The sequence below is a fragment of the Mustela erminea genome, chromosome 13, assembly GCF_009829155.1.
Source record: "Mustela erminea isolate mMusErm1 chromosome 13, mMusErm1.Pri, whole genome shotgun sequence".
NCBI lineage: Eukaryota > Metazoa > Chordata > Mammalia > Carnivora > Mustelidae > Mustela > Mustela erminea.
The window spans coordinates 4,308,219-4,451,655 of NC_045626.1; the positions used below are offsets into that span (position 1 = coordinate 4,308,219).

General features: G+C 45.0%; 2 protein-coding genes across 10 annotated transcripts; one reads left to right on the plus strand and one right to left on the minus strand.

Moving 5' to 3' along the window:
• Nucleotides 1-15,099: 15,099 nt before the first annotated feature.
• C13H18orf63 (chromosome 13 C18orf63 homolog) lies at nt 15,100-45,328 on the minus strand. 7 transcript variants are annotated; one of them, XM_032311467.1, is made up of 14 exons: nt 45,269-45,328; nt 42,667-42,835; nt 40,462-40,540; nt 38,207-38,263; nt 35,571-35,682; nt 34,934-34,975; nt 33,312-33,388; nt 27,667-27,776; nt 26,737-26,833; nt 26,538-26,623; nt 24,652-24,835; nt 16,753-17,772; nt 16,489-16,578; nt 15,100-15,358 (listed from the first exon to the last, which is right to left on the minus strand). In XM_032311467.1, exons 2-13 carry the CDS (start codon nt 42,798-42,800, stop codon nt 16,522-16,524), a joined length of 2,055 nt encoding a protein of 684 aa, XP_032167358.1. In that variant the 5' UTR covers nt 42,801-42,835; nt 45,269-45,328; the 3' UTR covers nt 15,100-15,358; nt 16,489-16,521. The 7 variants fall into 7 exon arrangements, with proteins under 7 accessions (XP_032167358.1, XP_032167360.1, XP_032167361.1 ...); XM_032311469.1 differs by lacking the exon at nt 45,269-45,328 and adding an exon at nt 44,846-45,256; XM_032311470.1 differs by lacking the exon at nt 45,269-45,328 and adding an exon at nt 44,350-44,425.
• An 8,355-nt stretch (nt 45,329-53,683) lies between these two features.
• LOC116571747 (cytochrome b5) lies at nt 53,684-95,666 on the plus strand. 3 transcript variants are annotated; one of them, XR_004277980.1, is made up of 6 exons: nt 53,684-53,961; nt 82,096-82,224; nt 84,863-84,892; nt 87,857-87,880; nt 88,926-88,960; nt 90,638-90,694. XR_004277980.1 is itself a non-coding variant. In XM_032310055.1 (5 exons), exons 1-5 carry the CDS (start codon nt 53,833-53,835, stop codon nt 90,717-90,719), a joined length of 405 nt encoding a protein of 134 aa, XP_032165946.1. In that variant the 5' UTR covers nt 53,690-53,832; the 3' UTR covers nt 90,720-95,666. The 3 variants fall into 3 exon arrangements, 2 of the variants coding, with proteins under 2 accessions (XP_032165945.1, XP_032165946.1); XM_032310055.1 differs by lacking the exon at nt 87,857-87,880 and having other exon boundaries at nt 53,690-53,961; nt 90,638-95,666; XM_032310054.1 differs by lacking the exons at nt 87,857-87,880; nt 88,926-88,960 and having other exon boundaries at nt 53,686-53,961; nt 90,638-95,666.
• The last annotated feature ends 47,771 nt before the right edge of the window (nt 95,667-143,437 follow it).

Here is a 143,437-nt window from a genome sequence, read left to right on the forward strand (position 1 = left end):
CACATGTGATCTTCTCAGATGTGGGACGGATGTGGCTAGAAATTTCCAGTTAAGGAATGTGGGTAGACTTCATGGATTTTAAGACCCCCAAGAAGAAATAACCTTCAACAGAGAATAAAAAGTGCCCTCAAGCTGGTCTCCCTTGAAGTTGCTGCAGGCTACCGCATGACTTCTTAACCCTCTTTATGGCCCCTGTTCCATCCCACTTCCGCTTTCCAAGGACAACATTCTGGATGACAGGAAAACAAAAACCAAACAGCTCCTTTTCTCCCTTTAAACACTACTACATTGCCTAGGATGGGTGACTCAAAGAACTTAGAGGAATTTAAACTACCAACTTCATAATTTCTTCACTTAGTTCTATCAATTGCTCCTTTGTTAGGTCACAAGGCTGGGACCTGTACAGTGTTCCCTGAGGACGACTTTGATGTGATCAAAGAGGAACCCATCTCGGCCATGAGTTCTCCATGGAAACCAGTGTGTCAAAACTTAGCAGAATTACAGTGTTGTGAGAACTAAGTTGAATAAGCACTCTCCAGGGGCCGTTGTGGTTAGAGAAGAGCAGAAGATAAAGGCATTAGGAGCTGGCCTTAGACATCAATAGGCACCGCCCACCCCCCCACCCCCCCACCCCCCCCACCCCCGCATTCAGAGGATGAATTTACATTCTAGCTCCTGAGGGCAGGTGAAGCAGAACCCACAATTCCCAGCTCATGTTCCAGCCCAACACCTGACTCTCTTCCTCACTGAACAATAGTAATAAAAGGTGATGCCCCTGGGGGAGACCAGCTTTCAGGTTGTATGTATATACCTTTATTGAGGAGAGAATTGTAATTAAAATTCTAAAGTTCCTGCAATATCTTAAGAGATAGGAGTTTGAACGGAGCCGAATGTCTATTTCTTCTGGGAAGCCACTCCTTATGGGTAGAGTCCTTCTTCTGGGAAAGAGATGTTTGCAACCCTATGGCTCTGGCTCCAGGGAGGCTAAACTCTGCATAATAATGCAAAGGTTGTAATTATTGTGGTCAGTGTCTCATTTCTGCAGACTGTGATTCTTTAGAGTAATTTTCTTTTCCAAATATGGATTTAGACTACAATGTGCCAATATTTTCTTGCTTGTTTTTGTGGAATTGGTGCATAGGTCTTCACAGGCATTGTTGAGAAAAAATCCACAGACAAGAAGACCTGCATGCTGGCCTGATCCTCTCTCCACTCCAATGTACTGGAGAGAAATCGCTGGAAAAGAAAAAGACCATGAAGTTAGGCAAGGCAAGATGAGGTCAGATAAAAAAGGCAAGGGAATCAACTGGGCTTGGAGTGGCACAGTACACAGACTATATCCTGGGCTATAAAACAAGCCTTAGTAAATAAATTAAAAGTGAATGACCACAGCAGCATTAAACTAGAAAACAATGACAGAAAGAGATCTTCAAAAGCCACAAATATTTGGAAATTAAACAATGAGTTTCTAAATAGAATTTTAAGTATTTTAAGCTGAATAAAGATGAAAACACAATAAGCCAAAATTGTGGGATGCAGCTAAAGCAGGGCTTAGAGCGACTTGCATAGCCCTGAAGGCTTCCACAAGGAGCTGACACCTGCGATCTCAGCTTCCATTATAGCAGTTAACCACTAAGTCCTGGCAGCTCTACTTTGGGGAGATTTCTTAACCAGCTTGTTTCTCCGCGTCATGCGACTCCAGCCTCTACAGGACCCCCATCTCCAGTCGAGCCTTCCTCCAGCCTCAGTCTCCAGTCTTTCCTGTCCAGCTTCTCTCGCTGCCCTTTCTGTCTTGTGTTCCAGCCCTGCTCCTTGGAGCAGGTTCTCTGGCTCCTTGGGGTTCTCGTGCCTTCCTCCGGGTCTTCTCACACAGCTGTTTCTCCACCCCCACCACCCGTACCTCCAGTTTACCCCACTAATTCCCACCCACAGAAATACCCTAGCTTGAACTTCCTTTCCTTCCGGAAGCCATGCTCCTGCTAACGCTCCCGTGATGGCGCATAGAGCTTCCTTCGTGGTACATTCAACGCATCCTCGAAATGGCTTGCCCTATCTCTCTTCCCCGTGGATGGGGGGCCAGCAACCAGCCCTTTATATTTGATATTGCATATCTGGCTTCCAGCATAACTTCTGTGCCTTGTAGATGCCAAAGAAATATTTGAAAATGAATGAAAGCCTACTTTACTGGAAATATGACCACTATGTTTGTGGTTACAGGCTGATGAGGTCCGGGTTTTTGGGTCACAGCTTGCGGTCCACATCAGTGGTTTCCAGGCATCCACTGGCTCTTCCAGCTTGACAACAGCCCTGAATTCTACCTGGGAATCTGCGTGGTTCCCGGGATCCAGACACTCACCCTGGCTCCAGTAATTACTTAAATACCATTAAGAAAGCCGATCTGCTTGTGGCTTTGACTGGTTGAAGCCGCAATTTCTCAATTAAATGAGTTATTGGGATTCCCTAAAAGGCTCCAGGGCCCTCCTGTTTTGTCATCTTGTCATCATGAGGTGACTGGGTGATTGCCCAGTGCTCTAGAAAGAGCAAAAGCAACAACTTGGCACATGTTGGAATGAAACATGCCTAAGGAGATGAAGAGATGCAACAGATAAGAATAAAAAGGGAAAACTAATGTGGAATTCATCTAAATTTAAACAATATCACTCCTTCAATATTTTTGTGTGTATCAAGCAAAAGGAAATGGCTGTCTGGCCAAAAGAGAAAATTCTGTGTCCTGCCACATCTGTTTTTCAAAGTAACGTGACTTATCTTCTTCCTGATGACACAGATAGTTCATGCTCGTCATAACACTTGGGACACTTTTAAAAGGTATAGAAAAAAGAGAGATCACCCAGAACAGGACACAGAGTAACCATCACCAGTAACTCCTTTCAGAGTTTTTATACATATGATACAGATGTATATTTTCCTTTTCAACATTCAAATGTAGATCTTTGTATCTCTGTGTGTACGTGCGTGACTCCAAGAAGCAGCCTGTGCAGCCTCCGTTTTACAGACGTGCTATCACTTACAAGAGACACTTCTATTGTTGCACATGCGGGTGTTTAAGTTTCTGCTGTTGGAAATTACTCGGCGCTGAGCAGGCTGAATACTCCTCTTCACGAGAACCTCTGCTCAAAGCACAGGTCAGCCGGGGTGCCTGGATGGCTCCGTGGGTTAAGCCTCTGCCTTACGGCTTAGGTCATGATCTCAGGGTCCTGGGATCAAGTCCCGCATCGGGTTCACTGCTCAGTGAGGAGCCTGCTTCCCCCCCTCTCTCTGCCTGCCTCTCTGCCTACTTGTGCTCTCTGTCACATAAATAAATAAAATATTTTTTAAGAATCACAGCTTGGCTTCTCCTGTGTTGGATCCTCTCTTCCCTTCTCAAGCAAGGACACTCCTGTACCTCAGCGTGGGCGAGCGAACATTCTCTGGGGGCTTCCGTCTTGCGCGGAGTCTCCCTGGCCCCACGGGCTCCCCAGCTGTTACCCCCCCCCAGTGCAGCCGCTGACAGTGCTGCCTTACTCCCACGCACCCCAGGGCCTCGCCTCCATCACCGGCCTCTGCTCTGGGCGGGGCGAGCTCCAGCCCTCAGGGAAAACAGCTTTTCAGTCTCTGCCTGTTTCTCTGTCCTCCGTGTCCCTGACCTGCGGCACCGCTCCGCAGCGCACGCTTCCCTCCAGAGATGGTCCCTGCTCCTGGCGCGCACCACACCCTGTCGGTCCTCCCACTGCCACACCGTCGCTGGTCTTCTCCTTCGCTTGTCTGAAACTGTTGGGGGTATCTTAGGGTCACACCTCGGGCCTCTTCCCTTCCACACCTCGCCTGGGTAATCTTACTCTCTCCCAGGACTTTACCAGTGATCGGCTGATGACTGCAAACATGTCTTTCCGGACCAGAACGTTCTCCGGATGCACAGATTAACAGTCCCCGTGATACGTGCCCTGGACGTCCGTTAGGCATCTCAAGCCTAACTGCTAAAACAAAAACAGGTATTTTCTCCATCTCTCCAAAATACCTCCGTCCCTGCCCTCTCCTTCTGCGACTCAGAAACTCCCACAATGGGTCGCTGGTTTTTCAAAGCAAAAATGTAGAATTCACGCTAATTTCTCTCTTTTTCTCACCTTCACAACTTCACAACCCACGGTGAGGTTCCTTTGTCGACCTCCGTAATGTTTTTGAGTTCGGTCTGACTCTCCATCTCTCCGGGTTCTCTGCTCATCCAAAGCCTTCACTGTGCCGTGCCTGCACGACCTGGCAGGCGCTTCACTGCGCTCCAGGCTTTTGGTCTCGTCCGCTGTGACCCGCTGTCCACACCCCGCAGCGCGGCCTCCTCACCGGCCTCCCACCGCACCTGCCGTCTGGCCTCTGCTCGCCGCTCCGTGTCACCTCCTCCGGCTCCCCCACGGGCTCTCGAGCCACCTGGGCAGTCTTGCTCCTCCTCTCCCATGTGCCCTTTCTCACCCCAGGGCCTTTGTGCTTGCTGTTCCCCTCCTTGGAACATTCTGCTCCCAGTCTCCACAGGACTGCTTCCTTCTTATCACCGGGACTCACCTCACATGTCACTTTACAACCGAAAGTTGGCTCTGCTTTCACACACCAATTCCAGGGTCGGAGAAACTTGCCCACATGCAAATCACACACAAAACAAGCGGAGAACAAAGAAAAATGCCAACTGGAAATAATCTGAAGTCCAGCCACGGTGGGATGGATAAACTGTGGTATATCCCCACGATGGGATCGTACAGAAGGGAAAGGAGTGAATAAGACTAGGGCGCAAGCGCGGCTGGACCTCAAGTCGTGACGGTGAACGAGAGAACGAAGTCACAGAAGAATGCACGTGGTGTGGAGTTCACCGACACGACTTCATATACATTGTGTGGGGATATAGCTACATATGTGGTAAAACTATGAAGAGCAGCAAGAGATTAAAGTAGTCAGGCGGATGGTGACTTTCCTTCCATGGGGGCAGCAAGGGGCACAGAGGGAGCCTCTGAAGTTCAGTAAGGTTATCCCTTAACGTGGAGAGTAGGATAAGATATTTCATTTTTTATCTTTCATTTGTATATGCATAATTTCTAAGTGCTTTTGAATCCATGGCATTTTTTACAATAAAAAGTTTTTATTTTTTAAAGATGGGACTGTAAAGCAACAGAATTACTTTTTCCTTAGCATTATGATAATAATGCAAACAATGCTTACTCTGTGTATCTTGGTTCCCTCACTGTTGAGTTGAAAGAACTGAACTCCTCAGCTAACATGTCTTTCTGTTCTTACATTCTGTCGTTCAGCACAGAGCAGGCGGGTTGAAGACACCTCCCGAGGACATCTGGTGTATCTCCATACTTTCCAGAAGAGTTGCCAGTTAATTAAAACCAGTCCAGACAAAAGTGAACAAGTTTGATTCGGAAATCCCACTCTCTGTCTTCCCAGGAAGAAATTACTCAGCCTTGTTATATAACTAAATGTCCGAAAATTCTTCCTTCCGACTTACATAGCCGGTTTACACTTTGAGGCCTCGTTTCAAACAAGGGGACAAGACAGCCAAAGTTAGAAAGTTTGGGGAGACTAAGTCCCAAAGGGGATGCCCGCCGGCTACGCCATGTCTCCCCACACCCGGACGGAGCGCTAACCTGCTCCTGGAGCACAGCCCGACGGGCGCCGTGAGGAGACGAACTCTGGGCCCATGGGCTCCCGGGCCAAATAAAATCTCCGTCAAGCTGACGGCACACGGTGTTCAGCGATCTCTCAAAGGAGAGCCCGGCCGAGCGTCTCGGTGGTCCTGCGGCAGGGACCCCACGGCCGGGCGCGCCCGCACAAGTACGTTCTGGCACCGCGCAGTGTGTTTCCCGGAGCCCCGCGGTCGACCCGCGCTGGCCAGCAGGCTCGCCAGAGCTCAGTTGAGTCATGGCGTGGCCCGGCGGGGTATAGGCAACCTGGCGTGTTGAATTTCCTTCTTCGTGTTGTTTTTATTCTGCATTTCACGTCGCGGTTTCCTTGGGGACTGCAGAGCCAGAGCGGGCAGCGAGGTGACGAAACGCGGTCAACGCGGTCAAGGAGAAGCGGGACGACAAACGCTTCGCGCCGGTTCATCTCCGCGGCCCCTGGACAGCGAGGCTGACTTCGGTTCGCAAAGTCCCGCGCGCGACCCCGGGAGGAGAGAGGCGAGCGGAGGTCCCCGCGGGGGGACACGCCGAGCTCGGTTTTGTGACCCACACGCGCCGTTTTGCGGACACGCCGTGACCGTCCGGGTCACGACCTTCCGCTGCCATTGACACCAGGTGGCCGAGCTCGCGGGAGGTCGCGGCCCCTACGGCGCGGCGCCCTGCGTGGGCAGCCCCGGGGCTCGCCAGCCGCTCGGAGGCCCCGCGTGGCCGGGGCGAGGTTGGCGGCAGCTCGGGGACGCCGGGAGGACTCTGGAGGCGTCGGTCATGGCGTCCGAGGGGACACGGAGAGGAGCCCAGGCCGGCTCGGCCCGCGGGGCTCAGCGCCGCGCTGGGAGGGCGTCCGGGGCCCCGGCCGAGGGCGAGGCCCGGGGAGCCGCGGGAGGGAAGGCCTGGCCCCCGCGCCGGCTCTCCGAGGGCGGCTCCCGGCGTCCGAGCCGCCCGCGCCGCGGCCTCCGACCACCTGCAGACCCCCGAGGGCGGCGACCCGTGTCTGCAGGCGCGGCTCGCCAGGAGCGGGAGGCGGAGCGAGGCGGACAGCGGCTCGCCGAGGGGAGGCGCGGGGTCGCCAGCACCCACGGGCCGGTCCCAGACCGCGTCTCCTAAAGACCCACACGCCACACCCGCACGACCGTGACGGTGGCGACGTGCGGTGTGGCGGGACCCGATGGCGCGCTGCGGGCTCGTCCGTCCCGGCCAGTTGACCCGGCGCCTCGGCCTCGCCCGGCCCCACGTGGTTCCAAGTCAGGGTCGGGGTGTCCTGGCGGACGCGCGGAGGGACGGGGAAGGGCCACGGCGACGCTCACGGGTCCCCTGAGAGGGAAAGGCCGCGTGCCGGGGTCGCAGGCTTCCCGGGTCCGTGGGAAACACGCGTGGGCGCCAACCAGGGACCAAGACCTGGCGCTGTCACCCGCAGCCGGGAGGTCGGGGTGGCCGAGCCGCAGCCCGGGAAACAGCCGTCCCCACGCCCCGGGCGGCCCGCCAGCCCCGCGCCGGCCCCGCACAGCCAGCCCCGCGCCGGCCCCGCACAGCCGCAGACACGCAGCCAGCCCCGCGCCGGCCCCGCACAGCCGCAGACACGCAGCCAGCCCCGCGCCCGCCCCGCACAGCCGCAGACACGCAGCCAGCCCCGCGCCCGCCCCGCGCCGGTCCTCCTGCTGTCCCCGGGCCCGCCGCGGCGCAGCCCCGTCCTAGCGCAGGATCCCGCCCGGGGCCGCGGTCCTGGTCGCCCACGGCCGTGTAACAGGCGGACCCCGAAGCTCCGCAGCCTGCAGCGACCCTGAGCGCCGCTCTCTCGTGCTCTGAGCGCCCAGTGCCCAGGCCCCGAGCGGCTTGGCCGCGGGAGAGGCCGCCGGGGCCCGAAGCAGCCGGACGGGAGCGTCGGGGCGCATCTCGCAGGTTCCTACGGCCGCTCCTGCGACTCTGCGAGCTGGACACACGCCGCCGACTCTCCCTCCGACTTGGGTTAGTCCCAACTGTAAGTCCTGTCCCCCAAACCCCATTCCCAAACAATTAGGTTTCTTTTGTTTTGGGTTTTTTTGGGGGGCAGGGGGGCCTTTCCCTCCTCTCTTTACAGTGATGCCTTAGGACTTGGCTGTTCCTTAAATAACTGTTCCTATATTCCACAGTGCGGCGACTTAAACTGGCCTTTCGAGTTAATAAAGGAATGGTTTCTAATGCACTGTTGTTCTTTGCATCAAACCCTGAAGCAAATCCATGAAATAAAAATAATCCTACCTTAGACTCATACTGGTCACCTGTAGCTGCTATAGGACTTCCCTCCCCGTTTTACTCAGCACAAGTCCTCAGCAACCTCCTTGTGTGAATAAGGCTTGAATAAAACTAAGTCAGAAGCAGAGATTATAGGGTTTTCCCCCGAGCACAAATGAATTGATCTTAAAACTGGGATCCACGGGTCACCTGGGTGGCTCAGTGGGTTAAGCCGCTGCCTTCGGCTCAGGTTATGATCTCAGGGTCCTGGGATCGAGTCCCGCATGGGGCTCTCTGCTCGGTGGGGAGCCTGCTTCCCTTCCTCTCTCTCTCTGCCTGCCTCTCTCTCTACTTGTGATCAATCTCTGTCAAATAAATAAATAAAAATCTTTAAAAAAAAAAAACTGGGATCCACAAAGTAAAAACCATGCGATATGACTGTAGACCAAAGGTCCATTTACTCTTTCACACTCACCATTTCTAGTTAAAACTCCTCAAAGCATCTGGCCTGATTCGACCACTTAATTGCATGCTATAGGGCGGCTGTTCTGTTGCCCTCTGCCCTTAACCACTCAACCCACGTGCCTCTGCTGGGACTTTGTTTTGAGCCTAGGGTCCTCCTTCTCTGCTGTTCTCTTGCAACCTGCCGTCCCTGTATCTCCGCAAGTAGCTCATTCTGAGGGTGCGGAGCACACACCATCCTCCGGAAATGGTCAGAACGCAATCCTTACCGTCTACAGCCCCACTTGGCTATCTTACCGTCCCAAAGGAAAGCCCCTTCAGTATTCTACACTACGTGAAGATAGTTTTCCATTTTTCTCTTTAAAAAAAAAAAAACCCTGTGTAATATAACACACACACTGAAAAGCACATAAATATATAGCTACAGTTTAATGAATAAGTCAATGTCTGTATAAGTACCACCGAGGACAAGAAATAGAACAGATGCTGCTGGCATCCCGGAAGAACTGTCCTGCCGTCTACCTGCCCCAGCGGTACTCCCTTCGCTCCCTCATGACGTACCATTATGCTGGATTTGTAAGTAATAATTTCCTTAATTTTCTTTATAATTTTTACATCGTTCTTTTGCTTGATCTGACTTGAGTTCACTGCTTTGATGATAGGTTCATTTACTATAAATTTTCGTAAGAAAACCATATTTTTAAAGCTCCAATTAAATTGTCAGTACATTGCTTTTTCTTTTTTCTCCAAAAGGCATATGTAGAGGCATATGTAGGTCACAGAAACTTTTATCTTGCTTATGTGATTTTTAAGGATTATACGGTTATCTGCAGGGAATTAACACTTATATTAGCAAAGATTTCTTTGTCTAATATATTACAGCCTTTAAACAACATTGAGAGGAAGAGTAAGATATTAATTATAGCAAAAATCCTTAAACAACATGGGTGAATTTTTTCTGTTTTTGAACTTCACATCTCACTTATCGTGTAAGATTCATAATGGTCATTTAGATTGCCTTTGAGCCATTATGAACAGTAGTAGTATAAAACTACTACTGCTGTATAGTATATAGACATTATATACATAGTATTATACTACTACTGTATAGTATATATATATGCATATACATATATATATATATTTTATACTACTACTGTTCATAAGAGCAGCCAGGAAGATCTTTGTAGAATACAATAAAATACTGATGCTTTTTTGGTGTGTGTGTGTGACTACGAAAATTTTCTCTGGCAGAAAACAGAATAAAAGATACATGCAATATTAAGAAAATCAATCACGAACATTCCTCCTAAACTCAAAGCTCCTAAGCACAAAGCTAAGAAGCAGATGATCAACTGTTTATGAATTTTTCTATTATTGGCAGCAGGTTCTAAAATTTTAAAAAATCAGAGAGGAAAAGCTTAACATAGAAAAATCCCATGCATCTGATACATTCTCGACAAGTATTTGTTCCTGAAGTGTTTCATCCTCTCGTTCCAGTTCACGAGTGTCCCTTGGATCTTGCCGTCCCTCGAACCACAGGGCATGGTCGGTCCTTCTACCGCCAGACCTCCTGCGGGGACCCCAGCACGTGCTTCCCGTGCACCTGACCGTCTCCCCTTTGAACTGGGGACCACAGCCTGCTGACTCTCAAGTCTCCTCTTGGCCAGTGTGCTGATGCTGGCCTTGCCATCTCCATGCTGTCCTTTCCTTAGCTCTGGGATACCTCACCTCTCCTTCTGACCTGATCTTGGCTGCTCTTCTCTGCACCGCCTCCCTTTCCCCATTCCTTGCACACCAACATTGCGTACTCGAAATTGTCATTCATCTTCTCCTCACTCCCTAGTGCTCCCATGCATCTTCAACAGTTCTGTGTGGATGATATCCCAAACTCAGTTTCCCTGAGCTTTAATACAGTCGGTCTATTCTGTCTTTATGGTGGGTCTTTATCTTCTGCTAATGCCACTAACTCAGTTTATGATGGACTTAATCCACCATCTTCTGTTAGATTTTCCCCACCATGACTCCATTTTCTGCATTTTTGAAAGGTGACCTTCTTACAGTGGTTCAAGATTGAAAATCCAGCTTCACCTGTGGCCCTCCCTCCCCACCCAGTTTCCCTGATGGCCACTTCTAGGTCTGTCAGTACTTCTTATTTTCTATTCTCTGCTGCCTGGACTAGGTTTCTGGAAAAGCCCCCCCATGATTTTACTTCCCAGCCTAAAACTCTTCTTTACCACTGTGGTCTGGTCTGAAGTCATTCTGGTCCCCATATGAAGTTCACACTAACCACACGAGAACCCATGTTCACTGTTTCTAAACATGGGTACCTTTTCGTGCCTTTTCTCATTTGATTTCTCTTTGCATTGTCCTTCCGCCCATTCCTCCTATGTCCCAAATGTGTCGGGCACAACTATTGTTCAGCCTTCAAAGTCCCTGGGTACCCAGCGCCAGTCAGCAAGAGATACAGAAAATCTGTATCCAGAGTTGTAAGATTACAGACACTGTAGGAAAATATAGTTTCAAGAAGGGGAAAAATCAAAGGATAATATTGTTAATGGTGATTAACAACGATTCAGGGAAGTCCACTTAGGACGTTTCTCGAGAGAGCCGCCTCCGCTCGTGATTTCCAATTCTCCCTTCCCCCTTCACCCAGTCAGGCTTCTGCCTCCATCGCTCCATAGATCTGCTCATCATCAATGGCCCCCAAGTTGTGAAATGCAACAATCAGTCCCCAGTCCTGCTCCTTCTCATCTTAAGTGAGACATGATCAAGCCAAACACGCTGGAGTCATCTTCAGCCCCTGTCTTTCTCTCAACCCCTAAGCCAGCGTACGGCGTCCTCCACAACCTGCACAGAATCGACCACGCCTCGTCTCTTCCACAGCTGCCGTGGCGGCACGCCACTTCCATCTTTGCCTGCATGACTGCACAGCCTCTGGGCTGGTCCCCCTTATTCTTCTCATGCTCTCCTCTAGCCTCAGCCTATTCTCAATGCACCAGTCAGAAGGAGCCTGTTGAAAATCAAGTCAGACCATGTCACCCCTCTGATCCCAAACCCATCTCACTCAGTGTAAAAGTAACTGTCTTTGCCTTGGCTAACAGGCCCAACATCATCAGATCGGATCTGGTCTCCCTGCTCTGGCTCTTTTTACTCTAGCCACTCCTGGACATACATAGCCTGTTCCTTATGCCTGGAGAGCTCACCTCCTTCATGTCTTTCTCAAGGAAGCCTACCTTAACCATCTCCTTTTCTTTTCTCTAGTTTTCCTTTTCATGTACTTGCCATTTTCTAATACATTATATTGTCATGTTTATCATCTGTCTCTCTCAGTGTTCACTGATGTATCCAAGGCTAGTGTTCACTGAGATATCTCAAGCACCTACAATGGTGCTTGGCATGTGGTAGATACTAAATAAATACCTGTTGAGCAAACTGAAGAAACTTTTGAGAACAGAAGTTCTGTGAAGTGGTGATGACCTAACTAGTTTACATGGACCCAGAAGCAAATGCATGTGAAGAAATGGAACCATAAATGTAAAATAGTTTGGAATTTATCCAAGTTTCTATTCCTACAGAACATAAAAATACACCTATGAATACCTTTATTTTCATATTTAAAATAAGACACTATGTAGGATACAACATGGACATTTTAAATATCAATACATAATGACCATGACATCTTTAAACATTTATAAGTACTGACCATTCTTAAGTATTAGTAAATATAATATATTGTCAATTCCAGCATAACACCAGATGATGTACAATTTGAAAAAAAGAGCAAAAACTGGTTAGTGAACTCATTAGTAATAACTGACAAACCCATATATTTCACCTATTTGATACAGTAAACAAATACAAAGAAAATAATATATAATAGTATATAATTTTAGTAAATACAGTAAACAAAAAATACTGTGAAATTGAAAATATAACTAGTACACAAAAAGAATTTTTCTATTTCTATGAAGATGATTCTTAGAGCATTAATTCTGGCATATTGCCATAGGTTTTTATTTTTATTATTTTATTTATTTATTTATTTTAGATTTTATTTATTTGACAGAGAGCTTACAGGTAGGCAGAGAGACAGGCAGAGAGAGAGAGAGAGAGAGAAGCAGGCTCCCTGCTGAGCAGAGAGCCCCATGTGGGGCTTGATCCTAAGACCCTGAGATCATGACCTAGGCCGAAGGCAGAGGCCTAACCCACTGAGCCACCCAGGGGCCCCTGCCATAGGTTTTTAAATAAAATGGCTAATCTTTCAAGTTCTGCATATAAGCAAACATAAAATTATTTATGGTTTAAAACTGTAATGGTTCCAAAACAAGCATACAATTGGAATATGCAGAATGATTTTGAGGGCAGGGTGGGGGTGGTGTCCATATTGTATATAAATCAATAAAAATTTAAAGAAGTGCAATTCAGTTTTCCTTAATTAGATTTGGAATTACCCTGGCTTTCAAAATTATAATCTTTAAAAATGAACCAAAATCTTCATTAATTTTTTCAGTGAGTCTGAGCACAGCAATTTGGCCTGGAACCTCTTCTCTGAACATGAAATAGTAAATAATCAATCTATATGTTCATGTATCTCTATAGCAAATCACATATGTATACACACACATATATAATATGAACATATATATCACATATACATATATATCAAATATACACATGTTACATATATTTTGTGTTAAGCTTTCCTTAAGATAAATATCATAAGATGAAAAATAAACCTACTTTACACCAGAAAATAGACTGATACTAATAACATAAGCAGGCTTTGCCATGTAGATTAACATTTATCTAACTGAAATATTATCTTATAAATTAGTTTTAGACACTAACGGAGTAGAGGAGGAGCTAGTGAGATTATTTATATAAAGAGTTGGAAGATGCTACACACTAAGCAGTAGATTTATCTTTTTAATTACCTTGCTTAGTCTTATAATAAAGTTAAATCTTTTATTACCTAGGGCATGATGACTGGTCAGTAGCAGGAAGGCAGCTAGGAATGCACGGAGCAGAGGGAAAGGCTGGTTTCAAGGACATACATACTGTGACAACTGAGTAACCAAATATATCCTTATTCACAGTATTGTCACTGACAAATGTTGTCACCACAGCCTCTAAAACACAATGACATAAAATTTTTTTTTACTGCCGTCTACTAGTTCTCTACCATACCAGTTTTAGTATGAGCAAGGCCCACTCAAAATGGGCTTTAAACTAGCTGTGTTCCATCTGAAAATGACAATATTTCAAAATAGAAATACTCTGGGAAAAAGAAATGCTTACAGTAAAAGACATACAGTAAATTAACCAGGTACAACTTCAAGAGCAAGAATTATATTTACAGGTTTGAAGTGGAGTTTGTATTCACTTTTGCCTTTAATTGCAGTGATTTAGTGAAGTAGCAAAAACAGTGAATCACATTTAAAAAAATCAAAGCTCAACTTACACTCAGCCCTCTGCTGGGTTTTTAAAAATTTAATGAAGAATTCTTTCAGTAGAAGATTAATGAAGATTTTGTATTTCTTTTAAGTATCTTTCAAAAATTACATCACATTTTATAAATTAAACATATAAAAATGTTTTTTAAAAGCCAGAATTAGGTGGGAAACTCTATTTCTGTTTCTCTCTTTTTAAAAGCTCAATAATAGGGGCACCTGGGTGGCTCAGTGGGTTCAGCCTCTGCCTTAGGCTCAGGTTATGATCTCAGGGTCGTAGGATCCAGTCCCACATCGGGCTTTCTGCTTGGAAGGGAGTCGGCTTCCTCCTCTCTCTCCCTCTCTGCCTGCCTCTCTGCCTACTTGTGATCTCTCTGTCATATAAATAAAATCTTAAAAAAAAAAAAAGTAAAAGCTCAGTAATCTATTTGTAATATAGACCAAAACGTCATTGTTGGCATTTGTTTCACTGCACATATGCCCCTATGTCCTTGCTAGGAGCCCAGAGTGGGTTGGCTGGGAACTAGACCACACAGCCAATGGCAGTTTTGTTATTTCAGTAGCACAGAGCACATACATATGGCTAAACAAATAAATCTTCACGCCTCTATTTTAGTTGTATGACTGAAGGCTCTAGGTGTCCTGTAAAATATGTTTTATGTTTACTGAGGGCTTTCTGTCAGTTTGCATGTTAGACTAAAGTAAAATTTAGTGAGTTAGTAAAGATACTATAAATAGGCCAAAAATGTAATGTATATACATACACATATTCTTTTTTTCTTTAAAATTATGCTATCCCTTGTTTGGTAGAGAGCTATACTGAAGTGTTTATGGATGAGCTGTCTGATGTACTGAATTTGCTTTCAAATAGTATAGTAAAAAAAATGTGCATCTGTGAGCAATAGAGGTGAAGTAGAGTGGCAAAATATTAATAATTGTTAAAGCTGGGTGATGGCTCCTTAGAGAATCTTTATACTATTGTCTATATCTTCTAAAGCTTGAAATCTTCAATAATAAAAATAATACATTCAAATAAATCTCCATAAAAATAGTAAGGACAAAATAAAGGTATTTTCAACCAACAAAACTACTGTATACTTAAGATATTTTTTTAAATGTCTCTTCAAAACCATTTTTTTGTTTTGTTAAAAAATACCTTTTCATTTATTTATTTGACACAGACAGAGGGTGAGCACAAGCACAAGCAGGGGGATGGGCAGGCAGGAGAGAATCAGACTCCCAGCTGAGTAAGAAGCACAACATGCGGCTCAATCCCAGGACCCTGGGATCATGACCTAAGCTGAAGGCAGCCGCTTAACTGAGCCACCCAGATACCCTGTTCAAAACCGCATGTAGAATATTGTTGCCACAGTGAAAAAATGGAAAGAACTTAAGTGTCAGTCAGTAGTGGCAATGCATATAATATACCCACAAACCATGGAATAAATACTAGGCATCCATGAAAACAACAACTGTGAAGTGATAAAGGAGGTTCCACAGCAGGGATGGAGCCTGAGTCCATGCTCACAGGTGTGTCTGAATGTCCATCCCTGTTCGGAGTGGTTATCTCTGCAAAGAGGAATTACAGATTTGTTTTTTTTTTTTAACTTTTCTCCTGAAAGTGTTTTGTATTACTCAATTTTTTTTTTACAAGGGTATATTCTAACTTTATATATGACAGAAATTATTTTCTATAACAACATCCATAAATTTTCTCATTATGCTCTTCTTTCTAGGTGATGGAATGATATAAAAATTATCCTAAGTCTTAAGTAAATCAAAATGGGAAAGGGCTGTAGTTCTAAAAAAACAAAACAAAATAAAACAAAACTATGAAATCTGGAATCAATTTTTAAAAATGAAAATTAGAAATTTTAAGGCAATGCAGCACATACTTTTTTCCTTAGTCACCTATTGAGTGCATTAAAATATAAGTCAAAGACTACATAAAACATAAGATGCTTAAAAAAATAGGAACAGAATTAAGTACCTTTTAGTTAATTGAAATCAGGCTGAAATTCTATTACAGAAAGAAACAACATTTATAAGAAAAAAGAAAATGTTTTCTAGTTTGTTCACAGGAATTTGAATTGAAAATAATCCAATAATTCCACACACAAAAAAGTATTTGTTGATATTTTAGTCTCAGAATAAAACAGATGGCAGAATGGAATAAAATGCAATTTCCAGATGCATGGTTTGTGAATTCGGTGCCTTCAACTCAGCATTATCAGCTAAATCTCAAGTTTCACTTTAGCTAGCACCGCAATTTTGTGGAGTAAATTTTAACTTAGTGATTAACCTTTGAAACATCATATAAGGTTAATTATCTTGGGGAGAAGTCCCAAAGGTACATGTTCTGATGGTTGTGGAATCTTACATCTTTAGACGGTCTTCTATTGCTATGCCCTCTTTTTAGTCTGTTTGACCACAGAGCACTGTGGGAACCAGCAAGCAGTGGGACCTCTCACCACCTCATCCCTCTGTGGGGGCCTTTACTATATATGCAATTGATTTTGTGTACAGTCCTTATTCAAGTGCTTCACTGTTCCAATATTTCCTATTTCCTTGCTGATGATAAGGCTTCAAGGAATTTAAAAGTATCTCCTTCTTACCAAGAGGTCAGAGATCCCTAAACGTGGCAATACCAATTCTGATAATGTAACAAAAAATAAATCAAAATGTATCACCTAACTTACCTGGTGGACATTTCCTCCCTTCACATCCATGTTCTAAGCTTTAGGGATGATGACAGATTTCTGAGTTTTTGATTTGTCCACATCAGGTACCTGTATTCAGAATGAAGAATCACACTTCGTTAAACTTAATACTTGCACTTGTGTTAGGGCAAGACCCTCTGGTTCTTATTGTTTCTAGATTATCTGGGGCAAATCATTTAAATATTTATTTAGGTGTCTGAAAGGCCTACAATATGATAAATACCCCAGATTTTTTTTTTTTACCTTGTTCCCAGAGAAACTGGACTGTCCATAATGCAGAGTATTGGAATAAAGTCTTTTTGAAGTTTTTGAAGATTCTTGACACAATTTTCTTTTAGACCTATGGGTTGTTTGGCTTATCAGTTTGTGATCATTTACATTAACTTTTATACTTTGATTTACTGATTGTTGCTGTAGTAGTTGGGGATCTTCCATTTCTGTGTCTGATTCAAAAATGTGTGGTTGTTTCTTTATTTTTCGTGACTTGTGTCCTTCCCCTAAAATTTGTGTTATATATTTGTTTGTTAAATGTTCTTTTCCATTCACTTGGAACTCAACAGCTCTGTTTATTACACCTGAACTGTTATCTGACATCTGAAATGCTGAACTATCAGACAGGTATTTACTTTCATTTAAACTCACAGTTGATGATTCTTCATTAAGAGGGGGATATTTTACCATATTTTCACAGGACCCAGTGTTTTTTTCTTGTAGTCTACAAGTATTCTGATTTAAATTTCTAGCATTCATCTGAATGTGATGATTAGGTCTTTTTCTAACAGCTGGATCTAAGTTCAGTTTGTCATTTTGCATCATGCTACTTTTAAGTGAAAACAATTTAGATTCTGTAACAACATGCTGCTTTCTTTTCAGGTTGCCAGGTTTTAAGATAATTTTATTCGTTTGTAATGACTGATTCTTGAAAACTGGTATGAATTTGGGGGCAGTATTATTCTGGGAGCTAAAATTTGTGCCTTGAACTCGAATCTTCTCTCTGTTGGGCTTTGGTACTTCCAAGTGTATTTGGGGTGCTTTGTCAGACCAGGATTTCTTTCTATTCTGGACAGCTTCTTGCCGGAGGTGCAGAGTTGAGGACACCCCCGGCTTCTCCAGGTGGCTGCCTGAAAGCTCCACCTTGTGGTGCGTGACTACTGAACACGGTCGAAGACGCTCAGCCACAGCAGGTCTTGGGGAAGGGGCCTGAGTCAGAGAGAACTTGAACGTCTGTTTAGTGGTCAGATTAGGTGCCTTGACTTTGTTTTCCTGAAAGAACAGAGATTAGGAAATTTTTAAAATGTCAAAATGTTCTTAATGGAAAAGAAAAAAATATATAAAATATCAAAATAAGAATATGAAGTAACACTACAATATAAAATACAGAAAAAAACACACAAAAACCAATGAGCCTTCTTGAGGAAACATGTACACTCCTAATGGTTTGCGTCCTTGTTAAGATACAAACCTTTCAAAATATTTTAGATGAAGATATGTTCTACGTCCTATATAAATCCTATGAAAACTACAGTTACCTCTCCATTGTCGTCCAAATAGATCCATGCTGCTCTCACTCAGAATCTTTCCCTTTTCTTTATATTCTTTCCCTCAACTTCCTAAGAATATGCTATCAGGTATTTGTCACCAAAAAAATAGTAGTAAAAGGTGGTGTTCTTACCAGCATGCGTGTTCCACCACCTTACGGAGATACTAGATTCTTTGAGGGCAGGAACGATGATGTATTTATTCTTTTATCCTTCACATTTTTAAAGAGATTTTATTTATTATAGAGAAAGCTCATGAGAGCACAAGTGGGGGGAGGGGCAGAGGGCAAAGCTTCTAAGCAGACTCCCCACTGCCCAAGGCAGGGCTTCATCTCACGACCCTGAGATCATGACTTCAGCTGAAACCAAGAGTTGGTTGGTCAACAACTAAGCCACCCAAGCACCCCTATACTTCACATTCTTAAATCGTTCACGGTTACTAAAAAATGCTTGCTCCAAGAAATTAAATGAATGGAAGAAGTGGTTGCATCTATACTAGGCCTTTAAGAGTACGTAGGAGTTTGACTAGAGGACACCTGCTGGCTATGTCTTGATCATTTTGTGTTCTCATAGTCTAAAAAAGTGCTGGTACTTGGTAGCAATTCAACAAGAATCTGTCGGACTGACTCAAAGAGTCAGACAACTCAAAGACAGCCAAGTGTTTAGTCTTTTTTTTTAAATTGTGGTGATATAAATAAAACATAAAGTTCCAATTTTGATCATTTTTCAGTATACAATTCAGTGGCATTGAATAAATTCCTTATTGTACTCCTGTTGTGTTGTGTAACCATCACCATGGTCATTTCTACCACTTTTTTTTCATTCCAAACAAACTCTATAATCTTCAACAATTCTAGTTTTCTCTCCTTGCAGACCCTGGGGACCTCTATTCTACTCTCTAGGTCTATGAATTTGCCCTTTCTAGGGCAAGTGGAATTATACAATATTTGTCTTTTTGTGTCTGGCTTATTTCGCTCAGCATGTTTTCAAGGTTCATCCATACTGTAGCAAGAGACAAAATTTCCTTTCTATGCCTTAATAATATTTCATGATATAGAAATCCCACATTTTTTTGATCCATTCACCCGCTGATGGAAGTGTTTATAGTCTTGTAAAATACGTATCTATTGAGTCCTAGAGTCTGTAAAAAAGTGACATGTGACAATAATGTGAAACATGGGATGGAAAGTTCTTTTCTCATCCTCCAACATCAAAAACAGTCACAACTTGAAATAGAATTTTTAAAGTTTCTAGAAATATTCTGCAAACCAGAACAATTGGCTTGCCCCTCTCCACTACGGGAGGTTCAGTTACTGAGCAGAGCTGAGAGGTGCGGAGTATGAGGAGATATGAGTTGGAAATAGGCAAAGAAACAGTGAGTGAGTGATCCAGTTATTACGCAGAACAAATCACACTAAAACTCCGTGATTCAAAACAATAATTAAGTCCTCTCTCTCACAACTCTGGGAGCTGATTTGGTTTAGTAGAGTCTCTCATGGAGCGGTAGTGAGAAGACCCTGGGGCTGACGTCATTTCCTCACTCATGTGTGATGCTAGATGCTGGTTGTAAACTGGACTAATTTAAGGCAGCCCCTCACGTGGTCTGGGATTCCACAGCATGTGTCCTGAAAAGACAGCTTCCACCTGACCTAGCCATGGAAGTCATGCAGTACCACCCTGTCACAGTCCTGCCCAGACCCAGGAGGAGGGAACACATACCGTCTACCTTGAAACGGCATGAGTGTTGTCACTGGTCACAAGGGCATGTAGATGGATAATCTTGAAAAATGGGAGTACATGTCAGAAAGCATGCTGCCTCTAGCCAGAACTCACAGCATCTCTCACAATCCGCTAACTTTGCTGTTAGTGTGCAGGATGCAGTTTAGGATCAACTAATCAGACACATACATTATTTGGAAGGAAGAAGTAAGGTAAAGCCACACTTCTGCAGTTTCTGCTCAAAAGTTCAATTATGAATGCTTTTGGTTTTTCAGTTGCAGAGTTAGCAGAAGCCAAGTATCCAACTCATTGTCTTTGTACGCATCCAGAAACAGCTTAAGGCACTCATTCTCCTGGACCAAATTAGGTAAATATACCAAATGCCCTCCCCCCACACAGCCTTTCCCTGCCCACAGATGTGACCATGGGGAGAAGAACAATTCTCAAATTTGAAAGAAATTCTATCTTGAAGAGATGTTTTATCAGAAGTAACTAGGCCATCTTAAAATATTTAGATAGACATTTTTTCCATTTGATGAAAAAAGCCTTCAAGAACTAAGCCATTTTTTTGACTCCTGCATTTTACAAACTGTAGTAACTTTTAAATAATGTATCTACTACTTGAGATTCCAAAAGAAAAACGCATTCTAGGTAGATTCACATGAGACTAGAATCACTTGCATTCTGACATAAAACTTATGTAGAATATTGTCTGAAATATGTTCATATTCATACCCTGTTTCATCTTCATCTGTCTCAGAAACATACCTGATGAAAATAACTTCCAAGGGCTTGTTTGGCCCCCTAGCCTGTTGATGTATTATTTACTCATTCTTTCAACTGCTAAAATATAGTAAATAGCCCAAAGGATGACACCTCTAGGTTTATATTCAAAATTTATAAAAAGACTACATAAAGGACCATGTAAACAGCAGATGAGATCATAAATAATTCATGGAACTTAAAATACTTAAATGGTCAACAAACCAGAGCTTTATGAAGTCATAAATCAACAAAAATCTTATTTTTTACTGTATTATTGCCATTATTCTGCCAGGCCACTGGCAAGAGTGGCTAAGTACAAACATCTTACGTAACTTGGTACATTAATATAAATTGTAGAGGAAAACTAAAAGTCCTAACATATATTTAGATATGAATGGATGTCATTTAATGGAGTCCTTGAATTAAGGTAATGGTTAAATAAAACTTGATGACTAACCAAAATGACTGATTAAATGTGTTTTATCTATTAAAATCTGGTCCTGTGTATTGCACCACCTGAGTGTTTCTTGATTAAAGTTGAGCCAGAATTCAGTTAAACTTAGATCTAACCACAGGCTTGCAGGAAGTAGGAGGTTTAGAATATGTTAACTGCAAATGACACAACACAGGAAAGCAACAGTCAGATCCAAAATATGGGACATTCCCTAGGCAAAATGGTCTAGTTTTTCCAGCAAATAACAGACATAAGTAAAAAAGGGAGGGGGTTGGAATTTTATACAGTAAAAGAGACCTAAAAGGTATAACAACTGAATGAAAATTTGTGAACCTTGCCTGGATTAGGATTTAAACAAATCCTCTAAAATAAATCTTTGAGATAAACAGGGAATTGGAATATAGACTGGTATTAGATTATACTAAGGAATTATGGTAAATAATTTTTAAAATTTACTGTCAGACATGTATACTAAAGTCTTCACAGATGAAAGAACATTGTATCTTGGGTTTCTTTTAAAATACTCCAGTTTACTCCCCACCCAAAAACTGTATCAAAGAAGAGCTAGATGACAGGCATATGAGAGCTTGTTATACGAATTTCTTTTATTTATCTTTGAGAACTTCCAACAATTAAAAAAGAAAACTACTTTGGTTAAACACTCCTGCTAATCTAATTTTTTAAAAAGTTGGTTAAGCTTTATTAAATAGTCTGATCAATTTGTTTTTCACTTTTTAAACTTATGCTTTTTAGACTGCATGAATCTTAGAGCTAACATGTGGTGTAGCAGTAATAGGAACTAACACTTACTGAGAGCTTAGTACTAAGAACCATTTTGGGCATTACCTAACCCTAAAACAAAAAATAAAACACCCCGTGAAACACGTGAAGGACATGGTGACATGCTGCTCAGATCCCCTCCACAAAAGGTTTGCTGTCCCTACTTTTGGGAGCTAGCCCTTGCAGAAACTTACCTTACCTAAGGACATGCCTATCCCTGGGTGGCCCAAATCCAATGACAGATGAAGAAGGGGGTATAAGGGCCTGGCTATTTGGACAATGCAAAACCACCAGGGTGGGCTGTTTTAGCCTTAGAGCTCCTGGGAAGATTGGCCAAAGCTACCTGGTACCTGATTTGCTAATGACTTCTTCTTTTACCCCATCTTCTTCTTCTTTTTTTTTTTTTTTTAAAGATTTTATTTATTTATCAGAGGGAGAGAGGGGGAGAGAGCGAGCACAGGCAGACAGAATGGCAGGCAGAGGCAGAGGGAGAAGCAGGCTCCCTGCTGAGCAAGGAGCCCGATGTGGGACTCGATCCCAGGACGCTGGGATCATGACCTGAGCCGAAGGCAGCTGCTTAACCAACTGAGCCCCCCAGGCGTCCCTACCCATCTTCTTCCATCCTTGCCTTCCACAGGTATTCCAAATTCAGTCCCCAATAAACATCATGTGTGCTAGACTCCAGAGAGCCCAATTTGTAACAAATGTTATTACCACCACTACCATACCCTGTTTTACAAGGAAACTGAGGCATATGGGGATCAAATAACTTGCCTAAGACTATGAACGTAGTATGGATTCCTAGAATCGGAGCTCTTACACACAGATCTAAACTTTTCCTAATTTCATGACTAAGAATTTTCCTTTGGGTTTCATTTCTAATTTTGCAATGTATTTAACTGTGTGGCTATGGTTAAATTACTTGGATGCTCTGAGCTTCAATTTCTTCTGCAAAAAGTGGGGAAAAATTCCTTATTCCAAAATGTTGAAGATGAAATAATATACATAAAAGAAGCTGGCACCCAGAGGCACTCAATAAAACTGAGTAAGATAACTTCTTATTGTCAGGAGAAATACAAAGACCAGAATTTCCAGTTAAGTGTGATTTTATTTTTTTAAAGATTTTATTTATTAGAGAGAGAGAGGAAGCGAGAGAGTGAACACAAGCAGGAGGAGTGGGAAAGGGAGGCTTCCTGTTGAGCAGGGAGCCCGACATGGGACTCAATCCCATGACCCTGGGATCATGACCTGAGCCAAAGGCAGATACTTAGTGAATGAGCTACCCAGGTGCCCCAAGTATTATTTTACTTTTAAGAAGCAAATTTGTACAAGTGTATTATCCAGATTCACTAATTCTAAAATGGACATGGGCTATAAATAATAAGTATTTGATAAGTATATCCAATAAAAATGCATTATGCAATGATGTATTTACTTTTAAATTCCTCAGATTTGGACTTGGCCAGTAACTACTAAAAATGTTATGTCTGGGCAAAATTTTAAGATTCAGTATCACAAGGATATCGATTGGAATTTGTCCGCTCACATTTTTTTTTTTTAAGATTCATTTATTCCAGAGAGAGAAAGAGCTAGCAAGCAAGCAAGGGGGAGTGGCAGAGGGAGAGAGAACCTCAAGCAGACTCCTTGATGAGTGCCGAGCCTGATGTGGGGCTCGATCTCACAACGCTGAGATCATGACCTGAGCCAAAATCAAGAATCAGATGCTTAGCCGACTGAGCCACCCAGGCACCCCTCACATTCTCTTCTTAGGAAATGGCCTTGCCTATTGGCCCTGATGTCTGTCTAGGCTGCCATGTTTTCACACCATTTAGATGAGGTGTCCTTGACTCAAGGATACCAAATCCACATACTAGCTGGTCAGAGATGATAGATCTAGCCTGGCCTGAAAAGATGAATGGGGCCTATCAGATCCTGGCTCTGGTGAATTTTAGTCAAGGATCATAAAGAGAATAAAGCAATTAGCATAGAAGTAAATGCTGAAAAACTGCCATGATTCATAGCAAGTCAATACCATGTGAAAGCTGAAATCATTGGAGCAGTGGAAACTACAATAAACAGAGGACCCAGTCAAGAAAAAAGATTAAGCAGACACAGAAATATTAATATAATTCATATTACAATTCAAACTGCTCAAATTGTTCAAACTTTTGTCTTTCTCTTTTACAAAAACACACAATTGTCATTTATAAGAAAGGTCACTGTTGAAAATTTTAAATTAAATTCCTTATATTTGCTTCTTAAAAACTTCATGTCCAGTTTTATTATCTGTTCACAAAGAAATCTTATTCTCGTGAGTGTGAAGATACATCAGCATGTTTTCCTTGTCAGTATTGCTTAATTGCTCCTACTCCTTTTATTAGTAAGATTTTACTTAGCATATCATCTTACAAGGAATAATGCTAATGAATTAATTCAGTTTCTATAAATAGAACTATACAAAGGTTTTTTGATCAAGCAGACGCAAATGAAGTTGCAGTTCCAAGTTAACTTGGATTTGCATGAGACAAATATTCCCAAACTACTCTATGAGATCATTTATTCATTGAAAAAAATATAATGAACACCTATTTTGTACCAGGCACTTAGCATAAGAAAATGAATATGATCTGTGCCCTCCAGGAGCTCATGCTAAATTAGAAGAGACTAGTAAACCGCTGTAACTGTAATTCCATGATAAATACAAAAAAGACAACATATGGCAATGATAAATAGTCAAGTACAATAACAAACAGCATTAGGGAAACACTGAACTGAAAGAAAAGAATTCTCATACAATGGGTTAGATAATCCCTCACAGAAAGTAAGAGATCCAAGATAAATTCATGCTATGTCTTAGAGAGCTCAGTAGGGCATGAAATCTCTTACCTGTACATGCGGCTTCATTAGTTCTTGTGTGTAGTAGCATGGTTTAGTGGTCATCTTTATGGGGAAGCCACAGATATGAGGCAGTTTAGATTTTAAGTCTGAAATGAAACTTTTCAACACACCTTCCAAATCTACCCTTGGAAAGAATTGTATGGGCTGACTTCTGATGCAGCTCAGAGGGTATCTGAGAAATGTTAAAGAACAGTAGAACAGTTTTTGTACTCAAAAGATAGCAATTTCTTTTTTTCCTTCCAAGATTGATTGATTTGAGAGAAAGCATGCACTTGCACACACCAGCGTGCGCGCACATACACGAGAGGGAGGAGCACAGGGAGAGAGAATCTCAAGCAGACTCTGATCTGAGTGCAGAGCCTGTCTCTGGGCTTGATCTCATGACTCAGATCATGACCTGAGCTGAAACCAAGAGTCAGACGCTTAACCAACTGCACCATCCAGGTGCCCCAAGAGATAGCAATTTCTATGGAATTAAAAAAGTATTACAATAGTAACTGTTAAAAAAGCACACACAAATAAATCCTAACTATTTCATATATTGGTTAATTCATTTTTTCCAAAACTTAAAGTGTTTTATCACAGGGATCTTGATTCATTCTATTTTAACACTCAAAATCAAGACTTCTCATTGTGTCCTTATTATAGAGCTTTCTACATAGACTGGCAGACTAAGACATTCCAAAAATGATTTATAAGAAGGACACTACAACCTTTGGAGATTACAAAAATAAGTGTTGACACGAAGCAATAAAGAGGCTGCATCTCCAAAAGCTGTAAAAAAAAATTAATACAAAGAAACAACATATATAGAGTGTATTCCCTTAGACGTTTTCTGTTTTTGAAAATGAGTTTAATAATTTTTTACCAAAAGCAATCCTTTGAAAAGAGCAGTAAATTTTCTGATAAAAAAATTCTTGGAATAATGTCTCTGCATCTAATGAAAGGGAGTAGTTGATCCCTGTCAGCCTCAATTTTATATTAAGATTTGGGTTAGGAAGTGTAGAATGGAGAAATAAACACTATGACTCTTCCTTCTTCCAATTTGAATTAGAGGTCAGAATACAGAGACAGGAATACAATATCAGTACCAGTTACAATCTAAGGGTTTCACCTGAACACTTTCAATTATCATTAACTTATTTAAAATAATGGTAAGACAGATATTTTCTTAAATCATTGGGGTGCATTAAGTACAAGTCAGATCCTCTAAATTTTGCCTGTAAAATTACATAATCTTGCATAAACAAAAATCTTTGTTAAAAGATTAATTTTTTATATTTTGCCCTTTCAAATAATATCCAAAATACCACTGGAGGGAGCCCTTGGCTAAGGAGAATCCTAAGATTTTCTTACAGTCTACTAACAATGATGTGAACATGTTTTTTAAAATATTTTATTTATTTATTTAACAGAGAGAAAGAGAGAGAGAGAAAGAGAGAGAGAGAGAGACAGCGAGAGAAGGTGGGAGAGGGAGAAGTGGGCTTCCCGCTGAGCACAGAGCGGGACCGGGAGCTTGACCCAGGATTATGGGATCAACAGAACCCTGGGATCAGGATCTGCGCTGAAGGCAGATGATTAAGGACTGAGCCACTCAGGCACCCCAACATTTTTCTGTCTACTCTAAAGTTCCATTTGTTGCCTAAATTGTTGCAATGATGCTTAAGAGGAAAAAAAATTATTAAACTCATTTTCAAAAACAGAAAACGTCTAAGGGAAACAAACATTCAAGCTGGGAAAAAAGAAGTAGGGGGAATGCAGTTGCATTCAGACACAGAGAAGGTCGAAAATGATGAGAACATCAAAGCCAGGAGTAAGACTGGATCATGAGGTTGGCAACGGGCTTCTCTTATAAGTGGCATGTAAAAGGATATGTGAAGATCTTTCCTCCTATCATTTTGAAGTAGATGCTGCAGTATATTTTAGTATTTCCACAATCTTCTGGAAGTTTATAGCCATACTAAAAATTAAGAACAAAGCTGAAATTTTCTTAAGAGAAACCTAAACTTAGGTTAAATTATAAGAAGCAAAAATCAAATAGCTTCTAACATAGCACACATTTCTTTTCCTTACCAGGTCATCCCAGTGCATCTGGAAATCTTCATATGAGTGAAAAGGACAGTCAGGGGGTGTGGTGTGAAGAATACTTATTATTTGTCCCCTTTTCATACTATAAAAAATAAGAGTTGATAAAACATTATGAGCCAATGCTTGGATGTAAATTTAACTATGTAATTTACTTTAGAAAATACTCAAAAAAATTAAGCCACTATCAATACATAAGTAATAAACTAATCATTTGCTCCTAGTTCCAAGTAGACCATCGTATTAAATCTTAACAGTCAGAATTATTAAGAAAAACTAAACTGAATTAATGCAATGTACCAGTAATAAACACAAAATAATGTTTAGTAAATGCTGCCATGTAGAAGCATGCCTAGTAACTCTTAGACTTTAAGGAAAAGTCTGTTAAGAGTTAAATGAATCAGAGTCAAATCTTTGTTCCCTACCTTCCTCTTCCCTGCTTTGATGATTAAATTATTGTGCATATTCTGTTAGTTAATTAAAGCTCTTTTTCCTAAGCAGGCTAAAGTTTCATCCCAATAGTCCTATTTATATTAATAACAAGCTATTTTTCTCCTAAAGACAGTACAAACTTAAAACAGTTCCTAAAAAATGATAATGAATCATTAATTATATGCACAAGTTATAAGGTTTTACTGATACTATTATAATAGTTGTAATTTCATAATGAGATATCTGGAAATTTTACTTTTGTAATGGCTATATTTAACAAAAATAAGTGTATAATAAAATTGTTTTAGTAATTTGATACAGGAAATTGATGGCTTTGTACAACATCTTTTTTAAGTCACAAACCACTTCCAAAAATTCAATTTCAAAAATACCTTCATATTTTTCTATACATCACTGCTGAAGCAAAATGAGACAGAACTAACTCTAACTTTGACCCATCTCAGATGACACAAATTGAAATCTCACCTTGGCAAAACATAGCACCAGTTGCTCAAAATTGAATGTCCTTCAATGACAGCATTCTTATTATTATCAAAATCCTTTATAATACTCTGAGAAATACCAAATTCTCTCAGCTTTTAATAGAAATAAGATGTAATGTATAAGTAAGACATCAAAAGAATTTGCCAAACAAAAAGAAACACATAAACAGTCAATTACAAAGTAGTTTTAAAGGCTTAGTTTAAGTAGGAGGTGCATAACACTTTACATAATGTAATCAATGTTTCAACTTTTCCTATTTCTCTCTGTACAATATATCAAGTATTTCATGCTTTCTCTCATTTTCCAACCCTGAACCGCTCTTATACTTTTCAACTGGTTTTCAACTTTTTGATTATGTTTATAGGAAGCTGAATTCCTTCTAAAGGAAGGTATTTACATTTTGTGACAATAGTGCCTTAAATTTCTTTTTTAACTGGACAGTGATTTGGGGAATTGTTCTTCTCTTTGCTCTTTGGAAGCGAGAGCACAGAGCCAATATTCCCCTTCTGTATTGGTTTTCCTTCTCATTGAATGCTTTTCCTCTGGTCCTCAGGTGCCCTATCTGCAGGGTACTTAGGCTTATAGTTTAACAATCCTTTTCCACTTACTGTTTCCTTACCCTGTGGGGCATTTTAATACAGTGAATCAAATATAAAGAGAGACTTCAAGTGAAGTATTAATGTCCTCCTAAGAAGACACTGTGTTACGATCAGAAAGAATGCTCCATAATCCCTCAACCGCTTTTTAACCTATCATCATATGGCTTTTGGGAAATAATGTTCTAACTTCATTCTCTAGTACTGCTTTTCAACAAAACTCCAACTAAGCTGGCCATTTTTTTAAATTGCCTAGACAAGTCATAAATAACAAAACATTTGCTTTAAGCACTGCTCTTACTGTGATTTATCTGAGTTCCATCAATAAGAGCCTTACAGGTGTAGAGTTAGACCCATCTCCTCTATGTTCAGTGACTGATACTTCCCTGAATTCTTATAGCATTTATTGAAACTAATGGAAATGAGGGAGCAAGGCAGAGCAGAAAAACACGAATGCAGAAATAAGAAGGTAAGAACTGCTGGCTATGTTGTAAGGTAAGAAAGCTAAGACAGTAAGCGTGAGTAAGGATGCATGACTGTCCATGCACACGAGATAAATCTTGCCCTGTGATGTACTGTGCTTAAGAACAAAGTTGTCTAATGTATAACCTAAGAAAAGCATGGTCATGAAGTGTCGGGTGGCTCAGTCATTTAAGGGTCTGACTTTGGCTGCAGTCATGATCCCAGGGTCTTGGGATCCAGCCCTATCCACGTTGGGCTCTCTGCTCAGTGGGGAGCCTGCTTCTCTCTCTCCCTCTGCCTACAAATCTCCCTGCTTGTGTGCATATGAGCTCTCTCCTCTCTGTCAAATAAAAAAATAAAATCTAAAAAAAGAAAAGGATGGTCAGTGCTGGGAAGGCTGTGACTGTCAGGAAAGACTGACTGCAGGTGAATGAATAGATTGAGGGAAAACAGAACCTAAAATTGAATTCAGAGAGGGTAGGTATCATGTCCAAATATTCAGTTTATGGGTTCTCATATACACCCACTTACATAGCTTGAGTTTATATCCTTCTGGATATTTTCAACACTATTCAGAGACTCAAGTTGCTGCAGAGATTTTCATCTTAAGTACTAGCACTTAATGTCTATATTGGCTTTTCTCAACATAGATTTTTCTGAAGACTGGCTAACTACCCATATGCCTCAAAAGAAAGTTAACCTCTTACATATATTTACTTAACAAATGTTTATAATGTGCCCTTTCTGAACAGATCTGCACTAACAAGTTACTCAGTAAATATCCCTTCTTCCTTATAATATCAAGCTAAAGAATTTGGACTTTATTTGCTCTAGGCAATGTTAATATTAACTAGAGATATTTAGGTTGGGGTCATCTGTTTTAGAAAGAGAACTCTGTTGATACTGTGAAGAAGAATTAGAGAAAAAATAAGGGAAAAAAAGAAGACCAATATGAAAACCATTTTAATAGTTCAGGCAACAGAAGAGACTTTAATAAGAGCAGCAGAAATGGAGGGGAGGAAGATATTTCAGAGACCGAGATAGGCTATTAATGGCTGATTGGATATAGGAGGTAAGATCCAAGGATAACTCTGGATATCTGTAGGTAGTTAACTTATTGGTTATTGATACCAGTAACCAAGAGCAAATACAAAGAAGAACCTATCTGGTACTACTGAGGGTGACAAATAATTCAGTTTCAGGCATAACTGAGACTGATCATCATTAATGATGCTCAGCATGCATGTGAAAATATCTGAGAAAGGACAAATTGCAACTATATGAGAATATTTGGGAGATAAGTGTATAGGGTTACCACTGGAAGAGTTGAACCTGCTAAGGAAAAGAAAGGTGGGCTGAAAATGGGACTCTAGGGAACAGCAACATTTAAAGCACAGTAAGAGAAGAGAGAATCATTAGTAAGTGGTAGGAAATTCTGATAAAGCAGTTTCAGAGAAATCAAAAAAGGATATGATTTCAAGAAGGAAAGGGTAGAAAATTATGCCACAGTTTCAAATATGAATTCCCTCAAATATCTCTTTTTTTCCTGAACTCCTAAAGTCATGTAATTCTTATGATACTTAGATTGGTACTATATTGCCAACCACTGTTATCTGAGTTTTTAAAAATACGTAATAAATATCCTCTCCTGTCAGGCTCTATGGGACATATGAATTTGAGTCAAGACACCTAAGACTAGGTGAAGGAAGTATAATGTAGCAGAAAGAACAGAGTCAAAAGAAATCTCTTAAATCCTAAATCACTTTCTTAATACATTTATGACCTAGAGCAAGTTACTTAGCTTCTGTCCCAGCTCAGTTACTTAAGGGGAATGAAAGTGTAAAAGATAAACCGCAAAGAAGAGGAATGGTCAACATCCTCCTCCTCCCCTTTATTCCCCTCACCAGACCTATACCCAATACTGGATTTTGATAAAAGGAAGACTCAATCCCAGTATCCTTTAGTCCATATGGGGAACAAGGATAAATAAGGCAAAACCTAGACTCTCAAAGAGATCACAACTTAGTAGGAACACAGACATGAATGGAACTAATTTTTATAACTAATTTTAGTGGGTAAAATGCCATATCAAAAATTTAGGTAAAGTGAGGTTTGGAGGAACTGACAGTCGATTATAATTTAGGCAATCAATTTAAATGAACAGAGTCAGTGTATACTGAGTATATAATGTTGAGCAGAAGAGAGGATTACATCTTTTCCATTTCGGGTTTACTTCCATGTTGAGAAAGCTTTAACACATATTCCTGATGTCTCTCTGTCCATTCATTTTTCCCCAGGGCAGATCTGGTTGATAAAACCGGGACAATTCCTTCTTCTTCCTCTTGGGGACTGGCCTGTTAGCACAAAGTAGTGTACTGCATTCTGTCATATGGGGAATGGTGCCTGATCTCCCAAGGGAGCCTGGGAGTTTCGATTACTCCCACAAGTAGGAGTGGAATCTGCCTGATTCTAGGCTTGAGATAGGACACATTCTCTAATAACTGTTTTTTTTTTTCCCAGTAATAAACAGCGTGGCCAAATACCTATTAAAATAAATAAAATGGAGACCAAACTTGAAAATTCCTTAAGCAGACAAAACCAGTTAAGCCACATAAAACCTAATCTAGCTCATTCTATAACACAACTGAAATTTAACTTCAATTATTTCTTGTAAATGCCTCTAAAAATCATAAATAAAACTTAAATTATTTTCCAAAACAGAGTAACATAATCACTTTTAACCAGTCCCCTGTCATTTAGAACACACCATTACTATAACCAATCATTATGAAGATAAAATACCTTCTACATTTCCATTATAGAAGCTATCCTGCAACAACACCCTCTGAGTCTCATTCATTACACTCTTAGTTTGAAGACTCGGTTCACAAACTATTCTTTTATGTATAATGAACTTAATAAATTTAATTTTAGTTGCTTTGATTTTATTTTTAACATACCCCAATTCATATATGTTGGACCAGTATCTCCTTAGGTTAGTGTCCCTTTCACTCTCAAAAGTATCCATTTGGGACCATAAATTACATTCTCATCCTAGTAATAAAGACAGTATTCTGATCTCTATATGTCTTATTCTCCTTTTCAATCTCTAATTGATTCAAAACTCAAATATACAAAGCACAAGTCTCATCTGTAGAAAACTCAAAGGGCAGTAAGACATGATATTAGTCTTTAGGAAGCTTATTATGAAGTAAATTGGGGATATAAAATGAGTACAATTCTAAACATACAATGTTGTATGTGAGCATGGTGCAGAATAGCAGGAAGGTTCAAAGAAGGAAGGTCCAAAAGAGGCTGGGAGGTCACAGTGGGTCCAAGCCTTGGAAAGGTTCCTCATCAGTACAAGATATTCATGTCATGTGGCCCATTCCACTTGTTTTTATACAGGTCATTTTCCTTACTGGCTTACACAATTCCTGAGTAATTGTAATTGAGACAGTAGATCCTATTTATTTTTGACTTGTCTCTTGCCTCAACATAGCAGGTAATCAAAGAATTAAAGGTAAAGAGAAATATGAATGGAATAGCACTGGAGCTGGCCCTTAAAGGATGGGCAGGATGAATAGCTAATAAAAGGGTCACTCTAAGCAAAGGAGGAGTCATCTGCCTCATATGGACACTACTGAAATTTGGGGCTGGAAACCCTTTGCTGGGGTGGAGATGGGGTTGCTGTCCTGTGACTGTAGGATTTTTTAGCAACATCCCTAGCCTCAAACCATTAAATGCCCCTCTCCCTTTGTCATAACCAAATTTTTCTTCAGACATTACCAAACGGCTCATGGGGAACAAAGTCATTCATTTCCTTCTCTACCCCGTCCACTGAGAACCACTGTCACAGAAGAAGGAAAACAATATTTATTGAGTTACTATTGATGTTTAAGTTTCTATGCTGGGTGCTATGGGAATTAGTAAAAGACATATCCTTCTAAGAAGGCAAACTGCATTACATATTTTTTTTACAAGTATAAAAAATGCTAGCAGAATGCTAATGAGGGGATATTACATTTAGTATGAACTGAAACGGTGTTTTTAATATTTGGAGATGAGAAAAGAGGCAAGAAGTGAGTGCTGAGGCAGCACAGGTTTGTGGAGAGTCTCCATCGCCATCTATAAAGATTTTTGAGCAAAAGAATGATATGATTAAATCTGTGTCAGGGGCCCTGGGTAGCTCAGTTGGCTAAATATCTGCCTTCGGCTCAGGTCATGATCTTGGGGTTCTGTGATGGAGCTCAGAGTCAGGCTCCCTGCTCAGTGGGGAGTCTGCTTCTCCCTCTCCGTCTGCCCCTCCCCTCTGCTCATGCTCTATCTCTTTCAAATAAATACAATCTTTTAAAAAAATTTTTTTTTAAATCTGTGTTAAACTGACAGAATGTTTTCTTTGAGTAAACAGATTTAGAACAATTTCAACATATCAAACATTTAATAATATGGATTTTGATAATAAAAAACTCTTATCACTTGTTAAAAATTAAAACCTACTAGTATGTTGGTAATAAAGTATATAGTAAAGATAGCAAAGTTAATTATAGAAATAAAAATACATGGTACCTCAGGTAATGGCAGTCTGATTGTGTAAGCTTCTATACTTAGACAAACTTGAGTTTCGCTTACATTGATGTCTAATACTGAAAATAAAATATTTAACTGTGAATTTCCTGGAATTATTACTCCATTTTATTAAGTTAAATATTTTAATAAAAAGTAACTTTAAGTTAATTTATTCACATTAGAAACTCAATTAAGAATATGTAATTTTTCCTCACATGGTAAAATCCAAAAAAAATCACCAAGTAATGTTTGAGAGTCTGCAGATGAGAAAGAGGCCTGAAACAAAATGGAAATATGGGCATGTATGTGTTGGGGAGGTCACAGGGCAGGGTTACAATAAGAACAATGAGACATCCCACGGTTAGAAAAATTCAACAAGTAATTTTACAAGCTTGATTTCTATTACATGTGAAAAATGGACACTGTCTTCTTAAATTGGGAGAGGTGCCATGCCCAGCTCCTAACTTTATAGTCTTTTCCTAACAAATGCCCATCAATAAACCAGGAGATACAATACAGATCTCATAGAGCACCAAGGCTCCTACCTTGCTTTCTCATAATTAGAATTACTTATATAAGTCAGATAGTGGTCATCTTGGGAAAAGGTAGTACCTGAAAGAAAGCATGAGGGGATTCCTGGGGTACTGGTAATGTACTTCTTGATTTGAGAACTGGTGATGAGGATATGTTCAGTCTGTGAAAATCCAATGAGCTATATACACTTATAATTTATCGATTCTGCTATAAGTGTTATATTTGGCAAAACTAAAAGAAAAGTTCTAACACAAGAGTGAAGAATTTTGCTCTTCTCAACTTTTATCTTTAACCTCTGACATCTATAGTCTCTTGACAGTGTCTGAGGATGAAACTAAATTTCTGTAATGAACCCATTTGCCTGGAGCAAGAGCACAGTGACTGCCACTCCAGTTTAAACACAAAAGTAGAGGAAGTAGGGCAAATAAACTTCAGCCTGAAAGTCAACTCAAATTAAATAGTTGTGGATTGTAGGTGATAGCTCAGGATTTAAGACTATGCCCAAATTGTGGTGAAAGCTAGCATGATTGATTAATGTCTAGTGGAGCTTAGGATTTCCACCTGTCTGCTATCTGTGGACGACTACTTAGGAACAGGTCTACTTGAACAGCCATGCTTATCAATGAAGAATTAGACCATAATATAAAGTGTGTATTTTAGATCATCTTTGTCTCTTTACACAATCTTTTTTTCTCTTTTAAGAAAAAAAAGAACTATGTTCTCATAAGAAATACATCTTTTACTTACAACAGTACTAAAGAGTTTTCAATGATATGACTCTGGAAACTATACATTACAAATGCTTGCAGAATTTAACTTCTTCAGAGTAATAATTTGAATTAGGTAAGATACTAAAAATATAGATTTTACTTCCAATTAAGAGAAGTGATTTTTTTTTCTTTTATAAATAAGAACATATACTGTGGCCCAGAGAGGATGTCCTGGATAAAATTGTGATTATAATAATATATGATTATATTCTCATAATCATCAAAATTGTAACAACCCACCAATATGTAACATTGTTTTCTTCAATGACTGTTAACCATATTAATGTTTTATCTATTTATTTATGCATTTTTACTTACCAACAGCACTTTGCTTTCCCATCTGAGAAAGAAATTCTCTTCCTTAAAAAATTCATAAGGTAGTCCATATTATTATAACTTATAAATCATGCTTAATAAATATAACCTTTTATGTTTAATTATCAAAGCCAAGGAAAGTACCTTAAAATGTAGTTTTACACAAAGGAATAACCTAGAGACAGTTCAGAGAAAAAATATAACCACTCGAAAATTATTTTTTCAATTAAAAGGACAAATACCAATTCTTCCTTCTAACATTTATTTCCTGGCATCGAATTCTTAGAAAATGGTCAGACCTCAACACAAAATTCAGAATAGCCTTTTGGTTCCAACAGTTTTTGGTAATTTGTATTCGTTGTATTATAATGCACCATAACTTATATTTATTCCTTTCTAAATATCAAGTATTATATAATGTTAAAAAAATTCTTTGAAAAAACATCAGCAGGCCTCTCAATATCATCCTAGGTAAGAAGATGACATTTATGTTGTTGTGGACTTGCCTGAGAAGGCTTAGTGGTGGCTATGCTTTAAAAACTATTCCCTAAAAATAGTATATCCTGAAATTTAAAACAGATGTACAGAATAGAAGTAATCTAATTCAGAAACCCCCAATGACTGAAAGAGATATAGTCACCTTGCACCAAGAGATGGCCAATTTTATTCCAGGCTGGAGTAAGTCTAGCTGTGAGTGAATATGAAAGGCAGTTTTGAAGAATTACAGGAATTACTCTTTGTGGAGCCTCTACCTAAACATAATAAAGAACAAAACATAGGCAAATTTATAGCAGTTGGTATGTCCTATAAACTCAAGGAAAATGTGTATTTAGATCACCATCCAAAAACATGGGTTATTTTGGATATGAGTTATAGTCATCACTACAGCTAATCTTTTCTGGTTCTAAAGTTAATTAGTGTTAAAACATAGTCACTTTGAAACCATGAAGACTATCATGCTACAATGGCAGTATTCTTCCTCCTTATCCTGGCCCAATAAGCCTAAAGTTTTAGAGCTCCTGTGCTAGAATATTAAACTTCATATTCAGCTCTGCAAAGAACTGTATTATGGTTTTCATTGTTGTTCACTCTATTTTAACATCAGAAAACAATTACTTACATGAGCACACATGAAACCAGCAGACTAGCTCAACCTGTAGAGTATTTTTTAAAATCAAGACTTTAACTTCTGACTAATAAAAAGTAATAGGATCCAGATTTATCCTCCCACTTTGGGTAACTAAGCAATAACTGAGCAAGTTACATGAAACTGTGGTTCACAAGACACTGGACATCTAGCAAGAAGTAATAGCAATCCTTAAGAGATGGGAAACCTATAATTAGACCCCAATATATTGATTACAGAGGGTTTTAGGCTGTGGTGCAGGGAGGTAGAACCCTGGAAAACCCAATGGTCTACCTTAGTTGACAGGATAGCCGAGAGGTCAGGAGGGCTAGGGAGCTAGTTTTGGGGGCAAAACATTACAGAGGGGAGAGAGGTGCACAGAGAGCAAACTCTGAGATCAGTAGAGTCCCTCTTGAGTCATCAGCGAAGTATGGATCAGCCACACACACATATAAGAAAATACACAGAGCTAGGAAAAGAACCAAGGTTTTCTTTTATTCAAATAACCTTGTAAATATAGTCCAAAAGAAAATGCAGCCATTGCCACTTTTAGTAATATATGCATAAAAATTGAGAGAGCCAAGGAGAACTGTTTTCTAATATCATTCACCCCTCATTTTTGTACTATTTTAGTTTCTGGTAAATTTTCCTAGGATAACTACTTTGCTGGCAGTGAAGAAGACAAATCTGTTCAATCTGTTTCATAGATATTTTATTAAGGATGCTCTCTATCAATAGGAGTTCAGGCAGCAGGATGAAGCCAACCTGTAACACTAACCTCAAACATGAACCCAAGGTCTCAGGCCTAAATGCCTGAACAAACCCCATAAACTATCGGGATCTTTCTTAGAAAGCCAAATGGCTTTCTCCTTGATTCTGTACTGACCTTTCTGCTTGGATGGAGGTATTAACCCAAATACAGTAGAATGTATCAACATACATTCAGCCTTGGTGTACAAGCCCTGTCATCAATAACCATCCTGATTCATGACCTGGAGGCCTTTCAGAACAAAGATGGTGTCACTGACCACTGCAGCTAAAGTCAGTGCCAAATTTTGTACCATGTTTTCTCAATAATTTATACAACAGGTAGAAAATAAGAAAAATACAGTAGCTTAATAACACTATCAACTGCTGTGACCCAATTAACATTTCTAGACTACCTGACACAGCAGCAGAATATACATTGTTTTTAAGTAGGCAAGGAATATTTACTAAGGAAGACCATATTCTGGGCCATAAAACAAGTCTCAATAAATTTTTAAAAGTTCAAGCTATATAAAACATGTTCTCTAGTCACAATCAAATTAGAAAAAAATAGATGGATTCTTGGAAAATCCCTGGATATGTGGAAACTACATAATACACTTCTAACTAATCCATAGTTTGAAGAGGAAATCAAAGGGGAATTAGAAAGCATTTTGAACTGAAGAAGATCAAAACAAAACACATACGTAGGAGGAAATTTAGAGCACTAAATGTTTCAATATTAGAAAGAAATGTTGTCTAATCAATGACCTCAGTTTCCACCTTAAGAAACTAAAAAAAGAAGAGCAAAATAAACCCAAAGTAAGCATAAGAAAGTAAATAATAAAAACAAAAAGAAAAACAATGAGATATAAAATAGTAAGACAATAGAGAAAATCTACCAAACTAAACTCTTGTTTTTTGCGATCAGTAAGCTTGCTAAAGCCTCTAGTAAGACTGATTAGGGAGGAAAAAGAAAGACAAGACACATTACCATTATCAGGAATGAGACAGGTGACATAACTACAGACTCTACAGCAAAGGAAGTTAAGGGTGTATTATAAGTAATTTTATGTCAATAAATGTAACAAGTTAGGTGAAATGGACACATTCCTTGAAATAGATAATTTTAATAGTACTATAATCTATTAAAGACATTGAAATTGTAGTCAAAAACCTTCCCACAAGGAAAATGCCAGGCCCAGATAATTTGGTGAATTTTACTAAGTTTTTATGGAAGAAATAAAAATTCTATACAAACTCTAAAAACTAAAAAGGTGGTTCTTTCACAGAAAGCAGTATCATATGAGAAAAACATTTTAATTTTTGTTTGCTGATGAACAAATTGAATACATAATTAATATAAATAGCATTGGGAATTATTAAACTTCTGAAAAACTTACTTTAGCTCCATATTTTTCAATATAGGCATTAAGTTTCCCAGCTTTATAAAATGGTATCTATAACAATAAAACAACAAAAAATACACATTTATAAAAATTACTTAACACAAATACATTGTTAAACAATGCAATATATAACGAATTTAAACATTGTACAGCAGCTGACCCATCATCAGGCTATCATCCTAACAGCTTCTATGCCTTGGAAAAGCAAGTGATATTTGTTCTTTCCCTAAAAAAGAACATGTGGGTACATTCTCAAAATAAAGAAAAGCCTATCTGAAAGTGACATGAACCTAGAAAAGGAAAAGGCTAATAAATTTCATATAATATCTAACACCTTTCTTAATAAGTTTCTAGGCATGGATAAGGAAAAGGGACACAAACGTGAACTCAAAAGAGAGTTCAAAAGGCCAAAGTGTTTCAACTAACCAAGGAAAGAAATAGAAATCAAAGAAGGTATTATTTTTAACGTAACAGATTTGCAGATGTGCAAAGGTTGTTAATACCTAGTGTTCATGAGAATGTGGAAATACTGTCTCTCTCAATACACTATTAAGATGCCATCTAGTACAAGCTTTTCAGAGAATAGCATCAATTAGATTTTAGTTTAAAATGTACTGCAATTGCACTTCTAGAAAGTTAACCCACAGAAACTACCAAATAAAGACTATATAATTTTAATGATGCTTTCTGAAGTGTTGTAGAAGTACCACTAGAAATTTAGATGCGCATTAGAAAATATTAACTAAATTATTATACACCCATACAATGAAACATTAGACAGCCTTAATAATGGATAAGATGTATGTACCGAAACAGAACAACATCCAGGAGAGGATGTTCAAGGAGAAATGAAAGGGAAGTTTCAAAATAGTATGTATAAAAATCCAATTTTCTACTTTAAATATTTTCAAAAAACTTATGGTATGTAATATCTTTGTAAGAAAGTAAAACACATTTTTAGATGGCTACTTTTCATTTAATATTCTTGCTAAGATTAGGATGCTTGAATTTACAAGAACTCTGAAACAATGTTCCCCCTGTTCCATAAAGATTTGCAGGTAGAGAGGAACCCAAGTAAGAGGTAGTAGTGTTTACTTGTCCATCAACAGCTTATCTTTCTTAAAAATGATATAAAAAATGAGAAAATAAAAGATGAATATGTAATAATATAACTTAGAATAAAAATAAAGGAACTAAAGATTTTTTGATGGATTGTTAGTATTAATAAATGTTCATTTCCCTGGATTCTGAAGAACAAAAATCTCAGAATATGAGGATTTTCAGAAAGATTTTTGATAAAAATCTGAGGATAATATAATTTTTATAAAGATTTTTGGCTTTTCATTATCATTTCCAGTGACGTACAGCACTGGGAAATAGGTTTCTTACTGTAGTTTTATTATGTGCAAATTTTAAAAATTTTTTAAAGACTATTTATTTGTCAGAAAAAGAAAGCACATGCAGGGGCAGGAGGAGCAGCAGGCAACTGGAGAAGCGCGTTCTCTGCTGAGCAAGGAGTCCAGTGTGGGACTGGGATTCCAGGATCATGACCTGGACCAAAGGCAGAGGCTTAACTGACTGAACTAGCCATCCCTAAAAATTTTGTTTTAAATAAAATTTCAAATAAAAATAAAAACTGTTGGGGAGTCTGGGTGGTTCAGTCAGTTAATCATTGCCTTCAGTTCAGGTCATGATCCCAGAGTCCCAGAATCAAGCCCCATGTTGGGCTGTTTGCTTGTTAAGGAGTCTGCTTCTCCTTTTCCCTCTGTGTGTGCATGCAAGCAGGAGCACAATCCATCTCTCTTAAACAGATAAACAAATATGGGGGGGGGGGAAGAAGAAATATCAAATTTAATGTAAATAAATAAACTGTTGATCTAAGTTCTTTAAAACAATTGGAGATGTATTGGAATAGGAAATTTCTTCCTTTATATTAAGTAGAATTCTAAAGAATAAAATTTTAAAAAATATTAAGGCCATGCTCTTAAAATTATGTTATATTTTATTCATTAATAGTCTTTATCTTTGCGCTTGTGACAAACTAAATATTAAATTAGAACCACAAAAATGAATTTTAAACATCAGGTATACCAGTTAAAGTCTATAAATGGTTCAATCAAACTATAACATGGTAATTTGGTTTCATAAACCACCTTCAATTTGAGCTAAAATTAATACCTGAATTATTGCTTATCAGTATTGCTCCCAATAATTAGTAATAACACTTCATAAAATTTTAAAATACTAACCGCCATCACTACCCAAATTTGGCTTAATGTTCCAGGCACAGGTGATGTAAGAATATCTTGATGCAAAAACAGCAATTGTCTGTAGAGATGAAACATACAATTTTAAGTGGACTTGCCTTCTGTCTGATTTTACTTATCAGAACATTTTGAAAATTGCTTAGTTCAAAAGTTTACATTTTTCCTAGGGAAAGATTGTGTTATAAAGACTTCTGTATCTCTCCTCACACTTAACATGGTAACTCGAACATTTAGCCACTCAGCCAAGACTTAAGAATGTTATAAGCTTTCAGATATTGATGTGAATATTGTCCTTGCATCTGATTTTCCCAATCTCTTTCATCCGTGAACCTAGATTTCTCATTTAAAACTCCATTTCTGTCCAAAGAGAGACTTGAAGATATCTTAATGTTGTTAAGAATCCAGCTCTTCTACTCCTGTTTTCCTTTTTTAAGTGGTAGTCAGGAGGCAAGAGTCTAAGGATTTATCTATCAGTGATATTATCAACTACTTCAATGTTAGAACTACTAACTAGATGCTTTTCCTTCAAAAAAGAAATTTTTTCCAAGCCTAAATAAAGTAGGTAGTGGTTTCATTTTAGTATTCAACAGCCAAATGAACTTACAACAAAAATCACAATTCAAATTATCATCAAGAATTTTGTTTCAGGGGCGCCTGGGTGGCTCAGTGGGTTAAGCCGCTGCCTTCGGCTCAGGTCATGATCTCAGGGTCCTGGGATCGAGTCCCGCATCGGGCTCTCTGCTCAGCAGGGAGCCGGCTTCCCTCTCTCTCTCTCTCTCTCTGCCTGCCTCTCCATCTACTTGTGATTTCTCTCTGTCAAATAAATAAATAAATAAATAAAATCTTTTTAAAAAAATAATAATTTTGTTTTAAAGATCAAGGAAAAGGTGGATAAAACCACAATAAATTTCAAAATTAGTATCAAGGAAACAAACTTTAAAAAAATAAGAGTGTGTAGTGGGGAGGGGTTACCTCAAAAAGTTAGATGGGCACTTCTGTTTCTGTTAAGACCCCTTGTGCAGAACCAGATGCAACAGATACTTGGTTTTGCAAGGCCTGCCTTTGTTTGACATAGCTAAGCCTATATTGCCTACAGTGAATCAAGACACCTCACTCTGTGGGCATGGCCACCTTCAGTTTGAGGGTAAACAGGAGAAAATCTCAGGTTTCCCACCCATTTGTTTCCCAAAGGAGTCACAGGTAAATGTCCAGTAAGTATCAAATTATACCTTAGCACAAAGGGTACAGGCTCCTGGATGTATTTACTGAAAAACTATACATTGGGGAGAAGAAAACTTTTGTAAATGAGATAAAAATGGGAGGATACCCCCAAAAGCATCTTCTTTATTTCTGGCTCCTAGCAATCTTGCGTTTGTTCCTCTCCAAGAAATTCAGTTACGGATATTATCTGTATTCTAAGAGTCCTTCTTTGACTGACTCAAATAACTTAAGGGACTAATAAATGGTGGGTTCTTAGCAATCATGGAGTTATACTTTAGGCTTCAATCAATCTTGGGTCATTTCAAAATAATTCTTGGAGAAATACTCTACAGAAATTATCTTATGTTGACCTGCAAATTAAGAAACTGCATTAATCAAAAATGCTTATAGTATCTCCTAAAGTGTTCATAAACACCAGGTACTCTGTAAATATTTATTAATTTCTACCTCTAAGTTTTTGAGAAACTAATTTATCAACGTCCATAAAAAATTTAAAAAGATCACACGAGAAGTCACAAATATAAAAATTCAATAATGTGACACTCAATCACAGATACTTTAAGTCCTTCCCTAAATGTAATCCAATCTATCTGGTCAGAACAAAACTGAATTCTTTTATTTAAAGCTATATACACAGATTAAATAAAAGAGTATTTTGTTGGGATGCCTGGGTGGCTCAGTTGGTTAAGCAGCTGCCTTCGGCTCAGGTCATGATCCCAGCGTCCTGGGATCGAGTCCCACATCGGGCTCCTTGCTCGGCGGGGAGCCTGCTTCTCCCTCTGCCTCTGCCTGCCATTCTGTCTGCCTGTGTTCGCTCTCTCCTCTCTCTCTCTCTCTCTGATAAATAAATAAAATCTTTAAAAAAAAAAAAAAAAGAGTATTTTGTTTTAAAGGAGATACTTCCAAAACAGCTCTAATAGGTCTCAAAAAATTTAGAAAGCCTTACTTATAAAATGGATTTTTTACCTGCATATCTTCATTTGTGTACTTCTAATCTCAGTATCAGCCACCTCATTACTCAGTATTATCCTGACAGCACAGAGTTTGTGTAAATCTGGAGATGTGATGAAGAACAGTGATTGCTGCCTAGAATCATTCATATTTTCCTGTTGACCGAATGTCTCAGCTGCCAGGCCTTTAAAAATAAACAAACAGCAATAAAATAGCAGTGAAATATCTTATCAAAGGGTTTTAATATGAACTCATCACAGAATATTTGATGTTGTATTGGAATAAGGCAATAAAAAAATATTAGCAGACTTTAGCATTTAAATATCATTACCATTTTACCCTTAAGAACTGTTTATCCTGGGTGGCTCAGCTGGTTGAGCAAATGCCTCTTGATTTTGGCTCAGATCATGATCTCAGGGTTGTGAGATTGAGCTCAAGCCTGGCTCCACACTCAGTGGGGCATCTGCTTGAGGTGCTCTTTCCCTCTGCCCCTCTCTCCCATGCACACACACTCTCTCTCAATAAATAAAATCTTTAACCTGCTAGAACATGTTACAAACATCATTAAGATGTAATACAAACAACCTCCAGTTTACCTTTTTATATTATCAATTTCAATGGTTTTTAGTATCACAGTTATGCAACATCACAATACATACTGGAAATTTTTCATCATTCCAAAAAGATAATATAGAATTACAAGGCTGAAGTTCTACACCATAAGTAAAATAACTTGAGTGTAATAACACAAAAATGAGCTACTGTTTATCAAATGCCTGCTCTGATCTAGATACTAGATATATTTCTATCCCATTGTCTTCATTTAAGAATGCTAAAGTTCAAAAAAAAAAAAAAAAAGAATGCTAAAGTTCCTGGCTATTCTTAAGTTTCATTTTGTTTTCAGAAAAAAAAAGTATCTCCTATGACAGTATTAATTTTTTGAAAATCTAAGTGTATAGTGAAGTCTTCTGTTGCTTCAGGTTATCTTTAAAGCATTTCAAGTTTGAATACATTTTTCATCTTTTTACATGAAAAGAAGTATTTACTAGGATGTCTAATTTTTGCTATTCAGTTTCCTTTTCCACAGTTAATTCGCTTTAAAACTTCTATTTGGGACCCGTTTCACAGTTGGTAATTCACAGAGCATACCTCCAAAGTCTGTCCTGGGCATTAGAGAAAACTGGCATGTGCAAGTGGCGGAGTTAAGCTCAGTTTCTCGCACATGCACACACACAGCAGGGGGAGGTAACTGAGAGTCTAACACTTCGGATTTTTAAACAGCAACACATTTTCTCCCTTTAAGAAGAAACGTAATCACGGATCCGCCCGGGAATCGGGAATACGACCAGTCTTCCGCAGGATCTCAGGAACCACAGGTGTTGGGGTCTAAGGCGATGGCGGACAGTGGCCTTCTGGCTGGCTCCCATGCAGCTTCCTCATTCAAGAAGGAGTGTTTCAAAGCTTCGTCTCTAGAGGAGCACTTGGTTCTCTTAGGGACACGACTCTCAGGTTAACACAAATTCCCACACGTTGTTAATGACCTCATCAATGGGATTTCCCATAGCGTTAAAAGTAGAAACTGTCCTTCCTTCCGCTTTCCTGCTCTATTTTAACGTTTACTGTTATGAAAAGGTTTTTTAAAAAAGTACAAGTTCCAAGACAAAGACAACCTCCTTCGCAATTTCGCCTAAAACCCACTTTCTCTGAAGCACTGTGATAAAGGGCACCAAAGCGCACCAGGCAGAGCATCACGCGAACAGCTCAGGGCGGCGCGGCCGAGCACACGCTGCGCGTGCCCGGAAGAACGCAGCTCAGAGCCGCAGGCCCGCGGCCGCGGCCCACTTTCACGTCTGACCTATTTCCCCCTAAGATGACCCCTGCGGATTTTAACACCTTCCCGCGGAGGAGGCGCCGCGAGATCGCGCCGGCCTTCGGCGGCGGCAGAGAGCCGCGCGGGAGCACCAGGGCCCCGCCGAGGAGCACTCCGGGAGCGGTTGCCGTTCCTCGGCGCTACCGTGGGCGCGTCCTGAGGTCAGGAGCGGTAAACCCGCAGCGCTCCGAGCCGGTCCCCCTTCCCCGGGTTGCCCCGGAAGCCGCGCAGAGCGCCGCACAGCTCAGTCTCAGCGCGGGATGAGGTGCCGGCGACACGTGCGGTCAGCAAGCCACAGGGGCCCGCAGGGGCCCCGTAACCTACCCCGCCCCCCGCGGGCCTCGTGTTCTCTGGGCGGGGACGGGCCGCGCGGGAAGCCCTTCCAGGTCTTTCTTCAGCTTGGCGACGCTGTGTGAGCGCGGCCTCCAGGAATTAGCCGGGCGCGCCGGAGTCCGGGCCGCGTCCCACCCTAGCGCCAGCAGCACGCCCCGCAGAGATGCGCTGCGCTTCTCGGGGCGCTGGGACGGGCCCCCCGCCGACGCTCCCTGCCGCTCACAGAGAACCTGCAGCGCCTTCAGAGCCGCCGCCTCGTGAGGCGAACCCACAGGCCTTCACACTGGCGTGAGGAAGGGGTGCGGCAGATGGCAGGGCCCACAAGGGCCTCCGTGCTGCCTCTCTGCATCCCTCACGCTGACATCTCCACAGGGACGTTCGCCCTTTGCTCTGAGGGCTCGCAGTCCTCCTCACCTGCCGCCTCTGCGATCTCCTCCCGGCTCTTGGCTGTACTCCCAGCACGCCCCGCGCGCCCTCCCGGCAGGCCACGCGCCCCAGCACGCCCCGCGCGCCACGTGCTCCCAGCATGCTACGCGCTCCTCAGGTGCTCTCTGGCACACCCACGATCCTCCGCCGCCTCCTTTGCGCTCTCCTGGCAGCTCTCGGCGGTGCTCCCAGCACGCCCCACGCACCCTCCCAGCCGGCCCACGCGCCCCAGCATGCACTGTGCGCCACGTGCTCCTAGCGTGCCCCACGCGCCTCATGTGCCCTCTTGGGATACCCATACTCCTCAGCCGCCTCTTTTGCACTCCCTTCGCTGTCGTTGGCGCCGCAGGAATTCCTGCAAGCCCCACGCACGTGCGGCACGTGTGCGCTCCCGGCACGCCCCACATACCCCACATACCCCACCACGCCCCAGGGGCCTCGTGCTTCCCCGGCATGCCTTGCGCACCTCGGCTTTTTCCACCAACGCTGGTGACTGGTGACGCCGCCTCGCGTTCATTTAGAGAAGAGCTGGGGTTGGCCCCAGCGGGAAAGCGGAATTGGGGCGAGAGGCCTTCTAGCTGTGGAGGGAGAGCACAGGGTGTCTCCTGGGGAGCTGTAGGCGTTGGCCTGCTCTCCGCGCTCACCTAGGTAAGTGCGCCCTTTCCCTCCCATGAGGGGCCCGCCGAGTCCGAACCGTCCCTGACTGGAAGGTTGTGCAGCGCTCTGCGGAGCAGCAGCTGGCGGCAAGCCCATCTCGGGCACCTCCTCCATTTGACGGGTATTTATGAGGCGCCTGCTGTGTGCCTGGAGCTTTTCTAGGAGCGCTGAGAAGGGACAGACCGGCACGGAGGAACGGACGGGAGCGGGAGGGGCAGCCTCCTAAGGAGGCCAGGGCGGTGTTTCAGGCGAGCAGTGGTGCGGCCTGAATCCGGGGAGGGCTGGGCAGGGGGACTGGGTCAGGAACGAGTACGTTTCAGACACGCATTGGCCTGCGGTGTCGGAGGAGCCAGGTCGAGCCCCACGGACTGGGAAGGACGGGGTTGCCGTTGGCTGAGAAGGGGAAGGCCCTGGAGGAAGGAGGAGTGCGTTTGGGGATGAAGGTGAGGAGGGGTGCGGTTCCGGGCACGTGGGTGTTGGGAAGTGAAGAGGATCTGCGTGTAACGGTTTGAAACCACGCGGCCGGATCACCAAGAGGCCGTGTAGGAAGAACAGAAACCCTTACGGGGGCCGGGGACACTCCAGTGTAAGCTCCTGGAGGGGAGGGCGACCGCCTAGCTGAGGGCCGGGGTATTTTTATGCAGAGAAGAGCCATTTCTGAACCTCGCATTTCGCCAGTCTAGGAAGGTGCATTGTGAAAGGATGGGACCTGGTATGTGTTTGGCCCACTACGGTAGTTCACTTGTTTTGTGTTTGCAAAATAAGCTTTGGCCAAGAGGAGTGCGCGTAGGTATCTTCCTTACTCAGGAGGAAGTGCTCGGTAGGCGTTTGGTTACTCATCGCCAGCCGGGAGGCCGTCGTAAGTGATTATCACAAGAGTGGCCACCAAAATCAGCCTGTGACCGATTGTAATGTGCTTTTGAATCAAATATACCAGCAAATAAACTTTTTGACCTTTTTAATTTTTTTTTTTTTTCTTATTTGAGAGGAAGAGAGACTCCCCTGTGCCCAAGGCCTAGAGAGAGGAAGCAGACTCCCTGCTGAATGTGGAGCGGAAGACGGGGCCAGATCTCTTGACCCTGAGAGCATGACCTGAGGCAAAATCAAGAGTCCTTCAGTTAATGGATTGAGGCACCCTATCCTAAACTTTTATGGTCTGGTTTTATGTCAGCAGTCATTGGAATTATTAAAACAAATCTTTGAAGACAGGAAGGTCTCTATTCCTACCTGGCATATGCACACAGGAAGAAAAAAATTGCATTAGGACAAGGTGAAAAATTAATACAGATTCAGTTTAAATAAATGTATATATTTACTAGCTTTTTTTTTTTTTTATCAGTTTAAGTACAGGTAAAGTCTAGTGTTTTTCATTTGCAAAACACACCTGTCAGCACTTCATGTTCTTAATACCTCTGCTATTGAACTTATGGTCTCTGGCTTCAACAGTTTCAACAAGGCAGAATTAAAGATTTGCAATTTTCAGATACGCCCACATCACCAAACACCCAAGTACTACGTCCAGTTCTAGTCCATTAAAATGAAACGTTGCCTTATGGAACAAAATAGATAAATCTTTTAAAATGTGAATAAATCATAAGTAGATATTTTTATGGCTTTTCAAAAAAGACTGTCATTGTTTATCAACCTGTCAGACCTAAAAGTAGAATATTACCTGCATCTCCAACATTCCTTCATTTCCTCTCCCAGACACTTCCTCACTTACCCCAAGGTAATCACTGTTTCAGCTGCTAATGTCATAAGTTAATCTTGCTTCTTTTGAAAATTTATATTAATGGAAGTGTACAACATGAATTCTTTTGTGTCTAGCTTTTTTGTTTTTGTAAACATGATTGTGAAATCCATATTATTGAGGGTAGCAGCATCTCATTCATTTTCATTACTGGATAGAGTTCCATTGTGTATATATACTTCAATTTGTCCTTTTTTTTTTTTTTTAAAGATTTTATTTATGTATTTGACAGAGAGAGAGAGAGATCACAAGTAGGCAGAGAGGCAGGCAGAGAGAAAGAGGAAGCAGGCTCCCTGCCAAGCAGAGAGCCTGATCCGGGGCTTGATCCCAGGACCCTGAGATTATGACCTGAGCTGAAGGCAGAGGGTTAACCCACTGAGCCACCCAGGTGACCCCAATTTGTCCTTTCAGGGGTTAAATGGACAATTAGATTCCTGCCAGTTTGGGATTATTATGAAGAATGCAGTGAAGAGCATTCTTGTTCAGAAAAAAGTCAGAGAATGCTAAATAGTTGTATAATTCTATTTTTATAAAGCTCAGTAGTTCTCCAAGAAAACCTGAACAATAAATTGTTTCTTGATACATTTATATGTGCATAAATTTTTTTATAAGCAAGGAAACAATAAGCGCAATTCAGGCTCATAATGAATGATTTTTAGGTGACAAAAGGATGGAGTGTAGGAGGAGCCCATAGTCCCCAAGTCAAAGCGTTCATTGATGCTCATTTATATTATTTTTCTTCAAAATATGTATGTGCATTCACTTATATGAACATTACATCATTGTTTTTAGTTAGTAAAACACAAAATGTCATAGCGCCAGAATTTTTATCTAGGGAAAAACTTTACTGACAGGATACATTTTGATGACAACCTTGTGGACATGGTTATTCAATTTACCAGGTTATATGAGTCACTTATTGTTTTTCCTTTTATCTCACAGGCATTCAAGATGGGAAAGAATCCTCTTAAAGATTCCACCTATGAAGGTCAAGGTTGTTGCATTATGTTAAATGATGTTTAAACTGAGCACACAAAGATTGGGCCATATTTTGTGGTTAGGCAGGTACCACATTAAAATGAAGGTTATTTCTGAGAAAGATTACCTGGGAAAGAGTCAAATCTTTATTCAGATCTGGAACTAGGATGCTAAGCTCCAGGTGGGGACTGAGGCTGTGTTCAGCATGCATCTTGACCTGGAATTTGAAGAGTTTGGATGTCTAAGAGCCTATTTGTGGTAGAGCATAATCAGCTGTCCTCAAACATAGAGAGGGAGACTGGGACCCTGTATGATTTCTCCCTAGTAAGGGTTCCCACTGGGTGTGTGCCTCGTGGTCACAGGAGAATTGACAATTTAATGAACTGATTCAATTGACATCACTGCTGCATTTATTAAAGATGAATTGAGTCTCTCAGGCTCTAGCATCATTGTATGTGGTGGAAAATTATTTTTGCTTCCTTTAGCAAGGTTCATTTGAATATTCTGGCCCTGCTGTAAGAAAGCAAAGAGAGAGCTATATCTTCATACTTAAACCAGAGTGCCAAGGAGGAGTGGTGGGTGACAGGGAGTGATATCTGTAATCAGTAAGAGGATTAGGGAAATAAAGATATCCAGAGACTAATATTTACTTCTTTGTAGCATCAGCTTTAGAGATCGGAAGTGATATTTTTATTCAGGTAAATAACTGCTTCTGGCATGGCGCTTCCAGTTTGCAAGAACTCCCCTGCCCTCTCCATCATTCACATTGTACACTTATGCAGATGCATTGAGCACTTTGGATTGCTCCTAGGTGTGCACATTGTTCATTTTAAACTATTTTCATGCTATTGCTGCATTTAGCCTCTCTTTTTTGTGTGTGTCCTAGCCTGGGAAAGAAAGAAAACAGCTTTATCTTTAGTATGTGTCTTGGGAAAAGTTAGAAAACTTAGCTAGTCCTCTTGCTAGTGACAGATAATCCACATTTTTCAGTATGGTTAAAGTAAAATTGTGACATTTCCAAGTACTTACATGCAATCTTCTATGTAAGTTTATACCCGTATTCATCCAAAAACATTTATTGAGCATACACTGAGTTCTGGGCACTCTGCTGAAGACACAGCTGTGACCAATTATCCCTGCCCTTGAGGAACTCTTGGCCCAGTGAGAAGGGCAGAGGTGTAGACTGATGACTTAGTGAGTGTGTGGTAATCAGAGAATCAAGGAATATTGAATGGGCATTAGTGAGAGGGGAGGAGTGTGATCAGCACGTGCCTCCTCCAGTGTTGACTACTAAGCTGAGTCAAAAAGGGCCCTGAGTTCTAGGGCAAGAGAAAGGAATGAAGAGAGTCCTCTGGCGAAAGGAGACTTGAACAAGGGTATGGAAGTAAGGATAGAATGCTGTGTCTCCAGCGACAGATCTCACTGTGGCTAGGTTAGGCTGTAGGTTTGAGCTGGAAATGACAAAAGAAGGAGCAGGAATGAAGCAGATTTTGAATGATCTTGGATGCTCTGGTAAGGAATGGGAACTTTAGTTACTGGGAGACCTTAGAAGGTCTTAGGCAAGTAGTGATGTGACCAGATTTTAATTTAGATTCATTATTCTATGGAAGATGGACCTGAGGAATTGAAGACTAGAAGGAGAACCTGTCAAGGTATTGTAAGCAGGTCGGCAAGTAATCATGAAAGGCAGATCTGGCAGAATGGTACTAGGGATAAAAGAGGAGACAACTCATTAAATATTTAAGGGGGAAAATCTCTGGGACTTGGTGATATCAATTCTGAGGATGACTTGGATAATTTGCAAGCTTCTTACTTGGGAAATACACCATCAACTGTTTCATAGAACTGTCTGGAACCCTAAACCCTTTACAAAGTTAAATAGGATACCTGGAATTTTCATTATATATACCATTTTGCTCTTGTTCTGTTTATTTGTGCTATAGACAAAAAGATTTTAAAAAATATATTGCAGCCATGTCCTACTATCAAACATTCTCCTTATTTGCCTGCTTCTAAAGAAGGACATACAAGGAAAATGTGCCTAAGAATGTATTTTCAATAAGCTATATAATTATTGTTTGAAGTTAGGAAAATTGCCCTACTTCAGCAATGAACTTCAGACATTTGATGAGCTTTGTGATCAGATAATACCCATTGCTCTCTCTTCCTCATTTCTGCTTCTGCAGTCCAATTGAACAGAGATTCTCAATTGACAATTTGATATGATACATGGATAGAAACAGCCTCAAGCCATACGTACTTTATTTGAAAATGAATAAAAATGTAATATATTTAGAAAATTTTGGAAATTATTGCTAATAGGAAACTATTTAGAAATCAACAAGATAGGCTATATAGATGAGAAATTTAGATATTTTTTGAAGGAGAAAGTTAAATTTTGCTAATATAGTATTTAAAAGGCCTGGATATAATGCAAATTATCTGTAGATATTTGAATTGGGAGTCCCATCTTTGTTGAAGGGCCCATTTGTTTGAGGGAACCAGTTCTCTATGGTTTACCTGTATAATGGAGAATTTAACTATCAATGGGCAAGGAAAGGCTGTTCAAGCACATCTTGTGCATGATTGACAGAAGTAGAAAATGAATAAAAAATGTAATTATGTTTGCTTATTTTTGGCTTATAGTGGAAAAGAAACAGTTCTTTTTACAGTACATTTTTACCTGAGGAACTTTAGAAGTGGTGTTGGTTTTCCAAATGTTTATAAAAATGTCTTTGCTGGAGGGGAAGTCAGGAGTTTATAAGTATTTGTGTTCTTTAATCTCTCAGGTTTGTTTCCAAATTTGCCTAGATTTACTTCACCTTGGAGCACCTACCATATAGGATGTTTCCTCATACCTGTGTTTTAGAAAAAGGAAGCCTTGTAGAATAATAGTAGCAGCACTAGCTAAAATCTATTGACTTCTATGTGCCAGACCTTGTCCTAAGCATATTATAAGTGATATGCCTAGAATAGGTAACTGACAAGCTCATAGTTGTGCATCTCTGAATAAATCATCACTAAACCAGGGGCAGGATCCAGGTCACTAGTGCCAAAGTTTTGTTTTTAACCACTTCTGGATTTGGAACTGAGACTGAAATCTGGAACAATATTGATGGTGGATTATAGATATAGCCATGATCTTAAGAGAGTCAGTGCTCTGCTAGAAGTCATGGGAAGATTTAGCTGTTCTAAAAACTGTTTAGGGAAGTAGTGTAATCTGGTTTACTATTTTTAAAATATATAGGAGCATTATAACATGAAATGTAAACATTTGAAAAGAGAAAAAGTGTCAAGTCAATAATTTAAACTCCTGCTTGGAGCAACTAGGAAAAAGAAAAATAAACATAAGGTAAACAGATGGAACTAATACAGAAATTAATGAAGTTGGAAAAAATAGAGAGAAAAAAAAAGAAATCTGGCTCTTTGAAGAGATCAGTAAAACTGACAAACCTCTAGCAATACTGACAACCAAAAAATGAGAGAAGTCACAAATTACTAATATCAGGAATTAAACATGGGATATCAATATAAACCTTACAGACATCAAATGGTTAATAAAGGAGTATTATGAGTGGCTGAAATGGATCAATTCCTTAAAGAGTATGAAATACTGCAACTCTCCCAGTATGAAACAGATAATTTGAGTAGTCCTGTGTCTGTTATGGAGATTAAATTCATAGTTTAACTTCCTGAAAAAGAAATCTGCAAGCCGGTATGGCTTCCTTGGAGAACTCTACCTATTCTACTTTTAAAGAATAATAAAACCAATTCTACAAACCTCTTCATAAAATAGAGAATACTTTCCAATTCATTCTCTGAAGCCAGTGTTACTCTGATACCCAGACCAGATAAATACCATGTGTGAAAGAAAACCGCACACCAATTTCTCCCACAAACACAGATAAAAAATTCTTTAAGAGAATATAATTTAGCAATAAACAAGTGGGGTGTATTCAGAAATGCAAGGCTGGTTCAATATATGAAGACCAGTGTATTCCATCATCTGTAAAGGCTATTTAGAAAGCTTGGAAAAGTTTCCTTCTCCATGGCCGTGCATTCCTTTGGAGGAGGTAAGCAGTGGGGAAGGGAACTAACATTTATGAGGCTCCTGACATGGACGAGCTGTGTTGAGTCTCTAGGAGCATGACCTACATGCGTAACCTGTTGTGTAGGCCCTTTTAAAGAATTCACTACCGTTGTTGAAAAGGACCTTAACAGATGACTTGATAAGACCTCCCCAAGCATTTGCAAATCTTCCTATGAGTGCTCCCTAAGCTGGGGAGTTGCTGTTCTGGAATCCTAGTGCTGTTGATCCTTTGGGATTTATGTAAACAACACGCCGTTGAGAAGAGACAGAGGGGACCCTAACGCAAGTACTCGCCCAGTCAGTGTCAACAGCGGAGAAGCGCTTCAGAGCTTGAGGAGTAACTAGGACGTTTTTCTTTGTACCGCACAAACAATTCCCTGGGTTTTCTTCCTGTGAGGATTGGATACGCCTTGGGAGGGGAATGTCCGGCACAATTCCCGAGTGACGATGCTGCGCAGCACACGTTCTCTGACGCAGAGTGATGGCACTGCGTGTTTTAAGTCCCCGAGGCTCGGGACTCTCCCATCACGTTAACAGATTTTCATAGTTAACAGACTCGCAGTGGAGCGACTTGGTTACACAGTGACATCCAGGGTTGGCCAGTCTGACCCGACTGCGAAAGCGACGCGAGGGTGGCGTGCGATCGCGGGCCCCCGCCGACCACCCTTGGACCTCCGCCCCACGCAGATACCCGACGTCAGGCGCCCTCCGCCCCCTGCCCCTCAACCTTCTGCGCAGACGCAACGGAAGCCCCGCCCCAGCTCGCCACGCCCTCCGCGCGCTCCAACTACCGAGGCCTGAAGGGCACCTTCCGCAGCCAGTGCACGCCCGCGCGCTGGGCGGGGGCGCGCTCGGGTTGGCGGACGGTGTCGGCCGAGGGCGGGCCCCTTGAGTGACACGCGTTCTGTCCACTCATCGGAGGCCGTGCGCCACCGCCCCCTCCGCGGCGCGGGCCGCCCTGCTCTGGGCGCCGAGCCGGGGCCCGGGAATGTCCCGGGCCCAGCAAGCTGAGACGCGCGCTCCGCTCCTCCCGGCTCCGCTGGTGTCTGCACGGCCCGAGGCTCTCCGCGTTCCGAAATGGCCGAGCAGTCGGACCAGACTGTCAAGTACTACACCCTGGAAGAGATCCAGAAGCACAACCACAGCAAGAGCACCTGGTTGATTCTGCACCACAAGGTGTACGATTTGACCAAGTTCTTGGAGGAGGTGAGTTGGAGAGACGCGACGTCGGCTGGGTTTGGGGTTTCCGGGCGGCGAACCGTGTGTCGCTCGCGGCGTGGCGCGGTCGAGTGTGCGGCTGTGTGGAACGCGCTCGCCCGTGCGTGCACCGCTGAGCGCGTTCCTTCCGTCTGCACCTGTGGGTGCACCTGTGCTCACACACGTGGGGCGCCCCCCGAATCCGGACACCTGAGTGGCACCCGCTCCGCACGCCTGGGAGCGGCCGCGGGGTCTGCACACCTGGGCGTGCGCCCCCGGGAGTGTCCCGCCGCGCGTCGGCCGGCGTCGCTGCCCCGCGAGCCATCTCAGCAGCGGCGGGTGCGGGTGCGGGCGCGGGCGGAAGCTGCCTCCCTCCGCGCGCCGGGGAGCACCGCTTAGAGCGGGGTCGGGAGCACCTTCGCGTCCGGAGCTGCCTTCCTGGGAGGGGGCGCTGCTGCGGAAGGATTTGGAATAACCCTTTATGGGTTTACACGGGGGCTGGGGCTCCATCGGAGACCAGGATCCTCGAACTTGGATTCCCAGTAGAAGCCGGTTGGAGACCACCCGCCCTGAGAACTGTGAGATCCCACCAGAGAGGACCCAGAGTCCCGAGGGCTGGGGGTAGTCCGCCCCCGCTGCCCCCGGCAGCCGCAGGCCCACCCGCACCCCCCACGCGCAGCCTGTTCTCGGGGAAGGAGTGCGGGGATTGTTAACCGCATCCGGGGAGGACAGCGCGGCGAGGTGCGGTGCTGGACTCGGGACTGGGGAATCAACCCCGCCTGCGTGAGGCTCTGAGGCAGAAGGAAGGGTGGGTGGTGAGAACCGCCAGTGGGACTTGAGCTCGAGCTTTGGGAGTTGTACACGAACTTGGCCTATCTTAAAGGAGAACATTGCTTTGATGAGGTTCTTTGCATTAGGTTACAATGTTTGCAGTGAATTCTAGGGTGTTTCTTTGCTACTTCTGGATTTGTTTTATCACTGTGGGCGAGCTAGAACCGTAAATCCGAACGCAACCTTACCCTCCTTCGCCGCCCCCCACCCCTGCTCCTCCCCGCAAACAAAGGAGAATGTTTAGTGATGCTAATTTTTTTACAGAGTTGGAGGGGAAATGGAAGTCACAGCCTGGTCTCAGCTGAATTACAATTTACCTCAAGGGACTTTTGCTGAGAACTTTTTTTAAAAGCTGTGTCTTAAAAAAGCTGAAAGTGATGTTTATTAATAAGATATTTTACTCCTAAATTGCCAGTTGGTGGTGTGCCAGAAGATAAAATAGTGTTCCGATTGAGGAGTGGTTTGTAGTAGGAAGGCACACCTGATCTGTCCCTCCTACCTAGTCACAGGCCATAAAGCATCAGGAGTTCATAACCTGGCACCCTTACATCAGGGCTAACTGATGCCAAAGGTCTACTTTCACCTGTTCCTTTTTCCTCTCCCATGGTATGTGTAATTCTAGAATTTTAAGATTTAGCGTGTGCTTTCTTTGTTTCTATCTGTAGGAAAGAACAGCATTTATGAAATAGTAATAGGATATTTTTGGAAAAAGAAGTTTCTTCCTTCTTTTGTGGGCTCTATTGTGTCCATTGTGTTGTACGGCGTCTGCCCTGGCCTCTCCCCCCACCAGATGTCAGCACTCCCTCCCTGATTGTGACAGTCAGATTGTCTCCAGATACTGCCAAGTGTCCAAAAATCACTCCTAGTGGAGAATCACTGTCCTAAAAATGTATTTTGCATAACTTTAAAGGTAAATTTCTCAGAAGGAGATAACAAGGAAGAGAAGATTACTAAACTTTAAGCCACTTACATTTCATTTTTATGAAGCAGGAAAGAGAATTGCACAGAATTTTCTGAGTAAAACTGTAAAAGGTGTGAACAAGCTGTTGGGTGGGTAAATTAGCGGAGGACCAATTCTTTTGTTTAATCGTTTTCAGTACTCTGAATGTAGCTTGAGAAGAATGTGTTAGGTAATAGATAAAATGCAGTGAAATGAGTTTCTCACTAATATTTGATAACCAACACAGTGAGATAACTAAAAACTATTTATAGTGAGATAAATAAAAACAAGTTTACGGTGGTTCCTGTTTCCTTTTCTCAACTGGTACTTGGTAAAATGCTCCCCCTTATAGCCTGCCTGTGACTTGAGTTTGGGGCGCCACTGCTGTCTGGGCGTTGTGCCCTTCCTTTTGATCAGTAAGTTCAGTATCTTCTGAACTCTTTCGAGTGCGTCTCCATCAGGAGATTACAACCCGAGAGGAAGATGCATCATTTCTGTTCCCAGAAGCTTCTGTTGGAGGAAGCAGGACTAGCACTGGAAACAGTGCTGTGCTGGGGTCCGCGGAGTTTAGTTGAGTAGGGAGCAGACCCAGGAGGGTGGTGTGAAGCCTCTGGCCTGAGCTCTGTAAAGAGGCCCTGAAGCCCACAGTGACAGGCTGGAAACAACGCAGGTGCTCGGAGTGGGGACTGGATTAAGGTAGCAGAGCAAAGTGGCTGACATTTTGCAGTTGGACCCACTGGCAGGAGTGGAGGCCTCTCTGGAATGAGACCCCATCCTAGGGTTCCTGCCTGTGGCTTCTTGCATCTTAAACACAAATCCTCTCCGCTTCTGCAGGCCACTCTGCCAGGTGTAAAATTCTTCCTAGATCTGTCCTGTTTCCATTACTTTATTCTGCCAGTACTGTTTATCTCTTAACTTCTTTTGAAGCAGAGAAAGGGCTCCAGGTTATCTGTCTCTTCCTTCCTCCCCTGCTGATTTCTTACGTCATTTTAAAAGCTCCAGGATTTCATGAAACTTTTCTGTGTTCACTAAAGAATGTTCTGCTTTCCCTAATTTACCTAGGTAGGAAAGGTTTTTCTTTTTTCTTTTGGAGTGAGGGACTTCCTACCTCTAAAGTGAACTTTCAGTCATTACGGGCTCTAGATCTCCCTCTACTATGAGTTCACCCGTCTGTATGGACAATAAGACTTTTCATGGCAGAGTATTTTTTCCTGCATTCATGTTGAGAAAATGTATAGTGTGATGGGTGGAAGGGGGTACTCCTCCGCTATCTACACTCTCCGTGTCTCCGATGCCTTATTTTAACGTAAAGTGGAGGATGGTAGTAGTGTCTACGTCACAGGGTTTATTACAAGAATTAAAACAATGCTGGTTAAACACATGACACAATACCAGACACGTGGATACATGAAAACCCCTGCTCTAGTTTGGTGCAGGGTGGGCTGGTGGCTCGTTTTCTGTAGTATCTTATGTAGCTGAGTGTTAATGGGAGATTTTAGGTAAAGGTGTAAATCTGGCAGGCGATGTTGAAATGAGAAAGGATTATAAAAATTATATGCTTCCAGTCAAGAGCACAGGTGAAGTTTCTAAGTTGTGCAATGAGCTCTATCTCTTGAAATAATAGCCTAAAAAAACTGGTTTGTTGTTCAAGAGGACGGGAGATAACCTGAGAGGGCAGGCTGGCTCATGGTTAATGGCACGCTGAGGACCAGCAGGTGTTGTGTTACTATCTCTATTGACCTACAGGATTTTATTGCTTGCAGTTTTTAGAGTAGATTTTCTTTTTTTCAGTCCTCAGTTCTAGTTTTTAAATTTATTTTCATGAAGCTTGGTTTTGTCTCACCTGATGGTATTATTAGCAGGACTAACGACTATAGAGCTTTGAGGGACAGTTACTTGAAATGAAAACGTAGGCCTTTGGGGCCAGGAGGAAAAAAAAATGGTTTGCTTTTCCCTTTCTGTGATTTAGGCAGCAGTGTGTATTCAGTTTTTAAGAGTTGTGGGAGGCAAGAAGAAAGCATTTTATAAGTGATGAAGTTATGTTAACTTGCTTTCAGCTCCAGTCAGTAGATGTTTGATTTATAAAATTGGTATCTTCCTAAAAACTGTGGTAGAGGAGAATGCCTTTGTGTAAAGTTGGTGCCTCCCTGTTTCTGTAGCACATTTTTTTGTCCTCCTGGATTTCCTTTAACAGCATTCTGCTTCACAGAGCTGTTGGTTCCTGGTTCGTTTTTGCTTTCAGAGACTGTGTTCATACTAGCAAGTTTTGATGTAGAGATTTATTTTTTGTTATTTTCCTTGAACATGGTTGCCTACTTTTCAGAAACCAGTGGTTCCTATCCTGGGGCCCTCAGTTCTCCTGGACCCAGGAAGAAAGTGGGTTCTTAAAACTTAAGCCCTTAATTCTGAAAAACACAAGGACAGTATAGCTTGATAAGGGGGTGACATATTTAGGGCTAAATCCTAAGTGCCTTTGCTTTTTTCGAGGAAAACTAATAACACTCTGAATCTGATAGTACTAAAGAGCTATGGTTGCAAATATGTCTTTGATGACTATAAAGTAGGAATGTTATTATTTCACATTCATAGTTTGGTAAATAAAACTTTAGAAAATAATGAAGCCTGTAGGAGGAAAATATAATATAATAGGGGTAAATGTGGAAAATATAATACAATAGGGGTAAAATATAATATAATAGGGGTAAATGTGGTTCAGGTGTCTTGGATAAACAGGCGGCAGAGCCACAAATCTACTTGGGGAATGTGAGCCTGTGGGCAGGGTCTTTTATATTTCTGCATTTTTTTCCCCCTTGGTAACTTTCTGCTACTTTTGAGAGGAGGTTTCAAGAGAGCTTGTGAGCTACTACTCTGTTTTGAAACATTAAAAACGTAACAATAAAAAGCAACACTTGAGATTGTTAACTTTTGACTTTTGTTTATCTTTAAGGTGGATGGAAATTCCAAAGGAAGGGAGAGGAGATTATGCAGGCCAGTTTGGCTAAATCAAGGAGTAAATAATGCTCATTGAATGCAGGTGTCTTTATTCCAAAGACATTGGAATGCAGGTGTCTTTATTCCAAAAGTCCTCCAGAACCATAGAAGACAAGCAATGGGTACCTTTTTATTTTTCTTTTTTAAGATTTTATTTATTTGAGAGAGAGAGGGGGAGAGAGATACTATGTGCACATGCACAAGCTGGGAGAGGAACAGAGGGAGAGGTACAAGGTGACTTCCTGCGGAGTGAGAACCTGACAGGACAAGGGGAGGGGGCACTCCATCCCATGACCCTGCATTTTTTTTTTTTTTTAAGATTTTATTTATTTATTTGACAGTGATTACAAGTAGGCAGAGAGGCAGGCAGAGAGAGAGAGAGGGAAGCAGGCCCCCTGTGAGCAGAGAGCCCGATGCGGGGCTCCATCCCAGGACCCTGACGATCATGACCTGAGCCAAAGGCAGAGGCTTAATCCACCGAGCTACCCAGGCACCCTTGACCCTGCGATCTTGACCTGAGTGGTAATCGCAGATCGGAGGCTTAACCCATTGAACCACCCAGGTGCCCTGCAGTGGGTGCCTTTTGGATATAATGAAGTTTGAACAAGCCAGTTCCTGCTAGACATTCTAAATGTTGGATGGGGGTTAAGAAAACTGTCTCATCTTAGACCCGTTTTGAGGTGAGTCAGGTAGAATCTGTAGATCATTTTCTTCATTCTTAAATGGGAACTATTCTGTCCCTTGTATCAAGTTTGTGAACATTAGAACAGTATGTGTATAAGCACTTGGAAAATATATAAATACTTTGATTATGATAAAGTTTTCTTCCCAAGTAAGTTAAAATTTTGTTGTATGGAAGGTTCAATATTTATTTAGTAGGAACACATATCGAATTATAATGTTAAAAGCAAAAGTGGTTCAAAATACAAATATTCACTTGAAATATAATTTTTGAGAAATATGCGCTGTGCGTTATGGGTATCCTCTCTTTTCTGGCGTCTTTAAAAATACAACTTTAATTTTTTCTAAAAACATTTTTATTTATTTTAGAGAAAGAGAGAGCATGAGCAGGGGTAGAGACAAGGGGAGAAGCAGACTCCCCCGATGAGCAGAGGGTCTGACGCAGCCCAATGTGGGGCTCAATCCCAGGAGCCCTGAGATCATGACCTGAGCTGAAGGCAGACACTTAACTGACTGAGCCACCCAGGTGCCCTAAAAATACAACTTTATTGCTGTGGGGGAAGGAATACATGTTACTCTAAGGAATTGGACCCTGTGGGAAAGAACAAGGGAAAACTCACCGAGTTCCCCTGCCCAAGGTGACCGCCGTGAATGTCTCGATGAACACCTTTCCAGGAGCTTTACACACATCCACCCTTGTACAGGGATTTGCTGTACGTAAATGATAAAATACTCTGCATGCTATTTGGTAATCTATCTTGTCCCCCTATACGTGGAGGACACCATTCTGTGTCAGTAAATTGTATTCTTCTGGCCACTTTCTTATTGGGTAGATGTGTCATAATTTATGTAACCAAACCTTTTGTTTGCACATTTCATTGTGCTGTTTGCCACCAGTGATGTCTCCCTAGGTGAGTCTTTGTAAACTAGATCGCTGGGTGGGAAGTTACACGCATTTTGCATTTTGTCCCATATTCCCAGAGTGCCCGTGGTGATCACAGGAGTGGCCACAGCCCCGGCTTACACGCTAGTGAGACTTTGCTCTCCCAGACCTTTGTTTTCTTTAGTAGCTGAGAGAACTGATGACCCTCCTTCTCTCTGGAATTACTTGGATGTGTATTTTTCTCAGCAGGGCAACATATGAAACATTTTTTTCCTCCTTTAGCATATACATTTTCTTAAAAATGCAGCTGTGGCAAGTAACACCTTTTTTATCCTAAAACTTCCAGGGCTGGTCCAGTTTGGAGCACTCAGGAAAAGTGGCCGGAGGTAGCAGCAGAACGATGAGGTTGGACGTAGCAGTGGCTCAGGGCTCTTCTCTGTGTCTTGCTGAAGTGTGCTGCTCTTTCCTTTAGCTTTGAACCTGGGTTTCCTGGGAACTGCTGTTTATGTGCTCATATTTATTAACTGGCTGCTTGTGTCTTAGACCAGACCAGGAGAGTGAATTGAAGATGTGGGACTCAGTTCACTCTGGGTGAGTAGAATGTGGTACGAGCAGCCTGTTGGAAAGTGATCTCCGGTCAGGGGGAGCTGACGGCTCGGGAATGACAGCGAGATGTCACGTCCTCGCGTGCCGAGTTGTGTCTCTAGTCAGGCCCATGAGGTCTCCGTGTCCAGAAGGACGGCCCGGCCCTGAGCCAGCACTGCTGCTGGGGAGGGGCGGGATGCTGGGTGGCTGTGGGAGAGGCGGCGGTGGGGGGCATTCATGGCCCCAGGCACGGTCAAGGGCCTCCTGTGCTGGCTTTCTAGGGGTGGCAACCTGTTGCTCCTTGGCAGCAGATGTCTAGAGTGTCCTTTTCCACCTGTTTCTTGCAGTCCCTGCCGCTGGTTATCACGGGCAGGCTGTTCAGTGAGTTTTGCACAACTGTGTGGAAAATTCCCCTGGACACACAGGACACCCAGCCTGCTTTCCCTTCTTCTGTCTTCAGAAAGTGTTAACTAAATGTCATGTGTACCCCTCCCTTGGTGGAGATCCCCAGTGGACTAGTGGTAAAAGTGATAGCAGGGGACACTCACTGAATACTGATTGGCATTGAAAATGTGCCAGATAGTATGCTGAGTGCTTTTTTGTGCACAAAGCCCTCCTTTGCATTTATACTTTTAATCCCCGAAATGATCCTCCTAGGTTGGAGTTGGTATTCTCTTAAACGTAAGAGAAATGTGGCTGGGAAGGTCAGGGACTTGCTCTAGTCACACGGCCAGTGAGGACAAAGCCAGGATTTAAGTCCATGTTGCAGGACTCCCAGCCCACGTTGTGGAGCGGACGCTGTGGCCGGGGCGTGAGACCCGCGAGGACCCGGAGAGCTTTAGAAGACAGGAACCACCCGTGTGGTCCGCAGTTGACGGTACTTGCGTTGAGTTTTCCACCCCATGTCCAGGGGTCACGGCCGGAACCAGGGAGAAAGCAAAGGGAGTTGAGAATGGACATGTTTGAACAAAAAGAAAACCCTGAGAAGGTCAACGAGTAAAAATGTGCCTGCCTTTCTGTCTGTTGTTATTTTACTGTGCTGCGTTACAGCCGTTCAGTTTCTCACAGGAGGTTTTTCACGCAGAGTGTCTTGGTGGAGTCTTCAAGGACCCTGTTCCTAACACAAGTGACACGTAGGTGGTCTTAAGAATCAGTGTCCTGTTGTTTAAGGAAGAGATTGTGTATGTAAATGTTAGGTATGTGTGAAGAGTTAATTGCAGTTCTGGACAGGCTTCTTAAGTGAGTGCTCTGGGAGGGCTTGTTCTGAATGGAAATCTGAGGAGGTTTCTGCTCCGATCAAATCCCCCGCGTGGGTTCAGCTAATCCCCGCCTGCCCCTTCCACCCCCTCACCGATTGTGGGTCCTCAGCCCCGGTGCTGTGTGTGACACCCTGCCTTGCCTTGTCTGCCTGTGTCACCATTCCGCTGAACGTTGCAGCCTCAGGAGCCCCCCGGGAGGTCTCCCCCCTTTCTGGCTGCTTCCCTTCTGTCTTCTCGCTGCTCTGTGAGTGTGTCTGCCATGCCCTTGCGGTGCTCTGTCCTATGGACTCAGAGCAGGACCTCACCCAGTCTCCAGGATTTCACGGGTTCCGCCAAATTGGTGGCTGCTTTGAGTTTTCAGTTTGAGGAACGTATGTTGTTATTCTATTAGAGAATGGAACTTCTTGAAGAAAATCAAAGAACTTCCTTTTGTGGAAACAGATTGCCATTTCCCTGCTTAATTCTTTTCAATGACTTTCTGTTGCGTTTATAATGAAATCCCATCTCTGTGTCCTGGTTTAATAAGATCTGCATGATCTGGCCCCCGCTGCAGGCAGTAATACTATCGCCCTGTCCTCCACCCCTCGCTCAGGCCCTCTCTGTTTCTCAGACACGTCCGGCTTGTTTCTGCCATAAACCTTTGTACTGCTTCCTGCTTTGCATGGTGTGTGTTCCCTGATCACTGCCCTCTTGAGCTCCCAGCTCGGGATCTTTTCCCAGGACTGGGATCTTCTGTCCCATCGTCCTGCTTTGCTTCTCTGTTAATACGTCATTCCGTACCTGCTGTTTTTCCTATTTGCCTGCTTGCGGCCTTGCCACCAGGCAGTGGGGCCCCAGTCCGTCCTACTCACTGCTCTGCATCCCGGCATGTAGTAAGTGCTCAGTTAATGTGTCTCCCTGATGGAGGGACACAAGACACATTCTCTATACTGTCTTATGTCCTTTTTTTTTTCCCTTTCCACACAAATGTTACCTTCTAGTTTTATTATGACATGATCCTTTCTTAGTCTGTAGACGTTGGCATGGAAGTCCGCCCCCGAGACGTAACACTTAGAGACGGGAGAGACTTTATTAGGAGAGTTCAGAGTACGGCATCGCCTCAGGGTGTGTGGACTGGAAGAATGACACCGAGCCTGGCTCCCAGGAAGTAAGGAGAAGGCAGTGGAGAGTCAAAGGCAGGGGTTTCCAGTACATTCTGCCACAAGCCAGTGATCCCCCTTCCTTCTGCTCACCCAGAGTCCCTTCGTCCTGCTGCCTCAGCAAGCGCCTCCTCAGCCCTCACCTCACCCGGTGGTTCCTGCTCCTGTTCAAGCGCTGTTCCTGGGGCTGTCCTCAAACACACTCACACGTAGCCCCTCCTCACTTCCCCCTCCTGGTGCTGGTTTTCTGCTCCCTTGTGTAGTAAAATCCTCGAGAAGGTTGTTAAGCCTCCTGCCTTCAGTCTGTCTTTGCTGTTCTGTCACCCAGACCGTTCTTGCTAAGGTCTGCAGTAATGCCACTGCTCCGTTCTCAAGGCTCCTCTGTTTGATTTTCCTGCACCCCGTGACCTAGTGTTCCCCTCTCTTGGAGACATGTTTTGCCTGTGGCTCCCAGTGCCCTTCTCTCCTGCCTCCCGGGTTAGGGTTCAGCAGGGGAGTGCCCTCTGGCCCTGTGCTTTGTACTTTGCCTGGACCATCTCTTTCAGTGTCCTGACTTTGAATATGCTGGCAGCTTCTGAATTTGTATCTCCAGGGCGGAAAGTCTTCTCTAGCCTTGGGACTGTTGTATCCACAGTCCGCTTCACATCTCTACTTGAATGTCTGTTAGGCCCCTTACATCTAATATATTAAAAATTGAGCTGACCTTCCCTTGTAAAACTGTCCCCATTGTCACCCTTACCCACTTCAGTTGATGACAGGCCTGTCCATTGGCTCAGGTCAAGAACCTTGAGGTCATATCTGACCCTTCTCTTACCTCTCAGTCCACACGAGTCCAGGAGGACATTCTGTGGTCTCCACTTTTATAATAGAGTCAGATTCTGACTAATTCTTCCCACCTTTCCTGCTGTCTCCTTGGTCTGATCAACATTGCTCCTCACCTAGAATCCCTTGCCTGGGACAGCAGACTCTCACTACAGTAGAGTAGTCTTTTATTTATTTATTTATTTTTAAAAGATTTTATTTATTTATTTGACAGAGAGAGATATCACAAGTAGGCGGAGAGGCAGGCAGAGAGAGAGAGAGAGAGAGAGGAGGAAGCAGGCTCCCTGCTGAGCAGAAAGCCTGATGCGGGGCTCAATCCCAGGACCCTGGGATCATGACCTGAGCTGAAGGCAGAGGCTTTAACCCACTGAGCCACCCAGGCGCCCCTAGAGCAGTCTTTTAAAAGGTACATCAGAATGGATCACTTTCCTGTGTAAACTTTTTCATGACTAATTACACCACCAAATTTAAGATTTGGGTGATGGCTATAGCAATCAAGGAAAGTGCATTCCTTGGCAGAGAAACATACACATAGTTCAGGGGACAGAGTAGAGAACCCAGAGGTAGACCCATGCAAATACTTCCAACTGGTTTTTGACAAAGATGCAGAAGAAATTTGATCAAGTAAGGGTAGCCTTTTGAACAAATGGTTCAGGAACAATTAGACATTAGTAGTTGAAAAATAAATCCTGAACTAAACCTCACAGTTGATTAAAAAAAAAAAAAAAAGTTGGGCACCTGGGTGGCTCAGTGGATTAAGCCACTGCCTTCGGCTCAGGTCCTGATCTCAGGGTCCTGGGATCGAGTCCTGCATCGGGCTCTCTGCTCAGCAGGGAGCCTGCTTCCTCCTCTCTCTTTCTGCCTGCCTCTCTGCCTACTTGTAATCTCTCTCTGTCAAATAAATAAATAAAATCTTAAAAAAAAAAAAAAGTAACCCAACTATAGGTCATAGATATAAATATAAAATGCAAAATATTTTGAAGAGACTTAGGCAGAATTCTTAGACATGACAGTACAAGTGTGGTCCATATAAAAAGCAAATGGATAAATTAGACTTCCTAAAAATGAAAAACATTTGCTTTTTAAAAGACCCTCTTCAAGGAATGAAATGATAAGCCACTGACCAGCAGAAAATTTGTTTCTAATCTCATATCTGACAAAGGACTTATATCCAAAATATGTAAAGAATTCTCTAAATTCAACAAGGTCACAATCCCAAAAGAAAACGGGCGAAAGACTTGAATACACATTTCTTTCAAAAAGATACATGGATAACATATAATCACGTGAAGGATGTCCAGCATTATTAGCCACTAGGGAAATACAAGTTAAAGCCACAGTGAGATACCACTACAAACCTCATAGAAGGGCTGTGAAGGGGGGGTGCCTTAGTGGTTCAGTTGGTTAAGTGTCTGATTTAGGCTCAGGTCATGATATCAGGGTCACGGGATCAGCCATGTGGCCCATGTGGGGCTCCTATTTCAGTCGGGAATCTGCCTGAGATTCTTCTGTCTCCCTCTGTCCTTACCTCCGCTTGTGCATGCGCTCTCGTGCTCTCTTTTATCTCTGACTTAAATAAATAAATCTTTTTTAAAAGGGGGGGGCTGTGATTAAAAAAACAAACAAACTGGTAACCCAAATGCTGGCAAGGATGTGGAAATACTGACTCTGGCATGCATTGCTGGTGAGAATGCAGAAAGGTACAGATGCTCTGGAAATCAGCCTGCTTTTGAAAAGTTAAACATACATTACCGTATGAGCTAGAAATCACACCCCTAGCCATTTGTCCTAGAGGGATAATAAATGTGGCCATATGAAAGCCTGTACACAAGTACCAGCAACTGAGCAATGCTGGTGCATAGAGAGGACCTAGTATTTATGGGCCGAACAATTAAGTTTGTGAAATGTTAGAGAATCGATACAAGACGGCTATTGGCTAGTGGCTTTATGTATCATATCCCTGAACTGCGAACAGCTCAAGTGCTCTTCAGGGCATCGGTGGTTAGGCTGGGAAGTGCACAGAGCAGAGGATTACTTGGCACTGAAAAGGGAACAGAGCAACCTGAACGAGCGTCAGGGGCATTACGCCCAGTGAGAAAAGAGAATCTCCCAAGATTGCATGCGGTGTGATTCCATTACGGGACCTGCTCAGCATGGCGAGAGGACAGTGAGGGGCAGATGAGAGGTTGTGGGGGTGAATAAACAGGCAGTGGGGAGTCCCTTGTGGTGATAGGGCTGTGGCGTATGACGTACGTGTGGGTGCTGCAGGCCGGGACACAGCAGCGCCCTGAGAAAGTCATCCTGCCTTATGCCAGGGTAGTGCTCTGCACTGCTGTTAAGATGTCATCTGCTGGGCGCCTGGGTGGCTCAGTGGGTTAAGCCGCTGCCTTCGGCTCAGGTCATGATCTCAGGGTCCTGGGATCGAGTCCCACATCGGGCTCTCTGCTCAGCAGGGAGCCTGCTTCCCTCTCTCTCTCTCTGCCTGCCTCTCCTTCTACCTGTGATCTCTCTCTGTCAAATAAATAAATAAAATCTTTAAAAAAAAAAAAAAAAGATGTCATCTGCTGAGGAAGTCTGGTGCATGGCATCTGTCTGTACTATTTTTACAACTCCTTGTGAGTAGCTGTGTCAATATAATTAAAACAGAAAATGCCTTCAGGGGCTCGCTGTCTCTTTCTGCTTCAAGCCAGAGTCTGATAGCTGTGGGGTCCCGTGTCGCTTGGTGCCAGGTTCCATCTCTGATGTTCCATTCTGCCACCTTCCTCCTGTCATGTCCCACTTCAGACAAACTGATGCCCTCATTCTTGCCTGGACCTCTCCCACCTTAAGTACTTTGTAATGGAATTTATTCCCCCAAATACCTGCATAGCTTTCCTGTTCATCTTCTCAGTAAGGCTTGCCCTGCCCCCTACTCCCTGTTTTAAAGGGGGAAGTTCTTCCAACCCCATGCCTCCCAGCTGCATTACCTTGCTCTGTTTCTCCTTTTTTCTACGGCAGCCACCTTCTGACATGCTGTGTAGTTGACCTACTGTACTTAGCGCTTGTCTGTCTCCCACCGCGGATGCAGGAGCTTACATTTTCTAGCATATTGGGGCATCTATTTCCTCCTCTATTCCCTGATGTTTCCCAGCAACCAGAACAATGCTGACACATAGAAAAGACTCAACAAGTATTTGCTGGATGAAAAATGAAAAGTTTTTAAGTGTTAACTGAAGTGTTAAGTATTAGAAAATTGATTCAGCATGGCTGCTGGGCTAGGTTGAATAATTTCCCGACAGCTTATTTCATTTGTCTTGCCCTTGGCTCAGGTTTGAGCCAAATTTATTATTCTCAACACTAGATATAAAAGGAAAAATAGGCCGAAGGTTAGAGGGGAAAAGTGAGAAAAGACAGACCAGTGCCACCATGAGTCTTCTTTCCTTCCCCCGTCATTGTCAACACAGGCTCTCCTGTCGCCTCGTCATTGGGCCAATCTGACCCAAGGTGCGACTAACAGTGCCTCACGGATCACTGCCTGTCGCTGGGTCTTCAGGTTTGGTGGCTTTGCTTGTTCTCCTGAGAAATACCTTGAGCGGCATCTCAAGGCTTATAGTGTGTTCTCCCTGCTCCTCTCCCGGCCTCTGTGTGCCCAGTGCTCGTCCCTAGAAGCAGGCCTGTCCCCGTCCCTTCCCTCTGCCTGAAGTCTCTTCTTACTTCAGAGATCAGAGGAAGAGTGCTGCACGTAATTACCACACTTGCTTTCTTGTATGTACTGAGAGGTGATTAGTACCAGTAGAATTAATAGTTTTGGCCAAGGCATACTCACTAAAAGCAAAATTACCTTTGATTCATGGCACATTTTAAGCCAAACATTTACTATCTCAACCCTAAAAATAACCAAGAAGAATTTTGCTTCTCTCTTTTCAAGGAGAGAAAATCTTAACAGCATTCCTTGGGATAATCACCAGCTCACAGCTGCCTCGCGCTATCTGTTCTCATCCCACATGACCTTCAAGAATCTCTCGTGTAGGCAATGCGTGTTGTCCTTGCAAACTTTTTGCAGTTTCTGTTAGTTCTCGTCATTGGGTTCTGTGGCTTTGTATAATCAGGCTTAGTAATGTGATTGAATCCAAAGAAATCTCTTGAAAGGCAGGGTAGAAAGAAGTGGGGGTGTCTTTTGGCTTTGGTGCTGGACTTGGCCTTCAGCAGTTCATGGGGGCCAGTGCTGTTTAACTTCTGGTCAAGTTCTCTGTGGCAACAGCAGATGCGGGTGTTGGAGAAAGGGAGCTAAACCAATGTTACAGGAATACCTGTTACAGGCCAGGCATTCTGCTGTGGTGTTTGCTGTCTTCGGCAGGCATTTATGATGTGGAAACGGAAGCTCAGAAAGATCTGGCACCTTCCTGGGTCACCTCACTAAGATGTGGCAGAGCTGGACCTTGTTCAGCTTAAAAAGTCCTGCTGAGACAGGGATGCTGGCACAGCTGGCGTACAGATCACGGCTTCTGGAATAACCATGACACAGGGACCCGAGGAGTATAAGAAGGTGGAGGAGTTAGAGCCCATTGAGAGGTCACAAAGGTTAAGGGGCTTGAAGTGACTAATGAGGGGTCTGATACCACACTTTGATCACTGGCAATGGAAAGAGTTGTCTGTAAAGCTGGTGGGAGGTGATAATGTGCTTAATTCTTCTTTCTAATTGCCTCCCCGAGTCCAGTAACAAAAGCAGGTGAAAAAAAAATGTTCCTGCAATGCATCTTCATACCTGTGAAATCAGGTTATGAATAGTGCCTGAGGGTCCTCCAGGATGCCCTTGTGTTAACTTTGCATAGACCGTCTCTCCCTTGTTCACATGGGGAACGGCTGGTGAACCTTCCATGCCACAGTTTGGGCATCTCCCCTTAGTGTCGTTCCCTGGCCCCTCTGGGCCTCCAGTTCCAGCTCTGGGGAGTTGATCCTGCCACCTGCTGGGCTGGAGCTCCCCTACCTGCTTCTTACTGTGTGTGGCCCTTGTCTGTCTCTGTCTCTTTGCTCACCAGACGGTAGCTCTCGGAGGATGGGGGCCAGTACTTAGCCACCTTGCAAGCAGAAGAGCTTGGCTTGGGACTTAGCAGATGTGTGAGTGAGTGGATGGCTCTCAGGCTAGTGTGGAGAGTGCATAGGTAGCCCTTGTTTTAAGTTTCTTCCTGTGATGTTCAAGGGAAACAGGGAGAAGGAATTCAGATGACGCTGTGAGCATCTGGTCCTGAGCTTTGAAGATACAATGAGAGAGGGTGCGTGCAAAGCCATAGGCAGTGCAGAAAAACCGTCTCTGAAAATTACAAGAAAACATTTGGTTGGGCCTCTTATTATTTTTTTCTAAATCTTGTGTAAATTGTTTATGTTTCACACTCCTTTGAATTGTTTTCATTTTTGGCTTAAGTATTGTAGATAATCTCTTTAAATAAATTTTTTGCTTAGTCATTGTTTATGGACAATATGTTTACTTGACCCTTTTTTTGGCAGTGTTAAGTGTTTGGATTGAAAGATCCTATTTAAAACTTTAGAACTGGTGGACTTTGGGTCCACATAACATTACATTTAAGTGGAAAGGGGTTTTTCATTGTCCTTTGTTTGGCTTGTTTAAATAGGCCCTTGGAGGGAATGACTTTGACCTGACACGTTGTGACACTGTAGTGTAGTTTAGCGTACCCCTCTGGGTTTTTAATAGCGATAACCTCGTAGCCAGAGAAAACCCTGTAATAGAAGTGTGTGTATGTATGTGTTTGTGTGTGTGTTTTCTAAGAATCTTTCTTAGGCAAGACCCCTCAAATTTATGGAGGAACTTTATTTTTAGGGCATCTTATTCAAGGTTATTTTGATTAGAAACATAAACATGGTCATTTAATTTGTCTGTTCAAATAGGGGAGGCTGAACTAGAAGTTGGACCCCAGGATTCTGGTCCTGCCTCCTCCGTGAACCACAGTGTGCCAGTGAACTTAGTTTCTCCTGGTTCCAGTTCCTCCATTTGTGAACTTGAGGATATTGAGTCTCTGAAGGTTCTTTCAGACTCTGCCATTCCGGGATTTTTAACCTTCAGCCCACTTTTTGGAGTCAGGATCATCAGCTCAGTTTGGTGCTTTTGATGCCAGGCTCACGAATGGGGTGGAAGACAGGAGGACTCTGAGGAAGCTGAGAGTGGTTTATGATTAAGGCTGGAGCCTCTGGTGGTTTGGGGGGGAAGTGGGAGGCTGGAAAGGCTCAAGTCTGAGGGCCTGAGATTAGATGGCATGTCCCAGCCCAATCAGTGAGGCCAGAGAAGGGGGCACATTCCTCCTTCCTCTGTGTTTTGTTCTCTCAAGCCCTCCATGGACTGGAGGGAAGGCAGTCTGCTCTGCTGAGTCCGCTGGTGTGAACGCTCATCTGACGCAGAAACACCCCGAAATAGTGTTTACTCTGGGCATCCCTGGATCCAGTCAGGCTGACAAACAAAGCGTGTCACACAGTCTTACTTGTTGTGCTTCCTTCAAGCTTACGTCTTCACTAACCCCAAGCACTCATGTGCGTTTCGGTCAGCGAGCCTTCCTCCGGGCTCGGCCTTCCTCGGGGCTCGGCCTTCCTCGGGGCTCAGCCTCTTCTTGAGCCTGTTCATCTGAATCTCTGTTTCCCCAAATTCTAGTTCTCCTGAGGGGACCTCGATAATCTTATAATAGCCCCTGCCTTTGTAGACTTCTCTGTTCAGTCAGCAATTAATATTGTTAATCCTTTAACATTGCCCTAGTTGTTTAATATGTGTGAAAACCATTGTCCTAATACGGTTTTAGGTGTCCTGACCCTGGGAATAATGTTTATTCACATCTTTAAATGCTTTAGGACTTCAGTGCCTGGCGCACAGTATTGGTAAAATGATGGATGCAGTGATTAGAATTAACCTCAGAAGAACTCCAAATAACTGTGCTTAAATAAGTTTCCTTGTCTGTGGTAAAGAAACAAGCCAGGTAGCCCAGGCCTGGTGCGCTGGCTGCGCTCCACCAGACCTCGGAGAGCTTCTGGCTTCCTTCCGCGCCATCCCTAGGGTCTGGTCCTCATCCCACTGTTCAGAGGCAGCATCTCCATGCCAGGAAGCAGGATGAAGAGAAAGGGGAAAGGGGGCATACCGTTCTAAAGAAAAGACTTCTAGAAGGTTCTTTTGACGCTTCACTTCTATTCTGTTAGCCAGAATTTAATCACATGGCCGAAAGGGAGGCTGGGAAAGTCTCTATTCCAGGTAGCTGTTTCCTAGCTAAAAGTTTAAGTGTTGTGCGGGATAAGGGGAAGAGAGCGCAGTGAGCAGCCTTTGCCACTACGGACCTGCTTGGGCCGCGGAGGCCGTCCCCTGGACTGCGCAGTTGTTGAGGCTTTCTTTTTCGAGATACTCAGGAGACATTTGATTGGCATGCAGAAGTTCACCGCTGTCCATTTTTGAGTGGGATACACTAAACAGTCAGTATTTAAGGATGAACATTCTAGCAGCAATTCGGAAGACGAGTAAGAACGGGAGAGGAGTTGGGGAGAGGAGGAGCAGTGTGGCGGCCGGAGCCGTGGCTCCGTGAGAAGTCCTCTCCCGGCTCACGTACAAGTGCAAGGCTTTCTGTCGGGTGAACAGCACCTAATGCTGACTCGGAAATTTTACCGTTTGTTTTTCCAGTGTCACTAAAATGTCGGAATTCTAGGAGTTAAGGTCAAAGACTAAGCAAAAATGTTATTCTGTGTCAAGCCTAAGACTGTCTCATTTGTGAAATTGTTTACATTAAAGGGGAGTATAACTAGCACAAATAATTCCAAAAATATAATTTGCACCCATCTTTATTTTCTGAGGAACTGTGGCCGTCACAGCCGCAAACAGCAGGGATGCAGAGTGGAGGGGCATGCAAAGTATTTTCGCTCAGTGATTAGTTTCGGAATTAACAGTAGTTGCGGGCACCATTTGAATCTAGAGTGACTTGGATTTTACATTTTCTTTCTCATTAAGATTATTGCCTTCCTAGGGGAGTTGGGCAGGGCATGGGTTAAAGAAGTGATAAGGACCAAGGGAGGACACTTGTGATATGAGCACTGCTGTGTGGAAGTGTTGAATCACTGTATTGTGCTCCTGAAGCTAATATTACACTGCATGCTAACTAACTAGAATTTAAATATAAACTAAAAAAATAAAAAAGAGAATTTCACAAATCATGTTATGGCATAGTAAGGATATAACAGAATCTCTGTAGCTTCATGGTGTTTAACAACAAAAGGATAACTAAAAATAATCTAGTCATTTGAAAAATATTGAACTATTTCTAAAAATGTTTCTATTGCATGTGATAAAAGTGGGAATTAAAAATTTTTAAAAAGTACTCTTGAGGAAAAAAAAGAAAAAATTTTAAAATAAAAAAAGATTATTGCACTCCTAAAAAGTTTCTTGCTTATTGAAAACATCTGTATCAGGGGAGGCATCTAAGTTTATCTTTTTTATCTTGCCAGTTTTTACAGATCCACTTTCTACTGTATTATTAGCATTATTTATTGTTATTTTGTATACTAGTAAATATGAAGTAGAATTTTATTGCCATTTTTAAAATCCTGTTGTTATGCATTTATTCCTTTACTTAGCATTTCTTTTTGACCTCTTTCGAAAAAGGGTTTGAGGCCTCACTTTTGTTCTGTTGATGTTATTATTCTTGACCTCTTAACACACAAAAATAATCCAAGGCTTTGCCTTCATTGACTGTACTTGTTCTGTACCTGATCCCCTGATAGGTTTGCACTGTTGCGCTCTGGTCAAGCGCCTTGTAGTTTATTCTGATTTTTTTTTTTTTTTTTTTTTCTGTGTATGGGAAATTGGACTTATTTTCATTTGAAAAAAGTTACATGTTGTATGTGGCATTGCATGTTCTATGTGGTGTCTCTTGCTACTGGTTATTACTGAAGCCGAGACTATCCAGGGTCAGGGCTTGAGCTCTAAAAAGCAGCCATCCTGGGACTGGCCTTCACCCCTTAGGCAGTGCTGCTGTGACATCAGCGGACCTGGAGAGTCTTGCCATCAGGTTCGGGTCATGTGCTTTTTTGTAATGCTCTGGGGTGGAAACCATTGAGCTCCTTAGTGTTAAACAGACAACACGTCTTCTCAGTGAGATTAGATTTTGGTTATAAATGAAGCTTATCATCTGGTTTCTGAGTGGAGGCTGTGAGTGTGGGGTTAACCCTGATAACACTGGTATCCTCCTGAACCAAGCAGTACCAAGAGCACCTGAGCTGTACCTCTCCTGAGTGTTTTTCAGATTAAAATAAATTCTTACCATGAGGATGTTTTTGGGTAGGATCACGGCTAGACTGGCTCTGTAGGTGAAGAGTAACAAGCTGGTTATTGGTTTTAAGCGTGGGGATTTTTCTTTTTCCTTCTTCTTTTTTTTTTTTTTTTTTTTTTTTTAGTAAACTTTACCCCCAGTGTTAGGCTCAGACTCACACCCTCAGGAACAACAGTCGTATGCTTGTGGACTGAGCCATCCAGGCACCCCAAAGCGTGTGGATTTTTCACAGCACGTAACTCATCAGTGTTTACCTCATAATCCGAGCATGATTTAAGAGAAAGTGAAAATCTGAATTTGTTTCTATTTCAGTATTGTCCAGAGGACCATAAGTACTGGTGAATTCATTATGGATATTTGATGCCCAGGAAAGAAATATTGATCAAGTTTGTAATATTTTCTTTCTTTCTTTTCTTTTTTTTTTTTTTTTTTTTTGAGCTATTATTTAGAAAGCAGGTTATATACCTATTAGATCATGGAGTACCATACAGACTCAGTGAGTGCCATTAACGAGGTTGGGGTGATCTCACCCTCCCTATCAGTCATTGGGCATGTGGAGGGTGCCATTGTTGCCTGTCCTCCATCTGGAATGACCTCATTCTTTTCTTGCATTTTGATAGTCATTTAACACTTCTTATTTTCTACCTTATTAGTATTACTCTCTGCCTTATTAGTATTACTCTCATTTTTGTATGTATTTGTGAGTCCCTTGACTTTGCTAAATCCTTAAATTCACAAGTACAATTACAATTGCATTGCTCACATGAAGTAGAGTGTAACTGAAAAGCCTAAGAGACCACTTCAGACCTGTAGTGATTGAAAAAGGACTAGAGCCATAAAGTAATCATTTGTTAACTTAGTATGAATGAACTGCTCTGTCTTTACTGTATTGTCATTATATATTACGAGGATTTCAACAGCCTTACCCTCTAATGCCTTAGGGTTGGTAAAACAAGTCAGGCTTGATCCTACAATCTGCCGCAACCACAGAGGAGTCATTTGGCCCTTGGCCATCACCAGCTTTTATCTTGGCCTCTCCTTCTTGGATTAGTTGACAAAAGCTTTTTTTTTTTTTTTTTCCCAAGGCAGTGTGGTTGGTGCTGAGCCTGTCTAGCTGTTAGCCCGTATCTCGGTCTCCTCACCTTGTGAGGCAGTGCACTACCAAAGCTGTGGGGTTGCCTGTGTTGTGTGGGGTCTCTCTCTCACACACACACAATATACATATCTTTCAGGGCAAATGAAATGCTTTTTCAGTTTTCACCTAGGTTGTCTATAGATCTTGAAAAAGGTTTGTGTTCTCTATAGCTACAGTATCCAGTGTGGTATCTAATGGGTGTACATGGCTTATTTACATTTAAATAAGTAAAATCAGTTTCTCACCCCCACTTCAAGTGTTCCGTAGCTGTTTGTGACTAGCGGCTGCTATCTTGGAACAGTTTTATAAACTTAGATAGTTTAGATATAAGAATATCCATTTTCATTACAGAAAATTCTGTTGGACCGTACTGGACTAGACACTCACTAAGGCAGCTTTAGGAGCCACTTGGTTCCCATGTAGATAGAGTATGTGCTGGGACCATTTGTATCACAGATTGAATTCATTTTTGAATTCACATGTTCACATATTGCTCCAAACCCCATTTCTGATGTCTGGCAACAAAACCATTGCTTTAGTGTACTTCTTGATTTTTCTCTTCACTTCCATCAGCATCATTAGCAGGTGACTTTTTTTCAGAGCCATCTGTCACAAAGAAAGCTTTTATCACACAAGTCACAGTATTGAAAATAAGTTGCGAATCATTGAATCGCACTGTACTATGGATGCTGGTGGTAGGTTCCTGGCCTCATTCGCTCCTGCTCTCAGGGAGAGGGATTCAGATCCGTGCTCAGCAATGTTGCATATTACTACATGTTTAGGACCTCTCGGGTCATTCATGATAAGGCATAACTGTGAGGCTGTATCAGTCAAGGCCCAGGGGTTTTTCTGTGTTATTTAACCTCAGTGTAAGCACATGGTTCTTCAGGATTGAGCCATGCTGAGTTTTTCATGAACTTTTGTGTATCCCACACAATGTCTTACTCAGAGTAGACAGTAAATATTTTGATTAAATAAATTAGACAGCAGTTAAACATGAAATTATATGGTTTCTGAATGGTAAGAACTATTATAGTTAGGGAAAAGGAGAGTGGTATGAGCTAGAATAGTTGAAATGAGAAAGTTGTCATCAGCCACATAACTGGTTAGATGTTATGGTTCCAAAGCCAGTGCACAGTGACCTGTGTTTATCTCCTTTATTTATCCAATAATTACTTTTAAATATTTCTTCATCCCTACCATGTGCCAGGCATTGAACTAGGTATTGGGGCAGTAGTGATGAGTAGGACAAACAAAAGTCTCTGTCCTCATGACTCTTACAAACAAATTGATATAAATATCGGTAGTAATGAGTGCTGTGAAGGCAGACAGAACAGGAAGTGGGTCGGGAACCTGGTTGGGGCGGGGCTCTGTAGATGGGGAATCCTTGAAGGGCTCTGAAAGGCCGACCTGAGTGTGAATGAAGTGTAGACGGGATCACAGAAACATCGGGAGAGGAACATTCCAAGCAGAAGCAGATGGGAGGGTTCGGCCGTGGAGAACAAGTTCGGCAGGACTGAGGACTTGCCCCACTGGCTAGAACTGAGCAAGGGAGGGTTCACTTTGCCCTCTTAGAAAGCTGGAATATTGGATGTTTGCAGGTGTGGGCAGAATCTGTGGGCATGTCTGTTTTCCTTTTCTACTTCCCTTTTACCTCTTCTCCCCTCCACTATGACCAGCTGCCCTGGACAAGGCTAACATTAGCCCTTCCCTAGATTACCTTAATCATCTTCCAAAGGTCCCCATTATGTGACGATGTGAGGCTGCTAATTGTAGAAGGGGCAAGAGGAAGCAGACCGGTCAGGAGACCATTGTGGTCGTCTGTGCTTGGTGTTGGTAGCTTGGTCTAGAGTGACACTGTTGAAAGTGGGGAGAGGCAGTTGGATTCTGAGTATATTTTGAAGGTAGTCACCTTCACCAGTCACCTGCTGGTGGGTTGGAGTGGGAGGCAGAGAGGAATACAGTTTGACTTCTGGTTTGGACCATAGCAGCTGGGTATGTGGTGGCACTGTTTCCTGAGAATGGAAATTCTGGAAAGCGGCACCTTTTTTTTTTTTTAAATTAAAGATTTATTTCTTTATTTTAGAGGAAGAGCATGATCAGGAGAGGCAGAGGGAGAAGAGAGAGCATCTCAAGCAGACTCCTCACTGAGCACAGAGCCTCGCATGGGGCTGGATCCCATGGCCCTGAGATCCTGACCTGAGCCGAAATCAGGAGTTGGATGCTCGGGCGCCCTTGGAAAGCAGTGCATTTTGAAGGAAATAAAACATTTGGTTTTGATTATGTTATGTTGTGCTCGGACCATGCGTTAGATGCTGAGTGAGCGCGGGACCGGCTGCTGCCGGTGGGAGGCCTCGCGCTCGGCAGAGGTTGGGGATGACTCCCCTGCGCTCACGAGGGAGCAGTGATTTTCTGGGTCGGAGGCCGGGTGGAATCATTGGGAGAGCTGGTGTAGGTAGAGTGTGAAAGAATGCCAGGGCCTGAGCCCTGGGGTGCGCCTGTGTGAAGACTGGGTGATGAACAGATTAGAAAGTAGTGGCCAGTGAGGTTGAAGGGGAACCAGAAGGGTCCACTGTCCCAGCAGCTACGAGAGGCCAGCATTTCCAGAAGAGACCTGCTGTTGCAAGGTTGCTGAGGGCTTTTATGCTGCGAAAAGTAGGAAGTCAGCAGTTATTTCAGGCCCTGGTGGCCGGTGTTACCGTTGATACTGCAGAATTCACCGTGTCTTCCTGCAAGTGTCCTTGGGAGTGGGGCTGTGGCAGATCGTGTCTTTTGAGTTATGGACTGTGCTAATCTTTTATCTTACAAGTATATTTTCCTATAAATAATGCTTAACTATGGATGTCAAGAGTGAAAGTTATTTCCAGTTATTTTATTGGAATTCCCTTGTTTGTACCTGGGGGTTCTCATACGGTGTCGGAGCAGGGCGTGTTTGGAAGCCTCCGTGGACTGGAGAAACCGCAGAGGCACACGGAGGGAACTACTGGATCAGCAGGCGTGCGGACCGGTGAGCGCGCACAGCCCTGCTGGGGCCCGTCTGCCTCACCTGGCCGGCTTCCAGGTTCCCGTTCCCGGCAGGTGGCACCGTCCTCCATTCGACTGGGCAGGCCGTAAACCTGCGTCCTCGTGTGGCGTCGTGTCTCTCATGCACCGTCTTCACACGGTCACGGCGTCCTTCCTCTCCTGCCTCTTGTCTTCGTCTTCATCTTCTTCATCTCCGTGGCCGCAGAGCAGCAGCCTGCCTTAGGCTCTCTGGCCTTAGTGGATTGTCTTCCTGGATCTTTTCCCGTCCTTTTATCTGTTGTTCACTCGGAAGACCAGGGTCCGTTTTTAAACGAAGTCTGCTTTCATCACCTTCCATTCTTAGATCTTCTCAGAGGCTTCTCCTCGCTTACAGGAGAGAGCTCAGAATCCTCGAAGGGGCCTAGAGCCCTTTGTGGCCGCCCGGCCTTCTGCGGCTTGCCCTTTCTCCGTCCGCTGCCCCAGCCTCTCCCTACGCCGTGGGACATTCATCCCCTCTCTCTCTGCCCCTTGACCCTGACTCCTTCCCGCTTTGTACCTCAGCCCGGCGAGGCCCCTCCTGAGTCCTTTGTGTTGTAGCTTTCATGGCACTGTGCTCTTCTGCTTCAGAACATTGGTTGTCACTGGCAGTTAGTTGTACAATTACAGATTCTTCCTAGAGGATCCCTATTAGTTTGTCAGCCCCCTAGGGCAGGAGCTGGGACCTGCTCTGTTCTGTGTGTCGGGCACACCTTGATGTCTGGCACATGGAGACACTTGGTATGTGTTTCTTGTGTGAATTGACTTTAAGACATAGTAACACAAATGGAAAACAAAATTTTCCTTTGGAAAAATGGGAGACTTAATGTTAGAAGGACAACTGAAGTGGAAATGGCTAGTTTTCCCACAGCTGCACCCACTTCTGTCCTTCCTGGGTCCTCCTTACTGTCACCCCTGCCATTCCTGCCCATCTCTCTCTCTTCGGACTTTAGAGCTGCTGACTGCTGCCTCGTGGTGGGACGAGTGGGGGCCCTCGAGAGTGCTGCTTTATGAGGACAGAATTCTGTTACAGCTTCACCAGGGCTTGGCTCAGACTCTTGAGGAGAGTCTCCCCCCTTTTGTTAGCTCTCATCTTGCCTGTGTGTGACTAGGTACTTTGGTCTTTCCCTTAAATCTTCCAGAAAATTTCCAGATAATTTTAGTCACCTCTTAACTCTACTGCTTTCCTCTTGCCTTGCCTTTTCTTTGTCTGTCTCAAATTCTAGAAGCTGCCCAACAGATAGTAAGTTTTCTCAGAGTTCCTGGGCATAAACTGTAGACCTACACCTTCTCTGGGAGTAACCAAGATGGCGCCAACACCAGTGCGCCTGTCTCTTAAGAGAGCTGACAGGTAAGGAAAAGTTTCCTTTGGGCTCAAAATGAGATGTGTGCATACTAAGATGACAGCATGAATCTGCTCACAAGAGTGAAGAGAGTGACAAGGTGAACCACCAAGTTTCAAACCATCATGATTAGCCTTGATTTACTTCACAAAGTGTACGTCTCTATCTCTCCCCACATCATAAATGTATTTCAAGGAAAATACCTGGTATTATAATAAGCTCGTCCCATATCTTTTGCTGTTTTGCCAAGATTGGAGTTATTTTATTCTGGGAAAAAGAAACAAACTTTTAGTTTGTTTATTCGTTTGGGTTTTTTTTGTTTTTGTTTTTGTTTTGCTGTTTAAAAAAATCCCTAGAGTGGGGCAAAGGTATTTTAGTGTCAATTCATTCATTTTATAATTTTTCTTTTTTTTTTTAAGTTTTTTTTTTTTTTTTAAAGATTTTTATTTATTTGACAGACAGAGATCATAAGTAGTCAGAGAGTCAGGCAGAGAAAGAGAGGAGGAAGCAGGCTCCCTGCTGGGCAGAGAGCCTGACATGGGGCTCTATCCCAGGACCCTGAGATCATGACCCGAGCTGAAAGCAGTGGCTTTAACCCACCCAGGCACCCCACTTTATAATTTTTCTTAAATAGCAGTCAGTGGAGCCAGTGGAAGCCAAGATGTCTTTCCTTTTTTTCCCCTGAAAAAAACTGTCTCACAGAGGTGGTTTAGGCAAAGTCTAAGTCATAGCTAGATACACACATATGTACATGTAGAGACATATTCTCCTGTTTTCCTTCCTTGGTCAAAAATTAAGTTGGGAAGTTGCCCTTTTGTTTCAGGTTAAGACTGTTGTGTTATTCTCTGTGAAGCAGAATGTTTACCTTTATGTTTTAGCATTTTAAAAATCAAAATTTTCTATTTTAAAAACTTGTCTAGTTTTATGATGCTTTATGAAATGCCAGTCTATGTTTTTAACCTTATTTGAAAATTTCCTTGGAAGATAGACTGTAACTGGAAACTAATGATTTGCTGTGAGAGATTTTGTCTATATTCACATTTCCTTAATAGGAACCAAAAGTTAAAAAGAACACATGAGTTCAGCCACCCACACGAAGGAAAACAGTCTGTGAACTTACATAATTTCTGGGTGTTGAGTAAGTTGTCATTTTATATCTCTTGTGTTTTGTTTCGGTACTCCTCAGTCCATACCCAACAGTAAATAGACTGTTCCAGAATCAACAAATCATGGTTTCCATTGCCATAGCCTTGGGGGTGCACGAGGAAGCTTCAGACTGGCTTTCAGAGTGAGCCACTCAACCAAGTACACCACTGGTGTGGCTTCTCATGTTTGTCTAAAGTGGACTTCCGATTTTCTGTGTGCCCAGTAGAAGACATCTAAATAAGTTTGGAAATTCCTGCAGTATGCAGCATTAGGCGGCTGCTTAAAAAGTCATGCTGAGGAAAGATGCTTTATGACATTGGGAAATATTTAATGAAAATGCTGGACAATGTTTATCGGTCATTATGTTATGTGTCAGACACCTATATTAACACATTTAGTCTTAAAAAATTATATGAGATAAATGCCATTATTTTCCTGAGTTTACACAGTAGTAGTAAGTAACTACTAGGCAGTACTGTCTCTGTATCATGTATTATAACCTGCTTTTAATCTAACAAAACCATATGCAAAAGATAATGATCTCCGTTTTCTTTAAAAAATTACTGACATGGGTACATGTGTGTATATTTAGCGCCATTGAGATGTCAGGACCATAGCTGGTTTCGGCGATTTTTTTTTTTTAAAGATTTTATTTATTTATTTGATAGACAGAGATGACAAGTAGGCCGAGAGGCAGGCAGAGAGACAGGAGGAAGCAGGCTCTCCAAGGAGCAGAGAGCCCAGATGCGGGGCTCGATCCCAGGACCCTGGGATCATGACCTGAGCCGAAGGCAGAGGCTTTAACCCACTGAGCCACCCAGGCGCCCCAGGCGCCCCGGTTTCGGTGATTTTTATTTTCTTCTTTGTGTTTTCCAGTTTTACTATAATTTAGATGGATAGCTTTTACAATAGTAGCGGGGAAAAAACAAGTAGATTTCTATAGCAGTAGATATATTTAAACAAAGTAGGAGGAGAAATGGATTTCAAAACAGAAATCGTCCACTGTTCTCTGTTAGGTGCCTTTGTGTTTTCCATCACTGGGAGCAATTAAGAACGGAGGCTGTGAGTTATGCAGACGAGGACTGTTTTGTTTAGTTATTCGATTCCTGCCTACAGGTGCTTTGCTCAAGGGCAGGGTAAATCTGATCTAAGGAAATGGTGAGGCTCAATTTAAGGTTTCTTTTTCCCATAAAAGTGTTCAGGGTGATAGAACCAAGCACTTACTCTTTTTACTTGACTGAGACAGCCTTTCCTTGCCTGAGGCTCTCTCGACTTCAACTGTGTCGGTGCCTGGGCCACTTGGTCAGCCCCTCCCTGCACTGTGACCGTCTGTTTCACTAATTGGAGCAGCTAAGCAGCGGCTGAGGTCTCTAAAATACTTGGGTTGCACAAGGCCTTCCCTCCGGCCCCAGTGGAGTGGTACTCTTGGCCTCCCTTGTCCCCGTCAGTAATTTGTCCGGAAGGCAGCAGCTTAGACAAGTTCCTGCTGCACCTGCTTGCTTTCCTTTTTCTTCCTACTAGAAAGTGAGTTCTGCTAGAAGCAGGGGACATGCTTACCTGCCCGGCAGGCTCTACACTTCCTGTACTTGGCCGACGGGCCGGGTGCTTTTCAAAGATGAGTTACCACACAGCTACCATCTGAGGTGTAATAGTATGAGTCCACACCTAGAACAAAGCAGTCAGAGGTGAGGGTATAGGACTCCAGAAAAAATAGATTGGGTAAAGGTCAAGAAGAACAATTTGGAGAGCTTTAGGGAAAAGCAAAGAGGACATTCCCATAGGGTTAAAAATGCATGTCTAAAAGTTTTGTAGCTGTAAGAGTGATCTGGGGAAATGAACACCTTGACTACTGGAGAAAGATTTAATGAATTTTCAAGAGGGAAATTAAATACAGAACAGTATGCTCTTTTCATCCACATATTGGATGAATCGTACTCACGCATTGACATCTGAGACTTCTAGAGTAACCTGTTTGGTTAAGAAAACTGGCCACTTCCTTTTAACTTATTTACTTATTAACTTATTATTAACTTACTAACTTATTTTTCTGTCCTTCATACAGCATCCTGGTGGGGAAGAAGTGTTAAGGGAACAAGCTGGAGGGGATGCTACTGAGAGTTTTGAGGACGTGGGACACTCTACAGACGCTAGAGAACTGTCCCAAACATACATCATTGGGGAGCTCCATCCGGTGAGTACCTTACTGGGGACCCCACTTCTTGAAGGCTGTGCCTTGACCTCTCTCAAAACTGTAGACTTGCATCTTACAAAACTGAAGAAGTAGTAAAGCAAAAACAATTCCTCCTGATTATATAATACCATTCTCGTCATAAATAATCGAGCAGAAATTTCTTTGTATTTCCCTGGTTGCAGTTTTCACTGTCACTTAGAGTCGGGACCCTCTAACCCAAGGCTAGGGGCCAGTGCCTCTCATACTGTGAAGTGTCATGGTGGGGGTCATTGACCCTGCACGGTTTCTTTCTTTTTTTTTTCTTTTGTAACTAAAATGTTTTAAGAAAATTTTTTTTCTTTTTTTTTTTTTTTTTTAAGATTTTATTTATTTGACAGAGACACAGCAAGAAAAGGAGCACAAGCAGGGGGTGGGAGAGAGAGAAGCAGGCTTCCGGCTGAGCAGGGAGCCCTCATGCGGGGCTCGCTCCCAAGACCCTGTGATCATGATCCGAGCCAAAGGCAGGCATTTAACAGCTGAACCACCCAGGCGCCCCTTAAGAAATATTTCTTAAGAAACTCCCTTCTGCTGTCATAATTTGAGAATATTTCAATTCTAAAAAAATGATTAAAAATTTTTAAACCCCTTCTGTTAAATGAATGAACTCTGTCTTCTGTAAAACCCACACATTCTCCTCACTCTTCCTACATGACCCCAGATCTTTGAGAACATCAACTTTGGTGCCAGTCCCTGAACTGACTTGGGGAAAATGCTGCCTAATATAGCTTTTATATAAACCCGGGGCTATAATACGAATTTAGGTCCTTCTGTGACAGTTTTGAATAACATTATGAAACTTTGCTAATCTGTCAACCGAAGTTATCTGGAGTGTAGCTGAACTCTTGGGAAGAGGTGGTGGAGTTCTCTAAGCAGATAGTGAATCTGTTGCCTGACATTCAGCTGTTCTTACCTCTAGAGAGCACCTGGGTCCCTCAGCACGGTTACGCGGTCTCCTCTCTGCCCCCTGCTCATGCTGCTTCACCGGAGCTAGCCAGAGGCAGGAGGAGGTGCTGTTAGAAAGGGGCTAATGACTCTACCTTCGGCTCAGGTCATGATCCCAGGGTCCTGGGATCGAGTCCCACATCGGGCTATCTGCTTAGCAGGGAGCCTGCTTCCTCCTCTCTCTCTCTCTGCCTGTCTTTCTGCGTACTTGTGATCTCTGTCTGTCAAATAAATAAATAAAATCTTTAAAAAAAAAAAAAAGGAAAAAAAAGAAAGGGGCTAATGAGGGCATGTGGCCTTAGCCTAAGTATGCATGCTGAGAAACCACTGAAAAGCAAAACCCATATGAAAAGTTTTGTCATTATAATAAAACTCACATATAATTGCCAAATATATTTGCCAATAATTATAATGTTGTCATTTATTATAAAACATTTGTAAATACAAATCAACAGGTGTGTCATATAAAATATTAATCAAATAACCTCCCATATACCAGTTAGCAAGCTAAGAAATTTAACATTGCTCCCCCACAAAGAAAAGTTTTGTTTCTTGCAATATCCATGAAGGAACGAAAGCTTACAGGCTCTTTACGGAAGGTCTGAAAGTAGGAAATCTGTTCTAGAGCAATTTCCATTGAATGGGGAGGTGGGTTTTTTGTTTGTTTGTTTGGTGGTGGGAGGGGTAACAGTACCCCCTAAGGAAAGAATGAGGTTTCCTTAGCTGGAGAGTTTATTCACCCACATATTTTCATCTTCATCTTCATACTTTACCAAAGTTGAGGTAGTTTTATGGTAACCAGAGGGGGTTTCCTTTAAAATGTTTGATTCTATCCTTATTCTTTCCTTTCTAAACTTGCGGGTGTAGAGGAGGTGGGTTGTGGCTGTGATTACAGCGTTTCTGCCCCTTCTGCCTACTGTGATCCCCTGGAGTCACCTCGAGGTGACCTTAGTTTGGACTACCTCAGTCAGAGGTTTAAGAAAAGTATAACCCTGGAGCGCCTGGGTGGCTCAGTGGGTTAAGCCTCTGCCTTTGGCTCAGGTCATGATCTCAGGGTCCTGGGATCGAGTCCCGCATCGGGCTCTCTGCTCCGTGGAGAGCCTGCTTCCTCCTCTCTCTGCCTGCCTCTCTGCCTACTTGTCATCTCTGTCTATCAAATAAATAAATAAAACCTTTAAAAAAATAAAAAAGGAAAAAAAAAAGAAAAGTATAACCCTGCAGGGGGAGAGTGCAGGGATTCGCCGAGGATGCTGCACCCAGTCGCACGCACAGGTACACACACCTGCGCTCATTTCCGAGGGTAGTGGGGGAGGATCCAGTTCGGTCCGCCCCCAAACTGAAGATCAGAATCCAAGGCTAGTAAATGTGTATGTGCACAAGTGCATAAATGTGTTTATCATGGGTGATGTTCTAAACTTGGAACTTTAGACTGAAAATTAATCACTTAATCAGCTATTAACTTTTGCGGTCAAGTCAGATGGATCAGACTTCGTCATGAATAATCTAGATAGAAGGTCCTAAAGTGCTAGTTACTGAATAGCAATGTTTTTTTTAAAAATCTCAATAAAAGTGACTTACTTTTGGATATGGTACTTTTGTAAATGTCCTTTCATTCCACAATGTGCTTTTTTTTTTTTTTTTTTTTTTTAAACTGCAGGATGACAGAGCAAAGTTAGCCAAGCCTTCGGTAAGTGTGTCATCTCCAGTGTCTCCGTGGCTGTGCCTGTCTTCACTGTATTTCATACCTGTCAAACTGCAGGACAAGCATTTTTTAGCTATCTGAATGAGACCAGCATAGGTCTCTCTAGGTTAGATGAACTTGTAACCTGTTGACTTAGCAAAATACTTTGTGCATAGATCAGCCATCCTGTTTCATTAGGACTGCTTGTGTGTTCTCTTTGTAAGACTCTCAGTACACCATTTTTTCATCTAAGTATCAGTAGATACCTCTTGAAAAGTTACTTTTATGAGTAAGCACTATGCTTCTGATCTCAAAAATTTGACACAATTCTTATTTTCAGAGAACTTAAAATCTGAGCAGAGGTCTTACTACTTGAGCCTTGGAGGACACTACCCATGTTTTCTTCATCTCCTTGTCCCTGGGACATAATAGGTGTTAAATAAGTATTTATTGGATGAATTTAATGTTAATCAAATGAAATAATAACTTTCTGATGCATTTTTCCTTAGGAAAGGAAAATACATTCTAGGGGATATTAATTTTATACCCTGGTTCACTAGCCCTTCTCTCTGAGCTGGTCTTCTCACTTAACGTTTGAAGATAAATCCATAGTAAGAATTGATGACAACAACCAGAGTCCCTGACAAGTACAAGCAGACAGAATAGTTGTTGGCCTGTAATTAAAGGACCACAGAGGAACATTTTGCTTAAACCATAGAATAAGAGAATAATTTTTCTTTTTTGGTTCCTGTTCTTGCTTTTATTAGAGCCCAACAGTGGGACTCCACAGGGCCTGTATGAAGAACTGGTGAACTCATTTACTAGCTGCTGTGGACAAGACGTTGTCTTTAATCTACAGCAAAATCAGAGCAGTAAATCCAATAGAGCATAAAGGCCATATTTACCTTCATACCCCAAATGGTACAATATAAGTCTTGATTAATGCTGTTTCCTACAAAGCAATTTCATTATATCCTCTCCTTTCCCTATTCAACAAGTTCAGTGTTGGTGATCTGAGTACTTTGGGAAGATAAAAAATGGACTTCAGAGTTTGAATTGCCTCTGTAACAGTTGCTGAGTCATCGCTGTTGGGTCATGTGACATTAGCACCTTTTTTGAGGCTACTTTTGGGGTAACAAATCCTGTGATGTGGATAGATTTTGCTTTTTCTGCACAGTCAGGACAGGGAAAAACTATGTATTTTTTTCCTGTTAGGTGTTCAGTGTGTTAATAATCTTAGTGCAAATCATTTAGCTATAATAAAACAAGGATTTGATCAGGCTCATTACATTAACTTAGATTTACTGTAGATCCAGTCATATCCCAAACAGTGATGCCCACAAACAGAAATTAGCTGAGCTGGTAAGCAGGTCCTCTCCCATGCTGCTCTATTTCTTAAAGACAGACTCATTCCTCTTTTCAAACATACGTGACTTTGCTTGTATCAGCAGAAGTAGGACAAGAACTTGCTGTCTTTTTTAGAGGACATAAGTAAATGCAATGGAAAAAAAATACATGACCACTTTTTGGGGTTTATCTTTCTTATACTTCTAGTTTGCCAGAAGAGTGTGCCCTTAGGTATTTCTTTTGGTGTGTGTGTCTCTGTATAACCATCGGTCTATGTCCAGGCTGATACACGTAAGCTGTGGTCTGAATTTGTTCATTGCTGCCCCTGAAAATACCTATTTGAACTATGAAATAAGAAGCAACAAAGATTATTAGCTTGACCCTGCCCCAAAGAAAACATGGTGTTTAGTTGCCAAAATAAGGTATTTTGTGGAGTTAGAAATGATCCATGTTTAAACAAATTTATATCTTAAATTTGCTTACATGGAGGATATCAGTAGTATCAATACCTTTTTTTGGTTGTGGTTTTCAAATCATTGCAGTTTAAGTGACTTTATTTGGGCCTTATGCTCTCCCTGTGGGATCCATAGACCTTCTACGGAAGGTAACAGTAAAGCTCAGATTTTGCTGCAAGCTTTGACCTTGTTTAGTTCGCACCGCAGAGCCACGGCTAGCGCCCGTCCCAGGTGCGGCTGGTGCAGTTTCTTAAGCGTCTTCTGTAGGCTCCAAGGCGTCAGTGTCCCTGATATTTTTAGGAAAGCTTCCAATTAAGGAATAGGCTGAAGTAGATGAATGTATAAATGAGATGATTTTGCTTTACAAAAACTTGATGAACTTTGCATGATTTTATATATAGCTTCTCATGTACTGATGGAATTATTAATTTTTGCTATGTGAAATTGAGCCCCTCAAGGTCATAGAGTGAACAAGTGGCAGAGCCTGTAGTAAAAAAAACATGGTCTTTTCTGCCTGTTGGTTGTTGACATATTTGTTAGTTACACCCAGAGGCCCAGCTTGGGCCCCTCAGACCATTGGACGGGCAGGACAGTTTCAGTTTCCTTTTTCATCAGTGTGGTAAGTGGTAATTCAACTTGCTTTAACTCTCAGGCATCTCTGGGTTAAGAGCCTAACAGATAATAAACACTCAGAAATGTATATAATCTTTGTCGTTGCTGGCAGTGATGGTGCCCCAACAGTTTCAGCATTAACGCTAAGGGCAGTGATGGAAGCGGGGGGAAGGCTAGGCCAGCCTGGTTTCCATAGAGTTGTCCGCATGTTTGGTAAAATGCCCGTGCTTGGTATAACAAAGTAACAGATCTGTGTTTGCGTTGTTTGCTATTCTGGGCTTAACTTTCTGTTGTGACAGTAATGTTGCACTCCCCGTGAGCCTTCGTGCTCCAGTTCCAGAGCTTACTGCGCCTTCTAGTAGCGGAGTAACCGTTTCGTGTGGTCCGGGGACTTCTGGTAATCCTCATTACTGTTACTCATCCACGCCAAGTGTGAAAAATACTCTTGCAGTAGCTACGAATACTTTTGTAGTCACTAAGATAACATTGCTTAGAAAGATCATAAATGTGTGAAGTTTTCTTTTTAAATGACTTATTTTTTCCCCTATTGTGTCAGGAATCTTAAAGGCCGTATTTCCAGGTTTGTGGGTCTCCTAACTGATTTGCTTGCTCTTCCCTAACAGTTTTGTGCCTTTTCACGGGGTTTCTCTAATGCGCTGGCTCGCTGTGTATAGCTTTGCCTCACTGCGGAGTGTGGGTTGTTTTGCTAATGGCTTATCTTGTGCTTTGGGAAACTGCAGAGATGAGCTTTCAGATGAAGCTACCTTACTTACGGCTACCTTCCTCTGAGCCACTAATACTTTTTGCTGGTGTGAAATTTCTAAAGAGTGCTTCTTAGCTTTCAAGTCCAGAAAAGTGTATTTTTCCTCAGGCCTTAGTTATTCATCTGTTTGGAGAAATGTGTATTTTTTAGAGCCAAAATTAGTTCACTTATATGGTACTGATAGAACTTCTCTCAGAAAGTTCTGGAAGGCAAAATAAGCCAACTGTGAAAGACCCCAGGACACACAAAGGCCATCCTTATTTGGAGGTTTCTTGGCCAGTGATCTTGTGAGGTCAGTTCCTGAGGCCTCCACTAACAGAGTTAGAGAAGGCCAGGAAAGGTGGTGGTCCACAGTGTGGTGATTTAAATGACAGTTCTTATTTTTTCTCTTCTTGGTTGACATGCCTTTTAATACAACTTGGGTACATTTTTACTTCAGATAAAAATCAAATGAAATAATTGATTTTACTGAAGGTTTCATTTATGCTTTTAAAGAATTAAACTTCTCTTCCTCAAGGTAGTCATGGGGTTATGTGCCCATGTACATGATATCTGTTTTCAATTTTACATTATTCAGATGTGTACTGTGTAGAAGATATTTTATGTCGCCTATTTTTAACATTTTTTCAAATTATCTAGGTTATGTTTGTAAGTAATTTAAATACACATGATTTTTAAATCTTTTTCTTCTAAAAATGGTGAAATTAGGCCTTTTAGTGAAAAGTTTATGTTATAATTTTCCCTTCCAATGCATTTTGAAGAATGTACTGAGTATTGTGATCTTATTTTAAAAGAAGTTCTTAATCAATTGAATAAATGTTCAGATGTTCTCTTCAAGTTCACTTTTTCTCTTGTGTTTCAGGAAACTCTCATTACTACTGTTGATTCTAATTCCAGGTATGTCATAGTTTTCTCTTAAACTGATCAGAAGGCCAGTGGAATCAGGGTGTGATTAGGGTTCTTCCCCACCTGAGGACTCAGGGTCCCACTGCACCCTCTCTCAGTGGACAGCCCAGGGTCTTCTCCACTTGGCTCCCAGATGACTGAGGACATCCCCTCCTCAACTGTCAGAGAGCTCAGCCTCTGGACATTCTTCAGAACAACCCCAAATCTCTCCCTCCAGCTGCGGACTGAATAGATTAGGTCTCCTTTCCTCCAGGGTTGTCCTCTGGCCTACACAGTCTTTTACTGTCCAGGCAAACGTGCTCTCTCATTCAGTATATGGTCCGTTTCTTAAATTGTAGTGATTATTTCTCCCTGAGCCTCAGCTCAGCATTCCTTTTAAGTATAACATGAACTCTTGGTCTAGGGACTGGATTTCTGTGTCACAGTCCAAGATCCTGTTAACATTTGTGACAGCTCTACCATATCATCTTGCATAACTGCACGTATCTCTCTGGTGGACAGAGAGATTTGGCCCCAAGCTCAAAACCACACATTTGTGCCAGTTTTATTTCACCCTTTCAGATGTAACTGAGCCAGTCTGCTGGGGTTCTGGTACGTTCCCTGCTTTCAGGCAGTAGTCCTTCACCATATGTTTGTTGGCAGGTCAGTTTCCTTCTAAATGGAAACTGAAAACCCCAGCAAGATGGAAGTGATTTTTGTAATCCTTTTGCAGTTTAGATCTTTTTATTGAACTCAGTCTTTGTAGGGGTTGGTGTCTGAAGAGTATTAGAGGATAGTAAGTTTATGACAGAAAATATATTTTATAGGCATTATCTGGCTTAATTCACATTTTACAGCTTGTATTATTTTGTTTTCTAAGAAACTATAGGTTCATATCTAAATTGAAGATCATTCTAGTTTTGTCTCTGGTTTGATCTGTTATCTGTCATTTATAGTCAATCAAAAATTCTAGGCACCAGGACTGAAACAGTGTGTAAGTTAGGGATTTTTCTGCATTTACACCTATGAACCACAGATTAAGTAGTTTGGGCACGCGGTTTCTTAATGTGGTAAATCTACTATGCGTGGATAAATATTAGAGTTTCAAAACCGAATCACGGAACATAGCGCTGTGGTGCTCATAGTGGCCTTAATAAAATCCTACGACTCAAACTCCTTAACTTCACAGTCTGGGAGATGTGCTTTTTCTCTTGGTTGTAAAGCTTGCTGATGGCTCTCCTAAGATGAGAACCTTGATTTTCTTGTTCTCAGTTTAGCTATTTTAAATTCTTAACATATGTAAGTAGAATAAAACCTGTAAGGAATATTTGCTTTTGTGAACCTGTGATACATAACCCAGAGTTGGTGTCCTTAGGTAAGTCACTATTTGTAGGGAGCATCTGTTGGGGGAGCGATTGATAGCTCTTTGTGTAAGTTTAGAGAAATAGGTTTAAGTGGCCTGGGGATGGGGATCATTAATTTTCTTACAAAGCTAGAGCCCTTGCTGGTATACTAGGGCATGTGTTGCACTCACGTTGCTTTTAGCAACTCAGAGTTGACGTTTTGTCCAGGCAGATTACAGAGGTAGTACAGACATGCCACAGTGATTTTCATGGTAATTAGAAGGAGCAAAGGTTTTGAGTCCCGTGCGTCAAACGTCATGCAAGCATTATTGCCGTTTCTTTCCAGCTGGTGGACCAACTGGGTGATCCCAGCCATCTCGGCGCTTGTGGTGGCTCTGATGTATCACCTCTATACCGCGGAAGATTAAACACATTCTCAGAAGCCAAGGAAAGAGGAGACTGCTTTGGACCAGGGAGAAAGAAGCCAATGTTAACTGCTTCAACTGACAGAAACCTTCACATGAAAAATAATTTTAACATACCTGTTTCCCTTTTCTCCTACTTCGAACCAAACCAAAAAGAGCTCTTCTGTTCTTTCTACTCCTGAACTCTTAGAATGTGCCTTTTGTTCATCAACTTTTTTTGATGTTTCATCACTACATAATTTACTTATTGTAAGCATGATCTTTTAAAAATATATCTGGCTTTTAAAATATACCACCATGTTTGCCTGTCTATTTGGTATATAACTGTACCAACATTTAGAATCTCATTATTTAGCAGACTCATTTAATGTGCTAATTGTTCAGACTCAAGTAGTCTCTAATGAAGTGAGATGGACAGTGTCCTTAGATCTCTCCTTGGGGGGCTTTCTGTCTCCCTCAAGCCAGTACTGCCTGCTCCAGCTTAGTTTGCTTTCCCAGGGAATTAAGAAAAGCTCAGAAATGAAGATTTCTAATTGTTCTACTTGAAATAGATGATAAAATGAGAAGGTGACGTGTAGGACCTATGAAAAAGACTCTCATCTCTTTGATTAAAAACTACAGTCAACGTAACAGGAAACCTGTGAACCACGAGAGGACATATTAACTGTTCCCTCTCACAGACTAAAAATTTACTGAAGAGATTCTCAGTCATATAGGTTCTAAAGTTTAAAAAAAAATCCTCATTCAGAGGCAAAAACTTTATATACTCATTAAGGAAATGTTGATTTCCTACTTCAAAAAGGCAAAATTTGCAAGAGAATATGGGACATTTGGAATCCAGTTTTTGAAGAAATGTAGCTGGTGGCGGTGAGCCCAGAGGAAGTCTGGTACGGCTCCATTCATTTTCTCATTCGAGTTCCAGGAGACTAATTCTGTCATCTTTATTCTCTTACTCATGCCTTTTTCCCCTTTAAATGTGGAAGCTTAAGGGATGAATTAGATTCTAAGTACTTTGTAGTTATGTATGACTGTGCAAGTTTCTGTTGGCATGCTAACCAACTGATAAGCACTGGAGTTCTTCAGAAGTAACTGAAACACCTTAGAAAGGAATTTTTTAATTACAGAGTATTGTTTAAAAAGAGGCAACAGGCCCCAAATTGAGTCACTTGTACTAAACCCATGTCACCACACCAAGACTTGATACCTAAACTGTTGGGCAGTTTCAGCCTCTCTCAGGAGTGGCATCTTAGGCCAGCCATCTAGAATTAATCTGGTCAGCACTAGCAAGATAATCCCCGGTGGACACCCACCCCCACGCGCCAACCCCTCAAACTCAGGTGACTTTGCTTGAAATGGTCAGCTCTGCTCAGTCTCTCTCTGCCCGTGAACGTCTTCCATTTGGTACAGCTCTTGGAGGTTCTTTTATTTGCCAGACAGGATATTGCCTGGTTGATGAATTATTGAATAAAACTAATAAGATCTTTACATTTTATTCAGATGAATTTTGGATTTTAACAGATTGGGTGGCAGTGATGGGATCCGAAGGGCACTTCTGACAGCTTCGGGGGCCATGAGAAACACAGGCATGGCACCCACAAACTGCATTCTCTTTCTTGTTGTTCCCAGGGGCCGTGGGTAAGTTCCTCTCCGTTCTGAGCTCTACTTTCTTTGTGTCAAGCTCCTGACCTAACTGGCTTCCCAAGCTCACATTAGATGACTGTCACTGACTTCACGTTGAAAACTGCTGGCAGTCCAGTCCAAAGTCCCATCGGATCAGGATCCTTAGCCCTTGGTTAAGTCTCTGATTCCATGTTGCTGGTGGTTCACGTAAGCTGGCCTGGATCCAGTGTGTTTTGTGTAGTTAAAGGCTATTGCTAATGGGAATCTTGGACGCCCAAAGCTGCATGATTGGTGGGCATGGGCTGAGTGTCTAATAGCTGTTGGAAAGCTTGCCACCCAACTTCACCCAGAAGTTGGTCACGGAACAGATTAGATTGACACTAGGTTACCCGCCAACCTCAGGAAGGTCTCCACGTGGTGAGATACACTAGAGAACACCACACAGTCCCCACCCCAACAACACATCCCTTTGGATATTACTTGAGCCCCAGAAAACCCAAAGCCTTAGTTCCAAGAGTTGAGCACACCACCTTTTTGGCGCAACTTCTTATTTGTTGTCTAAGAACTGTGGTCCAGAAGCTGTAGATATTTACAACAATGACAGAGTTTTACTGAATACAACCTAGAATTACGATGGCCATTCTGAGGAATGTTCCCATTGGGCAAGATTTTGAAGGTCAGGCCTCCCAAACCAAACAGAATGGGTTCCCCCAGGCTGCAGGAGATCCTCCTCAGATATCTTAAACTCCTTGGTCAAAGACTGAACTACGGAGCCATAGTCAATTCCCTCAGAACAGGGAGGATTCCCAAAAGTTTCCTGAAGAATTCAGTCACTAGCAGGTCCAGGGACCCAGGCTTCCAGAGCTCTGTGGGCTTATGCGTGTGCTGGTTAGCCCCGAGGAAGCCCCAAAACGAATGCCTGAAGCAGATTGGTATAAACCTGAAGACATTTAGGGTTCTCTCTCTTAATTACAGTTCCCTCAGGGCCCAGAAAATGCTTGCAAGAATGGTGATTGACCTTTGAAAAGCCATTGTCGGATGAAGTTTTCCCTGACTGCCCCATTTGGTTTATTCAAATAAGCAAACAAGATGAACCTTGGCCAACTTTCCAGCCCGTCTGGAAGCTCTCTTCCTGTGGGACCCCGGTTGCATATAATAAGCGAGGTCACTCAACCTTGCTCTTGCTGCCCTGTTTGTAAATGGACCAATTCCTGAGACCAGTAGACTAGTTAAAAAAAGCAAACCAGGATGGAACTGAGTTCCCATCGCTCTGATAGAACTCATGACTGCAGCTGAGTACTTTGAAAGGAACTGAGGAACCAGACTACAAACAAAGTTTGCCAGCTGGTGTGGCCTTATGGATGCCTCCGTATCTACTCAAAGGAGAACTCCCATCTGGGCCCCTCCCAGAGTTGATGGGACTTCAAGGGTTTTTTGGTAAATGACTGTTATTACCTTAAATAGCCCAGGGAAACTGAAAATGAATGGGAAACCTTGCCAGGTTCTGGTGGACACTGAAGCTGCACTAAGTCCCCTTGGAGCCTGCGGGTGAGGTCTTGGGGAAGCTGGCAGAGGCAGGCTAAGGGTGAGGTCCTTACCAGAGCCAGCTCTCCTGGATCTCTGTCTGCCGTGCCCAGTCAAGAGGCGAAAATAAAATTTCTTGAGTTGTCTCTTCTTTTCCAAAACCCATTGGTTATCAACTCACTCTCCCCACAGGGATAGGTCTTGCCCTTTCGCTGGTCTCATTTTGTGTCCTAAGAACTTGGCTTGGCTTTCTGCATGCCTTGGACGTGGCAGTTGTCACTTCTTTGTTTTGGCTGTCTTTGGAAGTTACTCCCTGGAGTAACTCCAGTAATCCAGGGAGTTACTCCCTAGATTTTGGGAAGGTAGTCATCTTTGTATCTCTTTGGGGGGGGGGACCCCCTCTTACATCCAAGAGGGGATGTTCACTCCTGCCAAAAATATTTGTTGTTTGTCCCAGCTAAAAACTAACAAAATATTTAAAAGATTTTTGTAAAGTAGCTCTGTGATCAAAAGATGGCCAGATCAGAAGCTGATATTCAGTGCCTAATCGTCATTTTATTGTAGGCCTTCTCCCCTAAGCTAAAACCAAACTGTGCATCCAGAAGGAAAGAAAAACCTTCTGAAGGCTTTGTAAAAAGGATTTACTTAAAACTTCCCAAAGACAAGCAGATCTAAATACAGAATATAGAAATCTTTGATTTTCATCTTAGCTGGAAATCTCCCTGAAACATAACAAATCAAAGATAATGTGGTTAGATGGACACATCAACCCTTTGCAACTCTGGGATCAATTCAAAGTTCACCTATTGTTGTTCCCAATCCTAAAAGCACCTCTATCTCCCAAATGGCTGGTCAGTATTGTAAAAACTCTTGTCTTAGGAAACAAAGTTTCTTCTGGGAGGAAATTCCGTGCTCCCACCCCGCCTTGCTTTTGAGGTGTAAATGCTCTACCTGGTCTTTTCCCCACACCCTTAGCTAGGCCTTGTCTTTGAATACACACTTCAGGGAGGTCATTCTTACCAGAAGAAAAACAAAAGGGGAAAGGGTTGTATGAAACTTGGGCAGTTGAAAAATCCTAAGTGTCTTCTCAACACTTTAGTCACTTGAGCAGGTAACATTTACTTATTTCTTCTTCCAGACATACAGTTTGGATCCAGGTAGTGAGTTCTGCATTATTCTACCTGTCTCATGGCTAAAGTTTTAAAACAAAAGCTATAAGGTCTCTGTTGACGTCTATGTGTATAGGTGTTTATACATACATATTGTACTTGTGAGGTATTTTCCACCTCCATATGGCTTGCCAGAGTTTGTAAAAGAGCTCTATCCAGGTGACGTAAAGAAAATTAGGTGCTGAAATGAATTATATGTTCATAAAATTCTCACAAATAGCATAGAGGCCTAAATGCTTTTCAGGTTCATGTGATCTGGGAAAATACTCAGTATTAAAGCTGATTAGAATTTGTTGGTTTAATTGAAATAGACATGTCTATAGAATTATAACATTAAATAGGCACACTTAATCTTTTATTCTGCCTGGATTTATTAGTTGAATAAGCTCATGTTTTGGTTTATAAAATTGGTCATCAGAAAAAGAAACCTGGTATAATGGAATTTTCATAAGTAAATTATTGAGAGAATGAGTAACTAGTTATAAGTGGGTCAGAAGTTTTTAGCTTTTTTTTTCTTTTAACTTTTAACTTTTTAAATAGTTTCCCAAATGCTTTGTAACCTGAAACCTTGAAGTTTTGTTAAGTTAAATTAGTCATGGAATACCTAGGCCATTTCTGAATAAAATACTGAAACATTGATTACTGAGTATGGATAGGTTTGTCTGCTTTCTGGCTTCGCTTTACAGAGTAGCTAAAGTTATTTGAGTCTATGACTGAGTACGTGTTGTGTCATACTGAGAAAGCATGTGTTCGAGGAAATATATTTATGAATTTGCCAAGCCAGAGAATTCAAAAGTAAAAGACAGCTCACAATTGTTAACTTCCTTATTTTCCTCAGAAATTAAGATATTTGAAGCATTAAAGATTAGAACTTGGTGTAAGGTATTAGAAATAATAAGGGAAAGATTTGCAAGGAACATAAGATGCGTGTTTTTGGTAAGAGAAGGTGTGGGGAATGAAGATACATTTTTGTTGAGAGAAAAGAGAGTGATTTTGTTCTAAAGTGAGACTGGTTATTTCAGAATGGGAAAAAGGAAAAACCGCAAAAAATTTGAAGGGATATTTAAAAAGTTGTAGAGGTTTGTGGAAAAGGAATCTTTGCTAAAGAATTTTGTGTATGGTCAAGCTGGCTTAGAACAAATTTAAGATTTTGTTTTCAATGAATAAATTTAACGTCAAAAGTAATCTGCAGGGCCATCTGGGTGGCTCGGTTGGTGTCTGACTCTTGATTTCAGCTCAGGTCATGATCTCAAGGTTATGGGTTCAAGCTCTGAGTTGTTTCCATGCTGGGCTCTGTGCTGGGTGTGGAACCTGCTTAAGATTCTCTTTCCTTGGGAAGCCTGGGTGGCACAGTCAGTGAAGTGTTGGACTGTTGGTTTCAGCTCAGGTCATGATCTCAGGGTCATGAGACCAAGCCCCACCTTGGGCTCTGTGCTCAGTCCATAGGCTGCTTAAGACTCTCTCTCCCTCTGTCTTTCCTCCCCCCCACCAAATAAATAGATAAAATCTTTAAGAAATGATTTTCTCCCTCTGTATCCCCATCCATGTGTGAATGATCTCTTAAAAAAGAAAGATCTCTAGAAATAAATAAATAAATAAATAAATAAATAAATAAATAAATAAATCTGCAATTAGATTTGGGTGTTCTCTCTTTTAAAAGGGCAAAGTGTTCTTGGACTTTGGTCTGCTTTTGGTAAGAGGTTGTGAAAAAGTTGTCCTTCACTTTTTAAGTAATCTAGAAATCAAAGATTCTGTGTTTGCCTAGAAAACAAAGGTCATGGTCAGGTCATGATTTCAGGGTTCTGGGATTGAGCCCCATGTCAGGCTCCCTGCTTAGCAGGGAGTCTGTTTTTCCCTCTCCCTCGCCCCCTCCTCCCTGCTCATGCATACGCTTTCTCTTAAGTAAATAAAAAATATAATAATTTCCTGGTTTCATAATGTGTTTTTCATGGCTTTGATTACTAAAGAAAACTGAGTCTTCTCTGTTGATAGAGCTAAGTTTTTTACGCAACTGTTTACCTGTCCGCATTTGCCGAAGTCTTTGTCATTATGATTAAATGGAGAACTAAGTATCGTTTCACCGAGGCCTGTGATCCTATTTGACCAAGTGCTTTAAAACCTTGTGATATTTTTTATAAACTTCCCCCAAAACCAAATTCTAATTGATGTCTTTTTGAGCTGGAGATAACTTTGGGATTTTCCAGAGACCCTACTGCATCTCAGAAGGTTTGTAAAATCACCTTATCTTTTTAGAAAGATGTTAAACTAATTAGCCTTATTTGACATGTTAGGTTACATGGGAAGTATTGTCAAATAAGTCATACTAAGCCTTCTTTGTGTTGTGTAAGTATATGTTGCAAGTATTCTAGAAATTGTATAAAATTTCTAGAAATCTGATATGTCCTACTATAATGTTCTTTCTTTTTTTAATTAACATATAATGTATTATTTCAGGGGTACAGGTCTCTGATTCATCAGGCTTACACAATTCACAGCACTCCCCGTAGCACATACCCTCCCCAGTGTCCATCACCCAGCCACCCTATCCGTCCTACTTCCTTACTCTCCTCCCCTCCAGCAACCCTCAGTTTGTTTCCTGAGATTAAGAGTCTCTTAGATGGTTTGTCTCCCTCTCTGGTTTCATCTTGTTTCATTTTTCCCTCCCTTCCTGTATGATCTTCTGTCTTGTTTCTCAAATTCTTCATATCAGTGAGATCATATGATAACTGTCTTTTCTCTGATTGACTTATTTCACTTAGCTTAATACCCTCTAGTTCCAACCACATTGTTGCAAATGGCAAGATTTTGGGGTTTTGATGGCTGCATAGTATTCCATTGTGTATCTATACCACATCTTCTTTATCCATTCATCTGTTGATTGATGTGTAGGTTCTTTCCATAGTTTGGCTATTGTGGACATGGCTGCTATAAACACCGGGGTGCAGGTGCCCCTTTGGGTTGCTACATTTTGATATTTGGGGTAAATACCCAGTAGTGCAATTGCTGGGTGGTAGGGTAGCTCTATTTTCAACTTTTTCAGGAACCTCCATGCTGTTTTCGAGAGTGGCTGCACCAGCTTGCATTCCCACCAACAGTGTAGGAGTGTTCCCCTTTCTCCGCATCCTCGCCAGCATCTGTCATTTCCTGACTAGTTAATTTTAGCCATTCTGACTGGTGTGAGGTGGTATTTCACTGTGCTTTTGATTTGTGTTTCCCTGATGCCGAGTGATGTGGAGCACTTTTTCATATGTCTGTTGGCCATTTGGATGTCTTCTTTGCAGAAACGTCTGTTCATGTCTTCTGCCTATTTCTTGATTGGATTATTTGTTCTTTGGGTGTTGAGTTTGTGGAGTTCTTTATAGATTTTGGATACCAGCCATATATCTGTTATGTCATCTGCAAATATCTTCTCCCATTCTGTCAGTTGTCTTTTGGTTTTGTTGACTGCTTTGCTGTGAAAAAGCCTTGTATCTTGATGAAGTCCCAGTAGTTCATTCTTGCCCTTGCTTCCCTTGCCTTTGGCGATGTTTCTAGGAAGAAGCGACTGCGGCTACGGCCAAAGTGGAAGAGGTTGCTGCCTGTGTTCTTAGTAATAGTTTCAGTTATTAAAATGTTGTGTATCACAGAAATAACTACATTTCCTTTTTAAATGAACTCTCATCAGATTTAACAGTGGACATTTGACAGTCTTTTATCATTTAGAGACAGTTACCATTTTACTCTGATGAGTAAGATGGTGAGACTGATGGAAAGGACCCAGTAGGAATTCTTGATCACTGACACTGCTGCCAAATGACAGTGTCAGTCCTTGGGCACATGCATCACAACTGAAGAAGGTGCCACCAGTCATCTGGTCCCAGTAATCTGGTGCAAACACCAGACACCTCAAAATCAAACTGACAAGATAATCAACATCAGAGCAGACTGCTTTCACACAAGATGCCAGATCAAGACTTCACACTTTATCTAGCCACGAATCCTTCTCTCTCCCCTTCACTGCGACATTTTCCTGGAAAGATGACACCACCATCTGTCTTTCTCAGGCCATTGCTAAGGTCGGGGGTGGAGGAGGTAACCTTTCAGACTGTTGGATTTGTCATCAAAAACTGATCTGTCCATGATGCTGGAGACCCCTGGTCTTCCCTGGACCAATTTCTCTTCCATTCCCAATGCCACTGTAAACCGCAGTTGGACTCCCCTCAGAAGTCACAGACTCTGACTTTCACGGCTAGAACATCCAGTGCCTTGTTTTTGCCTTTTTCGGTTATAACTGTACTTGCACAATGAGACACAAATATCTACTCATCCCTACGTTCTCATAATTATCTAAATCTGATCTGTCCAGTCATGAAAAGATCGTACCAGCAGTGTCCATCTTTGCCAGGAATTTAGAATGACTCTCTATTTCAGGCCAGGAGATTTACTTTCCAAATGTGCTGAAATGACCCCTGGCTTGAATGGGCAAATGTGACAGTCCTTGGGAATGAATCCATTAACAGCCCTGCCTTAGCAGGAATGTTTTGTACCCTGACAGGAGTCACCTTGGTCTGTGGTGGTTATCGTCATCCTTGGGTCTATGAATGTGGACATGGCTGGCACATTACCAGGGCTGGGGCTGGTTCTCCTCGTGTAGAACTTGGAGGAATCTGAAAGTCCTAAATTCAAACCTAGTGTTTTAGGCCATTAGCTAGTAGATGATAGCAGATTTGAAAATACTCAGACCTACTACGTGTGTTTCCTGTGTTTGTACTACCCCACCACATACATGTGAGTGGACTCCGGTCTTGTGAGGATCAGAATGAAATGACCGGGGCCCCTGGGTGGCTCAGTCAGTTAAGTGCCTGACTCTTGGCTTTGGGTCAGATCATGATCCCAGGGTTGTGAGATCAACCCCTCCGTTGGGCTCTGCGCTCAGGGTAGAGTCTGCTTGAAATTCTCTCTCCCTTTCCCTGTGCCCCTCCCACTCATGTGCTCGCACACACTCTCTCTCTCTCAAATAAAAATTTTTAAAATATTTTATTTATTTATTTGGCAGAGGTCACAAGTAGGCAGAGAGGCAGGCAGAGAGAGGGGGGAAGCAGGCTCCCTGCTGAGCAGAGAGCCTGATGTGGGGCTCGATCCCAGGACCCTGGGATCATGACCTGAGCCGAAAGCAGAGGCTTTAACCCACTGAGCCACCCAGGTGCCCCCTCAAATAAAATTTCTTAAAAAAGAGAAACAAAAAGACCATCAAGCTTGTACCCCTTTGCTTGGTGCACATGTGTTTTGAATGTTTGCACTTCCCCCATCTGGATCGCTTTAGAGGAAAGATTGCTTTTAGTTAGGATGAGGTATTTGGTATGCGAAATTCCAGAAAAACAAACTATAATTGTGATGCTTACAGCACACAGACACATCACATCCACATACAGAGTCTGTGAGGCTGGGCTGAGATCCAGTGTGTAAACTCCTCTCTGTGTTCCTCTCTGACTGTATTTGTGTTCACTCTCTCTGAAGGTGCAGTTTGGTTTGGCCCCAGGGTGGGGAACTCTCGTACTTTCCAAAGTAGTAGAGTCCCCCTTGAGAGATCAGGATCCACTGCTGTGGCATCATCGTTTGCAATACAGGCTGCATATAAGGTGACAGGGAATGAGATGGTCCCTGTTTTCGGCGAGTTTTGCAGTCCTCCAGGGAGGAGTGAAGACATGATGGCAGGCTCTGGGCTAGACTTACACATGTGCTGTGTTCAGCTGCTCAGAAGCAGGGACAGACTGAGGGAGGGGCAACAACAGGTGAGGAAAATGTTTCATGCAGGAAACCTGGGTATCAAACTCCAAAACAATAAGAAAGGATACGAAGTGTTTCCATCATGATGGTTGAGGAGGGGAGGGTTCTATCAGAAGGTATATCCTGCAGTCAAGCAACAAATGTTTGAGAATTTGAGACCAAATTACATAAATTCTGAAATCTAAATCCACTTGTTTTATAATTGTCAAACATGAACATTTCCATCCAGATCGAAAACAAATGCCAAGTTGTTGGTGGGAACGATGCATCTGTTAAGGAAAGTCCTAAAAATGGAGAAAGAGGCAAGTCTTGTTTTCCTGCTTCTCTACTCTTGCCTCAGCCTGGTATCTTCCTGGTCACAGTCCTTTTGTTCCTACTGAGGCTGGTGACGCAAAGAATCCAATGAGTCATGAAATTCAGTATGAACCAAAGCCTACACGAGGTGTACCATTTCTGACACATTAAAGGAGTTGCTTTCAGGAGGGTGAGTGCGCAGCAGGTCCTTCCGATCCCGCAGGTGGTCTCTGCATCTGAGGGCATTTGGAGTCTCTCCAGGACCAGGTTGAAGTTTGCTAGAAGCACACATGTCCTGCTGTGAGGCAGTTGTATACTCCTGCATAAAGAAGCAAGTGAAACAAATTTGCTTTTGTCGACAGCTTAGGTCCCTCAGAAAAACAACTCAAAATATGCAATTGCAAGCATTTCACCTTCAGTCCACATAATATAAGGAGCCATTCAAATGGTATTATTGTCACTTTTAGATGATGAAATTTAATAGTCCTGAAGCCATGGAGGATTCTGGAAGTAACTGAACAATTAAAAGTTCTCGTAGAAAGAATTCACAATTCCCATCATTTTAACTGACACGTATCCTGTGATGAACACTCAATAATTTTGAAAACTCCTGTTTCGTTATCCTAATATTATCCTGAGCTGAATTTCAGTTTCATGATTTTGCTTTTCATGTCAGTAGCTCTTTAGGAACTAAAGCAATTAGCAATTGATTTAGGAAGAAATCAATTGAGAATGGACAAATGGAAAAAAATTAATATTGTAACAAAGAGGAGTAGCATTACCTTCACATTCATTACTTAGTTCACTAGTTCAAGGGTAAATGGGGAGTCGTGACTAATGTGTGCTGGGTCTCTTTTTGGTGTGATGAAAACGTCCTAAAGTTGCCTGGGGTGACGGTTGCGTGTGTGTGAACATATGAACGCCCAGTGGAATTGTGCAGCTTAGGCAGGTGAGCTGTCTTGTATGGGAATTACATTTCAACACAGCTGCTATTTAAGAAATTCAAGATCCGAGCACACTCATCCTTTAAGAAATAGTTCTCTGGTTTGTTATCTCAGAAGTGTCTGCCCAGGTCACACCAGAAATGGGGGGGGGGGGGGGGACATCCTGCTCTCCCTTAGTGTCCCTTCCTAAAATCAAACATCTGTTAAAAGTGGTCTCCTGTGATGTGTGGGGTGTGAAGCCAGAGAAGGGGCTCTTTATATTTTGTCCTTATTTATACAGTTTGAATGAAAATGTTCGGCTTTTGCAATCAATAGTAAGAAACAGCTGGAAGGACGATGGTCTCTTTTCTTGCACCCGTTCACGCTCCTCTGGACTGTGGCTGCCAGCACCCCCGGCTCCTCCCACCCGCATCTGGCCATGCCACTATGTTGTCCCATGCTGTCCCATGCTCCTCCACCTCCTGGAGCATGGGAGGTGTTTGTTGACTGAATAACTAATGATGAAGTCCCATAGCTGCTGCCCCACCCCCTTCTCGACTCCTAACGTGGAATCCCCCCCCCCCCCCCGCCATCAGAGGGTTCACACACAGACACCACTTCGGTGTCACTCTCGCCACGAAGCCTCGGAGGCGTCAGAAGCCCGAGGCAGTGCTGAAGACACCCGAGCAAGTCCTCCTCAGCCGTGGAAGGTGGGGGTTTGTGAGAACTGCAGTCCGGAGAAGGGCGCGGTGTGCTGGGGCGAGGGTGCGGACTCCGGAAGGTTCTCGCGCGGCCGGAGGCAGACAAGGTGTTCGCGGGCAGAGCTCGGACCCTCGCGACCGTCTGGATCCTGTGGCTGACGAAACCCTCCGAAAGGCTGCGTGGGAGCCTCGGCCTCGGAGCCCGTCCAGGAGCTGAGGACGGGCAGGGAGGAAGGTTATCAGCCGCGAGCAGGAGGGCGGGCCAGGCCGGCGGCGCGGCCGAGGTCAGGGCAGCTCCGCGCTCTCGGCCGCGCCGCGTTTGATTAGCTCCTGCTGCTGCGCCCTTATCTGCGCCCGAGGCGCTATCTCCGGGCTCCAGCTCGGCCCCACGGCCCAGTCTGCGGACCCTCCGGGCCGGCGCAGCTCGCTTGGCAGCCAGCCCGGGTACCTGCGAGCCTTTCGGCTGCGGCCACTGGTGCGGGGCCGAGCGGCGCGCGGCTCCTCGGACACCCGTGCCCTCCGCCTCCCAGACGGGGCGGGGAGGCTCGGCGGTCGCCGCGGGAGCATTTTCCCTGTCGGGGGGAGCGGGTCACGGACCCTCTTTCCTGTCGGGGGGAGCGGGTCACCGACCCCCTTTCCTGTCGGGGGGAGCGGGTCACCGACCCCATTTCCTCCGGGGGTGAGGCGGTCACGGACCCCGAGACCCTGACTACCGGTTCATGCGACTCCGGGGCTTGGCTGACGCGCTCGTGGGCTCGAGGAGCCCTTCAGGGCGGCCGCGGGGCAGGTCTTCGCTCCTGCGCCCAGCGCCCCCGCGAGCGCCCTTCCGGGCTCAGCCGGCGGAGCACGTGCCCCTGCTCGGCCGCTCCCGGGGCGCGTCGGCCGAGAGCGTGCGGGGTCGCCGAGGCCCCTTGAGCGGAGCGTTTGCGCGGCGGTTGCTCAGAGTCGGGGAACGCGGGAAACCGCTTTATTTAACGTGTTCTCGTGCGCTCGGGCGTCGTCTCCTCGGCCGCAGCCGCGCGGGGGCGCCCCGGATGGCGTCAGGCGCGTCGTCCGGAGGCCCTTCCTGTCCCCCAGAGCCCGAGTTCGGGCCGCGGCCCTGCTGGGGCGTTAGTCCTCTGCGTGGCCATCGTCGCGTCCCGCTGGCTCGTGACCAGCCCCGTGCGAACAGCCCCTTGACCAAAGCGTCCCACCGCGTCCGGCTGCCTCTGCGGCCTGCCCGGGACCCTCCGTCCTCGGCGCCGCGCTCGTGGCAGCTGCGGGAGTGCGGGCGCGGCAGGATGCGCCTGCAGACACGGCCTGCGGCGGGGGCAGACCAGACGGAGCCGGTCAGCCTGTAAGGGCTGCCCCTCCCAGAGGAACTTGCTTGTGGACCCCGGATGTAGGGGCGGGGCAGGCCAGGTGAAGACGTCCAATCGGTGCGGCATGTGTATATCCCCTAGGGTGAAGTGAGATCCGATTGGCCACCTGCATAGGGGTGGGGCTCTACCAACCGCATAAAGGTTGCTGTGCGAGGCTGGCAGGAGAGGAGAGCTCTGACGAGCAGAAGACGAGTGGGTGGGAGCGGAAGAGTCCGCGGAGTGGAGGAGCTGTAACAGCTCTTGTAAAAGCTATAACCTGCCTCCAGGGCCCCAAACCTCCGCCTGCAGCTTCAGCCGCCCGCCTTCAGCAGCCCGGAGCCACAGCTTCCGGCAGTTGCGCTGATGGCAGTCCCGAGACTCCAGCGGTCCAGTGGTCAGCAGTCCCGACGCCTGCAGCCCCTAGATGCCAGTGGTCCTGAGACACCAGTGGTCCAGCGGCCCAGCGGTCAGCAGTCCCGACGCCTGCAGCCCCTGGATGCCAGCGGTCCCGAGACGCCAGTGGCCCTGAGATGCCAAGGGCCCCTAGCCGCCAGCAGCCTCGCCGCAAAATGCCTCGCCACCCCGAGCCATGAGCGGCCTTGTCTGCAGCGGTGGCTTCCTCTGGGTGGTAGCCTTGTCAGAGTGGCATCGTGGGGAGCGGAGTCTGGGTCATCCGGGTTGTCCTCCTTGTCATCGTTGCCTCTTCGTCATCGGGAGCAGCCTCGTCCGGGAAGCGGTCTTGTCCAGAATGGCCTCTTCTTGGGAGCTGCCTTGTCTGGGGAGCAACCTCATGGAGCGGCGACCTCTTCTTGGGAGCGGCTCCGATCATGGAGCGGCCTCATCTGCGGAGCAGCCTCATCTAGAGCAGCCTTGTCCGTAGCGGACTTTTTGGGAGTGACCTTGTCAGGATCATCGTCATCGCCTTTTCGTAAGAGACCGCCCTGACCGGTCAGTTTGATTCTTGATGCTTGGCGCGAAATAAAGTTTTGCTTGACCTTCGCTTTGTATGAGTCTCGTTCCTTTGATCACGGACCCTAACACGCCGCCCGGGGGGGAGGGGCGCGGGGCCCCAGAAGGCGGCCCCTCGGGGGAGCGCGGCAGCGCCCGTGGGAGCGGGTGTCCGGGCCCTCAGAGACGCCGAGGGAGACCGCTCATCCCGCGACGACACTAAGCGGGGCGGACGGCAGAGCTCCCGCGGCGGTTCGCCGTGCGGAGGCCGGGCTGTGGACGCGTCCTCCCCAGCGGCGAGCTCGGGCCGTGAGGAGAAAGGTCTCCGTGCGGTGCTCGCGCCGCCTCTCTCGGTTGGACGAACCCGAAGGAAAGATCGTTCTGGTCACTTACTCGCAAATTAGGCTCGGAAGACGGACACCTGTGGTTCAGGGCAGTGGATTTCAGCTTCATGAAGCCGCTCCACAAGGTCCTCAGAGCCCCGGAAACTACGTGGAATATTCCTTCATGCTTGTTCTGGGACAGGTATTAGGAACTTCCCTTAAATTCTTAGGGGGCCTGTTATTCCCTAAAGATCAAGGACCACTAGTGTCCGTGTAAGAAAGAAGGAAAAATCATCCCTCTTCAGGTCACAACCGTTCCCAAAATTTACCCTCCAGCTATGCACTGAGTTAGGAATCACCTTGGCCTGGGCCACAGGTCTAAACAGCCCCTACCCTCCGGAAGCGACATCCGCGGGACCTGCAAATAAGACACATGCGTGGAACACCAGCCAGTGAACGGTGTAATGAAGTGGAGGAGGAAGAAGTGTCCAGGGCTGGGGGTGCGATTCTAAAGGGATTAGGAGATCCTCCATGAATGGGAGACCTCTAGTTGCAGATCGGCATGAAGTGAGGGAATCAGTCATCCAGGTCTCTGTTGGAAAGCATGCCATGAGCCAGACAGCAAGTGCAAAGGACCTGTGGCAGCAGTGTGCCAGGCGTATTTGAAGAGGAACAAGGAGGCAAGCCTGGCTTCAACAGCCATCACCCGATTTGCATGTAGAGGGAGCTCTCTGCAGATTATAGACTACGGGTGGCCAAGAGCAGGAACGCAAGCCTAGGAATGAGTATGTGTCTTTATAAATACGTTTTCATGTATTTAGACTTCTCAAAGTGGGCATTTTTAAGTTACAGTTATTACCTTTGTACATATTTATAGAGAAAAGAAAAAAGACCTGTAAATCAGAAATATATGAAAATAAAATTTAAATTGGTGACCCCCCTAAAAATAACTACAACTAGCCTCTCAATATATGTATTCTTCCAGAACTGCTTCTCAAGTTCCTTTAGAAAAGTGGAATCACATTGGAAAGATAGTTTTTCACTTTATAATGAATAGCAGGAATCTGTCTAGATCAAAATGCAAAAGACTGCATCTTTACTGAATGTAGTCTGTTAGGTACTGTTAGTGCATTAATTGTAGTAAAACATTCATGAGCTCACTTTTTTTTTTAAGATTTTATTTATTTATATGGCAGACAGAGATCACAAGCTGGCAGAGAGGCAGGCAGAGATAGAGGAGAAAGCAGGCTCCCCGCTGAACATAGAGCCTGATGCGGGGCTCGATCCCAGATTGTGACCTGGGCTGAAGGCAGAGGCTTTAACCCACTAAGCCACCCAGGCGCCCCATGAGCTCACTTTTAAAGGAAGTCCACAAGGCCTCCACCCAGGCTACCCCATGTCCATTGTGAAGCCCAGCAGCATCCGTGAGTTCGTTAAATGAAGGATCTCAGCCCACCGCAGCAGGGTTACTCTGGAGGCCTTTGGAGGAATACCCCTGAATGGGTTGTTCCCTGAGGCTCTGTCTGCACTCCTCTATTTGTTCGACCTGGAGGAAGGCAACTGCTGTCATGACCTCAAGTATGACCTTGTCACTCCACACTCCCCTTCTGAACCCCTTGACCAGAGACCTTCCATCCACCAATTCAGCCCAGTGAGAAGTTTCCATATGTCAGTTTTCGTAGAACGCCCTGGAGGTACAAACCCGCTAAGACATGAGCAAGCTGGAGAAGGTTCCAGGAGACTGGCTTGGGCATCTGGGAGTTGGTGGTGCCCTATCATACAGGCTGGAGACAAAAGCCATCAGCTCTCCATCTAGGGGACAGGGAGGCCTGGGAGGAGACTGAGCACAGAGGTCGCAGGGAGGCCAGGGGCCTGCAGGGCTCTGAGCCCAAGGGAGAGACTGCCACAGAGATGTCCCTAGGGGGACAGAAGAGCAGGTGCTGGTCCACAGCCCTGGCAGCTTTTCCACGGGCCAGGCACACTTTGGAGGGTGTCACGTTAGGGCCTCACCCAATCCTCACATGCACAGGAGGTAGGAACCTGCTATAATCTCCGTGTTAAAGATGAAGCCACAGAGGCTGAGGGAGAGAACTCCCCCAAGGTCACCAGCAAGTGACAGCTGGGACCCAGTTCCTGTCAGGCTGGCTCTGAAGCCACATGCCAGGATTGAGACTGCAATCATGCCCTAGGAGAGCGGCAGGACAGTCCTGGCCGGCCTTTTTGGGGGAGACTGCTTTGTCCAAAACGCTGGTATGATGGGGCTCGAGGGTGTGGGAGAATGGGGCTGCCTCGGGGCCACAGGTCCCTGGGCTGGAAGGGCCAAGGAGGCCAGAATGTTCCAGAAGAGTCAGAAAGAGGAGAAAGGGAAATGGGAGCCCACGCCTCTCATCTTCCATGAGGGGAGGCGGCAGAGGACGGAATGAGGAGTGCCCTGCGGACAGGACGGAGGTTTGCCCAGGCAGCACCTAGACGCCAGTGGGGTCAGAGACCATGCACGTGGCGGGGTTTGGTGTCCCCAGCTAGGTTCAAATGCACTGTCCAGTGTCCTCTCAAAGTGAGGCCCCACGTGGCCTCACAGGCAGGAAGTAAGGTCCCTTGGCCCCATGGCCTTCCTCCCGCGAGGCGGCCGTGGAGTGTAAAGGCTTGTTCTGGTCACACTCACTGAAATGGTAGCAACCTGCGCTGGGCATCTCCTCTCTGCCACCAGTGCCCTTTCCCACTTGCTCGCAGCAGCCCGATTTGACTGGCAGGAGATCACCTTCCCTCGCTCTCAGCTCTGTGTTGTGGGTGGGATTGACCTGCCTCCTACCTCCTGGGTGAGCCAAGATGAACTTGAGCTAAAAACATCCCATCTCCTGACCGTTGTGAAAAAAGCATTTCGCTCTGTCAGAACCAAGGAGGTGGAGAGCTGTTTGCCAGTGTTTGTGGGAAGGTGGTGCCTCTTCTCTCTGTGTGTGCTTCTGAAGAGGCCGTTTCTCCTCTCCTGGGTGATAGGGTGTAGGGATATATGACTTGGCTTGCTGTGGCCATTTTGAAATCATGAGATACTTTGGGTCCTGCTGGGGTGAGGACTCGAGGTCTGAGATGAGCCTGTCCCTATGGAAGGCAGACTAGAAAGATGGGGAAGTCTGAGTCACTAAGCTGCTGGGTCAGGCCTGTCCTGAAGCTAGCATGATCTAACATGGGGCTTTTTAGAACACTGGAAGCATAGTATACTATGACAAGTGTTGCCCTACAAGGATGGCAGTTTCTGTCAGTTCAACCTGAGAGTTGAAATTCATAAATCCTCTTGCTTGTCTAAGCCAGTTTTAGGTTGTTTTTGTCACTTGCTCCTCAAAAGACGGGCAGTGAACACAAGCTGGACCTTAGTACCATGCCCCAAGGAGGGGGAAGCTCCCGCACTGAACCCCTGGGGCTGATGGCTCCGAACCACCTCTGTGCTGCTCTTGCTGCGTCCCAGCTGGTAGCAGAGGTGCGTTTGTGCCTGTGGCCATCCCGCAGGTGGCCAGCCCAGGGGAGACAGGTGTGGGCGCTCTGCGCCTGTGGCATCCCACAGGTGGCCGGCCCAGGGGAGACAGGTGTGGGCACTCTGCGCCTGTGGCATCCCGCAGGTGGCCGGCCCAGGGGAGACAGGTGTGGGCACTCTTGGGCTCCCTGACCACCACGTCTGTCAGTCCCAGCCTGGAAGAGTTATGATTCAGAGCAAATCCGAGGTCAGGTCGGCAAAAGGGAGCAGGTTAGCGCTCAGCAGCCCTCTTCACATGGGTGCCGGCGGCAGGCAGGGGGTTGGGGGCGGACGCTTTTCTTTGGAGCGCACTCTCCATTCCTGTCATGGATGTTCCCTCAAACACTGGCTTGGCCCCAAACAAGGGCCGTCCCATAAATACTGAGAATGCAACAAGGGGCCCTCAGGGCACACGGATTGTCTGAATTTTTGAACTTGGAGTGAATATTTGGAAACGGCCAGAGGGATTTGTGCGTGGTGGGGTAAGTCAGACCTGCGCCTGTTCTCGGGCTGCCGGCAGTGCTTCTGGATTAGAACATGTGCTCTGTGGCTTGCTGAGCTTTCCTGCGAACACCGATGTCGCTTGGATGGCCCACATGCTCAACTGGGAGCCATAATTCATTATCACTGAGTCATTGAGTTTCATCAGGTAATAGGCACTGGCTTGTGTGGGGAGAGAGAAATCCAAAGTCTGACTGCACATGTGTGGGTCTAACTGAACTGTGCTTATCAGTGAAACACGCCCCTCCCTCCTCCCGCCTCCGATTTGTCAGTTCCAAACCCTGTCCCCAGAGAGAAGGGGACGTGCCCCTTCCTGAGCCCAAACGTCTGCAGGTTACCCCCATGGTTGCTACAGCTAGTGACGTCTTCACTTCCACTGTCAGGGTTCAAGGTCAAGGAGCTATTAAAACCCACACACCTTCTTTCCAAGGGGTATAAAGTGAAGGATTGCATGAGATGTTAATAGGGAAAGTAAGATTCTGAGCATCTCTTGGCTCTTGTCTTTCTGGTGTGAGAATGTGTCCCCATTGTTGTGCAGGCCGTGCTATTTGGGTGAGAAAAGTATTCTTGTTGTAACTGCTTCCCCATAGAGACTAAAGGCTGCACAAGGGCCTTGCCTCACACGGCCCCCACTACCTTTAACTCTTGTGTGGGCAGGAGAAAAGAAAGAAGATATGTTTAGTATCTTCTGTGTCTGCCTGCCTTTAAGTATTGGTCTTAAGTTAGCCCAACAATTAAATGATGGACAAGATTTATGTTCTCATTTTGCATGTGGTGCATCAAAGCATTATTATATTTTCATGTGACCTAAACTTCTTGGCTTTTACTTTCAGGAAGTAATTGAGTTCTCTTTGGAGAAAACATGCCAAGGAGCCCTTCTGGAAACCCTTTCTAAGATCATGAAAGCTAGACTAGCAAACTGGCAACTAATTTCCTAACCACCACGAGTCAATTATCACCGTATGTTTTATTATATTTTTATCAGTTATATATAATTGATAATCTAATCGATTGACTAATCGGTAACAAAACCCGTGCTAGAAACCAAAAGTTCAGAGGTAGGTTATCTGGGGGCAGATCTGAGGCTGACTCACCTGTCCGTTAACTCTCCTGGAAAAGTCCAGGAGCGGAGGATGGGGATGAGGGAAGCATCTCCCGTTGTCTTGATTGACTTGGGCACAACTAGTTAGTTGGCAATTAGTCTGTCGCATTGGTTTTTCTGGGTCGTAGTAGGAGGTGGGTGTTTCTAACACTACAACTTTTTCTTTTTTAAAGATTTATTTATTTATTTGAGAGGGAGTAGGGGGAAGGGGCAGAGGGCAAGACAAACAAACTTAAGCAGATTCTGCACTGAGCTCAGAGCCCCACAGTGGGCTCGATCTCACGACCCTGAGATCAGGACCTGAGCTGAAACCAACAGTCAGACGCTCCACCGACTGAGCCCCCCAGATGCCCCTGTTTATAGTCCAACTTCTTTTGGACCTCTTCTTCGTCATTTCTGCTCAAAATGTACCACATGGGCCTCCTGGGAATGCCAGGGATTTTCCTGAGAAAGAATCAGGTTTTGATGAACAGAGTCCACACGGGGAGTTTCTGATAGACAATACATTTCTATTCTTTGTAAATAAAACTGTAACTGTTGGGCCCAGTGTTTAATTCATTAGGTCGTAAAGCAGAAAAATACTGTGCGAGCAATCAGTGGTCCCACCTCCTTGGTGGAAAGGAAAACACGAACAGTGAAGGAGACCCGGATTTTTATCCTGGAAAAATGGTGTCGTGACCCCTGTCCAGTGCTCCTGGAAACTTCGGCGGCCTGAACGCTATCTGTGGAGCTCCTTGGGCCCCAGCTGGGTCTAGCTGTCCCCGCAAGCCCAGGCGAGCGAGAGCAAGGCCGGCAGGAAGGAAAAGCATGTCGAACAGACCCTGCTGGGGTGAAGAACTCACCGCCCCACACGCTCCGCAAATCCAAGGGCTCCTGGACGGGGCGGAGCTGAGCCCAGAACAAAGTCCCACCTGTCTGCGTTGACAAATCTGTTCATCACAGGCACTCGGGGCAACAGGTGGTTTCACCGCCCTGCTGTTCCTTCTGGGTTGAAAACCTGACCCGCCTGGCAGTGCCCATGCCAATGACTCAGCACCTAGCTGGGCGTGGAGCTTTGCCAGAAGGTGCCGTGAGGCTGATGGGCGGAAGCAAGCCAGGCCTTCCCGGGGCACCTTCTGCCCTGTGCACGCATGGGTGCTTGTCAAGGTCACTAGGAGTCGGTGGAGTTCAGATTTCCAGTCTTCAGCTGGGAGGAAGGGGCATTTGCTGCATATTTTTGCCTGAAGCTCTGTATTGAATTTGTGACTGGTGAAGAACTAAAAATTACACCTTCTCACAGCTACTGCTCACGTCCCTGGTAGCATCACGTTTCCCGCCAGCAACGGGATAGAATTTCTATTAGCTTAAAAAAAATAAAAAGCCTCATTAAAACTTCCTGTTCACTGCATTATTAGGACCATGTTCATTTTCAGGCACGAAGTACGGTTAGAGCGTCTTAAAGCAAAGGCGGGGCAGCGTGAGGAGCTCCAGGGTGACATTGAACCTGGAACCCCGCACAGGCGGAGCCATCTCCGGGGGCGAGTGTCCGCCTCGTTCTCTGCCATAGTCTCTTCCTTCCCACGTCACTTCCCCACCGAGTCTGCTTTGTTCTTTCTTCCTTTACTTCTGGCTGCGTCTGGATATGTTCTGCGTCTTCTGGCGCACACGCAGGGAGGGGCTGGCTTTCCGGCCCGGCAGAGGATCGCCAGAGACTTTGGCACCCCACAGACGGGTCTGCTGGGCTCGGGGATCTCTGTGGTGCAGCCAGTGACCCTGGTCACAGAGCACAGCCCCAGGGCTTCTCGGAGCAGATGATCCTGTGGGGAGTTTGGAAATGTGCAGAGACCTTTTTGTCTTCTGTCGTAACTGTATGCACCAAGCACTTACAGATTGAAATAGATATTAACTATGGGTTTCTTTCATCTTATTTTTCTTTCTATGAGACTTTGGTCGTCATGATTATTCTTTCTGAATGTATGTAGAAGTTACATCATCTAGGAGTCGTCAGATGAAGATGGCATCTCCAAATACTGGTGCTGAGCTGGTCGCTAGGGGCTCTGACAGGTTGAGAACCTGGAAATGCCGGGTCTCGTATATACGGATGTGAGTGAATTTCTTCCGATGAATGACTACCTCTTTTCTCCCGTTTCAGATGTTGATCCCTCACTTTTTAAAAACCTCCAGAATTTGGGGCAGGCGGCAATACCTACCACTTCCTGAGCAGTGCCCCGTCGTGGACCCTGGCTCCCTCTCCGAAGGAGGGCGCTGGCCGCCGGCCACCCGCCACGCTCGGGACCGCGCAAGCCCGCCCAGCGGTGCGTGTGGGCGCAGTGGGCCCGTGAGTCTCCGAGTCTCTCAGTTCTGCTCTGAGTCTTGGTCCTGCTTCTCGCTCGCGTTTTCCCCTCAGATGCCAGCATTTCATGCTTCCACTTGTCCCGCCCGACGGATGGGAGGTTCTGAATTATTCTGCATCCGCAACTGAAGGGCGATGGGCTACTTTCTCTTTTAGCGACATCACACACAGCCTCGAGGTATTGGTGGCCTGTAGAATTTCCTCTGTCAGTTGGGATAAGACAGATTATTTTACGTTGAGGGGAGGGTGGGACGCATGGATACCCCATTCAGTTGAGCATCCGACTCTTGATTTCGGCTCAGGTCGTGATCTCAGGGTTGTGAGATCAAGCCTCATGTCCGGCTCTGCACTCAGCAAGGAGGCAGCTTGAGACCCTTTGTCTCTCTCGCTCCCTCTGCACCCCTGCCCTACTCGTTCGCTCTAAAATAAATAAACGAATCTTTAAGTTGGGGAGAGATTGGTAGTTGGTACTTTATTGAGAGCTCCATATGTATGCTTAAGTCACGCCGGACTCGTGTGTGGGAGAGGAATGTCAAGGGTTGAAAGATGGTTCCCCCAAAAGCCACGTAGAAGTCCAAGTCACTGGTCACCAAGGATGCGGTTGTTCAGAAATTGGGCTGTTACGGATGTAATTTGTTATGATGAGGTCCAGTGGAGTGGGGTGGACCCCTGGCTCAGTCAGTCCTTCTGAGCAGACGGCCGTGTGAGGACAGGGACACGCGCAGGGATGGCCACGATGAAGGGTGAGATACGAGTGATCCAGCTAGAAGCCCAGGAACGGCACGGACTGCCCACAGCCAGCAGGAGCTGGAAGAGGCAGGAAGGCTCCCCAGCCCCGCAGGTTTCCGAAGGAGCACAGCCCGTCCACACCTGGATTTTGCATTTCTGGCCCGCAGCACCGTTGCTGTTATCTGCTGTGGACTCCTGTTACGGCGGCCCCAGCAAACAAGTCCAGGAAGAAGAGGGGATGTGTCGGGGGGACCTGAGTGGCCAGCATTTTCCTGCGTGATAACCAGTGCTGCATCTCTCTGTACCCCCTGGATCTTGACCTCCTAACACAAACAGATATTTAAACAAACAAAACAAGACCAAGATCAAGTTGTCAAGTAAGTAAAAATAAACATAAAAAGTTAAGTGATTTCGAGGCATGTTTTGTTTATTTTGGAGAGCTGTGAGATGCCATGAGATGGGTTTTCGGTTTTCATGTGAACGATGCTCGCGGGGTGCCTTCTGGTGGTAAACCCCAGTGCATCAGCCATGAGGGCTGGCAGCACACGCAGAAGCCTGGGGTGGGTTTGGCGATCTCCTTCCAGAACTCTGAAAGGGAAGACTGCTTTTCCTGTGATCCCTGCGCACCAGCTTCTGGGCGCGGGAGCACCAGCTCCCCGCGGGGCCGGCTTCTTCTGGCTGATCTGTGTCATGATTCCCAGAGGGGTTCCCTTAGTGAGCGAAGCCGTCTGCCTTGTCTCTTTCTGTCTCTTCAAACCGTGTCACCCCCTCAGTGGCACCTGGGGAACATGCCCTTTTCTCTCTTCTTAGCACCTCGTCACCCACCAGGTCTGCCTCTCCCTGGGTTCCCCGGATCATTTCTCTTCATATATTAAGGGCTGACTTGACACTCAGCCACACCCAGGATATGGGAAATTCTATCAGAACTCCCGAGTCTTCAACCAGTGAGTGGCATTAAAAAGAGGAGGAAGCTCTTCAGAGCAAAATCCATGGCGTAAAAGGTGTTGGCCTTGTTGGCTTAGATCCTCATTTAAACACAGTGTAACAGGACATTGTGGAGAGAACTGGGGAGGAGGGCGCCTGGACTGGGGCAGCCTCCCCCACGATACTGGGTAAGCAGGTTATTACTACAGGTTTTGCTGGAGATGATGATGGTATTGTTCTTAACCGTGAGAGAGGGGGACTCGAGTTTGTTTACAATTTGCTCTCGTATTTTCTTGCCAAAAGCTACGGCGGAGCTGGGGTGCGGCGATGAATAAGAAGACAGGGCGAGGTCGCACGGGCTCTTTCCTGTATGTGCGTGTTGTAGACTTTTCACAATACGACGTTTAAAGAACAAAGAGTACATGGGCTGTGAGCTCTCCGGGGCCAGTGCTGTCACCAGATCCATGATTAGGGCCCTAAGGAATTCATTTATTATTTCTTTAGGATTTATTTATTTGGGAGAGAGAGCGTGTACTCGGGGAGGAGCAGAGAGGAGCCAGGGGATCCCCTAGCAGCCTCTCCACAGAGCTTGGGGAGCAGATGCGGGACTCAATCCAGGGCCCTGAGATCATGACCTGAACTAAAATCAGGAGTCGGCTGCTTGACCGACTGAGCCGCCCAGGCGCCCCATCACCGAATTCATTTCATCACCACGATGACAAAGGATAAATTCAAGCCATGCCCCCACGGGTTTCCACGGGCGTCCCAGCAAGGGCGCTGCTCCATTTTCTAGTTTCCACAGCCTGGCAGCTTTCTTTCCAGAACTGCGAACATGAACATCTAGGTGACCAGTGGCAGAGGGCAGATCGTGGGACCCCTGTCCCGCGGGGGTGGCTTCTCTGGTGGGGCAGCCCCCAGCAGCACCAGTCTGCTCTGTCGGAGTGTCTGTGTTGTTTGCCTGCTCGTAGCCTGAGCTCTGGGACTCTTTGTTCCAGAGAGAACAGAGGGAGAGTCTTGTTGCATCATGCCGCTTCAGGTAAAAACCGCCTCTTGGAAAGGACACCCTGCCACAGAAGCTAGCACACTTGCCCAGGCCTTTGTCAAGGACTCTCCCCTCAGAAGGAGCCAGGGCTCCTCAGGGAAATGGCTAATGTCAGGGCCAGGAAACTCTGTGTGGGTCCGTGAGCCTGGGGTGCCTTATGCCATAAAAAGCAGAGTGACTTTAAAAGACAGGACTAGGGGTGCCTGTGTGGCTCAGTCCTTAAGCGTCTGCCTTCGGCTCCGGTCATGATCCCAGGGTCCTGGGATAGAGCCCCCCATCAGGCTTTCTGCTCGGCGGGAAACCTGCTTCCTCCTCTCCCACTCACCCTGCTTGTGTTCCCTCTCTCACTGTGTCTCTCTCTGTCAAATAAATAAATAAAATCTTTAAAATAAAATAAAATAAAAGACAGGACTGGTGAGAAGAACCCAGGAGCCACTTCGGCAGGGCTCCCTTTAGCCAATCCAGCCAGACCTGGGCAGGCACGCAGCTGCGTACAGTAATGACTTACAAACCGCTGCAAAAAATAGGGATCAGTGAGTCCATAATGATAATGAAAGAATAAAGAAATGGGAGGGTGAGGAGGCCTTTCATGGGACAGAGGGTTCAGCGGTTTCTTGACTGTCTGGACGAATGAGTGTGTTCCTATCATGGAGGTGTCCTTCCCAAGGGTGAGTTTTTATCTGGACCAGCATTATGAAAACGCCTCTGCTGGGTGGTGACTGTGACGTGGGGACTGTCTGCAGTCCTCACGGGGAACGCTGGCTTGGTCGAGAATCACCATGAATGCCGAGTCTAAGCGGAATATTTCGTGAGGGTCAGCGTCTGTGCTGGCCATTGTGTGTCCCCTCTTGGAGCGGGTGCTCATCGAAAGGGAAGCCATAGCATCTGCGGGGTAGGAAGCTGGTGATGCCTCGATGGGGTGCTCGTTTGCATTCCTAGTGAGTGGCCAATGGACAGGGCATTCCTCCAGGCAGGATGCCCAGATTGGGACCCAGCATTGCGTACGTGGGCCACTGGCCAGGAATGCATCAAACCCTAAATGAGGACAGTGCCACTGGGAGGGAGAGGAGACTGTTCTTCAGAAATGTAATGTCCTAAGAGGTAAACCCAAGCTGTAGGAGCATTCCAGAGTGAACATGACTACAGATGTGACGAAGGGAGGCGGGTGCCGGGCGGCGCACTGAGCCAGAGGAGAAAGTGCTGCACGGAGAACCGGCCGGCCGGTCGGCAGAATTGGAATATAGATGGGACCTCAGCAGGTAGGGTGATGGAAAGGGACTGGGGTGGGGGCCCCATGGCTGCCGTGTGTCCTGCGAGCCCCAGGCAGCGCAGGGTGGGCTGGACTGCGTTCAGTGTGCTGCTCCCTGTGTTTCTAGGAGCCGCCCCTCGGGAACCAGGACACACCCGCCCTGTGCAGTTCTGCCCATGAGGCTCGTGGCTCTCGACCCTTCCTCCTGCCTCTCTTCTTTCTCACCCAAGCACAGGCCAGGCCTTCTCTGCTCCACCTAAGATTCCCTAAAGTGCCAAAAGGTGCAAACTGCTCATTCTTCCTTTGTAGGTGGGCTGCCAATTGGTGAGCTAAAAGATATATTTGACATTTTTTTAAGCAAGTACTTAATGAATAGCTTCTTTGTTTTTTTATAAGTGAGCCTCTTATGTGGAGAGGGGAACCCTCCTACACTGTGGTGGGAATGCAAGCTGGTGCAGCCACTCCGGAAAACTGTACGGAGGCTCCTCAGAAAGTTAAAAATAGAGCTACCTACGACCCAGCAGTCGCACTACTGGGTGTTTATCCAAACAATACAAATGTAGTGAACCGTGCCCCAATGTTTATAGTAGCAATGTCCATAATAAGCAAAATATGGAAAAAAACAAGATATCCATCACCAAATGAATGGATAAAGAAGATGTGGTGTACACACACACACACACACACACACACACACACACACACAGGAATATTACTCAGCCATCAAAAAGAATGAAATCTTAACCAATGACGTGGATAGAACTAGAAGGTATTATAGGCGAAGTAAAGTAAGTCAATCAGAGAAAGACAATTATATGATCTCACTCATATGTGGAGTTTAAGAAGCAAAACAGAGGATCACATGGGAAGGGAGAGAAAAAGAAAACAAGAAGAAAGCAGAGAGGGAGACAAACCGTAAGAAACTCTTGATCGTAGGAAACAAACTGAAGGCCGCTGGAGGGGAGAGGGTGGACGGATGGGGTAACTGGGGGGCGGGCGCTCAGGAGGGCACGTGGTGGGATGAGCACTGGGTGTCACACGCAACTGATGACTGACTGAATTCTGCCTCAGAAACTAAAAGAATGAAAGAAGAAAGAAAAGAAAAGAAAGGGAAAGAAAAGAAAACAAAGGAGAAAAAAAAGAAAGGAAGAAAGTCCTAATGAGTCAAAGGAAAAAAAAAAAGAGTGTCTTCTGGTGTCCTGGGTTCTCAATATATTCGTTTCTGAAGTGGCATTTCTGGTAAAGAAGCGTATATAGCTGGAACGCATGGTTTTCATTAATAAACGTATGGCATTTCAAAACCACGTCATTATGGGATCCTGGCACACCCCACCCCACCTTGGTGCTTCTCTAGGCTCTGGAGCATGACCCCGTGCTGCCGCAGATTTTCACCTGTCAGGAGGGCTCGGTGGTACCTAAGTAGGTGTACTGGGAGTCCCAAGCCTCGCTTTCTGGGGCAGCTCTTATGGGGCCACAGGCTTCCCGTGTCTCTGCCTGAGGCGTTCTCCGGCTCTGCTGGGGACCATGGCTGGCTGGCTAGTGGGCAGGCGTGATGTGCTAGGGAGGTAATGTCCCGGGAGTGACTCAAGTCGTGGGCACAGCTGTGGGTGGTGGTAGATAGCTGGCTTCCTCCCATCTCTGGGGCAACACGGAGACAGACTCCTTGCCCTCTCTGGAGCCCCTGTTGCCTGCGACTAGATCCCTACCATGACCTTCCTTGTGTTTCCTCCCTTCCCTGTGCCACTCCCACACTCTGGGGTCACCCCTCCCATGAACTCTTTGAACTTGTAGGCTTGTCCTAGGGTCAATTATTAGGGGACACCCATCTGAGACATGCAGGCTTTTCATGTTTATTGCTGTAGAAATTGGCTATTTCCAGAAAGCATGATGATTGGTCATTGCCTTTTACTCATTCATGTGCTCATTTATTGAGTCCTACAGTGTGCTAGAATCCTTATAGAGACACAGACCTGTGGGCACCAACCGGGCGGATGGCCATGGCCTGGAGGAAGCCACGGGGGAGGGCATGTGCTAGGACAGACGTGGGGAGAGCCCAGAAGGACAGGCAGACAAAATATAAAGCAAATGTGCTTGGAAGGTGCTCTTAGAAGTAGAAAGAGCTTTTTTTCCAAATGAGCACTGGAGTTGAGCCAAGTCTGGCTTTCTCACAAACAAAATTGGCCTTTGCAGTACAGTCTGTTGCAATTTGAATTGATATTTCCAGCCATGTTGCAACGCAGGTTGGGTTGGTACCATCGTGGCAGCACTGGCTGACCTGACCGTTTTGGAAGGCAGCTCGCTGTTGCCCCATCTCAGTTCCCGGCGCCGCGAGTGAGAGTGTAGTCCTCGAGCTTCATGGGGCCTCTGGCCGAAACAGAAGGAGCGCAGAGCTGGCAGCGGGAGAGGTGGGTCTGAAGTTCACGTGTTGCCTTTAATGGACTGGACTGTGACCTCGGGCAGCAAGTCCTGCAACCTCTTTGAGTCCAGATTCCTTGTAAATTATCAACGATAAAATTGCGAAACAATGGGCCAGGGATGGGCAGGGTTTGGGCTGCAGAAGCCAGGTGAGGAAGCCCATGGTGGACGGTTCCGTTTAAACACGAGAGCAGGGTCACTTGGAGGCTCAGGAGTCCGCAAGCCTGTGTCTGCCTTCGTGTGTAGTGTTCGTGATCTCTTCTTCCTGAAAGGAGGTAGTGTGCTGCCCCCGGTGTCCTCGAAAACCCCTTGTGGCTTAGAGGCTTGGCCATCACTGTTCGAGCCTCAGGTAATAGCTGGGGTTTAATCTGACATCTTTTGAGATAACCTGATATGTCTTGAAAATGATACGTACAGGATTATAAAAGAGATGTTCTTCTAAAGAGTTTGAGGGAGAGTGAGAGGGAAACGGAAGGAGCACACACAAGGGGGAGGGGAGGGGAGGACCAGAGGAAGAGTGGGAAGTAGGCTCCCTGCTGAGCAGACAGCCTGATGCAGAACTCGATCCCAGGACCCTGGGATCACGACCTGAGCTGAAAGCAGACACTTCACTGACTGAGCCATCCAGGCGCCCCAAAAGAGGTGTTTTTAAACTGTGATCTGTGTGTACCTTTGTACAGTTCTGAATACACCTGTGAGCTTGGAGATGTCTTGGGAAGGTGTGAGGTGCGTGGGCCATTCTCCCGGCCCCTGTTCCAAGTACACAGAGAAGTGATGCTCGTCTCCATTATGTCTTACAGGGATCCACTGTGCCCACGACATCCCAGGGGGAGTGATGAACTCCTTATCAGATGGAAATATTTGCTTGTTCGACTTTTCCTACATCACACTTTCTTTCCTCTGGTTGTTTATTCCCAGTCGGTCCTATTTATAAGTCACAAGAGTTCACTCAAAAGCATCGCTCCAAGTCCCAAGGAACCATGCACACCAGAGCTCACCTGGTGGTTTTTTTTTTTTGGATTGATTTATTAATTTTGAGAGATATATAGAGAGAGAGCACAAGGAGTGGGGGTGCGGAGGGAGGGAATTCCAAGCAGACTCCCTGCTGAGCACAGAGTCCAACTTGGGGCACAGTCTCCCCACCCAGGGATCACGACCTGAGCCAAACCCAAGAGTCGGGGTTTCACTGACCATGCCACCCGGGCGCCCTGAGAGCTCACTGTTTGGAGCACAGCCTGCTTTAGGAATGTCAGTTCTAGTCGTTCCCAGTCTGCCATGCAGGGTGCTGGTCCCCAACAATTGTGCACGAGAATCTATCCCTCCCTGCCCCCTGCCTGGCCCGTGCCGGTTCAGAAGAGCACCCATGCTGCCAGTGCCTCCCTAGCTCCTGAGGCCCTGGCCGTGGGTGAACTCCGTTAGCAGCAGCACCAGGCAGCCGGCAGGGGAGGAGCAGGGCGTGGGGCCTCACCAAGGACTGCAGGGCTGCAACTTTGCTGACGAGGCCTTCCATCATCCCAGGGAGGCCTATGACCACCGCCCTTCCCTGTGTCCATCTGTCTTTCCCTCTGCCGGACGGCATGCTCTGCCTTGCCTCCATGAGCCCCGTGTAGTTCTTGGTTCTTGGATCAGCAGCTTAGCGAATGCGGCAGCACTGAGATGGATCTCAGACCCTCGGCGTGGTTTCAGTTCTCCTGATCAGATCCTGACTGATGCCCCGAGGTTGATGGCTTCATTCCACACTGGAAGCAACAAAGACAGAGATCACAGAGCTAATTAAGGTGCAAAGAAGGTCAGTCCCAGGTCTTCAAACCACACTGCTGGGGATAGCCTGTAGACCAGATCACCTCAAATCCAAAAGGCCTGAAAGCTGGACAGGAACCATTCGATGTCACGTTGTCCCATGATATTAGAGCTCCAAAGGTATTGGTTTAGACACCCAGAATGATCTTTTTAAAGTCAAAGAGAAGCAGAAAGCACATTGTTTTAGATACCTAGTTGATACTTCTCATTCTCAGCAAAATCTAGCTTTGAATGTGTATTTCTGAAAAGGTCACGAGGGATGATGAAATGCGTATGGGCTGACATACAGTTCCTGAGGCAGAAATGGGACTTTCGAGCGTTTCCTCTCATCCTCCATCCCCCGGGGGCAAGGCCTTGACGACTGCCCCCCATACCCAACCTTGGGAGCTTCCTGTCCAGGGCCGGGCTGTCCCACATCTGGCGGCCAGTATTTTCAAAAATTATCCTTTCTTCACGGACTAGGACTTTCAGCAATACCGCTAGCAAGAACCAAGGTGCTCCTTTTAAATGTTTTGTTATTCTTTTTGCTCACTATTTGATCAAGATACTAGAGAACAGGGCAGCTGGCCGGCTTAGTTGGACGAGTGTGCGACTCTTGATCTTGGGGTCGTGAATTTGAACCCCACATGAGGTGTAGAAATGACTTAAATTAAAAAAAAATTTTTAAAAAGAAAAGAGAAAGGAACTAAAAATCAATTTAAATGGCCAAAGAGTATTTGTAAGTTAAGTATTAACAATTGCATCACTCTCTATATAAAGAGAAAAGAGTTCTATCAAATGGAAGTTTCAGAGCAAGAGATCGAGAGTGGACCCAGAAGAGGGGGTTTCATTTTGGGGTGTGTGTGTGTGTGTGTGTGTGTATGTGTCTGTGTGTCTGTGTGTGCTTTAAATACAGTCTGTAGAAGGAGGAAGAAGACCAGTGTCTGGTCAAATTCTGCAGACCAGAAAGTTGATTTTGTGCTCTGTGTTTGTCGTATTGGCAGACTTCTGGATTGGCAGCGGAGTAGTTTCTGTGTGCGTGGATGAGATTACAGAAGCATTCAATGTGTTCCAAAGTTCAGGGCTTGTTAGTTCATTACGTTGTTTTTAGAAACCTTTTATTTTACAAGGCAGTATTTCAAATTTTGGTTTTGGCAATTAAGAAGCTTTGAAGTTGGGGTAATGCTACGTTCTGACCACTGAGGGAAAGGTTGAAGTTAGGTAAGCTATTACTAAATCTTAGCATGAGAACATTTGAAGGTGGAAGAAAACTGTAATTTGGTGCAGAGGCTGGACATTTAGGGCAGAAGGGGGCGTGGATTTTTTTTTTAATTGATTTTAGTTGTTTTACGTTATGATTTTGAAAGAGGCTCAGACTAGTTAGGGATCTCTCTAATGGCTAAACAGGGGCCTAGCCCAATAGCCTTTGTACAAAGTTTTCACCCCTCACAGAGACACGCAGCAGGACCATGTGAATGACCCCATCTCCAGGGTGGAGTGCCCCCGGAGAAGACCGCATGGACAACTTCTCGAATCACTCTCTGGGGTCTGGGAAAGGGAGGCAGCCGCCCTGCTTCCATCCTCCAGGCCCCCCGGGAGCGTTTGGTGGGGACGCCTGGGGGACAGCCGGAGGCCCTCCGATCCAGGCCGCCTGTGGAAGGGCCCCTGGGACCCCTGCCGTCAGCGGCCCCTGCTCCATGCTGCCTCCAGAGCCCCAAGTCTGAACTGCCCCGCAGGGTACTTCCACCCCCCGAAGGAAGGAAGCCCATGGAGTTCCCCGAGCTGTTCCAGGTTTGTTAGTGAAAGCCGTGCTGGGAGGGGTCCCTAGCCGTCCTGTGGGACAACCCCAGTATCTCACAGCTGCTCTATTCTAGGGCCTCTGAGTCTGACTTCCAGTTCAGCATCTCTCCGTGGCGTGCTTATGGAGCTCTGAAAGGGAGGGTGGTGGTTCAGGGATGTGACCAGAGGTCCACGGAGGGCCTTCCACTTGGGCTCGGATTGGGTGATGGAGCAAGTTAGGCGTTGGCATCCGATTCCGTCCTCGCCTGGCCTGGAGCCGTAAGTAAGGTGGTATAATCAGTATACCACCTTACTGATGAAGCCTGAGCTAGGATGCTGGCCCACCCCCCACCAACAGGGCGCATTTTGGCAATTTGTACAAACTATCCGTTTCTTCACTTCCTCTTTCATGTAAGAAAGTCATGGCACCTACGTTGTAAGGTCATTGTGAGAAATCAGTGAGTGTGTGAAAAGTGTTTGTAGCATTTCATGGTGTTTAGTAAGTGTTCAATAAAGGCTAGCTCTTCTCAGGGATCTGATAGGACGTCCAGGAACATGTGCTGTGCTAGAATTTTAACATATTTATACTGTAAAGCCTGAATAATGAGCCGTGGCTTCGGGGACCCACCTAGAAAGCGTCCAAGTCGTATCTGCAATTGTACATGCCTATGCTGTTGTCAAACAGCTTTATTGAGATATAGTTCATGTACCCATACGTGCTTCTATTTTGAGAGTGGAAAATATTCTAAATCTGGAATTCTGGCCAAGACTGAAATAATATGACCATTATTGGACATGCAAATCTATAAATAGGATTTCTTTTATGTATTATTTCCCACAGCTAGAACTGTATCTGTTTATCTTGATACAGAATTGCATTTTCAAAAGCAATATGAATTACATAGCTCAAATTAAACATTTTGTAATAATTCTGTTACCTTGACCTAAGTCTCTTCTTGGCAGATCATGAATTCTGAACGTATACAGCGCGATGCAATTATACCCCCTTACTGATGAGTGTCTACAAGGAACTAAGTCAGATCGTGGGGAAGCATCCAGCATTTTTATTATCAAATGTGGGTGTTTATTTTCATAAGCTGCTTTGGTTTCTAGCACTGGCTTGAACTGAGCAGGCGAGAACAGAAGCAATTCCGTGGCCCTGTTTACTGAATCAACATATGCGCCTTGTCTCTTCCAGACTTTGACATTTCTACATTTGACATGGTATTCTCTTTTGGTTATGTGTCATGGGCTTAGAAATAATATTTCCACATCACGCACATAGTAAGCTTTATCTGGAAAAATGCCATTTCTCATTTTTCCATGCTGATTTATTTTGGGTTGACAGCCCTCAAGATCTTCAAACATTTGCTCTTTGGAAGAGAAGAACTAAATGTCTCACAACTCGACACTCGCGGGTATTGCCCTGGTGTAAATGTCTGCACACAGCACCGCAGTCAACTGCATTCTACTCCCACCCCCATCATTGCTGCCTGTATGTGGTAGAATTTTCTAGAAGGGATTCCTGAGTGCTCAGGCATAGTCAACGAAACGTGAAATTCCTACCAATTTCATGGTTCTGAAAGTGAGTTGCTCACTCCCAGGTCACATAAGTATGTCAGCTTTTCATCTCTAAGAAATTCAAAAAATGTTCTAGAAACCTGAGAACCATGACCAATTACCTCTTATTAAGTTTTGCCTAAAAAATAACATATCAATAAGATCACTGCAATACCTCACTGCACCTCATACGGAGTTTCTTATACATGAATGACATTATTAACATTTAAAAAAACTCGACAATATTTTAAATCTTTCTTTAACTTTGTTTCCAAAAGGTTTAATTTTTCTTGTCCTGCTATTTTTACTAGAAGCCTCTAATTATTGGAAATGCTTGAGGCATGGGATTTTTGATTAACTATTAACCAGTTTAATTAGAACTGAGACTGTCCCAAACTGTCAAACATATTTCAATTGTTGCTTGAATGGATAACAACTATTATTATTATAAACTTAATACGGTAGAAAACTGGTGGTAAACGATATTTCCCATAATTGGGTTTCCGAAATGAGAATAAGTCAGAGTAATAATACCTGTTTCACATCAGAAAGTTAATAGACCGTGATGAATCTTGGATGTTCTAGAGTGCGATGGGCGCTATCTGGTGGGTCTCCTTACAGCCATGGGGACGGTAGGTGTTCATAATCTCAGTTATTTTGATTAAAAGACTCAGGTTCTCAGAAGGCTCCCGAGGAAGGACCAGGTCGCTCTGATCACTGGGGCCTCAGCACGTGTCACAGCACCTGCAGTAAAGCTGGGCGCGTCTGTCAGCAGCCGTCGAGGGAAAGGTGTTTCCGCATGGCTGACGTCAAGCGCAAGTACTGTAGATTAAACTGCAAGGAAGACTGAGGTATGTATGTTCTGACCCCAGGATGTTGTTGTTCTGACCCCAGGATGTTGTCTTAAAGAAACACACACCTCCCCAAGCCGCTTACTTGTCATCTGGATACTGGCCGGATGCGGACTCGACACTGAGTTTCTGTTACTTCCAGTGCCGAAGTGAAATGTGGAGAACACGATCCCGTTTTGGTTTTGATGTGATAGGCAAGACTCGGAGCTGTTGCACACAGACTTGGTCTGAAGACTCCTTGACATGTTAGCCTAGTCCAGGGTCTAAAGGAGCTGATCACACCTTGGGGAGGTGACTCCCGCCACCGGCTCCAGCTGTGACGGATGTCTGCGTGTTGCTTGGTGAGAACCATGTCACCTCCTCTTGGCCCCCCACCCGCTGACTTGCCCCTGACCTCGGGCATGGCTCCCCCTGGCCCTGGCAATCCCGACTCCCGTCACAGAGCTCTGGGGTGACATTGGATTTCTGCTCAGACCCCAGCAGATGGTCTGGGGGTGGTTATCTGCAGGGACTTTCTGCGGTCGAGCTGAGGGGAGCCCGGCCCTGAGCACAGAGGCCGTGGGCTGAGACGCCAGAGAGCTGCTGCCGTTTCTGAGAAGGGAAGGGAACCAGCTGCCTCGAGAGAACAGAGAGAAGCTACAGAGGGAAGACTGCCGCAGGTGTCAAGGCCGCCTCTGCGCATTCTTGAGGCCCAGCTGCAGCCGCGGCCGTCCTCACATTTGGCTCTTGAAACCTCTTTTGGATTCCAGGGGCAGTTAATTTTTTTTTTTTTTTTTTTTTTTTTTTTTTTTTTTTTTTTTACGTTTAAACTTGATTTCTGACGTTGGATGCTCAGTAAAAGGTCTGACCCACACGAGATTAATTTCTCAAGTACAAGGTCAGTGTATTCCCGAGTAGCATCCTGACTTAGCCGATAGTGAGCAGGGGCCCGAGGAGGGAGGGGAGCAGCCGAGTTTCTAAGACGCGTCCTCCGGAGCCGCGCTCCTCACACCTGCAGGGCCCGGACCACGGAGCCGCGCCTCCTGGTTCTCCGTCCTCTTGGATCCGCGCAGCTAACTGTCTCCCCGCCCGGACACATCTCCTCGTGTAAAAAATCCTTCTTCATGTAGACCAAGAACATTTTATTTATTTTTATTTATTTTTTAAAGATTTTATTTATTTATTTGACAGAGAGAAATCACAAGTAGACAGAGAGGCAGGCAGAGAGAGAGAGGAGGAAGCAGGCCCCCTGCTGAGCAGAGAGCCCGACGCGGGACTCGATTCCAGGACCCTGAGATCATGACCTGAGGCGAAGGCAGCGGCTTAACCCACTGAGCCACCCAGGCGCCCGACCAAGAACATTTTAAAAACAACTTTTTTCAACTTCAGCTATATCGAGGTAAAAATCGACATATAAAATTCTGAGATGTTTGAAGTGTGCGTTGTGGTGATTGGATGGACGCACACATTGCGAAAGGGGCCCCGTCTGGTTGGCGTCCCACGTCTACCTTCTGTGTTTCTGCAGAGAACACTGAAGTCTCACCCTCTTAGCAAATTCCGATCGTGCCGTACCACGTTATCAACTACAGTCGCCACGTTGTGCACGAGATCCTCAGGCCTTCTCCATCTTGTGGGGTAAGTTTGGACACCCCCCGCCCCGGCCATTGCCCCTTTTCTGCCTTCTGTTCCTTTAAGTCTGACTTTTTTGTAGATTCCGCGGGTAAGTGACTCTACGGCATTCGTCTCCCTCCGTCCGACGTAGTCCGCTCGGCAGAATGCGCTCAGTGTCCGCCCACGTTACCGCTGACATAACACAGGAAAGATGCCCGGCATCACTCGCCATCGGGGAAACGCCCCTCAGAGCCACCGCGCGTCACCCCCTCGCGCCTGTCACAGCGGCCAAACTCAAAAACACAAGAAGCTGCGAGCGTCAGCGAGGATGTGAACGAGAAGGCTTGTGCCCCGCTGGTGGGGACGTAAGTTGGTGCGGCTGCTGTGGACAACAGTATGGAGTTCCTCAAAAAATTAAAAATTAAAACTTGATTTCTGACGTTGGATGCTCAGTAAAAGGTCTGACCCACACGAGATTAATTTCTCAAGTACAAGGTCAGTGTATTCCCGAGTAGAAATTAGAAATTTTTCTAAAAATTAGAAATACGGTGTGATCTAGCAGTCCCACTTCTGGTACATACTCAAAGGAAATGAAATCAGGGCGTGGAAGGATCATCCGTGCCCGCGGCCCCCGCCCCGCGCACCGTGGTCAAGACACGGAAGCAGCTAATGCCCATCAGCGGGTGAGTAGATAAGGAAACCGGGGTAGCTGTACGGTGGAGAGTTATTCAGCCGTGAGAAAGAAGGAAATCCTGCCACTGGCAGGAAACTATTTCCATATTCATCAACTATCCAATTACATTTTAAATACACGGTTTTCGGAAGTGACGTGAGGAGTTTAAACTTCTCCTTCTTGAACCTGTCCCTTTCAGAAATAGTCTCAGAATGTACTTGATTTTTTTCCTGGTACGTAGATGGATGCGAACATTCTTCTCAGGCTGATATTTGGTTAAACCATTTCAAAACTTAGAGGGACCTGAGGCATGTGGCTGGCTCCGTCAGAAAAGCATGCAAATCTTAATCTCAGACTTCAAGCCCCACATTGGGTATAGAGCCTACTTAAAAAAAAAAAAGTATATCAGTTTTTTCAAAGGTTAGAGGGACATAGATGTCCAAGTCATTTGGGTGTATTTTTTATTTTTTTAATAAAAACTCAGCAGTGCATGGAGTCCAGAAAGCAAAGGCATCCTCTGCAGGAACGGGTCTGTTGCCCTAATCTCAGTGACTGAATTGTGCAACAACTCTCATGATTTGTTCATGAGAGAAACTTTTGGGGAGCGTTTCACCATTTTAAGTGATTTAATGGTTCAGTGACAACAAACTACAATTATTTCCTGACACATGAGTTGATTTCACTAGTACCTGCTACATTCGGGTACGTTTGCATTTGGACCCCCTTCGAACGTAAGTTGGGCACTTCTATCTTCAGCCCTCGGGAGTCAGTGCAGATGGTCCCTGAGCATCCTGTCATCGAAGGACGGGTGTTTGTGTCATCCTGTCAATTTCACTCTGCGTTCTGAAGCAAAGCTTGCAATGGGAGCTCTCCCTGCTGCCCACATTTGCCCTGCTGCCCCAGCCGTGGCAGTCAGCTCCTCTTGGGGCTCTGCCCCCCACATCCTCTGGCCCTTCTTTTTACACAGGGCCACTCCCTTCCGCTAACTCAGATTCCTGCGCCACAGGTCACAGGGCTCTCACGCGGGGCTCCCCCGCACCCTTGGCTTTCCCTGTTGGAGGGGGGTGTGGGGAACATACAGTGCATGGCGGGACGCAGGGGACTCAGCACCACAGCAGCCAGCTCTTGCTTTCTTAGGTCCATCACCCTGCGGATCCCTTCCATGGCTGCTGGAGCCCCCAAGCTTGGCTTTGCCACAGAGACCACAACTGTGTGGCGCTTGTGGGGACTTGACAGAGAAGTCGGGGCCTCCTCCAGCCCCACAGCGAGTGTGCCGGAGTCTGCAGGTCGCTGGCTGCCCTGTCCGCCACCCTCCTGTCTTCCTGGCAGCCCCGCGGGGCTGGATCTCCTGCTCCGTGGCTGGGATGACCCCGCACTGGCTTCCTGGTGTCGCTGGGCCGTGGGATCTCAGACTGCACAGCTCGAACCACAGCAATCTCTTCTCTGCCAGTCCAGGAGGCCAGAGCTGTGAGAGAAAGGGGTCCGCATGACTGGTTCCTTCCAAGCATGGGCGGGGGGGGGGGGACACGACTCCGTCCCTGGGCTCTTCCCAGCCTCAGGGCTTTCCTCACAGTCTGTGGTTCCTCAGTTCCAGCATCTCCTTGATCTCGGCCTCCGTGTTCACATGCGTTCTCCCTGGTGTGTGCATGGACTTGCGTCCAAATGTTTCTGTTTTATCAGGACACTCATGTTGAATTACAGGCCACCCACTGCAGCATGACCTCACCTTAGATCATTATGTCCTCACCAACCGGATTTCTAACTACAGTCACATTCTGGGTCCCCCACCCCATGAATTTGGGGGACATACAATTCAAGCCCTAACAGGTTTCCTGGTCCTGGGACTGCACCCAAGGTCAGAGGCGGGCTGAGGTCAGATGCAGGCTACAAATCCGTGCTTCTCTCCACAGTGACCTGTCAACTTCGGGCTGATTTCACCGCCTCTGCCCTTTCCTCTCAGAGGACAGTCTTCTGTGCCCCCTCCGGCCAGATCCCCCTCCGGGTCAGGGCTGTGCTCCCCTGGCCTCTCCGCTGGAGGGACACAGACTGGTCACCACCCCTCATCTTGTAGTGCCCCCAGGAAGGCACGTGGGCGCTCTGGAAAGGCCTTCTCTTTCTGTCTCCTCAGACCTTGACTTCGTTCCTGGGACCGGAGCCTTGCTGAACCCACGACAAACAGTGTAAACGATCTCGGGCAGATGCGGAGCTCTGGCAAGCACAGAGGGTTCACTAGAATGAGGCGTCAAATATTAACCTGATTGCAAGAAGTTGTTGTGGAAACAACACAACCCTTGAGCTGCTAGCACCTTGGGGTTCCTGGACCCTGTGTTACGGAATTTACGACAGAGCTCAGGGGGTGCTTGGAGATCGTCTGGCCTGTGTGAGTCACCGGAGGTCTGGGGGGAGGCTGGCCACAGGTCCCTCTGCCATCCCTGATGGGGACACTCAGCTGGGGCCACGGCCTTCTGCTCCTGCCCAGACTTTGGGGCCACGCTGGCTGGGACTTGGGCCAGTGGGGGCATCCGGCCCCCAGCCTGGACCTAGACTCTTCCCCGTAGGCCAGGCACAAGGGAGACGTAGGCTGCAGCCTGCAAACTGCGCGGTGCATTGAAAAGCCGACTGAGCAACAATCCCAGTACCGCTCCCCCTTGGGTTCTCAGATGACAGCAGGGCCCTCAAGCTCCTTCCTGAACCGACCGTCGCTGCCACTCCCCCCCGCCCCCCCCCAAGAGGAAGGAAAGGGACGGACCATATCCAACACAAAATAAACATTTTGTTACATAATCTCACTCAATCCCCGCGGACCAGGATACACTACTGTAGGGTTTCTCAGGGCCTCCGTCACACAATGTCCCAGGTGGGTGTGTAAGCAGCAGACGCTCACTCTCTCCCGGTTCCGGAGGGCACAATCCCCACATCAGGGCGTTAGCAGGGAGGCTCTGGGGGGTGGGCGGGAGGGTCCTTCCTTGTCTCTTCGAGCTCCTGGCCTTGCAGGAGTCTCTGAGTGTTTCTTGCCGCATGGACACAGCCCTCCAAGCTCAACCTTCTCTGCCCACGGGGCCGGGAGGCCCACCGAACCCCGCGTGCGTGTCGTCCTTTACATACGGACCCACCTGCAAGGACCCTGCGTCCAAACGACACCACAACCGCGTGTCTCCCGCGGGGACAGAACGAACGCCCAACGGCGACCATCATTTTACAGACGCGGAGGCAGCGAGGTCTGGCTTCAGGCCTTAGTGTGCGCCGCGGCAGAAGCAGGACTCAGAGCCAGTTCGGTCCCGTCCGTGAGGGCGTCCTCCCGCCGCGCCAGGCTGGAGCCCGGCCTCGCCCGCCCGCACCCCTGCGCCCGCCTCCGCCCGCACGGCGCGGCCCTGCGCGATGCTCCACGACAGACTCAGGGCGGACCCCGCGGCGTTCGTGGCACCGAAGACGCCGTCCGTCCGGCCGGGCAAGCCGAGCCGAGGGAGAGGGAGCCCCGGACCCCGCAGGCCCGCGGGCCTCGGAGTAAGCGGGCCCTAGTCCCCGGCGTCCGCGCTCAGCCCGGGGTCCCAGTTCACACCCGGGCGGATTCCAAATTCTTGGAAGAGAAAGAGAAATCGTGCGAGGGTTGGGAGAACAAAGGAGGCTTAAATCCGAGAGCCTTGCACGCTGTGTCCGTGCTGTAGAGCCCACGGGGGGACAGGAAGCGGCGCGGTCCGTCGGACTCACTCAGCAAACCTCACTCGGACCTCCTGGCCCCTGGGGCCCGCCGCACGGGTTTCGTTCTAAACGATAGAAGTGGGGATCTTTTCCTGATGAACTTCCCATTCTCCTTCCCTGTTCCTCGTGTCAGTAACCGGGATAATGCATCAACCCCCAATTTTAATTTTTCTAAAGTTCCCCGCCCCCCCATGGACCCCCCATGGACTTTGGCTAAACCGAGCACCCCTAACAGCAGGCACTCAAGGAGGAAACAGGGAAATCAGTGCTTCGAATTCTGTGGACAGAGATAGTAGCAGCACTTTGGGAAGACCACGCAAGCATCGTGCTTCTCCCGTGGGGAGAAGGTGGCTGGTGGCCCGCGTGGTGCAGGCCTGGCCGCTGGACCAGGGCAGAAGGCGGCAGCCGGGCGAGCCCCACCCCGTCCGCCGAGTGCCCCCCACATCTGTGAGCCCCCTCCTTGCTCCCCTCCTGCAGGGCAGGCAGGACCCGCTTCTTTCCGATCTTCTTCCCACACCAGGGGCTTGTGCTGAGCCCACGTACCAGTAACACAAGGCGTGATGGTTGTGGAAGAAGACTATTGTCCTGAAACAGGCCTTTCTCGCCTACTCAAGCTGACTATTGCGAAGTCCTTCTTAATTGCATGTAGCATGTGACTGTTTGGGTCTCACGTCTCTTCCCAGGGACAGATAATAATCACAGTCGTCAGCCTTCAGGGAGCTCTGCCCGCCTGGGGGGCACCTGGAGGCCGGTGTGTCTCGCCCCGCATCTTTATCCTTCCCACGAGACTTCCTACGAGGATCTGAGGAAGGTGCCGTCGTACCCCCGGCTTACAGGCCGGCAGCAGAGCGAGCCGGAGATCAGGGAACTCACTCCAGGGCTCACAGCTGAGAACTCCAGGGCTCGTGCACCCCACAGCCACGAGGCTGCGTGTGGACAAAGCTTCTTGGCGCACGAGGCCACTTCTGTTTCCTTCTCGTCCAAGCTAAATACTCACAGTGGAATCTTCAGGTTTCTGTAACTCCGGTTGTCTGACGGCCTCCAGACCCGCGGGTCGGCCTTCCCCCCCTCTGCTTGGGCCTCGGGATTCCCTCTCCCGACGGTAGAAACCTTCACTCACACACTCTGAAAGGAGCGGCATAGAGAAAGGATGACTGGTCCCGCTCCCTCGTCATTCGGACCTTACAGAGGCCCCTTGTCGATGGCTCACCGGCTCTGACATCGGTGGTGGCCGTCACTTTGTGTCTCGTGTGCAGAGCACGGGGGACCGACCTTTGGAGGTGAGAGCTCTGCGTCCTGTTTTTGTCAGTTATGGACCCTTTGCCTCCACGACAGACCGGCGATCTCCGAGCTCCATACACAGAAGGCTGTTCTGATTCTGCCGTGTCCTTCTTAATATTTGGAATATTTTTGGAGGTTGTGAGCCTCTTCTTGGGACTTGGTTGCACCAAAATGAAGACAAATAGATGAAATTCAAAATTAAAGAAAAAAATATCCCAGGAGAAAAGATCTCACCTTTAAAAGAATAAGGACGCTATTTTTTCCCCCAAGATTTTATTTATTTGTCAGAGAGAGAGAAAGAGAGAGAGCGAGAGCACAAGCAGGGGGAGCAGCAGCAGGGCAGAGAGAAGCAGGCTCCCCACTGAGCAAGGAGCCCAATGCAGGACTTGGTCCCAGGACCCTGGGATCATGACCTGAGCCAAAGCAGAAGATTCACCAACTGAGCCATCTGGATGCCCCAAGGATGCTATTCTTAACCTTGGCATGTAAACTCTATGCAAGTCCATCTTCACCTCTCGTCGTGAGCACCAAGTTTTCCTCCTGGCAGCCGTTTGCTTTCCCTCTCATAAGATGCCCGTCAAGTATTAGCCAAGTCTCAGCCGTCGTGAACGTGGCCAGAGGTGGGCGAGCCAAACTTTCTGCAGCCCAACTTCTGTCAAGAGCAGGGTAGAGGCGTAAGCGAAATTTGATGTCTCTAAGCACGGAGGTGGCAGACTGCCGGTTTGCAGAGCCCTGCACGTGCGCGACGTGTCGTTCCCAGCTGGTGTGCGGCTCACCGGCCGTGCCTGTGGGCTCAGCAGCTCAAGCGCCGGCTCTCCCGGGATGGAGCCTCAGCGTAGACCTATCCAGCCGGCGGGGCCCCAGCCGATGTGTGCCGGGCAGACATGCGTCATCTTCAAGCCTTTTACTCTGTCGTATTTGCTTCTTTCCGAGCCCCCCACCTTCCGTCGCTTCCAGATCGAGCTCTTCTGTGACAGCTGGCCCCGTGTCATCTGGGTTCGTAAACCTGCCACCGTTTCCAGATCTGCTTCCACCTTAACCGTCCTGGTCATTTGAAGCCGCAGCCCACTGATGTTACTCCTGGCACGTGTCTTCTCTCGGGGCTGGATGTCCAGGCTGTGGCCTTAGTTCAGCCCCTGCTGCTCACCTGGACCTTGGCCACCTTCTCCCAGCCGGCCTCCTGCTCCAGCCCTGCGTGAAGCGCAGCATCCCTTTCCCCTTGGTGCCAGGCCCTGCGCTGACTGTGGAGGGTCAGAGGGACACACCGGGCTCATGTGGGGACAGCCTTTAAGGGACTTACGGCGTCAGCTCATCCTTTGCGCGGCGGTCAGAGAACTCTCCCTACGATGAGTCAGCTGGGCCTCGCTCACCCTCTTCCTGCCCCCTGACCCCTCTTGGGGACTCCAGCTCCCATCAGAACACCTGTCATTCTGTCCGCAAGCCCCAGCAGGCACGGAGGGTCTCAGAGACAGTCTGGGGTACCGCAGGGGAACCCGCTGTTAACTTCCTTTCTGGGGCCTCCCCTCCTGGCAGGGTCTGTGGGCAGGAGGCCACCTGCGGCCCCAGCGCCCGCTCAGGTGCCCCTTCCTGCCAGGCCCACGACTCCACTGTCGGAGGCGGGGGGAGGAGGCCACGGCCTCTGAGCCTGTGCCCCGCAGCTGGGCCAGGTTCCCACGGGGTGGGGGTGCGTCCCTCCACGTCCCTGTCACTGCCATTATCTGAGCACGAGCGCTGCCTGCTCATCTGTGTGAGCGAACACGCTCCCCCAGGCCTGGCTCCCAGAGACCCTGGGTCTGGGCGTCACCACAAGGGCTGGAGGCGGCCCATGGAGCCACCTGGGTCCTCCAAGCCGCCTTCCTGTCGTGGTGGGGCCTCGTCCCCGTCTCCTCTCTCCTCCTCCGCACCCTCTAACACGCGCCCTTCCACGGGAACCTGCTGCTCCGATCGCGGGCCCTTCCCGCCCACGGGCCAGCCCCAGAGTGCAGCCCCGCTCAGGGTACTACTGCAGGGTGCCCCCGCGCCGTCCGGCCCCCACACTCCCGGCCCCACTTGGCTTCATCAGCCTTTCCTAAGCATGATGCCCGCGGTCCCCCTCTGGGCCTGGCTTTTCTCCTCTCCCTTTGCTGGGGGTCTCCGTTGTCCCAGGCAAGGGGTTTGGAGCTGCGCTGAGTCCCCTGTCATGCCCACCACCTCAGCCCCTCCGCTCCGACTGGTGACAGGGAGTGTCAGCGGTGTCAGACACTTGTCTTCAGGCGGATGCTACATCCAGTGGATTTATGCCTGGTTTGTGATCTGGGGAGCTCCTGGGGACCAGATGGCTGGCCCATGGGGCTCAGATGTCCCTGGACTGCTTGCTCTCTGCTCAGAGCTGGCTCAGAGTCCAGGGCCAGGTGAGTGGGACAAAGGGTAGTGTTCAGAACTTTGGACTGGCAGGAACTTTCGGGCTCACACTCTGCCCTTATTTGGTGACTCCTTCACCCTTTGTACAAAACAGAAAAGACAGACCCTGCTTCACCAGGTAGGAGGAGCCCCAGGGACACACCTCCTCAAAGCAGGAGGCCAGGAGTGTTCCCTGACCAGGCGACACAGCATGGCTTTTGGAGAAGATAGATTTTTTTCACCTTTCCTAAAATTAAAAATATCTTTAAAGGGGTGCCTGGGTGGCTCAGTAGGTTAAGTGTCTGCCTTCGGCCCAGGTCATGATCTCAGGGTCCTGGGATTGAGCCCCGCACTGGGCTCTCTGCTCAGCGGGAAATCACTTCTCCCTCTGCTTGTTGCTCCCCCAATTTGTGCTCACTCTCTCAATCTATCAAATAAATAAGTACATAAAATCATTTTAAAAATATCTTTTAAAGGATTTTAAAGAAATTAAGTTCCTCGGGGGAAAAACATCACAGTGACCTTTGGTAGGTAACTTTAGATTTCAAAGGTGGTCAGGTTTGGGGGGTTTCCCCTGTTTCTTTGTTTTCTCCAATGAATCCAACAGTGAACACAATCTTCTCTTTAGGAGAGTGCGGGACTGATTCTGGACTTCCTAGATCTCAAGCCATAAAAGCCTGAGGGGGACAGAGATCGCCTCACTTGTCATATTAAATGCTGTGTGTCCCAATCATCCTCCCTTGTGCTCCACACCTTCAGCTAAACCCCTTGATCCCCGAAATGCCGAGTACAGCCTGGCCAGCACCCCGTTGTCCTGGGCTAGGCTCTGCTCTGACACCACCCAGTACTGTCATAAACTGGCCACACTTCGAATTTGTCAGTTCTCGAAGACAAGGATCTTTGTCAGTGGTGGCCCCGCTGTCAAGGACAGATTCCTATGGAACAGAATTTTGGCTGAAACAGTTAAATACCGTTCCATCTGTGAAAGCTGTGTCAACAGATTTTTACCTTAGATTTCATTGGACTTACTAGGTGATCTTGAAATTCAAATTAATCCTATGCAAATGGATACTAAAGAAATGGCTATCTTTAAAAGACTAACCCAAAGAACCTGTCTTAAAAGAATGTCTTTGTAAATGATTACCAATTTATTATATTTCTGGAGCCTGAAATTCCTTACAGTGGGTGTCCGTGGCCCTCTAGTGGCCCCAAAGGGTTAAAGCGTTATTTTAAGGCTCTGTAAGTACTGAGCTTTTCCCAAGATGACCATCGACTTGCCTGGGAAAACGGTAGTCGGCCAACCAGAGTGAAACCGCCTGAGGAAGGGACGGAATGCAAAAGACAGGTGCTTCCAGCCCCAATGCTGTCACCAACTCAGTGAATTGACCTTTTATTGTATAGAATCCTTAACACAGTTCCTATGTTTACAAAACAAGAAACAAACCCCCAAAGCCAGAGGCGCTGGGGAAACAGAACTAAAAACCTAGAGCTCCCCCTTCTGACCCAATGAGGTTCTGAACTTCTTTGGTGATTTCCTGAAAAGGGAGATGCGCTGCCGCTTTCATTAGGAAAAGAACGGGTCTCGTCTTCTTCTCTCTCCTCAGGACCAATGGAAAAGACAAAGATAAGATTTATTGCTTGGTGTGTTTTAGAATATTATGAGCAGCTTTGGTTCCCTTTCCTCACTTTCTTTCATACGGCATCATTTTGAGATTTTAAGCAATGTTTGCATCTGGATCTGGGAAAGGGTTTGTAAACACAGGTTCCCATAAAGGGCAGTCAGCCCTGTGCTCTTTTCTGTCTGAGCCCTGGGGAAGAGAGTGAGGCCCTCACCTCCGCATACACTGTAGGGGCTAAAAACATGGTGATCGAGATAACATTTCTATGAAATATTTTTAGAAATCAAAATTAATTAAAAATATCCATAATAAATCAAATATCACCATTTTAAGGAAAGGCAGTATCGGTAGACTGATTTTTGCCCCACTTTCCCACTGTCTCCACATGACATTGTTTTCTCTTTGTCTCAAATGAGTTTTGTTACAGAAGCATTATCTTGGAGTGGTTAAGGGCCCAGCCTCAGTAGCAGAAATACCTGGGTTTCAACCCAGATGTTCCTACTTCTGAGATGCCTGACACTGGGCGACGTTCATCACATGAGTCCTTGAAAGTGGAGAAGCCTTACCAGCTGGGTCAGACCGAGATGTTGGAAGAAGGAGCTGAGACTCAAAGGGAGAGAGGGTCTAGCTCACATTGCTGGCTTTGAGGACGGAGGTGGGGATCCAAGGAATGAGAATGACTCCAGGAAACTGGGAATGGCCCCCAAATGATAGCCAGCAAGGGAACAGTGACCTTGGTCCTGTAATGGCAAGGAACTGAATTTGCCTACTTCCCAAGTGAGCAGGGCCTCGGCACTCAGACAACAAAAAGAAATGAAAGGCCTCCAAATCAATAAGGAAGAAGTCAAATTTTCCCTATGATACTCTATGTAGAAAACTTGAAAGACTCCACCAAAAAAGCCAGCTAGAACTGATACATGAATTCAGTAAAGTCGCAGGATACAAAATCAACATACAGAAATCTGTTGCATCTCTATACACTGGTCACGAAGCAGCAGAAAGAGAAATCAAGAATGGATCCCATTTACAATTACTCCAAAAACCCTAAGATCAAACCAAAGAGGTAAAAAAGATCTGTACCCTGAAAAGCTGGAACACTCATGAAAGAAAATGAAGATGCCACAAAGAAATTGGAAAATGTCCCACGCTCATGGACTGGAAGAACAAATACTGTTAAAATGTCTGTAGGACCCAAAGCACTCTACACATTCGGTGCGCTCCCTATCAAATGAGCAAGGTTACAGACCGCCCCTTCGAGTCCACAGATAGGACTGCAGGGCCGCTGACACCTTGATTTGAACCTGGTGAGACCCATGTTGGGCTAATGATGTTTACAGAACTATAAGGAAGAGATTTGTGTTGTTTTAAGCCATTAAGTTTGTAGAGATTTGTTATGGCAGGCACAGAAAACAGTTACGCTTTCCAAATGGCAGAAGCTGGGGGGAGGGGTGTGTGCTCGGAAACTGTGACCATGGCTTGCCAATATCCACAGGTGCTGGCAGTTAATACCAGGTAACGGCACTAACTTGGTGGGAGTGAGGGGATATGGGCAGACAGCAATGTTGTCTGCCGAGTGTTCTCTGTAAATAGGAGTGCACGCACATGTGCACGCACAAAGTGTAAAGGGACAAGACAGCAGCAATTGGATATGGTCTTCATTTTGGAAACCAGCTAGGTTTGATTCCAGGATTCACTAGGGAATGACATAAAATGACTTCTTTTCTAAACCCCAGGATGTGTTACGAGGGCTGTTTCAGGAGCAGATGGAAAGTGGGTTGTCTTAGGGACACAGTCTTACGCTTCTGTTTAGGCCAAATTTCAAATAGTCACCGATAAAGGACGTGTATGGGGACACTAACTGATTTCATAATGGTTTCTTCCTTTCTGTCCTTAGTTGGGGAGTTGGATGTGTTGTAAAGAGTTAAATGAAACTGATGAAAGAAGAGCCAAACATTCTCACAAACATGAGACAGGTGATGCCAGACCGTCTCCTTGGAAGGAAAACTTCCATGAGGACAGGCAGGGCGAGCAGGTGCTTCCCGAATCCAGACAGAAGCTTCAAATCATTAAGGATCTCACGCTCCTTATTTATAGACCTCCTTATCCCTTTCTTTTTTGTCTTTTTTCTGTTTTCATTCTACCATTTCCCTTGATAGTCTGAGCCACTCCCATGACACTTGTTCCCCTTTTTCAAATCTTCACCCAGTCTTGATATTCTTCTTATTCAGTAGTGCATAGTTATCTCAAAACTATCTCAGTAGCCCATAGTTATCTCAAAACTTTGCAAATCCAAAAGAGACTTCGTTATCCCCCGAAAACGCTGTTGCACTGAGCTCTCCTTCTCTCTCACACACTCGGTCTCTCCTTTCCATGCTGCGATGAAGGACTTGCGTCAGTTGGTAAAAATACAGGATAATATCCAAGATCAAAATAAACCTTTGAATGTGGTCTGGCCAAAGGATAAACATGAGAAGCTAGCAGGTAAGAGGCGCCCAGAAACAAATGCTAATTGGACCTTTACATGGTAGGTGGGGGTCGGATTTCACTCTAAGCTTCCTAGGGGCCAAAGAGACGGTGGAACCACGTTCAGCTACAAGACCCATTAGACGCACAAGATTGCAACTAACTCACTTTCCGACAGTGTCCTGCTGCAGCCTGAGTGAAGTGTCACCACACCAAGGTGAGCTTTCTATCTATCCTGCGGCTAATGCTGTCCTTGACCCTCATTTGTTAAAACGTTCCATTTCCTAGACTCTAGCAACACCAGTGACTGTCTGCCACTGGTTACTATGTTAGAGGTAGATATAGGGTAATGAGATGCAGGCAGAAGGCCCTGTCGAAGACATTGTTTCCAAATAAAAAGACAATGTTTTCTGAGCAGAAGGCGCTGCTGCGTTCCCCTGGCTCGGTGCCGTGTTGCGCCTCATGGTTAAGGTGACGGAGCAGGAAGACAGAAGGACCATAGGTCTGCAAGGGCAACTGGAAGCACTGTGACTGTCCCTGAGTGTTGATTTTAAACCTCCTTATTACATATGGAAATAGCCTTGTTTAAGCCACATCCCCTCCCCCAACCAAGTTTTCATTTAAATTCAAATAAGCTAATGTATAGTGTCCTATTGGTTTCAGGAGTAGAATTGAGTGATTCATCCCTTACATACAACACCCAGTGCACACCAGGACGAGTGCCCTCCTTAGTGCCCATCCCCCATCTAGCCCATCCCCCTGCCTGCCTCCCCTCCAGCGACCCTCAGTTTTTTCTCTGTGGTTCAGAGTCTCTTATGGTTTGCTTCTCTCTGATTTTATCTTATTTTATTTTTCCTTCCTTTCCCCTATGTTCATCTGTTTTATTTCTTAAATTCCACGTGTGAGTGAAATCATATGATAATAGTTCTTCTCTATTCTCTAGTTAGTTATTCTCTAGAGCGCAATACCCTCTAGTTCCATCCATGTCATTGAAAATGGCAAGATTTCATCCTTTCTGATGGCTGAGTAAAATTCCATTGTATATATAGACCACATCTTCTTTATCCATTCATCAATCAGTGGACATCTGGGCTCTTTCCATAGTTTTAAGCCACATTTTTAAAGGGTTTCTAGTCCTTGCAGCTGAACATAATCCTAATTGATAAAATATCCCCATGATAAATATTTTATTCGTTTCCCAGGTCTACCATAACGAATCACCACAAACTTGGTGGCTTAAGACAATAGATGTTTGTTCTTTCACGGTTCTGGAGGTAAGATGTCAGAGGCCAAGGCGTTGGCAGGCCCTGCTTCTTTCGCTGAAGGCTCAGGGGGAGATCCTTCCTTGCCTCGTCCAGCTCCTGGTGGTGCTAGGCTTTCCTTGGTGTTGCTTGGCCTGTAGCTCCTTAACTCCGATCTCTGGCTCCATGTTTACGCGGCCATCTCTCTTGCTGGGTCAGGAGTCCTCTTTCCTTCCTGCAAGCACACCAGTCACATGTGGTTTAGCGCCTGCCCTAATCCAGTATGACCTCATCTTCGTTCATTATATCTGCAAAAACCTTATTTCCAAATCAGATCACATGCTGAGGTTCTGGGTGGACACGGATTTTTGGAGGACACCCACTGCAAATGCCACATCAAACTTTTTGACGGTGGCCTACGAGGCAGGATAGAAGACTGCAGACCCTACATACCCTCTATTTCCAACATTCCGTGGAAGCATAACTAGAGAAGAAAATTGGCAAACTGCGTTCGACTCATCGAGGTCTACTTCACCCTCCCCGGGCCTGGGTGACCATGTTGTTTGAGCTCTGGCAGACCCCTACTCCGCTCTAGCTGTGAGTGTGGATCACACAGGGATGGGCTCAGGAAGCAGTGAGAATCTCTCCCCAAACCGGGGCGACAGGGATCAGGAGGGTGGCTGATCTGAATGGGGCTGTGGGAGTGCAGCTTGGAAGGATAGGGAAAGAGCTGTTCTTTATCCGTCTGTCTGTAAATGAGGAGAGCGGTGGCTCTGGGACTCATGGCAGACGTCTTCCAGGCTGGAGAAGATCAGGCATGGGCTCAGTTTGGGAAGCCAAGGGGAAAGACTGGAAAGCACCAGGTCTCTGTCGATGCTGCACTCTTGGATTCCAACCCACCTGCCCCCCGATCTACCCCTGGGCTTTTCTGTTGTGTGAGCCAAGAATTTCCCTTTAGTAAGCCAGTTTGATTCAGACTTTAAATTACTTACAATAAAAAGTATCCTAGCAGACATGCTGCCCAAGCAAATTGGGGGGGATTTTACAGTCCCCAAACTAGGACTCTGGTCTATGGCAGACTAGATTTCCCACTCTGAGGACTGATGACCTCCATAACATAAATGTAATTTATGTTACATTTGTTACATTATGTTATGTTTTATTACATTATGTTACATATGTTGCATTTCCTCTGCTATCAAGTCCTCCATTCCCCAGAGGACAAAATCTAGACCTTACTCCAGGAGGTGAGGGCATCCACCGGCCGTCTTCAGTGCAAGCCCTGCCGAGCGGGCTCGCCTCTCCTCTCTAGATTGCACCTCACTGAGTTCCTCCCTGTTCTCAGAACCTCTGGGGAGGGTCCCTGGAACAGGGCCTTTGTTCTAGTCACACAGGGCGTTGTCACGTCCTGTGTTCTGTTCCTAGTCTGCTCCTGTGGGGGTTCCTGCCCTGTTTGGACTGTGAGGTGTTTCTCAGAAAAAGGATATTCTTTTTTTTTTTTTTTTTTAAGATTTTATTTATTTATTTAACAGAGTGAGATGAAAAATGATATTCTTGAGAACGGTCTCCCTCTTCCTCTCTTCCATGCTTCGCATGTGTAGTCTACTCTCTGTGTGTAGTTTTGTAGTTTGTGCCCCATGTTCGTCTGAGTTGGGATGGGGGTCACAGACTTCGCTCTGTCTGTCCCATAGGAAATAGCTTCCAGGTCACATACCCGCTGACAATCTCCCTCCCTAGGCAGGAGTCCCACAGCTCAGACCTGTTTCCTTTCCCATACAGGAAATGCAGACACTACAAGAGCCCCAGAAAGATCTACTTAAGGAATTATTTCTTAATGTTTTGAAGAACACTATTATTTCTTCTTACTTAAAAAATCTTCTAAAAATAATTGATTTTAGGCCGGTAGCTTTCAACTGTGGGAGGAGGCAGTGGGTGTAGGAAGAGATTCTCAGTCATCTGATGGCAGAAGAGAGGGCAACTGCTTGTCTGGTGTGAAGGGGGTGGGCTGGAGGGGGGTCAGCAGGGCTGAAGGACCAGGCTTTGGAGGGGGTAGCCGTTGGCAGGTGGGGTCAAGTAGAGAGGCTAGAACTGTGAACGGCCTCGCCTTTTGGGGAGAAATCAAAGCTAAGACTACCAATGTGGCCTTGTGAATAGCAAAAGGCTGGCAAACCGCTTATGGGAGCAGAAGACACCCACGGTGAACTGTTCAGACAAAGGTCTCCCGTGTAGCTGGTGAGCCAAGGGAAAGAGCCTCATGTGTACTTACGTGGGACCATTACCAGTCGTGGTCAAGAGAAACAAGTAGGGGACAAAACAGTGGGTACAGCAAAGACAGAGAAGGACTACATGTGAGCTTGCATTTACAGAGAGCAGCTCCTGGAGGCTGGAGAGGAAATGTGGGACGGGCTGTTGGGGGTGCAGAGTGGTGAGCTGGAGAGGCCTTTCCTGATTCTAAACAGCCTTCTCCAGCAACCTTGAACTACAGTGCCCTCTGTCTTTCTGTGTGCCCTCCCCCATCCCCAAGCCCAATGTGGGGGTCCTTGCTCTCAACCCCACATCTATCCTTTTAGATTCTACCCAGACAGCAGGAGATTCAAAGCTGCTGAAAAACTAGAAGCTTCTTAAATGCCACTCTCTGCTTTATTCATTTTCATTGCAGACGCATTTGGCATAAAATGCCATGCTCGTTGTGGATACGTAATATTCATTTAATGAACAGCTGTTGCTTTTTCTTTTGCTATCGCCATATGTTAAGATTTTTTTCTTTTTGTGAAGAGCTAAAGAAATTAAGCCTTCAATTTATTTCATCTGCCTGCTAAAAGCTAAAATAACAGTTGTTTACACACTTAGAAATCTGTGATGGCCACAGCCTGCTCCATTCTGTGGCCCCTGGGGGCCCTTGTGTTAGCCGCCAGCCGCCCCCAACCACAAAGCATGTCTATGAAAGTGAGAAAAAAGACTGCCAATTAAAAAAGTCTAATTTGGAATACTGCATTTTCTCAACAGTAACAATTGAAAACATGAAATCATTCTATGCCAGTGATAGAAATCAAATTGTTGAACCTAATTAAAAGTTGAAAAAAAAAGTTGAAAAAAAATTATCAACATAATTAGGAACTCAAAATCAGTAGGATAGAATAATTAACCTGATGTATTTTTGTCTATTTTTTTCTTTTCCAACATTTCATGAAAGGTGTACATCACAGTGGACAAGAAAGTAGTTGATAGTCAATTCAACCTAACATGTGCTTTTCCTGACTCTTCATTTATTATCCCCCAATGCATATTCAATAGCATTTTTTCATTTTCTTCTCTAATGGTTTTCAGTTTTTCATTTTCTGATCCTGAGTTGTGTCTTCTGATACCTGGCAAGTATCTTATCTTGGGAATTGTGACAATA

Bases quoted from the DNA above. Each gene is read 5' to 3' on its own strand.
- C13H18orf63 (XM_032311465.1), bottom strand. From the start codon at position 43,822: ATGCCCAGGACAGACTTTGGAG. The intron at 34,976-35,570 runs GTGACTATATCT...GAATTTTTTAAG, and splicing joins TGGCCATCTCTTGGTGCAAG to GAAGAGAATTTCTTTCTCAG. The intron at 26,624-26,736 runs GTAAGGAAAAGA...CTTAATTTTTAG, and splicing joins AGATGCACTGGGATGACCTG to TATGGCTATAAACTTCCAGA.
- LOC116571747 (XM_032310054.1), top strand. From the start codon at position 53,833: ATGGCCGAGCAGTCGGACCAGACTGTCAAGTACTACACCCTGGAAGAG. The intron at 82,225-84,862 runs GTGAGTACCTTA...TTTAAACTGCAG, and splicing joins TCATTGGGGAGCTCCATCCG to GATGACAGAGCAAAGTTAGC. The intron at 84,893-90,637 runs GTAAGTGTGTCA...GTTTCTTTCCAG, and splicing joins CAAAGTTAGCCAAGCCTTCG to CTGGTGGACCAACTGGGTGA.